Source organism: Callospermophilus lateralis, chromosome 7, assembly GCF_048772815.1.
Source record: "Callospermophilus lateralis isolate mCalLat2 chromosome 7, mCalLat2.hap1, whole genome shotgun sequence".
NCBI lineage: Eukaryota > Metazoa > Chordata > Mammalia > Rodentia > Sciuridae > Callospermophilus > Callospermophilus lateralis.
In genome coordinates, this window is record NC_135311.1 from 118,174,382 (window position 1) to 118,286,962 (window position 112,581).

The 112,581-nt window shown below is 38.5% G+C and overlaps 2 protein-coding genes across 8 annotated transcripts; one reads left to right on the plus strand and one right to left on the minus strand.

The window, feature by feature from the left end:
* Positions 1-2,647: 2,647 nt before the first annotated feature.
* On the minus strand, positions 2,648-42,514 carry LOC143403101 (protein argonaute-4). 3 transcript variants are annotated; one of them, XM_076860758.2, is made up of 18 exons: positions 42,445-42,514; positions 36,794-36,959; positions 33,340-33,460; positions 30,975-31,156; positions 30,518-30,654; positions 30,273-30,407; positions 29,022-29,109; positions 26,328-26,475; positions 25,749-25,868; positions 25,476-25,604; positions 25,090-25,223; positions 23,497-23,678; positions 22,278-22,437; positions 18,483-18,798; positions 18,219-18,353; positions 8,932-9,033; positions 8,472-8,671; positions 2,648-6,363 (listed from the first exon to the last, which is right to left on the minus strand). In XM_076860758.2, the coding sequence occupies exons 1-18, from the start codon at positions 42,461-42,463 to the stop codon at positions 6,255-6,257; spliced, it is 2,583 nt and encodes an 860-aa protein (XP_076716873.1). In that variant the 5' UTR covers positions 42,464-42,514; the 3' UTR covers positions 2,648-6,254. The 3 variants fall into 3 exon arrangements, with proteins under 3 accessions (XP_076716873.1, XP_076716872.1, XP_076716874.1); XM_076860757.2 differs by having other exon boundaries at positions 23,497-23,681; XM_076860759.2 differs by lacking the exon at positions 8,472-8,671 and having other exon boundaries at positions 23,497-23,681.
* Positions 42,515-75,898: 33,384 nt separating this feature from the next.
* On the plus strand, positions 75,899-111,784 carry Clspn (claspin). Of its 5 annotated transcripts, XM_076862967.2 has the most exons (26): positions 75,899-75,922; positions 80,576-80,681; positions 81,467-81,912; positions 84,295-84,456; positions 85,850-85,915; positions 86,241-86,313; positions 87,691-87,799; positions 87,978-88,555; positions 94,411-94,602; positions 97,519-97,739; positions 97,779-97,814; positions 99,261-99,439; positions 99,533-99,597; positions 100,567-100,766; positions 101,099-101,253; positions 102,033-102,259; positions 103,040-103,151; positions 105,337-105,412; positions 105,916-105,992; positions 108,872-109,036; positions 109,140-109,261; positions 109,784-109,911; positions 110,400-110,508; positions 110,859-110,941; positions 111,200-111,361; positions 111,674-111,784. In XM_076862967.2, the coding sequence occupies exons 1-26, from the start codon at positions 75,899-75,901 to the stop codon at positions 111,782-111,784; spliced, it is 3,984 nt and encodes a 1,327-aa protein (XP_076719082.1). The 5 variants fall into 5 exon arrangements, with proteins under 5 accessions (XP_076719082.1, XP_076719083.1, XP_076719085.1 ...); XM_076862968.2 differs by lacking the exon at positions 97,779-97,814; XM_076862970.2 differs by lacking the exon at positions 97,779-97,814 and having other exon boundaries at positions 97,519-97,692; positions 99,259-99,439.
* Positions 111,785-112,581: the final 797 nt, after the last annotated feature.

A 112,581-nucleotide genomic window follows, 5' to 3' on the forward strand; every position in this document is an offset into this window, starting at 1 on the left:
ATAACTTATGATACTTTATTATATGTACATTTTAGTTCAAAAAAGTTAGAAAATGCTATGATATACAGCCTCCTCCCACTTTTGTTTTTCTCAGTTTTTCTGCTTATGTGTTGGATCTTTCCCTCTAACTTCCTTCAAGTGCTCCTTCTATCATATTTTTCCTTTCCAGTATTTCCAATTTCTACTTCTTTATTTGCTCTTTCCCCACAGCATATATATATGCTGAAATCTCTCCCATTCTGAAAAATGAACTACTTCCAACTCCAGCTAACACTGAAATGCATTCTTTCCCGTTATATCCAATCACTAACTAGAGGGTCTGTACTATAGCTTCCTCAGATCTCTAAAGTCAAGGTCTGCCCCCTTCAGCAACAGACATTGCTTTCCCCAGGGTCACCTCTAATTTTCCTGCTGCAAATTCTAATGGATACTTTCAGATCTTTTCTTTTTTGGGGGGGTTGGTGGTGGTACTGGGCATTGAACCCAGGGCTTTACACATGGGAGCCCCGTGCTATATCTCCAAGCTATACCTCTAGCCTCATGATTCCTTATCTTTAAAAGGGGATACTACTGTTAGTCTCAAAGGACTGTTGCTGGGACTAAAGATATCAATAGAGGGGCTGGGGTTGTGGCTCAGCAGTAGAGTACTCGCCTAGCACATATGGGGGTTCCATCCTCAGCACCACATAAAAATTTTTAAAAAAAGGTATTGTATCCAACTACAGCTAAAAATATATTTATGTATGTGTGTGTGTGTGTATATATACATACATATATATATATATATATATATAAAGATGTCAACATAAAGTGACTGATATACATTTGGCACTCCAATACTGTTAATCTCAATGCTTCCTCCTCCACCCCATGTCATATTAGAATGAGCTTTTTTTTTTTAACCTTAAAATTCTACATTATTACAAAGATGAATCCTGATCCTTGTGATGGGCTAGCCCATAGGATTTCTAAAAGAGAGGATGGGCCCCCTAACTTTTTGGATACACAGCAACATGGGTCAGCCGCTTGTCATGTTTCATCATACTAGATGAGGATGTCTTTGATCTCCTCATTGGAAACCTCATCCACATATTTCTGGTAATAGACCACCAGAGCTTTGGAGATGAATTTACTGATAGTGTAAATCTGGGCCACATCACCACCACCCTTCACATGGACCAGATGTCCAGCCAGCAAACAGCTCCTTGCACAGAAGCAGAAAAGGCTCCAGGAACGGACTGCAGCACACGTGGCTCGAACATCTCCAGCAGACCTCAGTTAACTTTGCTGAGCCCAGTTATGAGCTATGCTTGCAGTGCTCCATGATCCTGACAGTCTTCTTGCATCAAAAGACTTGCACTGGGGCTGGAGATGTGGCTCAAGCGGTAGCGCGCTCGCCTGGTATGCGTGCGGCCCGGGTTCGATCCTCAGCACCACATACAAACAAAGATGTTGTGTCCGCCAAATATTAAAAAATAAATAAATAAAGTCAATTGTTTAAAAAAAGACTTGCACTGACAGCAGTGAGTGGTTTAACTACACAGCTGTGGTTTAGCACCACAGCTGGAAAAAGGCTAGCATGAACTCTTTTCAGCAGGGTGTGGTGGTGCACACCTATAATCCTAGATACTTGAGAAGCAGAAGGATGGCAAGTTCGACACCAGCCTGAGCAAATTAGTGAGACCCTATCTCAACATAAAAAATGAAAAAAGGACTGGGGACATAGCTCAACAGTAGAGCACCTTATGTTCGATACTACAAGAAAATAAAAAACAGATTTTTGCTCTTCTGTGTTCCCAGAACCTAAGTACAGTTTGGCATGTACCGAGTTCATGATAAATGTTTGATAAGTGATAAATATGAAGGAAATATTGTGCTGATAGAAAAACAAAAAAGAAAAACTCACCCTCTAGTAGAGTTAGTTATATGCAAGACTTTCTTCTCTGGTACTGTAAAGTTCCATGAGAGTAAGGGCCATATCTGAAAATTTCCACATTTCCTTACCATGACTTAGCAAAAGGGTTTTGCTGGTAAGGAATTCCAAAAAGAAATGAACTGGGCACAGTGGCACATGTTATTTGAGAGGCTGAGGCAGGAGGGCAGAGATTTCTAGGTCAGATTGGGTAACATAGTGAGACCCTATCTCAAAATAAATAAGTAAATTAATTAAATTAAAAAAAAAAAAAAAAAAAAGACATGAGACTGGAAAACCCCAGGTTGGTTGGATTTAGAAAACTTCCTGGAGAACTTAGTCTTTTAAATGTAAGTATGTGGACACGGCCCTGTCTTGGGACTTAAATTTTTCTTAAGGCCTCACTGAAATAGATCTTCCCATTGAGAGCTGAATCCAGAATTCTGATGAATCTTATAAAAATTTCCATTTGTGAAATGTTGCTGAGAAACTCTTCTAAAATTCTCATATAGCAATTCCTAAAATACGGTGACCCAGAAGTTCAAAACAAAGTTTTCCCATTTTTCTTCTTTGTCTAATTTCTCAAGCTGAGGAAATTGGTTTTAAAAAGCAACATATGTGTTGCCATACAGTGTACTCCATAGTTATTAGACAACTGACAAGAAAAACAACTTTTGGCACAAGAATGCCAATTTATTCTCCTTTTTTTTTTTTTTTTTTTGGACACATGAACACAAAATATCCCTGCAGGCCAAAAAAAAAAAAAATTGCAAATTTAAACAACCATTATCTTATCTCCACATGGGGATACAACCCCTCCCTTAATAGCTTAGAAAGTACCTCGTATTGCTAGAGACATACATCCAGTCCAAATTTAATAAAATACATTTTAAAACATTACAAGTCTAACAGTAGAGGAACAAAAATCACACCATTAGTCAAATGAACCAATGCAAACATTTTCAGCCACTAGACATAAAAGAGCATGAATATGTCAATAGCAAGGGATAAGAAAATGGTTAATTGGTAGATAACAAGCTCTTTCCTTTAATTTTACAAGGAAAAATTCTTGGAGTTGAAGCAGTATTGATACAATGCCCTCAGCCTCCACCTTCTTAAAATGAAAGCAGAGTAACCACCTGGCTATTGAGCAAGAAAACCTTACAGCACACCATAAAAGGTTGCTAGGACAGGGTGGAGAGGGTGAGCCTTGTTAAACCTTTGCCCATGGGAAGGGGTAGGTAGCTCAGCCAGATAGGTAAGCTCTGATATAGGCTGGGCACCAGATCCTAAAGTACAGACCATATAGAACATGTCTGCATGTAAATCATCACCTTTGGAAGCAGCAAATAGAATTTACAGTAAGAATGAATATGTTCTGCCTGCCCAGAATGCTGGCTGCATTACACCAGCTGGTTTGCTTTATAACAGCTAACAATTAACAACAACAAAACATAATTAGGTCAACATTTGGGTCTTCACCACTCTCTTAATGTCCTGCTCCTTATCCTCAAATTGTTACTCTTTAGCATTGCTACATTTAAATCTTTCACACCACATGACAGTGTCTAAACAGGCTGCATTTTTTAAAAAACAAACAGCCTAACACTACTTCTAGAGAATGCACACCTCCCATTGATTGACACATGCATAACGATTCAGTCAGTCCCAAGGGGGTTTACCTATTGGCTTGTCAAGCCAAATTAAATTAAAACTATGCATTCAGACTTGCCTGCAATGGAATTGCTGCAATTCTGATTGTGCAGTAATTATCTTTTAAAGATTCACCCCTCAGCAAGTTTTTTCCAATAATCCTACTTCTTTTTGTCCAAAATGACAGCATTGCACCCTTACTGGTACTGTTTTCCTATAAAAATAGGCCTCCCGGCTTTTCCTCCACCACCACACTGATTGGCCCCAGTGTACTAGGACTGACTAAGGTCTACAAATGGTATAGTTCAAGGTTGAGCATACAGCCCAACTGCAGGCAAGCGTATCAGGGCTTCTGGGCACTCGGCCTTGCTCCCTGCTCCGTAGATGCCAGGAGATGGTGAGCGTTCTGTGCGTTTTTTAAGAAGCAAGCCCGAGGCACTCAAGTGCAGATGTGGTGCCTGCTGGCCAGCCAGTCAGCCACCAAGAGTCCTTCTTCTTCTAAAAAGATTCCATTTTTTTCTTCCTCTTGAGTCCAGAGCGGCCATGCTGAAGAGTATTTTCTGTGCTCTCCCTGAACAAGTGTGAATAAAAGCAGCAGCCAGCCCCTCACCAACATGTCCTGATTTGTATTATCCAAGTGAGGTATTTGCAAAAAAGGAAAAATCTTAAAATTAACATCTGCCATCTCTTCTCTCCTGCCTATGTTGTGCTTCAGTCACAGAACTTGCTTTCTTCCCACTATCTGCAGAGATTAAGGACATCTGCACTCCTGGTAATGAGCTATAGGACTTGATAGACATTATAAAACTCTCACTCAGAGACCAGTCTCAGCAAACACTGGTGGCGCCGCTGAGCAACAGCACATGGAAATGTAAACTTCAATGTATTTACAAGCTTGTTTAAAAGACTGAAGAAAAACAGTGCTTTATATTGCTGGGATTTTGAGAAGGCCAGTTTAAGAGATTTGGACCAACTAATGAGTTCAAGCAAACATCCTTCACCATCTGATCCAGTGTTTCCCACCAGCAGTTTCCAGACAAGCGGCAAAATTGTTTTCACCACATTGTGTCTGTCTCTTCCCCCAGCATCTTCCTCAGCCAATGGAGTATGGCTCCTTGCGGGCCCTTAATCTCTCACCCCAGTGGTTCCAGGGTGGAGAATAAATCAATCAGTAAAATGTGGGCTGGGAAACACTGGCTGGAACTAACAAGACTCTATGTAACTGTTGTCCATTACAAAGTATTATCTACACTAAATACAGAATATATTTTCCCTTACATTTTAATTAATGCTTGCTTTAGATCAACTCCCTTTTTTGGGCAAGAAAGGAATCCTGTCTCCCTGGGAGTGGATTCCAGAATCTTCAGAAAAATCAAACTTTTCTACACAGTTTTAGAATAAAAGGAAGGAAAACCCAAGTACATTTCAGGTTGAAAAAGAAAGAAAAAGGAAAAAAAATGCACTGCAAGTAATTGTGTAAATAAACTTGATTCCCAGGAAAAAATGTTCAATGCTGGTACTTTTTTTTTGCAAGTGAAACATCACTGCAAACCCTATCCAATAAGGAAGCATCCTGGTTCTAGCTTACTTTAGAACAAAGTGACAGGACACCAATTGTGACTATAAAACAGGTAAAAAACAATTATTTCAAAAGGCATGGAAATATATGTCTTTTCTGACTGGTTTCAGAAATTGCCAGATTATGATATATAAGAAATAGCTGATAAAAATCATACCGAAATCTCATCTAGAAAACTACATCATTGGGGGAAGAAGAGGAGGGACCTTAAAAAAATGTTTATTGCCAAAGTTAACTTTCTATGAGAAAAGTTTAAAAATCATTTAGATCTAACAAATCACACCGCAGCAGCATAAAATGGGCACTTTTGAAAACTTGGAAAAACACTAAAAGCTAATTTTTTTTTTCAAATAGGGAGAAACATGTACTTTTTCCATGGCAGTATTATCTGTCACTGTGACATGCATTTCATCTGTTTATGTCACACATTCACTAAAGTCAACTGAATAAGAGAAGTGCCTGTTTGAATCTGCAGCCAAATATAGTGCAATTGCCTAGCAGTCTATACTTGCACCAGCACAAGTCTGCAGAGATCAATAAGATAAAGTAGTAAAACTAATAAAACTCTGTAAAACTTTCAAAAATTAATGCTTGTTAAAGGCATTTACAGTGGTAAAGTCAGAAATCTCCATTAAAAAGTCTATGGGCTCATCCAATTAGTTACACTGAACTGAAGTAGTTTGTTTGGTTTTTTTTTTTTCCCACTTATGCATACACCCCACTCAATAAACACAGAAAAAAAGGAATAATTTTCTCTTATAAGACTAGAGGGATGCGGTGAACACCACAGCTAGCAAAATATTCCATAGAAACCTTTCTTGTAAAGTCCTTTAGAAAGTTCAGGCTGATCAGCCTTTGCACATTGAGGTAAAAATTCTGTCCAGTGCATCAGAAAAGATAATCTATGAGTATATATTACTTTAAAAAAATGGCTCAATTTGTTGATGCATCAGACAGTGCTGCAAAGTATAGATTCAGTGCAACTATTCCGAGCTGCTGGTAGAAGAACAACTGAAGTCAACTTGGCTCTATCTAGAGGCGGTAGGCATTTGAAACATTTTGAGGCTGTATGGGGCACCAAACTGGTTGAGTTCTTTTTTTCTGAGACTCTCAGGCAAAATACATTGTGTGCTGGGTATCATGGTGAATCTGCACAGCCTTAGCCAAGGCCTGAGGATCCCGGCCGTTGCTTTGTCCTGACACATGACTGCCTTCCGCGCTGTAACGAGAATAAAGGAAAAAAAAAAAACACATATGACAGAACAGTGCTTCAAACTTCACCTATTTCAAACAGCACAAATGATACTGGATCCAAGAAGATCTTAGGCTCAAGCCTGGGGTTTCTTTAATAATTTATGTCTTTCTAAACATCAACTGAAAAAAATGTAATGCAACTTATTTAATGGGTGGTTACAATAATTAAATAAAATAATGTCTATAAGAGTCAAATCTTTAATGATACCTGTATAAGGACTTCTATGACCATTGTGTCTGGTTAATTCCTACTAGGCTTCATTTAGTTAAATATCATTTTCTACATAGTAATCTTTCCTGCCTCTTAAGTCCAGGTCAGGATCTTCTGGAATATGGTTTTATAGAATCCTGTACTTTTCTTTTAGGGTACTAAACACAATTGAAATAAAATTATTAGCTGAGTAATTATTTCTTTATCCATGGGAGTGTAATTCAAAGAAAGTAAGAACTTTGTCCATTTTACTCACCACTGTATCCGTAAGGCTTAGCACATAATATAGACTCAATAACTGTTGAATGAATGAATCTCTGTGCCTAGCACAGAGCTGGAACATAGTAGATACTGCAAATGTTACTGCACAGCTATCTTTTCTTGCTTTCCCCTCCTAGCTACACAACCTTGGACAAGTAGAGAGGCCTCTGAAATTTTTTTGGTGGGTGGGTAACCAACAACTTGTAAATATACTCCTTAAGAATATCATGTGATATAAAGAGTTCTCTTCTAACTTCTCTTCACATTATTATCCTTATCATTTAGGTTCAAAATCTTTCATCTTTTATTTTATCCTCTCCTCTGCCACTCATACTCAATACTGTTAAATCCTGTGTATTCTATCCAAGGAAGACCTTTTTACATTTAACAAGACAATCTTGCTCTAACATACTTTTCCAGCCTCAGGCTTGCTGTTTCCCCTTAATATGCTCCAGACAAACATGTCATTTGATTTCTCTCCTTTATGCCCATTGTTCTCACTGCCTGGAAGAATCCTTCTCTCTTCTTCATAGAGCCAAATCCAGCTATATACTCAGCTAGCTATAAATCTCCTATTGCACTTTTATCTATATTGATTCAGACTGTCTGCACTTCTATATTTGCCTGTATTGTCTCCCACACTGAAATATAAAATCCCCATAGACAGGAAGCCTGTCTTACTCATCTTGATATTTCTAGCACCTAGCAGAGTACCAGGCACACAGTCAATACCTAATAAATGTGTTGAATGAATGAATGTATATTACAGAATGAAAGGTACAAAGCCACAGCTGGGCATTTTCCATAATAGTGTATTTTCAACCCTTACAGAAATAGACTTGCAGTGGAATGTCTACTATTTAGCAGCTGAATTCAGACTTGGGGGAGAGCCCAGAAAGGGCTACACTTCACAGATGGTCATTTGGAAAAGAAAATTAATGCAAAGGGCTTGTTCAGCTATTTAATAGTAGCTCAGTAACAGGTTAAAATGTCTGATTCTCTTGGGATCCCTATTTGGGGGTGAGAAGGTCTGGCTCCACTCCTACAGACACCCATGTTCACTCTGGTGCATTCTTCCAGAGGGTACCAAAAACAAAGTGAATTAGTCAGAGCTGGGGTTGGGGCTCAGCAGTAGAGCACTTGCCTGGCATATGTGGTTTCGATTCTCAGCATACAAGTAAATAAAAGTCTATCAACAACTAAAAAAAAATTTTTTTTAAAGTGATCTAGTCAGGACACCCCCTTACATGAAGTAGAATCCACAGGCTTGTGATTGCTCTGATAGGAGCACTGTGTTGGGTACTGTTGGAGGTTACTCAGGACCTAATCAGAACTGAAATGTATTTGCTGTATGGGAAACCTACAGGCAGCTCCAAATCAGGCTCCTGTAGAGACACAATACAAGTATAAACAAGACTGAGCACTTCTTGGACCAGAAGTTACACTATGAGCTCTCACAGGCTTAGGCAATTTTATTTCTTCTGTGCAATTTAAGCCCTAAAAGGAAACTTAAATCTTTCAGAGTTTTCTGTAGTAGCTCATTTTTTTTTTTAACATGCTGGTAAAATAGAAAAATATTTTATTGTGCCTGAGAAACTTGCCTGTCATGATCTTTATCCACCAGATGATACCTTGCCCTAAATGCTACAAGCCGGGCATAATATGCAGGGGCTGGAATAGAGACTGAGCGTGTGCACCTCACATAGGTGTGACACAGCTGATAAGTCAGTAGCTGGAGCTCATCTGCAGTGAAGCAGTTGTCATCCCACAAGACCTGGTAATGTGAAGGGCGGCTGGTTCCCTGGAGAGAGAGTTTTAGGATTAATGTATTTCTAACATAGGTGGACTACTTGAGAGGAAAACTGACCTAATCCTCATACTCAGAAGTATTACTCCCTAGCACACCTACAAGCAGATACCCAGACCAAAAGATAACCATTTTAGAATATCAGTATTAAAAAGTTAAGCATAATATTTAATAACAAGTCTACTCAAGCTAGTTGCTAAATTTTGCAAACATCTTCCTATCAGGCCAATGATCTGAATCAGCTTTCAAATTACCTGAATTCCTGCATGACTACAAAGGTAAAAGTCAAACTCAGATGGATGTGTGATGGTACTATCCACTGTAGTGCCTGCTGGTACATTGCCACTTTTCCCCACCTAAATATAAAAAAAGTAATTAGTCAGAAAGCTTTGCCCAGGCCATTTTCTTCTTTGATGTGTTAATTGGTAACATGTGGGTAAATTGTTCTTAAGTGGAGTCTTGAAAAACAGTTTAATCCAAGATGTTGAATTCCACCTACATTTCTCTTAACCCAACCATTCATCCTGAAATATTTTCTGACACAAATACCTATCCAGGGTCTCTCTAGGGAAGTCTAGACAAAAAATTAGTTTACCTGTGGCTCCGTGCTTCATACTGTCATCTATTTATAAATGACATGCTGATATCTTCCCAGAGGAAGGAAAATGAGTATTTAAGGGCTAGAGATGTAGCTCTGTAGTAGAGCAGTTGCCCAGCACATGCAAGGTCATGAGTTCCATCTCCTGCACTGGGGGGAAAATTTTAACATTCAAGAGGGATAATGCTGGGCATGGTGGCACACACCTATTCTACTTGGGAAGCTGAGGAAGGAGAATTTCAAGTTAGAGGCCAGTCTCAGCAACCTGTCTTAAAAAGAAAAAAGAGGGCTGGGCACATCAATGTTTATAGCAACATAATTCACAATAGCTAAAACTGTGGAACCAACCTAGATGGCCTTCAGTAGATGAATGGATTAAAAAAATGTGGCATATATACACAATGGAATATTACTCAGCAATAAAAGAGAAAAAAAATCATGGCATTTTCAGGTAAATGGATGGAGCTGAAGATAATGCTAAGTGAAGTTAGCCAATCCCAAAAAAACAAATGCCAAATGTTTTCTGATACATGGAGTCTGACTCATAGTGGGGTAGGGAGGGGGAGCATGGGAGGAATAGACGAACTCTATATAGGGCAGAGGGGTGGGAAGGGAAGAGAGGGGACAGGGGATTAGCAATGATGGTGGAATGTAATGGACATCATTATCCAAAGTCCATGTATGAAGACATGAATTGGTGTGAACATACTTTATATACAAACAAAGATATGAAAAGTTGTGCTCTATATGTATAATAAGAATTGTAATGCATTTGACTGTCATGTATTTAAAAAATAAAATCAGGGCTGGATTGTGGCTCAGCGGTAGAGCGCCCGCCTAGCACGGGTGGGACTGGGGTTCCATCCTCAGCACCACATAAAAATAAAAGGTTGTGTTGTGTTCACCTACACCTAAAAAATAAATATTAAAAAATAAAATTAGTTTTAAAAAATAAATAAAATCAATTAAAAAAAAAAAAGAAAAGAAGGCTGGGGTTCTAGCTCAGTGGTGGAGCCCTTGCCTAGTAATTGTGAGGCACTGGGTTCGATTCTCAGCACCACATATGAACAAATAAAAATAAAGTTCTATTAACATCTAAAAAAGGAAATATAACTGAAGACGTAGCTAAACTGTAAAGCTCCCCTGGGTTCAATTTCCAATGCCAAAAAAAAAAAAAAAAAAAAGAAAATTATGGATAAGTTTCTTGAGGAAAAAAATCAGTTTCATACCTTACTTGGGAAAAAATAAAAACAAAAATCCACAATTTTTTAGTAAAAGTTAAGATGAAGGAATCTTTCAACTGACTGACCAGGTTCAACAAAACTAATACTTACATGGGATCACTAAAAGAAGTCACTCTTAAATAATTATCAGGAAGAGAGCACTGAAATGGGGATTAAGAAATCAGTTTCAGATCTAGGCTTAGCCTTGCAACTATACAACTTGAATAAAGCATATCTCTCTGCCTTAATATAATCAGCTAAGAAATTAGAGATGATCTTTTGTGTTTCTAAGATTCTAAGGTTTTTCTATGGCCAAACTTTTCTAGAAGTTTGATTTTAGTTTTTCTAAAATCAAACTTCTAGAAAAGCAGAGCAGGGACATTCAGACATGCATTTATAAGGAATGGAATTAAATCTTGCTATTTGGTTACACTCTTCAGCTGTATAGCAGAGTTCAACATGAGGAAGTGTATTTAACATAGAGGTATAAATCTGATGGGAGTTTCGTTGGCTCCATTTTTAACTGCTGTGACCTTGGGTTAAAGATCATACAACAATGCATGTAATAATTCTGAGTATAGAAAAACCTCCTTCTGGGCTGGGGTTGTGGCTCAGTGGCAGAGTGCTTGCCTCACATGTGTGAGGCACTGGGTTCGATCCTCAACACCACATAAAAATGAATAAACAAAATAAAGATATTGTGTCCATGTATAACTAAAAATATTTTTGAAGAAAAGAAAAATCTCCTTCCATCAAATTCATGTGTAAACTTGGGTACCAAAGGTAGTATAATTGAGTTGTGGTAGTTCCCCCTTATCCCAGGTTCTGCTTTCCACAATTTCAGTTATCTAAAGTCGACCAGGATCCAAAAATAGTACTAAAGTACAATGAGGGATTAAGATATTTTTAGAGAGAGAAAAAAAGAGACCACATTCACATAACTTTAATTACAGTATAGGCCTCTATTTTATTCAGTAGTAGTTGTTGTTAATCTCTTACTGTGCCTAATGTTTATTTATTTATTTATTTTGGCAGTACTGTGAATTGAAACCAGGGTCTTGCAAATGCTAGGCAAGTGCTCTACCTCTGAGCTATATCCCCAAGCCCTTTTTAATTTTTATTTTGAGTCAGGGTCTTGGTAAGTTGTCAAGGCTGGCCTTAAACATACAATTCTCCTGCCTCAGTCTCGTGAGGGTTAAACCAAAGTTTAAAAAGTTTTCCTTTTTAGCTATAGGGTTGTAGCTCAGGGACAAGGCACTTGGCTGGCACGTGTGAGATCCTGGGTTTAATCCCCAGCACAGAAAAAGATGGGGGGGCTTTTCTACTGTATAATTTTTCAGAAGCATTCTTAAAGTATAATATTTAAGAAGATGATAGACTATATGGCATTTCCCAAAATTACTTCACATAAAGTCTCTTCAAAGTTTTTTTTAAGTTCTATAGATAGAGATGATATCTTGGGGAAAAGGGAATTCAGGCACATTCAATTCAACAATTATTGCTTGAGCACCCATGTGCTAGGCTCTGCAGCAGATGTTGGGGATGAGAGCCAGAGGCAGAAAGAACTAATGAACTTGCCTTCCTTAAAGTAATATGCAATGCAAGCACTGTAATGCAGTGTGATAAGGGCATGTGTAAAGCAGAGGAAAATCTGGGGGAGAGTATAGTTGAGCCATGCCTTTTAGGATAAGTAGCAGTTGAAAAGAAAGGTGGAACAAAGACTCCAACCACTCCAGGTATCCCTAAAACAAGAAACAGATAAACTGTGGCTTGTCCATATAATGAAATACTACTCAGCAATAAAAAGAAACACATTACTCATATACACAGTAACTTAGATGAATCTCAAATGCATTATGTTACGTAAAAGAAGACAGTCTTGATCAAAGGCTATGTGGTTTTAGTTACATGACATTCTGGAAAAGGTGAAGTTATAGGATAAAATTCATATCAGTAGTTGCCAGGGATTAAGGATAATGGAAAGGATGACTTCAAAAGGGCATGTGATAATTTTTTTTTTTAAATATTTATTTTTTAGTTTTCGGCGGACACAACATCTTTGTTTGTATGTGGTGCTGAGGATTGAACCCGGGCCGCACGCTTGCCAGGCAAGCGCGCTACCACTTGAGCCACATCCCCAGCCCCATGTGATAATTTTTTGAGATTTATAAATCTTTACTGTGATGGTGGTGACAGAATGACAGACAAGTCTAAACTATACATTAAGCCAAAACTATTCTCTAAATGTGGTAAGTTTTACTGTGTGTATTTTATACCTTAATCAAAATAATTACAAGAATGGAATGGATATAGTCATCCCAAGGATAAGAATGCACACTATAGCTGGGCATGATGGCCCACACCTGTAATCCCAGCTGCTCTGGAGGCTGAGGAAGGATTAAATTTTTTTTTTTAGGGCTGGGGATGTGGCTCAAGCGGTAGCACACTCGCCTGGCATGCGTGCGGCCTGGGTTCGATCCTCAGCACCACATACAAACAAAGATGTTGTGCCCGCCGAAAACTAAAAAATAAATATTAAAAAAAAAATTCTCTCTCTCTCTCTCTTTAAAAAAAAATTTTTTTTAAATATTTATTTTTTAGGTGTAGATGGACACAACACAATGCCTTCATTTTTATTTGGTGCTGAAGATCAAACCTGGGTCCCACCCATGCTAGACAAGCGCTCTACCACTGAGCCACAATCCCAGCTTTTTTTGAAGGATTACAATTTTGAAGCCAGCCTGTGCTCCTTAGTGAGATCTTGTCTCAAAAGTAAAAATAAAAAGGGCCAGGTATGTAAATCAGTGGTAGAGGGCTTTCCTAGCATGTGTGAAGCCCTAGGTGCAGTCTACAATGCCACATACACAAAAAAAGAATGCGCAGTGAATATGGAAAATGGGAGGGATATGAAGTCATGGCAAAAGAGGAAATGAAAATGTTGTTCTGGCTCCCTTGGAAAAACAGCAAACAGCAGAGGAAAGTGTTTGTAAGCAATGGTGGAATGCTTGAAGAGTTCTGAGTAGTGGAGTGGCACAATAAGATCTGTGTTTTAAAAACCTAGCCCTAACAGTAGGGTGGAGAAGACACTTGTGAAGGAGAAATGGAGACAGGGAGATTGGTAGGAGCCTCCTACGAGACAGACAAGTTCTGCCTAGGGCAGCAGGGATACACAAGAAGAAAAACTGAGATGAGAGAACTTTGGGTAGAACACAGAGGGCTATTTGACCTACTAGACATGGGGACAACAAGGGAGGAGAACAATTTACACTCAGCTCTGAGCTTTCCAGCTTGGCCGATTTGATACACAGTGATGCCAAGTAGCAGAATAAAAGAAAAACTAGAGGAGAAAGAGGTTGTGGATGGAGATGAAACAGTAAGTGGAAGGTTTAGACGTGTTTTGCTTGAAATGCCTAGGGTAGGTTATATCACTGGTGCCAAATATTCTTGTGCCCCTCCCTGGGGAAAGATTAGACATCCGCACCCAATTATCTCAGGAGGGGCCATGTGACTTGCTTTGGCAGAGAAAATGTGTCCTGAAATGTGTTACTACTGGGCAGAAGCTTTAAGAGCCACACATGGCTTGTCACGTATCTTTTTTCCCCTCTGCCACAATGATTGGCAATGTTCCAGATACATGCGTCTCTGCCAGCCTGGGTTCTGAAGGGAGGACAGCAGGGTCACAGCTGTAGCACAACCAGTGAATGTGTAATGTAAGCAAGAAACAAATCTTGGTAAGCCTGCAAGATTGTTTTGTTGTTGTTGTTACTGCTGCACAGTCTAGGTTATCTTGGCTGATACAATGCCTATACAGCATCTAAGTAAATATGTCTGGTAAATAATTGGAAATACAGATCAGGAGTTGCATAGAGTGTTTGGGGGCAGGAAATACAGATTTAGGAATTGATAAGAAAATAAATGAGCCTAGGAAAGGGGATGAGACTAAAGAGAGAGTTGAAGTTGAGAAGAGAGAAGTATGAAATGCCAGGAAGCAGCAATGTTTCATGGACACAGGAGGAAGAAGAGTCAGAGGAAACCTAATTACAAGGTGGGGAGCAAACCTAGATAGTCAGACTGCTAAGGCCAAAGGAGGCAAACCTTGTGTGAAGTTCTAAGAAGAGGTCAATGAGGGAATCTGACCTCCTTAGAAATGAGCAAGGCATTGAGGGAAGAAAACCTCTTGAACTCTGGACTTCCTGAAATTGAAGTCAGTCTAGAGAATTGAAGTCTGATGACAGCAGGTAAGGACAGAAAGCCAAGTGATTGTTTTTGCAAAAAGTTAAGCCATGAAAGAAAGAAAGAAAAATAAGGTATCAGGTAGACTAAGGGAGAAGCAGAGTGAAGGGATGTTTAATGGAAGAATCGAGGAAGGCAGGGGCAAGTGTATAGGGTAAAAAAGAGGTCACAGGATGAGAATGACTGAAATTCTAAAAACAGAAGGGGTCACTAATGAAGTGAGTCTCTAGAGAATGCAGAAAGAATTAGGGTCAAAAGCAAAGATGGAACGGGTGTGGTGGCTGTAATCCCAGTGACTTGGGAGGCTGAGACAGGAGGATCACGAGTTCAAAGCCAGCCTCAGCAACACCGAGACACTGAGCAACTCAGTGAGTCTCTGTCTCTAATAAAATACAAAATAGGGCCAGGGATGTGACTTAGTGGTAAAGTGCCCCTGAATCCCTGGTACCAAAAAAAAAAAAAAAAAGGAAAGAAAGAAAGAAAAAGGAAAACCCAAAAGTAAAGATGGAGAATTAGCCTGGGATGTTAGAAGAAGACAAGAAAGCAGAAGATTTGGGACAGGGATGTGGCTTGCTGGTAGAACTCTTGCCTAGCATGCACTAGGTCCTGGGTTTGATCTGCAGCACCACAAAACAACAAAAACAAAACACAAAATTTAAGTAAATTAGAAGAGAGTCATCTGAGAACACTCACATATTCCAGATCTTATTTTCCGGGAAAATAGAAGGTAGGACTTAGTGAGGACAACATGGGTAGGTAGGGGACTTGAAAAAAATATAAAGGTTTGGAACATATGCTAGGGAGAATAGTATACATTTTAAAATTACAGAATCCAAGGCCTGGCTGAGATTTGCAATTTGTTATCATGTACTTATAATACGGTTCATGACTGAATAAATTATTTTCCCCCCAGTAACTCTTGTCAGCTAGAGAGTAGAAGCAAAGGAAATGTCAAGTGAACTAATTCAGATTTAGAGATGGCAAGAGGCAAGTTTAGAGAATTGGAGATGTTGGTAAGGATCAGTGATATGAAGTAAACCAAGAACTGCAACTATCAGTATTGCAAGGAGTGTAGTGACACCGGATGGTAAAAAACAGAAGTAGGAGATAGTTTAGGATTTTGGAAAGTCCTAAGGCTACAAGGACAGTAAGTTCATACAGGTGTGGAGAGGTGACCACAGCTGTTGAGGATGGGTGGCAGGATATTTTGTGCCCAGCATTCAGGTAAGTGTTCAGAAAATTTGTATTAACAAAGTTTTAGCAAAATCTAAGAAGTCCTGTTGAGTCAGAGTTTGGGAAATTTACAAGACAACATTTTTATTTTATTTATTTATTTTTAAGGTACTGGAGACTGAACTCAGGAGCCTTCTAACACTGAGCTCCATTCCTAGCCCCTTTATTTTTTATTTTTGGTGCTGGAGATTGAACCCAGGGGTGTTTTGTCACTGTGCCCCATCCCCAGCCCTTTTTTATTTTGAGACAGGGTCTCACTAAGTTGTTGAGAGTCTTCCTAAATTGCCGAGGCTGGCCTTGAATTTGGCCATTCCCCTGCCTCAGCCTCCTAAGTCACTGGGATTAAGGCCTGTGCCACTGCACCTGGCAAGACAATATTTTTAATTTAAACTGATTGGTAGGGCCACAGAGAAAAAAAAACAAAAAACTTTGCTCTCTATTACTTTTTAAAATTTTCTAATTGGAGGTGGGTACTGGGGATTGAACTCAGGAGCATTTGACCACTGAGCCACATCCCCAGCCCTATTTTGTATTTTATTTAGAGAAAGGGTCTCACTGAGTTGCTCAGTGTCTCACTTTTGCTGAGGCTGGCTTTGAACTCACCATCCTCCTGCCTCAGCCTCCTGAGCCACTGGGATTACAGGTGTGTGCCATCATACCCAGCCAACCTTAGTTCTTTAAAGATTCAGAAGTAAAAACAAGTGGGGTGTGGTGGTTCACACTTGTAATCCTAGCTACTTAGGAGGCTGAGGTAGGAGGATCACAAGAGCAACTTAGTTAAGACTCTGTCTCAAAATAAAATGAAAAGGGCTGGGGATGTAGCTCAGTGATAGAGCATTTGCCTAGCATGTAAGAATAAAAAAAAAAAAAAAGGAGGAGAAGGAGGAGGAGGAAGGGGAAGAGGGGAAATAAAGAAAGAAAAGAGACAAAAAGAAACACCTCATTCTTGGATTAGAGACAAGAAGCAAAGGGTGTACTAGAAAATAGTGGGAATGTGGCCAGCCAGATTTCATGATTAGGCAATGAAAAGGTCTGATCTCTTGGGGATGGATCAGGGAAGTTCTGGACAAAATGAAGTAATGTCATAAAATATCAAAGAAGCAAAATTGTGGGGGCACAGTGGTTCAGGACCTTAGTCACAGCTAGTCAAAAGGCTGAGGCAGGAGGATCACTTGATCTCATGAGTTCAAGACGAACCTGGGCAACATAACAAGACCCTTGTACCAATTTTTAAAAAAATATTTTTTAGTTGTAGATGGACACATTTATTTTATTTATTTATTTTTATGGTGCTGAGGATCGAACCCAGTACCTCACATGTGCAAGGTAGGCGCTCCACCCCTGAGGTACAACCCCCAGCTCTCTTGTACCAATTTTAAAACTCTATACTAAAATAAGGAATTCTCTACACTGAAATAAAATAGTTTTGGGAGAAAACTTTTTTAAAATATTTTTTAGTTGTTGATAGACGTTTATTGAATTTATTTACTTTTTATGTGGTGCTGAGTATTGAACCCAGTGCCTCATACATGCTAGGCAAGTGTTCTACCACTGACCTACAACCCAGTCCCAGGAAGAGAAATTCTTTACTTCCAACTGTGGTCCAGGCATTGGCAGTAAAAAGTAGCAAATGGCAATGAAGTTCAAACAGATAAACTCCCCCTTAAGGTTATCTTTGTCACCCTAATATACCTGGTGTGTTTCTGACTCCCCTTCCCCAATAAAGTTCTAGAAGACAGCATTTCTATCACACAAAAGAAAATTCATTCTTGAAACTTGTACCATTCAGAATTAGCCATGTAAGCTCAACTGCAATTACTATGTTTACTAAATTATTATTAGGTACTTGTGCTTTTGAGGGAAATAAATGTAAATATGCCTACTTTGAAAACACACTCAGGCTGGAAGTGATGGCACAGTTTTGTAATCTCAGCTACTCTGTGGGATAGGAGGCTGAGGTAGGAGAATCAGAAATTCAAGACCAGCTTGGACAATTTAGAGAGATCCCATCTCAGAATAAAAAATAAAAAGGGTTGGGGATGTGGTAGAACCACCCTGGGTTTAATACCTAGTAGTACAAAGGAGGGGAGGAGGGAGAAGGAGGCATTCAGGGGCAGTGAGTGGTAGAGCAGGATGCTTAGTATGCACAAGGCCCTAGTTTCAATCTCCAGAACCAGAACCAAAACCCAAAACCAAAACCAGATTCCCTTGCCACAGAGTCAGATAATGAAACTTTACACTACCATCTTCTTACCCTTTCTGTTTTATCTGCACAGAACAGTCTTGTGTGATGTCTCTTTTGCACCACAATATATGTTATTCCTGGCCGATAATCTTCCTCCAAACTGATACATGCCTTTCGAATCGCTATTAATTCTGGCCAAGCTACCTAGAAGACAGAAATGGAATCATGTCTCAGAGAGTATCTCTCAGAGCTGATTTACTGAGGAGCCCACGGGAGGAAGCCCCTTTAGATTCCTAGAAGCTCCAGATGGCAACAATGGGCTAATGAGAGTACCTGTTTCATTTGTCCCTCAGATACCCCTCCGCGGTAATAGATGATGCGAGTGGGTTTGAAGCGCGTGGATTTGTAGAACTGGATCAGAAGTTCTCGAACCATGTTAGTGAGGTCCTGGATGACCTCCTGACTGTAGAGGAGCTCTTGGGAGATCTCCTGCCGGGAAGTCTGCACCCGAACCGTGGCGCAATACCTGCTGGGGTGGCCATCCATACTGCCCACCACGGCCGCTATGGAGGGCTTCTTCCCATCTCCCGCTGGAGGGTGAGTGACATCTGCTCCCAGGAAGATGACAGGTTGCTGGAACACGGAGGGCCTGCTCAGAATCAAGGAAACAGCGCCACTCAGACATACGGGTAAAAATGTTTGGGTCTCGAAAAACTGTATCATTAGATGATGATCAAGAAAAACTATCATTAGATGATGATCACAGATACCATCTTAAGAGAGAATCTGTGCCTACGAGGAGAGAACATAAAGTACCCAGACCTCAATTCTCTTTAAAATGTGCAACTCAGGAACAGAATCAAGCCTATCTTTTTATTGGTTTTATTTTTCTCCATAATGTTTATCACTTATACTATATATTTTCACTTATTTATTTTTTCTTTTTGTCTGTACACGCCTGTGAATGTAAGCTCTATAAGGGTTTAGAATGATGTTTTGTTTCGTTTTGGTCACTGTTATTTCCTAGTGCCTAGAACACTGCTTTAGCTCATACTTGGCACTGAATAAATATTTATTGAAGGAATGAACTCATTTATTTGGCACTGATTTCTCTATCTAAGGAATCAAGGAGAAAAAAAAATGGCTTGCATGTTTCTCTGGTTAAAGCTAGCCAAAAGAAGGAGGAGAGGGGGAGAAAAAATATGATATGAAGTTTTAAAATTCTTAAATATAGGATTTGGGACTGTGAGTATTCATTCTTCATCTAGGAAGCATCCCAAATCTAACAATCTCATGTAACAGGTATTAAAGATGAGATTCCATGAAGACAGAGGCTGTGTGCTGTTTATTTCTCTATCATTAGGAAACACAGGCTCAGCATAGAACAATTAATAACAACAAACATATGTGCCATATATATGAACAACATAGTAACAGCTCGTGTATATTATATGAGAGCTACCCTGCTACTCTACTTGTATTAACTCATTTAGTCTTCACAACAATTCTATGAAAGAGGTAAAATTTTCTCTATTTTCTAGATTAAAAAAAAAAAAAGATGAGACATAAGAGAATAGAGAATGTGCCCAAGATCACAGACTTAGGAAGTGTAAAACCAGAATACAAACCCAAGAAATCAACACCAAAGTTTGCACTCTAAGCCACTGTATTATCTCAAAGGAATGAAGTAAAAATTAAGTGATCTTAGGTTCTTTCCCTATGATTTGTATGCCTCATCACCAATGTTTCAAAAAGGATTTATTTACCCAGATGTTTCACTCAAGAACAAAAATGAGAATTGTGATAAGATTGCATAAGTACAAGTCACTCAACATCACACCCTCTTTTCAAATACAGCAATGACTAATGCTACAGTCCTAAATTTAACTTTTCAAATCATTTTCACATATAGGATTTCACATTAAAAACAATATTTTAGATTTGATAAGGCAGATATTATTATCTTGAAAGATGCTGGTATATGTGAGGGTCTAGGTTTGATCCCTAGCAATACAAAAAAGAAAGAATGAAAAAAGTTCATATGGGCACCAATACTCAAATCTCCTTTAAAAAAATTATTTTAGTTGTCATAGGACCTTTATTTTTATTTATTTATATGCAGCAATGAGAATCAAACCCAGTGCCTCACACATGCTAGGCAAGTGCTCTACCACTGAGCTATAACCCCAGCCCTTTTTTTTTTTTTGTACCAGATATTGAATCCAGGGGCACTTAACCACTGAGCCACACCCTGAGCCCTTTTAATATTTTATTTAGAGACAGGGTCTCATTGAATTTCTAAGTCCTTGCTAAGTTGCTGAGGCTGGCTTTGAACTCATGATTCTCCTGCCTTAGCCTCCCAAGCCACTGGGATTCCACGTGTGCACAACCATGCCTGGCTAATCTCCTAACTTTTAGCCAGTACTTTGCTTATAATATCACTGTCTTGCTTTGGCATTTGGTTACTCTAGAATGGGTCCGACAAATTCAAATTTAAACAAAAAGCCACTGGGGTTAAACAGGCAAGGTTTCTTCTTTATTTAAAGGTACCAGGGATCAAACCCACAGCCTGTGCATGCTAGGCGAATGCTCTACCACTGAGTTATATATAGCCCCAGCCCTCAAGCTAGGTTACTTAACAGGACATAAAAAAGTTGACCAGGGGGCTGTGGTTCAGTGGTAGAGCACTTGCCTAGCATGTGCGAGGCCCTGGGTTCAATCCTCAAGCACCACATAAAAATAAACAAATAAAATAAAGATATTGTGTCTAACTACAACTAAAAAATAAATATTAAAAAGAAAGTTGAGCAGGGCTGGGGATGTACCTCAGTGGTAAAGTACTTGGCTACCATGCATATGGCCTTGAGTTCAATCCCCAGAACTGCAAAAAAAAAAAAAAAAAAAAAAAAAAAAAAAAAATTTTAAAATAAACTCAGCTTCATTAAAGTTTATGGAAGTTGGGAATGTAGCTCAATAGCAGAGCTCTTGACTAGTACAGGAGGCAGGCGTCAATGTATTAGGCCTCATTTTGCAATCCACCTGTCTCAGTCTTTAGAGTACCTGGGATTAAAGGTATGTGTCTGTCAGTGAAGCTGGTTTTAAGATAAAATTTTTTTAAAAGAATGAGAATATAGCTCAAAGGTAGAGCCCTTCCCTACTATGCCTGAGGCCCTGGATTCAATATTCAGTACTACCAAAAAAAAAAAAAAAAAAAAAAAAGTAACTATTTAGCAGAGTGAAAAGGCAAAACACAAAACACAGAATAGGAAAAGACATTATGTAATACATATATCCTAGAAAGGATTTATATTCCAGAAACCACAAAGATGTATTAGTGAAAAAGATTCACAAAAGAACTGATAATTCCCTGTGTTGGTATGAAGCAACTAGAACTCTCAGTGGGTATGTAAATCGGTATAGAAACCTGGAAAAGTACTTGATTGTATCAATTGATGCAAAACATAAGTATTCTCTATAACTGTATTCTTTATAACTCAGCAATCCCACACCTGGAATCCACACAAAAGAAATAATGCTCAAACCCATCAAAAAATGCAAAATTATACAATAAATGTATAAGAATATCTTCCATACAGATAAAATCTTGTGAGGTATTCATATAATGAAATAATGCACAGCAATGAGAAAGAATAAACTACTGTGAAATGCAACAACATAAATGAATCTCATAGATAATAACGTGGAGCAAAAGAAGATACACAATATAATACATACTATATGAGTCCGTTTATATCAAGGTCAAAATTAGGCAAAACTAATCTATGATGATAGAGGTCAAAATAGTGGTTACCTTTGTGGAGGGGACATCTATTTTGTTTTGTTTTGCTTTTTGTTGGTGATGCTGGGGATTGAACTCAGGGCCTCACGTGTTCTAGGCAAGTACTTTAACACTGAACTACATACCTCATCTATTTGGAGGGGCCAGAGGAAGCCTAACTCGGTGCTGGAAATGTTCTATATCATAACTGGGTTGTGGATGGTACATGGGTGTACACATATAAAACAAATAATAATCAAGATGCATATTTGAGATACCTATGCTTTACCATAAATTATGTAAGTTAGATGTTAAGCAAATGTAGAAAAAAACAGAAGTTAGAATCTTACCTTTGATGAGGTACAAGTACATTGTTAATTCCTCCAAGCTTTGCATTTATCTTCAGGCAAAGATTGGAAAGGGTTTGGGGTGAGGTCTTCACTACGTTTTTTACCTGGACACACTGTGTGGCCATACCTAGAAGGGTATCTCCAACACGTTTTACCTCCGCTACAAAAATAAGTTAATTATTTTAATTAATTTCCTTTACCAAGAGTAAAAGACCCCACACATTAACATTAATAGAGCAACTATTATATACTGCAAATAGTGCTAAGATGCTTAGCACTGGAGGAGATGGTCATTTCATCTGCTCATCATCCAAGGTAGGCCTCCCTTGGATTGGTTCTCCAGGCTCCTCTTCTCCTTCTTTCAGGCCTTGATGCCAGCCTGCTTCCCTTATTCTTTGGTGCTGTCTGCCACCACTTGCTCAGTCCCTTGAGGTTTCTTCTCCCACATAACTGGTCTGGCAAAGGAATCAATCTCCTCCCACTTGTTTCTCCCTCCCAGCCCTTTGAATTTTACTTTTCTGCTCCCCACTCCCAACACTAGGGATAAACAGAAAGTAACAAAAGAAGCAAACACAGACAGGGATGAAGACAGTTTTATAAAGTCTAAGGGCTGGTCAGTGGCTCCTACAACCTTTACTTCAATGATAACCAAAAGAACTTTGTATCACTGTTATAATAGATACAAACTAAGCAGATCCTCTTCTGGAAGTGGCAGGCTCCGCCCCCCTCCTCATCCCCACTCTGATATTTCTAAGTTCTCCCAGTTTTCTAGGCCGTGAGAGGATTGTACTGCATTTCTTGCCCACCTCTCCACCTGTCCTCCTGACCCCCATATGGTTGGTTATGGCCAAGGAGATGCAAACAGAAAAGAGAGTGGTGGACTAGCAACATTCCAAATAGTGACTGCTCTGCCAATTTGGGTCCCAGAGTGGGTATGACATGATGGCAAGGAGCAGAAGTCACCATCTACCTTCAATGGATACAAAGCAGAAGCAAGAAAGGATTTTTTTTTTTTTTCAGTGTTGGGGATTGAACCCAGGACCTTGTGAACGTTAGGCAAAGGATCTACCATTGAGTATACCCCTACCCACAATTTTCTTCTTTTGAACCATGGAGAGTTTGAGATTTTTTGTGACCTAGCTAGCCCTACCTAGCTTATCCTGACTGTCACACCTACTACTTGAAATCATCCCTCATTCAGCATTAAAGTGATCCATACCATATACTGGTGTCTTTCCCGGCAAGATAACCACTATCAGCTGTAGGCCCACGTATGTCATTTTCAGATGTTTAAACATGGGCTCCACGCTGTCTGCACCTTGTGCGTACTTGCAGAAACATGGCTGACCCTGGATGGGCATTCCTGCATCCTTGGAGATTTTACGCAGTTGGTCAGTGAAACTTCTGTTAGAAAAAAAACCAGTGGCATAGTGCTTTCATTTCAGTGCACATTCTTAACATGAATATCCTCTTAAAATACTTTCAATTCTGCAAATTATTAGCCAAAATTAGAAACAAAAAAATTTTTTAACTAGTTGTCAAAATAGACTGGCAGTTGTACTACTGCAATTATAATAGATAAGGATCGGTATTAATAAATCATCAGATTATCATTTTGATTTTTTTTTCCAGTGCCAGGGATTGAACCCAAGCATTGAACCCAGGAATTGAACCTTGCACATGCTAAACAAATGCTCTACTACTAAGCTAAACTGCCAGCTCCATCATTTTGAAATTTTCAATAATTATGGCTCAGCTGGGCCCCAAGAATAGAATAAAACTCCTGTTCAAAGATTTTTTAAAATATTGAAATTAGTCATTCTATTCAGAAGAAAAGAGGGTCAAAATTTCAGGTAACAAACATTTTGGTAAGGCATACAAGAAGAGTTGGGTAAGCTTGTACTCAACTGAGAACACAGAAACTTGCTATTACAAAACCAGTGTATTTAGGATTACCATCAAACTTGTAAAAGATCTGTTTCAATAATAGTATCAAAAGAGATCACTTAAAATTGAAATTCACTTTTAAGTTTTAAATTTCAAATTTAAGATGTTATTTCAATCTATGTATAAAGCTTTTACAATAATTTCTTTGTCAATATTTTGTAGGATTCCTTTCTTTCATCTCAGCTCACTTGACTTTTTCACCTTTTCCTTAATGTCCTTTATGTAGATAGATGCATCTGTAAGATGTGAGCCAATACTTCCAGCTAGTGACCTTGCCATCAAACAGGATCACTAGTAAAGTATTATTATCATCATCATCATCATTATTTGGGTTTCAGGGATTGAACTTAGGGGCACTCAACTACTGAGCCACATCCCCAGCCCTATTTTGTATTTTGTTAGAGACAGGGTCTCGCTGAATTGTTTAGCGCCTTGCCATTGCTAAGGCTGGCTTTGAATTTGCGATCCTCCTGCCTCTGCCTCCCGAGTCGCTGGGATTACAGGCGTGTGCCACCACACCCGGCTACACTAGTAAATAATAATGGCTAAAAATAAGTGAGTTTTTATCTTAGCTGAAAAGATAAAATTAGCAGGAAAGGAATCTGAACTAAGAATTCTCCAAGTAGCGTTGCTTTAGCATTGTCACTCACAAAGCTCTGTTCTAAATATATAGAAAATGAGTCGGGTTCTTAATGTAATTCCCACGTTTGCAATTTACTATAACACAAGGTCTTTTCCACAGAGCCAGACGGTATCACTACAGGAGTCAGGGATTTAGTGCCAGTGTACACAGCACATTCACATAAGGATGGTACTTTCATATCTGGAAGGGATACTACTAGGCTGAAAATACGAAGATACTCACTTTAGTAAATCTTCCCTACATTGTTTCTGAGGCGCAAAACAAGCAACTGCCCAAACTTTAATTTCAATGCCAGCATAAAACTGCTTTCCTCGCATGTCCCAGACACCCTGGTTGGGTGTGGCTACTGTTTTATTCTTTAAAACAAAACAAAACAAAAAAAAGAAACAAAAGAAAAGAGAAAGACATTACAATCTAAGGCCATTTTAATGTTGAGGAGGGAATAAACAAAATTCTATCTGGCATAAGCCAGAAGACAAAAAGCAATAATAAGCACAACTATGGGTAAATTCAATGTGGTGAAGTAGAAAAATTCTGGATTATAATCTTCTTTTGAACGGCGTGGCAGAAGCTTGCTGGGATTTTTTTTTTTTTTTAAAAAAGCTTACCCGTCCTCCATATTGCAGCATTGGTGCTGGAAGCACCCTGCCTGTGAGCTCTGTCATTTCATTGTGCACAACAATCCCAAATTCTTTCAGGTAAGGATCAGGTCCACCCACCATACTGTTACTCTTCACCTAAAAAAAAAAAAAAAAAAAAAAAAAAAACCCAGAAAGTTTACATATATAAAAACCAGAGTAACTGTGTGCCATCAGGAATCTTCTAGTTTTTTGTTTTTTCATCTTAGAGCTGGCTGATCTTGAAGACCAGGCCTTACTGACCAGTCTACTGATCTCTTCCTGTCTGTCAGGAGCAGATCTTGCTGTGGCTTTGATCATCGTGGAAGTCTGATTGTCTGTGAGTTTCTTTATACATCGCTGTCCTGCCACTATGTTACAGACCTGCCAAGAGGCAAAGAGAAATTAGTCTGTGCAATAATGGGTTTCTTCATTGTAAGCTTTTGCCAAATTATCATATATCCTCCATTTCTAGAAAAATAAAAACTGTGAGACAGTGAAGTTATCTACCCAAAATACTTCAGAAAGATTAAATCCTACCACCACTTTAGAGTGGTATCTTTTTTTTTTTTTTTTTTTTTTAAGAGAGAGTGGGAGGGAGAGAGAGAGAGAGAGAGAGAGAGAATTTTTCAATATTTATTTTCTAGTTTTCGGCAGACACAACATCTTTGTATGTGTATGTGGTGCTGAGGATCGAACCCGGGCCGCACGCATACCAGACGAGCGCGCTACCGCTAGAGCCACATCCCCAGCCCGAGTGGTATCTTTAATAATAACAACAACAACAACAACAACAACACAAGAGATTGGCAGATTGGCAAAAGAAAATACAGTTTGGTTTACCTCAAGTGGCAAGTATGTATGCTTTTGTTCTTGTCCCACTTGAAGACAGGGAAGATGGGGATATTTCAGCTGTAGACTATACTTTTGCTTAAAATATTGAGCTACTGTACATTCCATTGCTTGACCATTTTCTAGCTGCAAAGGAAAACTATAGGAGAGAATTTTAGAAATTCAATTTTTAGAAATTTAAGTTTTTTTTTTCCTAAATAAGTAAACAAATAGAGCCTACTAACATTTTCCTACCTTGATCAGTCTCTTAAAAAAACAAAGTTCAGAGCAGCAGGTGCGGTTTAGTGACAGACCGTGTGCTAAACTTGCACAAGGCCCTTGCACAAGGGTTTAATCCTTTGCATCACCAAACCCCCAGCCCAAAACAAACAAACAAGATCAATCTTGGAGTATTTTCAGTTAAGTCTCTTTAGTTTTTAGTCGTGAACCACAAGAAAATAATTAAATTGAAATGATCTGTTTGTTGAAACTATGATTACAAAAAAACTTAATTCAAAATTTGAAAGATTTTTTTTTTTAAGTTTTAGCTGGACACAATACCTTTATTCTATTTATTTATTTTTATGTAGTGCTGAAGATTGAACCCAGGGCCTCACAGGTGCTAAGTGAGCTCTCTACTACTGTGCCACAACCCCGCCCCCCCAGAAAGAATTTTTTTTTTTTTAAGAAATTAAAATAAGAAGCTATAGGATGGATATGGGGTGCACACCTGTAATCCCAGCAACTTGGGAGGTTGAGGCAGAATTGCAAGTTTGAGGCCAGTCTCAGCAACTAAGCAAGATTCTGTCTCAAAATAATTAAAAAATAAAAAAGGTTAGGGCTGTGGCTCAGTGGTTAAGCACCGCTGGGTTCAATCGCTGGTACAAAAAAAAAAAAAAATGAGAGAGAAAAGTAGCAACAGCAGCAGTAACAGGAGCAGCTATAGAAACTTAAGATAAAAATACTCAGTTGAAGTCAGTTAACACCTACAAATATAAGTACGATCTCCTGTGGGCTTCTTATACTTCAAATAAGGACTTAAGAATCATCCATATAGGAGTTTATTTCCTTCAGAGAATTTTGTATAAAATGACTGTAGTACAGTTATTTCGTTTACATTTTCAGATCCCTGAGCCAGGACAAATACACATAAATGTGAAGACAACATGACCAAATATATGAAGTTGAGATTGTACCAGAATATTTGGTATAAAAGGGGAGCATGATTAAGACTCTTTATTGGCTCTTTCAGTGGGTAAATTATCTCAAAAACTTAACACTATGATAAATTTAATCTTACTTTCTTAACTGCTACAGACCCACAAGATAATGATGCAGTGAGGATTATCTGTGTGACATTTAAATCTATGTGCTTTAAACCTTTGAGCAAAGATAATATAGGTCCACAAATCTAATTATTCTGATAGGATTTTGGAGAGTAATTAAATAATGAAAAAAAGGCACAGATCTTGAAACAAATGTTACAATTCTCAAAAATGACTTCATAAGGTTTTAGTAACTTTTTTTTCCCCTGACAGAATGATGTCAATGGAGCCAAGCATAGTGGCACACACCTGTAATCCCAGCAATTTGGGAGTCTGTGGCAGGAGGATCATAAGTGCATGATTAGCCTCAGCAATTTAGTAAGACCCTATCTCAAAATAAAAAATAAAAAGGGCTGGGTATGTAACTCAATGGTTAAGCACCCCTTGGTTTAATCCCTAGTACCAAAAAAAGAAGGAGGAGGAGGAAAAGGAGAAGGAAGAAGGAAGAAGGAGGATAAGGAGGAGGAGGAGGAGAGACAGCTACCTACAAAAGGAAAGAGAAAAATCTACACAAAAATACGCATGCCTGTAATCTCAGCAGTTCGGGAGGCTGAGACAGGAGGATCACGAGTTCAAAGCCAGCCTCAGCAAAAAGCGAGGCAATAAACAACTCAGTGAGACCCTGAGTCTAAATAAAACACAAAATATAGGATTGGGGATGTGGCTCAGTGGTCGAATGCCCCTGAGTTCCATCCCCGACACCCCCCTCCCAACAACAACAAAAAAATTACAAAGCAATATAAGTCTTCCCATGACAGGGTTATATGACTTCTAGGCTTCAACAGAACTTGCAGGCCCTATATTGAGAACTACAACAGTATGATAAATGATGCTGATAATATGGCTCTGCAACGTTAAAAAAAAGTTGACCTATGTTTAACATGCTAATTTTAAAAGGTGAATGGAATTGAAGGCAGGAAATATGTTTCATAAAAATCTGTCCAAGGCTGGTGTAACAGCACATAGCTGTAGTCTCAACTACTTAGGAGGCTGAGGCTGGAGAAGTGATTGAGCCCAAGTGTTCTAGACCAGCCTGGGCAAAAAAAGCAAGATCCAACTAAAAGAAAAGAAAAAGAAACAAATATCTCTATCAAAAATATTTCAAACATTTTTTAAAGCTTTGGTATTAAAATAAAGATTCTGGTAATCTTGAAAATTATACTACATGTGGCTCAGTGATAGAGTGCTTGCCTAGCATGTATGAGGCACTGGGTTGGATCCCTGGCTCCACATAAAAATAAACATATAAAATAAAGGTATTGTGTCCATCTACAAATAAAAAAATATATTTAAAAAAATTATACTACAGTTTTCACAAATAATTTTAGTAGCTTCCTATGTTACGAAAAATGTTATGTCATTTTAGATGTGATTAACATACGTTTGATGACTGGCTGGTCGTCTAGTTACATTACAAACTCGATATTTTCGTTTCATCTGTCCACAGTGAGTCACTTCAACTTTGAGACCTAAAGTTAAAAAAAAAAAAAAAAAAAAAAAAGCCAAAACGTGACAAAAACTGATTCAAGTGTTGTTTCGTTTTATTTTTTTGCCATACTAGGAATCAAACCCAGGAGCATATTTGTTTTGTTTTTTTTTTTACTACTGAGTCACATCTCCAGACATTTTCAATTTCTATTTTGAAACAAGGTCTTGCTAAATTGCAGTGGCTGGCTTGGAACTTGTTGAACATTGTTTTTTTTTTAAAAAATCATGACATTACCTGGCTGGGTGGCGCACACCTGTAATCCCACAGACTCAAGAGGCTGAGATAGGAGGATCACAGGTTTGAGGCCAGCCTTGGCAATTTAGCAAGACCCTCAGGAATTCACAAAATAAAAAGGCTGAGGCACCTCTGGTACCAAATAAATAAATAGAAATAAAAATCATTAACAGGCAAAACTCCTCAATTAAACATAATAAATTAGAACTCAGATAATCTAAGATGTTTAACATACTCTGTTAATCCATTCAGTAAATATTTAATAAGTATTAACTACGTTCTGAAATTTATTCTCAGCTCTGGAGACAACCCTCATGAAGTTTATACTATAGTGAGAGAATATAGCTAACTAAAAGTGAAGAAGAAAAGAAATTCCTAAAGGATAATAAATAAACTTGCATTATTTTATTAAAAGGTGAAGTTTTTTTTGGAGGGGGCAGGGATTGAACCCAGGAGCGCTTAACCACCGAACCAATCCCCAGCCCCTTTTTCTATGTTTTATGTTGAGACAGGGTCTCGATAAGTTGCTGAGGCTGCCTTTGAACTTGTAATCCTCCTGCCTCAGCCTCCTAAGCTACTTGGATTACAGATGTGTGCCACTGCATGTAGCTGGTAAAGTTTTTAAGTAGGTAAGGATAATTTTATTGAGAGACTGACACATGACAGATACTGTACCAGGAAACTTTGTAAACCTAATTTCATTTAATTCTCACAACTCTGCAGACATATTATTGCCTGTTCCTTGAGATGAAAAATTTAAATAAACTAAGACAGTGTGTAATAGTGATTAAGGAACTTGCCCAATTAACTAGGCTGGGATGGAAGCCCAACTTTTTCTGACTTCAAAGCCAAGGCCACTTGCATCATATATAGCTGCCTCACCAAGACTATATTAATGGAAACACCTACCTCTGATTTCTTTGGTAAACTTGACACGCTGGGAGTCTGTTAGAGGTTTGGTCTGTTCATTGATGTTCTGAATGTCTAAAACCTCACACATGAACTCAATAATAGGCTGAGCCCTGTAGAAAGCAGTTGCAGATACTAACAGAGAGGAAAGATGTTTAGCTTTACGGGGAAGGGAAGGGCCAAAAAACAAACAAGCAAACAAAAAACAGCCAAAAAGTTAATGAATAAAGAGAGTTCCATCCTACCATCAATGTTGAGCATCATGTTCCACATAGCAGGTCTTACAGACTGATGGAAACCAAACCAAACCTCTCTGCCCCCTCCCAGAGGGTGGTAGTAACCTTCAGGAGGTGAGAAGAAGGAACGACCCACCGGAGTGTACCTGGAGAAATAAGAGTGCATGTTTCATAACAAAAACTTGAAAGGGGCTGGGGTTGTGGCTCAGTGGTAGAGTGCTTGCCTAGCATGTGTGAGGCCCTGGATTCGATCCTCAGCACCACATAAAAATAAATAAATAAAATAAATGTCTATAACAACTAAAAAATTAAAAAAAAAAAACTTGAAAGATTTTTCATTTCACTCTGAACTTTGTGAGCTGAAATTAAGTTGAATTATGACTTATACAGAACCTTTCAGTGGTTAAATGTAACCCACCAAAAAGTCTGAACACCTACGGGAAAGAATCCAAACCAAGGTACTGACCTCATAGAGGGAAGATGTCTTGTGATAACATCAAGTGCTTGTACTGAGTCATCTGGGACTTCATTCAAGTGCCCAGCTAAAGCTTCTAAAAGCAACTGAAGGCTCACAACAGACACCCATTGAACAGACACTTTGAAGGTTTGGTCTTTACCCTCACCTGGGAGGGTCACTTCCATATCAACCTAGGAGAAAAAATACATATGTACAAACAAACATGTTTACAAAGTCTGTGGGAAAGATTTCAAGACTATTTAAAATGATTTATGCATAAGTGTCTTTATTTTAACATTTTTTGTAGTTCTAAAACATTGGAAACAATGTAAGTGTCCATCAATAATTTAATGTGGACTACTATACAATAGTTAAAAATAAGTAGATACTACAATATGGATGAAGTTTAAAAACATTACACTAAGTGAAATAAGCCAGACAGAGCCATGCGTCGCCACAATCCCAATAACTAAGGAGGCTGAGGCAGGAAGATTACAAGAGTGAGGCCAGCCTCAGCAATTTAGTAAGGCCCTAAGCAACTTAGTGAGACTCTGTTTCAAAATAAAAAATAAAATAAAATAAAAAGGACTGGGGATGTGGCTCAGTTGTGAAGTGTTCCTGGGTTCAAACCCTAGTACCACCACCACCAACAACAAAAGTCAGACACAAAAAGACAAATACTATATAATTCCACTTATATGAGATACCTAGAATACTCAAATTCATAGAGAAACAGTAAAATAGTGGTTACCAGGGACTGGGGGCAGTTAGATATGGGGAGTTACCATTTGATAAGTTTCTGTTCGAGATGATAAAAAAAAGTTCTAAAGATGGGTTGTGGTGATGACTGCGCAACAGGGTGAATGCACTAAATGATGGTGAATTGTACACTTAAAAATGACTAAGATGATAAATTTTATGTTATATATATTTTGCCATAATAAAATAATTGAATTTGAAAAAAATAATAAGGTAGATCTAAATGCATATAAATGAAAAGACTCCTCGGCATATTGCTAAATGAAAAACAAATCACAAAATATATGTGAAAAAAGCATATCTATAAATATGCACGAATAATTAATACATTTAAAATATTTTAAAAGATATATGCCAAATTATTACAGCAATATCCTTTAAAAAGGAAACTGGAATGGAGAGGTGCAAATAGGAGGAAGAGGCAAGAAGCCACAACATTTCTAGACTGTATAGATAAGCTATAATGAGCACATATTCATGTATTACTGCTTTAATTTAAAAAAATAAGTGTTTAAAAAAGTACTATGGTATTATGAATGTATTTTCACAAGTGAGAATTATAAAAACTCCATTGTTCATATCTAGATAGTATTTCTTTAAAGTACATTGTTAATATGAGAAATTTTAAATAAAATATATGTAAAGATGAGATGACAGGGCTGGGGTTGGGGCTCAGTGGCAAAGCGCTTGCCTCACACATGTGAGGCACTGGGTTCAATCCTCAGCATCACATAAAAATAAACAAACAAAATAAAGATATTAGGAAAAAAAGATGATGTGACAAAATCAACTCATAATAATTATTATTATTAATAATTAATTATTATTATTATTATTATTCTGTAGATTAAACCCAGAAGCATTCTACCACTAAATTATATCCCCTGCCAATTTTTACTTTATTTATTCATCTTTTAATATATATATTTTTAGTTGTTGATGGACCTTTACTTTTTTTTTTTTTTTTAGTTGTAGATGGACACAATATCTTTATTTTCATTTATTTATTTTTTTATGTGGTACTGAGGATTGAACCCAGCACCTCATGCATGCAAGGCAAGCGCTCTACCAAAGAGCTACAACCCAGCCCTGGACCTTGATTTATGTATTTGCAGTGCTGAGAATCCATCCCAGTGCCTCACACATGCTAGGCAAGCACTCTACCACTGAGCCACAACCCCAGCCCTTTACTTATTTATTTAAAATTTTTTTTAGTTATAGAGGGACACAATACACTTATTTTGTTTATTTTTATATGGTGTTGAGGATCAAACCCAGTGCCTCACACGTGCAAGGCAAGTGTTCTACCGCTGAGCCCCAACCCCAGCCCCTTACTTTATTTTTTGATACAGGATCTCATTAAATTGCTCAGGCTGGTCTTGAATTTGCAATCCTCCTGCCTCAGCCTCCTAAATAGCTGGGATTACAGGTATGCACCACTGCACCTGGCTTCAACCTAAATTCTAATGCTCATCTCATCTTCAATTATCAGTTAACAAGAGACAACTGAATATGGACGGAATATCACATGTATCATTACTATGAAAAAAAAAACATTTTTGCCATATGTAATTACTACTACTTGACCTAAGTGTTTCTTGCTGTTAACACTTACCCTATCCCGTCCAATTGGCAGTGGATGTGCTGTGTACATGTTTCTTTTGCCATCATAGCCAGGCTGCCGATCACCAAATATCTGCATCTTGAAGTGTCTCACCATTGTATCTACTACCTCCCTTAACAGTAATGGAGATAGTGGTAGTTAGCTTTGTGAAATGGTGAACAGTAAGGGAAGTATCACTGTACCTTCATCACCTAAATTCAGTTAATACTACTTGGAAAAAGTAAGAGTCAGTCTTTACTGATTCAAATAACTTTTAAAAAATTAGTTATCTAAAGAAGGGTAGCAACAAATGAACAAAGGTAATTGCAAGATGATAACACAAGGGGAGAAAAACGGGGAAAAAAGCACAACATTTCTGGCATCCTCTCCAACTCCTCTTTCCCAAATCCTCTCCTGAAACAAACAGCTTTTAAGAATAACCAAACTCAGGCCAGGTGCCCTGGCCCACACCAGAATTCTAGGGTCTCAGGAGGCTGAGGCAGGAGGATTACATATCAAAGACAGCCTGGGAAACTGTCAAGACCCCATCTCAAAAAATAAGGTGGTGCATGCCTGTAATCCCAGTGGCTCGGGAGGCTGGGAGGCAGGAGGATCAAGAGTTCAAAGCCAGGGCTGGGGATGTGGCTCAAGCGGTAGCGCGCTCGCCTGGCATGCATGCGGCCCGGTTCGATCCTCAGCACCACATACAAAGAAAGATGTTGTGTCCACCGAAAACTAAAAGAAAATAAATATTAAAATTCTCTCTCTCTCTCCCCCTCTCTCACTCTCTCTTAAAAAAAAAAAAAAAAAAAAGAGTTCAAAGCCAACCTCAGCAAAGGCAAGGTGCTTTTGCTCAGTGAGACCCTGTCTCTAAATAAAATTGAAAATAGGGGGCTGGGATCGTGGCTCAGCAGTAGAGCGCTCACCTAGCACGGGTGGGACCCGGGTTCAATCCTCAGCACCACATAAAAATAAACACATTATGTTGTGTCCATCTACACCTAAAAAATAAATATTAAAAAAAAAGAAAAGAAAATAGGGCTGGAGAGGTGGCTCAGTAGTCAAGCGTCCCTGAGTTCAATCCCTGATTATCCCCCATACCCCCCCCCAAAAAAAAATAGCTGGGGATATAGCACAAAGGTAGACTATTCCTGGGTTCAATCCCCAGTGCTTCAAAAAAGAAAAGAAAAATTTAGGATTTAGGCTGGGGTACAGCTCAGTGGTAGAGTATGGCCTACAAGAATGCATGAAGGCTGGAGTTGTGGCTCAGTGGAACATTTGTCTTGCATGTGTGAGGCACTGGGTTCAATCCTCAGCACCACATAAAAATAAGTAAATAAAGATGTTGTGTTCATCACTAAAAATAATATTTTAAAAAGGAGAATGCATGAAAAGGAGCTTTCTAGATTTCTAGAGTTTCTCTAATCTTACTTCCTAGCATATTTAATCACACACATATAATACATCTCAGTGGCTCCCCCCTTCCTTATTCCTATCTTCCTATCCTTTCTCTCTGCTTTATTTTTTTTTTAATCACACTTATCACACCTTATTTATCTATTTTTGCTCTTCCGCATCAGAAGATAAACTGAATAGAAACTCTTCAAGGGTATGATTTTTTTTTTTTTTTTTTTTACCAACTCGGTGTCTTTTGCTTTTCTCTACACCTTTTATGCCATGAATTCCTAGGGCATAAGTTACAGCAGCCTAGAACGGCTCTCACAAAGTGTGCATTTCTGGGCAGAGCAGGTGGCACTTCAGCAGAACCCAGGTCTCCTTCTCTTTGGCTTCCTTCCTTTTGTGATCATTTTCCTTTGCACGTTTCATGAGGCTATTTTCAGCTTACAGAGAAAGTGCTTAATGTGCTCAATATGCACATTTGTTCTCTTGGCAGGAAGTTTGCTCTTAACGCATTTGTTTACAACAATGCCAAGAGCATGCTGGCCAACACCAGAGACTCTTCCAGTTTTACCATGGAAACACTTTGGGGCATTCCTTTTTGAACAGGATCCATTCCCTTGATGTTTATAGCAACACCTTTTCTATAGATTCACATGTATATGACCAATGGAATGATACCATGTTTTCTAAAAGGCTTAGAGAACATACAGCAGGTACCTCTCTTCTTTCCCTCTGTGTTCATCACTTTATCAAATTACTGGAACATTGCAGCTCTGGTCAAAAGGCAAGAATAGAAACTTATGCCTTTGTGGTTGTTGTTCATCTGTTTTGCAGTGCTGGGGATCGGACCCAGGGCCTTGCACATGCTAGGCAAGTACTGTACCACTGAGCTTCACCCCAGCCTGTGCCTATTTTATTCATATTGTATTCCCACAGCACAGAAAAACATCTGGTACAGAGTAAGCACTCCTGACAATATTTGTTGAACGGACCAAAGTTAGCCATTGTCATCACTTCTATTACCATTGATCTCAGCTGTACCATAGTTGAATAATTATGGTCTTACATAACACTGAACTGTACCAGAAAGCCACATGATTAATCTATAATGAGAAAAAAAGTTAAGCAGCACAAAATATTTCAATTGACAGCAAAAGCATTCTTAGAAAAGTAAGACTCAACAAATCAAAGACTGCTTAAATATCACTACATGGAAATAGAGAAAAGTAAAGTGGATATACATTAATTTTTGCTACAGGGTATATATTAATATCTGGTAAATTCCTGATACCAACAATAAAACTTATATCACCTCATCAGACCCCCTCTTGATAATGCAAGAAATAGAGATCTCTGTAAGCTTACTTTTTTTCAGTGCTACAAGATAATTCAGTCTTTCACTTAATACTTCTCATGTCCAGTAGAGAAGTATTTTTTAAGTGTTTAAAAATAAAATTTGAATTTCCAGATACTTCTATTTTCCATAGACATGAATGTCTTCATTTATTTTTTATAAATTTCTGCTAGGTCAAGCAGAGTGGCACACACTCATAATCCCAAAGACATTTGCTGTGCTAAAATAGGAGTATTATAAATTTGAGGCCAGTCTAAGAAACTTAGCAAGAACCGTCTCAAAATAAAAAGATAAAATAAGCCACGTACAGTGCTGCATGCTTGTAATTCCAATGATTTGGGAAGCTGAGGCAGGAGAATTACAAGTTAAAGGCCAGCCTAGGCAACTTTGTGAGATCCCGTCTCAATAGAAATTAAAAAGGGCTCAGTGGTAGCATCTTTGGGTTCAATCCTCAGTACAGAAAAAAAAATGTCAATAAAATTTCTGCTACCCTTGGTTAAAGAAAGAGCTATCTTTTTTCATTCAATGATTGACTAATGAAATATGCAGCATTTTGTTAGAACCAAGGAGGATAACTACCTAAGAAACTTACCATCTTGGATTACAAACAAAGCATATCTGTTGAAAGAATTCAGATAGCAATATGATACATAATAAACAAATCATATGCACTTATATATATGAAGAACATATACTCTTTCTAATCCTTACCTGTTGACTCTACGAGGCCGTTTTTCTGGTTTAATATCCACATCATAGTGATACACATCTATTTTAGGGATCTGAACCTGAAAATGATTAGCTAACAGTCGAATTGGTTTTCCAACAGTTCCAAGGCCCGGACGACGAGGTGGCTGAAAGAGGCTAGTTGGAGGTCCTAAAGAGACAGAAAGATATTTGCTGTGCTATTTGGTTAAGAAGGAGAATATTCCTTTCATCATCATCATCATGATAGTTGTAATTATCAATATCTTACTATTCACTGAACATACTCTGATATAGAGTTTAGGGCGTTTGTTCACCTAAGGGCTTCCAGATTTCTAAATATTTTGCCATATTGCTATTATTTTGAATACAGGAGTCATCAAAATTAGATAGCTGGGTGTGGTGGCACATGCCTGTAATCCCAGAGTCTCCAGAGGCTGAGGTAGAAGGACTGCAAGTTTAAGGCCAGCCTCAGCAACTTAGTGAGACTCTACGCAACTTAGCATGACCCTGTCTCAAAATAAAAAAATAAAAAAAGAGTTGGTGAAGTGACTCAGTGCTTAGGCACCCCTGTGCAATCCCTGGTATGGGGAAAAAAAAAAGTCAACTTTTAAACCATTTTTGCTGTCTACTGGTATTTTCTTTTAAATATTTAAGTAACATGCTTATAATGTTTTTCTTGGTTTACATAGAAGATGATTATTTAGTATGCTATTATCACCCCATCTCCACAGAATTCCTCTCTCCTCTCTTTCTCCCCTCTCCTCTCTCTCAACTGAACATCTACAACTTTTCAGCAGGAAAGGATTTTGTGTTACAATCTGGGAAATATTTGTCTAGATAAACCCTTACTTCCTTTGATGAGAATATCAAATGAACATAGGCCTTAAAATTGAGCATCTTTTCTGCTCTGAATAGGTGTGAAGCAAAGTGGGCTATGGTAACAATGGAAAGATCCAAATTTTTCTGCAATGGCATTTCACTAAGAACAAAGAATTCAGTAAGGAGAGAAAGCTTTGGCAGGATAAGCTGTTCTGATGCAACATCTCTTAGGATAATTAGAGCAAATATTTTAATGAAATATGCAATGGTTAATCACCATATATTAATAAACCACTAAAAATTTTTCACCTATTATACCCATTGTTCATTTTTCTCCTAAATTCTACTTGTTCTTCAAAACTCAGTTCAGGTTCTGGATATGGTGGTTCATATCTGTAATCCCATCTACTTGGGAAGCTGAGGCAGGAGGATCGCAAGTTTAAGGCCAGCCTCAGCAATTTATCGAGGCCCTAATCAACCCAACAAGACCCTGTCTCAAAATAAAAAGGGCTGAGGATGTGACTCAATGCTAGAGTACCCCTGAGTTCACACCCCAGTACCAACAAAACAAAACAAACACTCCCAGTTCAGGGGCAACCTCCTCAGAAAGTGTTTCTTGATCACTCCAGACTAGAGGCTCCATCCTCTATATTCCCACGCCTCTCTGTACAGGGTAGCACTTAGCACAAGCACAAGAAATCACTTCTTAAATTACCCTGTCTCCTCCTCTAGTCTGTAAATTATTAGAAGAAACAGATCTGCAGTTCACAATCTCTTCAACATCTAATTCAACATTTAGCATGTTGTAAGAACTCAATAAATGTCAAACTGAACAATGTTAATAAACCCAGATAGAAACTAAACAGAAAACTCATCCCTAACATTCATGAATTATTTTTCAATAAAGCAAAAGCACATAATTTATATCAAAAGCATTTTTTATTTTATTAGTTGTTGTTGGATATTTATTTTTATGTGGTGCCGAGAATCGAACCCAGTACCTCACACATGCTAGGCAAGCACTCTACCACTGGGCCAAAACCCCAGCCCTCAAAAGCATTATTGATTAAAGTTGTTCCACTTTTTGGTGTAGAAGGGGATCTATTTGGGTGTGATAAGATAACTGCAAACAAGGCAAGAAGTAAACAATAAATAATGTCAGAAGCGACAGGCATACTGAATCAACCCAATTAAATCAGATAAGCCATCGCTGCATTTTCCAAGACACATTTAAGCAATCATTATAACAAATTAGAAGAAATCCAGCTTTACAGTAAAAATCTGGAAACAGAAACTTACATCAAGTACCTTGCCTATGACTTTGATTTTTAAATAATGACTAGAATCTAGGTCTCCTAACTCCCAATCAGTACATTTTCCCTCCAGTATTCTTCACAATCCTCTGGATACTTCACTGAAGTGCCTGATGTCTAAGGAACAGAGGCAGAGGGATTTAAAGAAAAGGAATTAAGAAGCAGAAGGCTCGGGGCTGGCATTATATCTCAATGGTAGAGCGCTTGCCCAGTGTGAGGCACTGGGTTTGATCTTCAGCACCACATAAAAATAAATAAATAAAATGAAGGTATTGTGTCTATCTAAAACTTGAAAAAAAAAAAAAAGTAGAGGGTCAGAGTGTAGCTTAGGTCAGTATTTGCCTAGGACACAGAAGGCCCTGGGTTCAATTTCTAGCACCAAAAAAAAAAAAAAAAAAAAAAAAAAATATATATATATATATATATATATATGTGTGTGTGTGTGTGTGTGTGTGTGTATATATACACACATACTAATTTTTCTCTTTAAAAAAAATTTTTAGTTGCAGTTGGACACAGTGGCTTTAATTAGTTTATATATTATTTATTAATTATTATTATTATTACTAATTAATTAATTTATTTATTTGTTTATGTGGTGCTGAGGATCAAATCCAGGGCCTTGCATGTGCTAGGTGAGCAAGCTACCTCTGAGCCACAATTCCAGCCCCTGTTTTTTTTTTAATAAGAAAATGTACAGAGTGATCATTTTTTAAATAAACTTGGAATAATTAATAAATTACTATTTAATAAACTTGGAAAATTTGGGGGGAGGAGGTACTGAGGATTGAACCCAGGGGCACTTAACCACTGAGCCACATCCCCAGCCCTTTCTATTTTTTGAGACAGGGTCTTGCTAAATTACTGATGCTGACTTTGAACTTGTGATCTTCCTGTCTCAGCCTCCCATGTCACTAGGATTACGGGTGTGCGCCACCTCACCCAGCTAAAATCTTTATTCCACATCTGATTTTTTTGAAATTGGTAAACTGTCTACTTACTTAGTGAAGCAGTGAAACACAGTGGCTAAAGGCTCTGGAACCAAACTACCTGGGTGTCAGTTCTGGTTTTACCACTTCCTAACCTCATGACCTGGGGCCAGTTTTTGGTTTTCTTGCACCTCAGTTTCCCATCTATAAGGTAGGAGTGTGTGATAATATCATCTGTTTCATAAGGCTAGAGTGATGATTCTATGAAATGATGTATATAAAAGGCTTACCATAGTGCCTTGCAACAGTAAGTGCTCAATAAATGTTAGCTATTATTATTGCACTTGCATAAAGATTATAGCTAGTGGGCTGGGGTTGTAGCTCAGTGGGACAGCGCTTGCCTCGAATGTGTGAGGCACTGGGTTTGATCCTCAGCATCACATAAAAATAATAAATAAAAATAAAGTCATTGTGTCCTTCTACAAGTAAAGAAAAATATTTAAAAAAAAAAAGATTATAGATAGTGCTCAAAGCTCCTGAATTTTATATTGGTGGCATTTCCAAAATTGGTAACAGATAATTACATTCCTCAAAAGGGAAACACGTGACTTAACCCAGAATAGATGAGGTCAACCTTAAATAAGAAGAATATTAAACAAGGAGTCAGATGTCCCAGACTCCGGTGGTCACTTGACCACTCAGCTTTGAGACATGGATGAAGTCATTTACATTCTCCAATCCTTACTCTTCTCATCTGTAAAATGGGGAAAATACCCATCTTTTCTACCTCCCAGAGGATCAAAACAGCTAATAGTTATGAAAGCACTTTCCAAAAGCACTGCAAAAATAAGTTATAATCAATAGAACCAAAATAAATGCGTAAGGCACTGGGTTTGATCTGTGTTTAGTGAGAATTTTCTACAACCTTAACAATCCTGGGTGAATGATAAGTCTTCAAACCTGCAAAAGCTGAAATCAAACCAAGTAGGGAAAGATGTCTCTTGAGCAATTTCTAAGGACACCAGGCTGATCCTTTTCATGAAACTCAGTTTGTGACACAGTTACATAGTCTCTTTCCATATCATCTCATAAATGCAACAGTTGTTTCAATTACAAATTATTCATAGGAGGAAAGGAAGAAACACTTGTTGAGCATTTCTAATGCATTAGTCTTTACAATAAAATTTCTCTCATACATTATCTCATTTCATTCTCACAACAATCTTATAGCACATAATTATTATTACCCTCATTTATAGATGAGGAAATGGAAGTTCAAAGGAATTAAGTAATTTGCCCAGGGTCATCAACTGTTAAATTACTAGACTGAATTTGAACAGAGGTCTATTACATTCTGAAGTCCTGATCATGCCTTTAGTTGAGGGCCATATGTGAAGTAACTTAGCATAACACTTATACTGAAGTTTATCAAATAATGTGAATGTGGCAAACTAATTTATTTTTTTATAGGCATATGAAATTAGATTATGAGAGACTTTAAAAAATTAAACTTTAAGCAGCAAATTAAGGTGTGGTTTAATCACTCAGCTATGCAAACAAGTTCTAAGTAAACAAACTTGCAAAGTTTCCAAACTCCAATGGTAAGCCTAATTTTCTATGCACTAAAAACCAAAATTAAACATTCTACAAATAAGTCGTTAGGCAGCTAAGGTTTGAATATTAAAATTAATTCCACCATGGCCCTAAACCTGCCCTACTTAGCCAACGCATTAGAAACCTGTTGGGGGTTTGAGGTGGGTGTATCAGACTCCAATCACAGTGCAGCTTGGAATGGTCCCTCTGGTGGGCTGAGTGAGGGAGATAACCAGAGGCCAACACTACCCACCTGGAACTACAGTTTCCAAAGCACTTTCTCCTTTATTTGCTCCTCATAACCTCTCATAACCCATTAGAAGAGAACTCGGGTTATTGATGTCTGTACTGGGGTGCGCTGGCTAGAAATTCCCCTGTCACTCAAGGCTAACCCACATCATTCTGAGACTGACAGAAGCCAAACTTCGCGTTGGACATTTTGTCCCTTAGCCTTCAGGCGTCATGAGAAGTGTTTTGGGGAAGTTCTCCTTCATCTGAGGGATCTGGGCCATCTCCCAATAGAAAGAAAAACAGGGGTGCGGCCCCAAATCAAGAACACCCTTAGTAGTAGATGGGGGGTCCTTCCTGGGCTGGGCCAGGCCTCCGCATGCGCCGGTCTCAGGTTGTCATTTATGAAGCCCAAACTAGCCCTGGAGCACAGATCCTCTCCTGAGATTGGGTCAGGTCTCCCCTGTCCCCGGGGGCACGGGTCACCTTCCTGGGCCTCCCTCCCCTAGACCTCAAGATTCAGCCCAAGTCTTGAGGCTGGGGCGCGGTCCCCGCCCTCCCCGCCCTCGCCCGCCCGCCCGCTCGCTCGCGGCCCGGGTCAGCTCTCTCCGCCTTGTGCAGAAGGGCAGGGGTCCCCTTCCCCGAGGCCTGGAGGCCCGAACCCGGGTACGCACGGGCCGGTGAGGGCGACAGGGCAGAGACAGTCCCGCCCGCCCACCTGTCCGCCAGTCCCGGGCCCCGGGTCCGGCCCCGGCCCGAGCGCGCTCCTCACCGGGTCCCAGCGCCTCCATGGCGGCGGCGGGGGCCGCCTCGCCCCGGTCCCCGGTGCCTCCCGCTCCGGGCCCCGCCGCCGCCGCCGCCGCGTAACGCTTGATCTCCGGAATATTGGCGCTGGGGGGGCGCCGCGGAGACGCGGGCGCTGGGCAGGGGGCGGCGGCGGCGCCCAGCCCGGGGACAGGGACCCGGCTCCCGCGGCTCTTCCGGCCTCAGCGACAACAAAAACAATCCCCGCCGCCGCCGCCGCTGCCAGCGGGAGCGGGAGCTAGAGCTGGAGCCAGCGCGCGCGCCTGCCGGGTGGGGAGGAGGCGCCGGGCGCGCGCGGCCGGGGGTCCCGGTTGGCCAAGGGGGCGTGCGCGGCCCCGGGCGCGGGGTCCACTGAACCCGGCCGGGGACAGGGGGCGGGTTGCGGTGGGGACGGACGCGCGCCCGGAGGGGCAGTGCCCAGAGGACGTGTCGGGCACGCGCCCGCCGGCCCGCTTTGCCCTGAGCGCTTGTGGCGGCCATGGGGCAAATGGCTTTCGGGGCTACTTGGGACCACCACCAGGGTGTCAGGATGCTCAGCGACCCTCAAAAGATCTGAATTCCATCCCTGCTGATCCACAGGGGCAGTTCTCCACTTCTGTTGGTGTCCTGAGATTCACATCGGGTACCTCTCCTCTCTCTTCTAATCCTGTCTGTATGTCTCTTCTTTCTCCTGTCTTCTCCTGGGTCAGAGAACACTGGGTCACTTCAGGCACAGCAGTCCTCCTTCATTCCTTCATTCCACACTACCCACCTGGTTACCTTTCCCCATGTAGGTCCCCATGACAAGCACCTCTGGTCAGTAAGTCATCAGTCACCTTAGCAGCCAAGAGGCACTGTAGTAGCCCTCTCCAAGGTCAACCCAAACAGACCAGCATCAGTAAAGCTTTCAGTAGGGACCTCAAGTTGGGGAAGATAGGACAACAAGTCAAGAAGCAGATTTCTAGCAGTAGAACAAGAGAGCCCTGGGCTGCCAATTAAAAAGGTATGGTATATGCTTAATGTTTTAGTTTTCTAGGACTGCCAGGGCAAAGCATCACAGAGTATGTGGCTTAAATAACAAAAATTTATTTTCTTGCAGTTCTGGGGGCTAGAAGTATAAGATTTAGGGTCTGCAGGGTTGGTTTCTTCTGAAGTTTCTCTCGTTTACTTGTAGATGACTGTCTTCTCCCTGTGTCTTCACATGGTCTCCCGCCTGTGCTGTCTATCCAAATGTCCTCTTATAAGGACACCAGTGGTGTTGAATTAGGGCCCACCCTAAGGACCTCATTTTAACCTAATACTTTTTCAAATATTCTATCTCTGATTGTAATAACCTTCTGAAGTACTGAGATTAGGACTTCAACATATAAGTTGCGGGGCACATTTTAACACATTCCATGTGTAGTGAGATAATCATTTGAGCATCATTCACGTGCAACCATAAAGCCCAATAATTTTTGTATGTAATTATTTAAAAATGTCAAGGTCACACCGTGGCCAGATCCTGTATTAGAGGCTTCAGCCATTAATCTTTAGAGCTGCCTGTAGGATAGCTATTATTAAGGAAGGTATTTGTACACACAAGGAAACAGAAGCTCAGGGAAGCACAGTAAGTCAGTCTCTGTATTATGTATTATGCTTTAGTTAAGCGGGAAACATTGGAGTTCTAAATCCTGCATTCAAGTCCTGGATGATTCTGTCCCTGACCAGCTATGGAATGTGGACTTTTAATCTAGTAGTTAGAGATTCTAGTCTACTGATACCATATTCTATATTCTTTCTACAGCATCATGGGGGCATCTCTGTTAAACCAAATGTTAACTGGAAACCATAGTTGGGGACAGAAAGTTGAAAGGGGTTGAAGTATTCACTAAATGAATAGGCTGATGTACAACTAAAGAGGAAAAGAACAACCAACTAGAGCTTAAGTTTTGAGTTAAACCTAGTAGTCACCTCCCTTCTTCACCCCACACTAGGTTCCTCACACAATTTTAACAATTCTGGTGGCTCAAATAACCTTGTTTGAATCTGACTTTCCCTGGCCTACTTTCTTTCTTTAAAAAAAAAAAATCTTTATTTATTTTTGTGTGGTGCTGAGGATCAAACCCAGTGCTTCACATGTGCAAGGCAAGTGCTCTTCCACTGAGCTACAGCCCCAGGCCCCAGGCCCACTTTTTTTCTTTTCTTTTCTTTCTTTCTTTCTTTCTTTTTTTTTTTTTTTTTTGGTGGTGTTGGGGATTGAACCCAGGGCCATGGGCATGTGAGCCCAGGGCCACTTTCTAATACATTTTCTCTTTATTCTCTTTATTCTGTTTGGTACTCTATCTTATCCCCCCACCCCCAGTACTATGGATAGAGCCCAGGGCCTTATACATGCTAGGCAAGTGCTCTACCAGTGAGCTACATCCCCAGCCCTCTCTTTGGTACTCTGAGCAGAGGCCATAGATTGTTCTCTGGATTAAAAACAGCATTACCACTAGCTTCAGAAATCAGAGCATGAAATGTGTAGTATTTACCCTGTAATTTCAGTTAGCACCACAATGTCACTCACCTAAGTCTCTCAGTCCTGTCATTCTTTTTCGGGGGGTGGGTGGTACCAGGGATTGAAATCAGGGGCTTTTGACCACTGAGCCTCATCCCCAGCCCTATTTTGTATTTTATTTCGAGGCAGGGTCTCACTGAGTTGCTGAGGCTGGTTTTGGACTCACAGTCCTCCTGCCACAGCCTCCCGGGATTACACAGGTGTGTGCTGCTGTGCCTAACAGTCCTGTCATTCTTGACCATTCTGATTATCTCCATTCTCATTCCCAAACTCACTCCTATTTGGGTACCTACTGCCCCTTTCCTGAGATTAGGAACCCTTCCCTTCTGAGCCTTCCTGGATCAAAGTTGTATAGTCAACAAACTCCCCTACTCCTTGGTCTGTTCAGCAAGCCCTCCCTCCACTTCCTGCTGTGGCTGAGAAGAAGCCAAGCCCCAGAATACCACTTCCTCTTCAGCTCTCTCTGACCATGGCTGTTCATTCTCCTAAACCTCACATGCCTCTAGGATATGGTAAGGGTAAATAGAAAATTAATATAGTCACCCACAGTATGCCAAAACTTGAATCATATTTTTATATTAAAACCACTTGCCACCTGACTAAACCAATCCAGGACCTCCCTTGGTGGTGTAATGAACTCAGCTTCTGGTCTTATGTCTCAGTTCAGGCCCAGCTCTGGCTGTACTGAAAATCCTTGAGGGCAGGGCCCATGCTTTATTCAGATATTTGGTTTGTTGCTTAACAATCTACCAGGCACTGAATGCCTTTGGGGGGACATTTATGGAATGAATGAATGTGTAAATGGTAGAAGCTAAAAATGGTTTAGTGGAAACATCTGGGTGAAGTGCCAATATCTCTAAAGAACATGCTTTGAATCAGATTATCCTGGGTTCAAGTCCCAGGTCTGCAGCTTGCCTGCCAAGTACCTAGGGCAGGTTTTCTTAACTGCTCAAGGGTGTCTTGAAGAGGAAGTTAAATCCTATATGTGCATACTCTTGTATGCCTGGCAAAGAGTAAGCAAGTACCCCATAGTTCTCTGTCCTTCTACCCTTCCCCCAGTTAAAACCCACAATGTACTGTCTCTGCTCCACTGCTGCTGTTTTACTGTCCCTTGAGAAACAATAAGCTAGAGATCTCTACTCAGAACAACTGAGGAGAGCAGAGCCATCAGGGACTAATCATGTTTACACATCCTGGTCTGAGCCACCTGAGAGGGATTTGACTCACTGATCTGGAGGTGAGAGCCAGACACAGAGAACATGCTTGGTCAAAGTTCATGAATGAAACTGAACTTCTCAAATGTGTCAGTGCTCTCCTGAGGCCAGGCTGTGCCAAGGGGAGCCTCACTAGTGAATGCCAGGCCAAAAGGTAGAACTTGGGCCACCAGCGCTGCTTGTGGCACTCCATTTCTGTCTGGGCTACTCTCTGTTGGTGCTTTGACTCCCCAGCCTTTCTTCACATCAGCTTTCTCAAAATCTAGTGCTTAGAAGTTGAGGAGGAACTTCTTTGCAGGATATGGACTTTCACTCTTTTTTTAAATTTTTGTACCAGGGATTGAACCTGGGGCTTTTAACCACTGAGCCACATCCTTAGTCCTTTTTTATATTTTATTTAGAGAAAGGGTCCTGCTAAGTTGCTTAGGGCCTCGCTAAGTTGCTGAGGCTCACCTTGAGCTCTCAGTCCTCCTGGCTCAGCCTCCCAAATTGCTGGGATTACAGGTGTACGCCACCTTATCCAGCAACTTTCATTCTTCTTTAGCTGAGGAACCCCTTATTCAAAGAAACAAGCAAAAAAAATTAAGTGGAACTTAAAGAGAAGCTATTCTGGCTGAGAGATACAGAGACCCATACTGAACACTAGATTAATTTACCAAGAGCCGCCCCCTGATATCTAAATGGAATTACTGCCCACCTGTTCCTATTTCACTGGCACCCTTGCTCATTTGCCATTTTTTTCCTTTTTTTTTTCTGTTACTAGGAATTTAACCCTGAGGTGCTTTACCACTGAGCCACAACCTCAACCCTTTTTAATTTTTTTTTTTTTTTTTTTTTTTTTTGAGACAGGGCCTTGCTAAGTCGCTGAGGCTGGGCTTAAATTTGCTATCCTCCTGCTTCTGCCTCCCAAGGTACTGGGATTACAGATATGTGCCACCACCATACCCAGCTCATTGCATTTTTATTGAGATATAATTATTTTACCATAAAATGCATCATTTTAAAGTTTTACAATTCAGTGACGTTTATTGTATTCACAAGGTGCAACTATCAAATTCTAGAGTATTTTCATCTCCCCCAAAAAGAAACCTAAACCCATTAGCAGTCCCCACCCACTCTCTCCTCCTAACAACCCCTGAGAAACACTAATTGACTTCCTGTCTCTCTGAATCTGTCTATTCCAGCCATTTCATACAATTAGAATCATATCATATGGGACCTTTTATATTTGTTCTCTTCCATTTAGCATAATGTTTTCAGGGCTCACCTATGTTGTAGAATATATCAGTACTTTATTGCTTTTTAAAAAATATTTTTAGTTGTAGATGGACACAATAAAATAAATAAGAAATATTTATTTATTTTTATGTGGTGCTGAGGATTGAACCCAATGCCTCACATGTGTTAGGTAAACACATTACCACTGAGCCACAACCCCAGCTCCTTCATTGATTTTTATAGCTAATATTTCATTGTATGGACATACCACATTTTGTTTATCCATTCATCAGTTGGTGAACACTTGAGTTGTTTCCACCCTTTGGATATAATACTGCTACGAATATCTGTGTACTAGTTTTTTTATGTAGATATAAATTTTCGTTTCTTTTGAGTATAAACTAGGTCAGAATTGCTGGGTTATATAGTAACTATTTTTAACTTTTTGAGAAACTGCCCACTGGTTTTTCTCAGTGTCTACACAATTTTACATTCCTTCCAGCAATACATGAGAGTTCTAATTCTCTACATTCTTTCCAACCTTGATATTTTTAGGTTTTTCAAAAATATTTTTTAGTTGTCAATGGATCTTTATTTTATTAAATTTATTAATTTATTTTTTTGAGTACCAGGATTAAACTCAGGGACACTTGATCACTGAGCCACATCCCCAGCCGTATTTTGTATTTTATTCAGAGACAGGGTCTCACTGAGTTGCTTAGCACCTTGCTTTTGCTGAGGCTGGCTTTGAACTTGTGATCCTCCTCCCTCAGCCTCCCAAGCTGGTGGGATTACAGGTGTGGGCCACCACGCCTGATGGACCTATATTTTATTTATTTATTTGTACACGGTGCTGAGGATCAAACCCAGGGCCTCAAACATGCTGGGCAAGGGCTCTACCATTGAGTCACAACCTCAGCCCCAGTATTTTTTTCTTTAGTACAGCCATTATTGTAGGTATGAAGTGATATCTCATTGTGGTTTGTGTTTGCACTTCCCTAGGAACTAATGATATTGTATTTATGTTTTTGTGCTTATTGGCTGTTTATCTATTCAAATTCCAGGGCACTTTAAAAATTGGTTTATATCTCTTTCTTTAATTTTTGGATTACAGGATTCCTTTATACATTCTAAATACAAGTCCCTTACCAGATGTGTGATTTGCAAAAGTTTTTCCATTCTATGGATGATGATGATGATGATGATGATGATGATGATTTTAATGGCTTCTTGAAGCACAACAAAAGCTTCTAATTTAGATGCAGTTCAGTGCTGGGAGCCATTAGCCAAGTAGGTATGACAATTTCCTTGCCAGCGTACCCCATGTTGCTTAGTGGAAGGACTCGTGGAAATAGGACATTTTGCAGTAACATTGCATGTAAGGTGACCTTGCTCAAGGACCAGGGCGGATCCGGGTTTAGGGCGGTTCCAGGTTTAAGATTATTCCTGCTGGGAATAGGGCGTATCCTGCTGCCCGAGTTCCCCTTGAGTCTCTCCTGGGATTCAGAGAGTTATGGGGAGGCAGAGGAGGTGGATTTGGGCAGAGAACGTGGATTTCCCCAGAACGTGTTTGGAGAGGGCCGGTGTGAGATCAGGAATAAAGAATTGCTGTTTGAATCTACAAAGCTGTGAGTGGCTCGTGATTTTGTGCCCAGCCAGACTGCAGCAGTTCAGTTTATTTTTTTCTATGGTTGTGTCTGCTTTTTTTGTTATCGTATCTAAGAACTGTGAAGTAACACACTTTTCTATTAATCACTATCTGATGACTTATGTGGAAGATGTGTATTTAATACCAACTACCCTCTTGCTCCTTCCATTTGCCCATTTTAGTTATATCACTGCTGTGGTTTGAATATGGTTTGTCCCCTTCAAAATGTTGAAATGTAATTGCCAGTATAACAGTATTGAGAGGGAGTGAGATGGTGGGGCTTTTAAGAGATTAATGCCTTTCTTGATGGAGTGGATTAATTCTTGAAGGAGTGGGTTAGTTATCTCCAGAGTCAGTTTTTGTAACGTGAGGCTATTCCTTTTTTTTTTTTCCTTTTTCTTTTCTCTTCCACATGTACCTACCTACTTGGTTTTCCACTTATCTTACATGAAATGAAGTAGCATGAGGCCCTCACAGAGGCTGGCACCAAAATGACTTCCCAGCCTCCAGAACTGAGTTAAATAAACCTCTGTTTTTTTATAAATCACCCAGTGTTGGGTGTTCTGTTATAGCAACAGAAAACAGACTAAGAAAATCATGTTTTTTAAAAATATTTTGGTTTTTAGTTGTACACAATACCTTTATTTTGTTTATTTATTTTTATTGTGCTGAGGATCGAACCCAGGACCTCGCACGTGCTAGGCGAGTACTCTACTGCTGAGCCACAACCCCAGCCCCCAATGCTTTGTTTTTTTAAATTTTTTGGTAGTTGTGTATGGACAACATGCCTTTATTTATTTGTTTATTTTTATATGGTGCTAAGGATCAGACTCACTGCCTCACACATGCTAAGCAAGCACTCTGCCACTGAGCTACAGCCCCAGCCCCTGCTTTTTGTTAAAAATTTTGTCTTATTTTCTTTTTTTACTACATTAGCTTAATTACCTACTACTATGACTTGAATGTGTCCTGTGCCCCCAAATACATATATTGGAAACTTGATTTACAAAACAACAGTTAAGAAGTGGGACATTTGAGAGACCATAGGCCATGATGGTTCTACACTCATGATTGGATTAATGCTAAAATTTTAATCTCTTGATTTCTCTCTCAACTTCCACCATGGGGTAAAGAAGTAAGAAGGCCCTCTCAAGATTTCAGCACCTTGACATTAGATTCCTTGTGTCTAAAACTGTGAGAAATAAACTTAAAAAAAATTACTCACTGGGCACACTGGCACATGCCTATAATCCCAAATTCAAAGCCAGCCTCAGCAAAAGGGAGGCACTAAGCAATCTATGAGACCCTTTCTCTAAATAAAATACAAAATAGGGTTAGGAATGTGGCTCAGTGATCGAGTGCCTCTGAGTTCAATCCCTAGTACCCGTCCCCCACCCAAAAAAAAATTACTCAATCTCTGGTCTTCTTTTATAGCAAAACAAAATGGACAAAGCCACCTATCCACTATGGTATATATATATAACAATATATATATATATATATATATATATATATATATATATATATATATATTGTTAAGGTCTGTAAACAAGTCAGATTGGCACCTGTTATTTTGCCAGAGAAATGTTAGAGTCTGTAAACAAGTCTGGATGGCGCCTGGCAAAATGCCAGAGGGAGTGGTTTGTGAAGTAACAAAAGCGAGCCATTAAGTGTGGACATTCCTTATTGGTTGACTGCTGTATCTATTTTATGCTAATTAGATAAGCTGTGTAAAATGTATAAATCGCTCAGATCCTACAATAAACGGCTTCCACTCCTGCTGTATCAACATACACAAGTTGTTCGTCACCCCCCGGATATTTTGCTGCAGCCAGACTGCGGCAATATATATATATATATATATATATATTTTTTTTTTTTGGTAGTACTGGGGATTGAACCCAAGGTGCTCTACCACAGAACTACATCCACAGCCTTTTCTTTCTTTCTTTCTTTCTTTTTTTTTTTTAATTTTGAGACAGAGTCTTTCTGAACTACCCAGGCTGGGCTTGAACTTGTAATCTTCCTGCCTCAGCCTCCTGAGCAGCTGGGATTATAGGCATGTGCCACTGTGCCTGACTTAAAATACCTTTAAAACAATAAATAAATTAAACATTTATTGATATGACATTCACACAACAGAAAATTAGCCACTTTAAACAAGTCAATGTCAGTCCATATACTCAATGTTTAAAATTCCTCTCAAGCTGGACACATTGGCACATGTCTATAATCTCAGTGACTTGGAAGGCTAAGGCAGGAGGATCACAAGTTCAAGTCCAGCCTCAGAATTTAGCAAGCCCCTAACCAACTTAGCAAGACCCTGTCTCAAAATAAAAATAATAAGGGCTGAGGATGTGGTTAAGCACTCCTGGGCTCAACCCAGTACTGAAAAATAAAATTAAAATTAAATAAAATTCCTCTTAAGACTATTTTCTTATGGTCAAACATATACAATAAATGATTAATTGAATTTCTAGGCAGCATGTTCCTTGGTGGTCTCTATATTCTTACCCCAATCTAGGCTGCTGTACTGTGATTATTCTGGACCTCTCCTTTGCCCTCTCCTATATTTATATAATAAACCTGTGTTTACTAAATTCTACCTTTCCTCTTTCTAGAATTATTTCTTTATATATGTGGAGCACATCTTTCATGAGCTTCCTGAAAAAGGGAGCAAGTTAGGGGACTTGATTTTGTCTAATTTCACATTCTGGAAATGCCTCATGAAGCCAAACTCTTGAGATTAAAGGATCTCTGAAGTGCAAGGTTTATTGACCATTGCAGATGCTAGTCAGAAGGACCAGGTTCTAGGACAAGTTCCCACCACTACCAGCAGCAGGGCTGGAGAGCAGTTGGAAATATGTCTGCTACCAAGAGCCGAGGGCATTTTTAATAATGAGAAATTGAGGAAAGAAGACATATATTGTTTACATTAACCTACATTGGCTATATATAAGAGGGGTGGGATTACACTAAGGCAGGGAAAGTCTAGGGATAAGAGTGAAGTTCATAAGGAGAATTTATTGTTGCTTCTGGATTAGTTGGGATTGTAAGCAGGATATGGTGCCACCTAGATGATTATGATGGAATTCAGGGTTTCGGGGTTTTTTGTTTGTTTTGTTTTGTTTTTTGGTGCAAGGGATCTAACCTAGAGGCACTTTACCACTAAGCTGCACCCCCAACCCTTCTTTTATTTTTTATTTCGAGACAGGGTCTCACCAAGTTGCTTAGGCCTTGCTAAATTGCTGAGGCTAGCCTTGAATTTGCAATCCTCCTGTCTCAGCCTCCCAAACTGCTGGGGTTACAGGCATGTGCTACTGCACCTGGCTAGACTGCAGTGGCATTCCATTCTTAAATGGAATATGAAATAGCCTTTTGTTTTCAGCATATAGCTTGTTAACCGATTAACCTCTCCTAACTTTCTTCCTTATATCTTCTGACCCTTGTAAATTAAATTTAAGATATCTCAGAATTTTTCTCTTATCAGTCTTTATTCCATTCTCATACTTGCCTGATAGTTGATTTGATATGGAATTCTGGGTTAGACAATTTCCTAAAGGATGTTGAAGGCATTGTTCCACTGTTTCCCAGTTTTGCTACTGAGAAAACTGATGCCATTCTGATTCTTGATCCTTTGTATGTGACCTATTTTCCTCTCTGGAACTTTTTATAGAATCCTCTTTTTATATCTGGTGTGCTGGAATTTCAATGTAATATCTCTGGCTGTGAATTTCTGTTTTTAAAGTCATCATGCACTTGGTGAACCCTATTATTCTAAAAATCTTGTTCTTAAATTCTGGAATTTTTAAATACTATTTATTGGATAATTTCTTTTCCCACTTTCTCTTTTTCCCATTCTAGACCTCCTTTTAATGATTATTAAACTTGCTAAACTGATCTTTGTTTTCTTATATTTTCTGTATGTTTTTGTTCTACTCTCTGGAAAGCTTCCCCAACTATATCTTCTAATGTTTCTTTTTTTTTTTTTCTTTGAATACCCTCGATATTGTATTATAGAGTTTAGAACAGTGTAAAATTTTTACACAACTATGAAACAAAATTAAAATATTCCTAAAATTCAAAATTAAATGAAACAAGTGAATGCAGTTAGTAGTATGATTACCAAAGAAGAAAAAAATTTTTTTCACTATTATTTTTTTTTTATTGGTTATTCAAAACATTACAAAGATTTCAGAATCACATCGGTTACACATCCACATTTTTACATAATACCATAATAGTAACTGTTGTATTCTGCTACTTTTCCTATCCTCTACTATCCCCCCTCCCCTCCCCTCCCATCTTCCCTCTCTACCCCATCTACTGTAATTCATTTCTCTCCTTATTTTTTTCCCATTCCCCTCACAAACTCTTATATGTAATTTTGTATAACAATGAGGGTCTCCTTCCATTTCCAAGCAATTTCCCTTTTCTCTCCCTTTCCCTCCCACTTCATGACTCTGCTTAATGTTAATCTTTTCCTCCTGTTCTTCCTCCCTGCTCTGTTCTTGGTTGCTCTCATTATATCAAAGATGACATTTGGCATTTGTTTTTTAGGGATTGGCTAGCTTCACTTAGCATAATCTGCTCTAGTGCCATCCATTTCCCTGCAAATTCCATGATTTTGTCATCTCTTAGTGCTGCGTAGTACTCCATTGTGTATAAATGCCACATTTTTTTTATCCATTCATCTATTGAGGGGCATCGGGGTTGGTTCCACAGTCTAGCTATTGTGAATTGTGCTGCTATGAACATCGATGTGGCAGTATCCCTGTAGTACGCTCTTTTGAGGTCTTCAGGGAATAGTCCGAGAAGGGCAATAGCTGGGTCAAAAGGTGGTTCCATTCCCAGCTTTCCCAGGAATCTCCATACTGCTTTCCATATTGGCCTCACCATTTTGCAGTCCCACCAGCAATGTATAAGAGTACCCTTTTCCCCACATCCTCGCCAGCACTTGTTATTGTTCGACTTCATAATGGCTGCCAATCTTACTGGAGTGAGATGGTATCTTAGGGTGGTTTTGATTTGCATTTCTCTGACTGCTAGAGATGGTGAGCATTTTTTCATGTACTTGTTGATTGATTGTATGTCCTCCTCTGAGAAGTGTCTGTTCAGGTCTTTGGCCCATTTGTTGATTGGGTTATTTGTTTTCTTATAGTTTAATTTTTTGAGTTCTTTGTATACTCTGGATATTAGGGCTCTATCTGAAGTGTGAGGAGTAAAAATTTGTTCCCATGATGTAGGCTCCCTATTTACCTCTCTTATTGTTTCTCTTGCTGAGAAAAAACTTTTTAGTTTAAGTAAGTCCCATTTGTTGATTCTTGTTTTTAACTCTTGTGCTATGGGTGTCCTATTAAGGAATTTGGAGCCCGACCCCACAATATGTAGATCGGAGCCAACCTTTTCATCTATCAGACGCATAGTCTCTGATTTGATATCAAGGTCCTTGATCCATTTTGAGTTAACTTTTGTGCATGGCGAGAGGAGGGGATTCAGTTTCATTTTATTGCATATGGATTTCCAGTTTTCCCAGCACCATTTGTTGAAGATGCTATCCTTCCTCCATTGCATGCTTTTAGCCCCTTTATCGAATATAAGATAGTTGTAATTTTGTGGATTGGTTTCTGTGTCCTCTATTCTATACCATTGGTCCACCCGCCTGTTTTGGTACCAGTACCATGCTGTTTTTGTTACTATTGCTTTGTAGTACAGTTTGAAATCTGGTATCGCTACACCTCCTGATTCACACTTCCTGCTTAGAATTGCTTTTGCTATTCTGGGTCTTTTATTTTTCCATATGAATTTCATGATTGCTTTATCTATTTCTACAAGAAATGCCGTTGGGATTTTGATTGGCATTGCATTGAACCTATAGAGAACTTTTGGTAATATTGCCATTTTGATGATGTTAGTTCTGCCTATCCATGAACAGGGTATATTTTTCCATCTTCTGAGATCTTCTTCTATTTCTCTCTTTAGGGTTCTGTAGTTTTCATTGTATAAATCTTTCACCTCTTTTGTTAGGTTGATTCCCAAGTATTTTATTTTTTTTGAGGATATTGTGAATGGGGTAGATGTCCTCATTTCCAGTTCAGAAGATTTGTCGCTGATATACAGGAATGCCTTTGATTTATGCGTGTTGATTTTATATCCAGCCACTTTGCTGAATTCATTTATTAGCTCTAGTAGTTTCTTTGTAGACCCTTTTGTGTCTTCTAGGTATAGGATCATATCATCCGCAAATAGTGATAATTTAAGTTCTTCTTTTCCTATTTTTATGCCTTTAATTTCTTTCGTCTGTCTAATTGCTCTGGCCAGTGTTTCGAGAACTATATTGAATAGAAGTGGTGAGAGAGGGCATCCCTGTCTTGTTCCAGATTTTAGAGGGAATGCCTTCAGTTTTTTTTCCATTTAGAATGATGCTAGCCTGAGGCTAATGTTTCTAATGAGGCTAATGTCTTCTAATGTTTCTATTAAATTTTTAGAATTTCAATCATTATATTATACAACTTCCGAGGGGTTTTTTTTTGTAGTTTTATGTACTTGTTTTATGGGGGGTAATGTCTTCTTTTTTAAAATACCTTTATTTTATTTTTATTGATTTTTATGTGGTGCTGAGGGATGGAACCCAGTGCCTCATAAATGTGAGGCAAGTGCGCCATTGCTGAGCCACAACCTCGGCCCCTAATATCTTCTTCTTCTTCTTTTTTTTTTTTTAAATATGTTTTTTAGTTGTAGATGGACACAATATCTTTATTTATATATTTTTATGTGGTGCTGGGGATTGAACATGAAATGTTTGTTTCTTAAAATTTTTTAAGTTGTTGTTGGAACTTTATTTTATTTATTTATTTATATGTGGTGCTGAGTGTCAAACCCAGTGTCTCACGCATGCTAGGCAAGCACTGTACCACTGAGCTACTTCCCCTAGCCTTCCACCATAGTTTTTAATGTTTTCCTGCTTCCTCTTCTGATTCTGTTTCCTCTATATTCCTCCTGGGGGTCATCTGTTTCTACTTTAGTTGCCTTTCTTACATGTTTGATGGTATTTCATTATCCATTTAAATTTTGGAGTAATGCAATTAACTGGGGCTGGGGAGATAAATAAGTACATAAATAAATAAATAATTTTTTAAGTAAGTTTTAATTATACAGTTTTATACAAATTTGTACAGAAGTCATGCTTATTTTCTGGTGGGCTTTACGTATGTGGTAATGTGTTTGAATCTTTTCACTGGAAGACCTAAACCTATCTGAGTTTGTAGACTTTTCTCTTTTAAAAAAAATCTTGTTTTACTTATTGATAGACCTTTATTTTATTTATTTATATGTGGTGCTGAGAATCGAACCCAGTGCCTCACACATGCCAGGCAAGTATGCTACCGCTGAGCCCCAGCCCCAGCCCTGTTGGCTTTTCTCTTAGTCAATTTCCCTGGGGGGGGGGGGGGAATTGATCCTCTAATCTCCAGGCAGAGATATGCATTTGACTGCTATTATTCTCAGAACTGAGTGAGGTGGCCAAGGGTATCACCATTGTGTGTGTGTGTGTATGTGGTGCTGGGGATTGAATACCAGGCCTGTGTGCATGCAAGGCAAGCACTCTACCAACTGAGCTATATCCTCAGCCCGAAGGTATCACCACTTGATATACAGACTTCCATTTAATCCTCTGAGCATGGCTTACTAGAGGATTGCAAGGAACAAGAAGGAGAACTGCAGATTGAAACTGATTGAACAAGGAGAATATGAAAGATGAAGTTGGAGAGAAGGTGGTGGTCATGCTGAAAATTAGGGCTTTGTGGACCATTTTGAGAAATAGGATTTTTACTCTGAATGATTCAGAAATTACAAAAGGGTTTGAGCAGAAGTAACATATCATAATATTACTTTAATTTTAAAAGAATCAAAATAGATTTTAGGAATGGGTGGAAGTGTCATGAGTTGAATTGTGTCCCTCAAAAAACAGATGTGTGGGGGCTGAGGTTGTGGCTCAGTAGTAGGGCACTTGCCTAGCATATGTGAAGCTCTGGGTTTGATTCTCAGCACTGCATATAAGTAAATGAATAAAATAAAGGTCCATCAACAACTAAAAAAAAAAAAAATATGCTGTGTGGTGGTGCACAATTGTAATCCCAGCAACTTGGGAGGCTGAAAGAGGAGGATCCCACCTTCACTGTTAGCCATGGCAACTTAGTGAGACCTTGTCACAAAACAAAAAAATAAAAAGGTCTAAGGATGTGGCTCAGGGGTAGAGTGTTCCTGGGTTCAATTTTTTGTACAACATCATTAGGATGGGCCCTAATCCAATATGAGATCTTTTTAAAAAGGGAAATTCAAAACAAACACAGACATGTTTGGAAGACAATGTGATGAAATACAGGGAGAAGACCATGTAAAGACAGAGGATTGAGTGGTAGATCTCCAAACCAAGGAACATCAAAGACTACTGACAAACCACCAGAAAGGAAGAGGCAAGGAAAGTTTCCTCTGTAGGCTTCAGAAGGAGTATGACCCTGCTAATACCTTGATTTCAGACTTCTGGCCTCCAGAACTGAGAGATAATACATTTCTATTGTTAAAAGCCATTAGTTTGTGACACTTTGTTATAACAACTCTAAGAAACCAATATAGGGAGCAAAGGTAGAAACAGGAAGACCAAGAAACAGGCTATTGTGATGACCCAGGAAGTATTAAAGATGGACTGACTAAAGATGGTAGCGGTGAATTCTGGCTATGTTTTGAACATAGAACTGACAGAATTTGCTGATGGAATAAATATGACATATGAGAAAAGAAAAGCCATTAAAGATAATTCCAAATTTTCAGTCTGTTAGTGCCCCAGGTACCTGCATCTGTATTCCTTAGGCCTTTCCCAGAAGTAAAATTCCTACCTTAGACTGGAAGTGCTGAGAAATTAACCCTGCCTTGAAGAAACTCTCAACCAGCAATTCTCTGGAGTTGATGTATAAATATTCACACTCCCTTCCTCCTGGGGTGGGATAATTCTGAGGCTTGAGTTTTATTCTGTTTCCTTTCAGGATTAAGATCCAGTCAATCAATTAATAGTCCATCCTTATTGGCTGCCTTCACTTCCCTACTCTCCTACTGGTGGCTCCTATATCTTTAAAATAAACTTCTTATACATTAGTCCTTACCTCAGGGTCTTTTTGGGGAAACTCAAACTAAAACATAGGTTTGAGCAACTGAAAAGACTTTTATCCATATTGTTTTATTAGTAAGTTGACATTTATTAAGATGAAGGAGACTTTGATTGTTGCAGGTTCTTAGAGCAGAAGGTCAGTAGTACATTTTGAACACATTAATTTTGAGGTGACTGTCACATGACCCGATGAAGAAGTTGAGTAGATACAGAGGTAACAGACTAGATTCAGGGGAAAGATTGGCCTAAAAATATGCTTTTGAGATGGGTGGGCTTTCAGGGAGAAAGATACCTTCACTGGATAGAGAACCAGATCTGTGAGCAGGAGGAGCCATGCTTGTCCCTTTGGTTACATGAACAAAAGCTCTAGTGTATGCTTGTACCTGATCAATTAGAACAAAAACACAGTCAATTTCAATGTCACCAGATTCAAGGTACCCAGGACTGATTTATGGCTAGACTGAATAACCAAGAAGAAATATTTCAAACCCCCCAAATTGAATGATTGACATGGGATTTGATTTTCACAAAAGCTTACCTGAGATCCTGCACTTTTCTTCCCAGGAAAATCATATATATAATCAGAAGCTCAACCCTGAGGGCGTCACTCATTTTCTCTGAGAGATGAGGGGTGTCCATGCCTTTAAGGTGTGTATACTTTTGCTTTGTTGTCCTTTAACAAATCTTTGCTCTTGCCTTGCTTTTGAAACATTCTGAAATTCCTTTCAGGGGTGTAAATCAAGAGCCCCCTGGATTGAGTTAAGGTTCCCCTGCCCCCTTGGAGGAAACTCCTCAGACCCTTGTCCAGTGAGTGCTATTCTGGGGGTTTGGGAGTATAGCTCAGTGGTAAAGTGATTACATAGCATGCACAAAGCCCTGGGTTTGATCCCACAAAAAAAGGAAAGAAGAAAAATAAATAAATAAATGTCAGAAGTTGCTGATCTGGTTTGAATGTATCTCCCTAAAATGTCTCAAATATGTATGTTGATAGTATTTGGAGGTAGGACTTTTGGGAGGTAATTAGGGTTAAAGGAGGTGATGAGAGTAGAGCCTTCATGGTGGAATTAGTGTATTTGTAAGAAGAGGAAGAGAGACCTAAACTTACTTGCTCTTGCTCTCTTGCCATGTGGGTCCCTGTGTGATGTTACAACCAGCAAGAAGGCCCTCACCAGATGCCTGCACCTTGACATTGAACTTCCCAGCATTCAGATCTAAATTTCTAAATTTCTTCTTTTCATAAATTACCCAGTGTGTATTATAGCAACATAAAACAGATTAATACAGGAGTCAATAGCATATAGATAATATTTAGAACCATGGAGCCAGGTGCTATCACTAAAGCAGTGAATGTAAATGGAGAAAAGAGGTTCTAATATTGAGTCCAAGGCACTGTACATTTAAAAGTCAAGGAAATGAAGATACCGAAAAGAATACCTAGTAAGATTGAAAGAAAGAAGAGAATGTAGAATCTGAGAAACAGAAGGAGGCAAGTATTGTATTAGTTTCTTTTTCTTTCTTTTAGTCTCCCTCATTTATTTGGAGACTAAAACATCTAGCTATCCTTTTTTGTTGTTGCTGTTCATTTGCATCAAAGATTCAGATATTAAAAGGTTGATTTGAATTCTATATCCATTTATGGGCTTTGTTAGTTGGTGGCTTTACATATTAGAAGCCCCAATTTCAGATAATTTCTATGAGGATGCTCAGTTTCTCCAAAGAAGATTTCTCCATTGTTAGGCCTGGGGAAGGAATAGCCTAGCCACGGCATACGAGATTGCAGGGGCTGGAATGGGAATGGACAGAGAAAGAAGTGTGTTCTCATCATTCAGTATGTAGATTTCCAGTGAATTTTCTTTTTTTGATTGCTCCAAAAATAAACCTCCCAGACTCCTGCAGGGAAGAGTAGTCCTCTGACAGGTGCTAGATTATAGAGAGGGATTAGGCTAGCAGATCCTTATAGACCCTTTCAACTAACTCTCTTGTCTTCAACCCACCCTTCTTTCTGGATCTTTCTACATGAGTTCCTGGGTCCTCTAGTATCAAGCTTAGCTAGAGCTTTGTGGCAGGAAACGGCTTGCTTCTCATTAGCACCACCTCTGCAGACACTTGGTGTACTGCTTTCTCAGCATTGCTAATTTTTGCACTTAGTTTTCTATCTTCTCATCCTCTGAGGTCTCTCTCCCACTCTTTTTATCCTCGTGGGTTTATTCTGGTTTTATTCTTTTGCTGTCATTTTTGTGAGGCTCCAAGAAGGAGAAGAGATAAACATATGTGTTCAAACCATCATTTTTCTTTCTAACAACCACATAGCAAATGTGTAATAATTTTATAGGTTCTGGGACCAGAATTTTGGGAGAGGTGTTAAGTTCTTCCCTGAAGAAGCCACATTTCTTGGAGTTTATGGTGACTCTGGAGTCCTCAGAGTACTCCTTATTTTCTTTTTCCCAGAGGCTAGAAGTGGATCAGAAGTATTTCTGCCTGGTCCATCCATCTATTTTTTGCAGCTATCTGACGGCAGATGTATTTTCTACTTCACAAGGAGCCAACTAAAACTGACTCTTCTCTGTCAAGCCTTATGTATTAATGAGATCCACATAGTAGGTTCTATGTACACTGCATGAAGTCCTTAAAATAGTGGTAATTGTGAAAAGGAATCTCCAAATTATATGGGATAAATGTTTGGAAACTTTGTGTGCAATGGGTAAGAATGAGTTAGACCACAAATTTAAATTTATATAATCATTCACATGTCCTAGTATTTCTGCCAAAGTTGATACTAATAATAATTTAAAACACTTTAATTCTGGTGCAGTGGTGTGTACCTGTAATCCCAGTGACTCAGGAGACTGAGACAGGAGGATCACAAGTCCAAGGCCAGTCTCAGCAACTTAGTGAGGCCCTTTTCTCAAATTGAACGATAAAAAAGTGGTTCAGTGGTAACGTGTCCTTGGGTTCAATCTTCAGTACCAGAAAAAAAAAATAAAAAAAAAAATAAAAAAACCCCAAAAACAGAAACAAAAGAAATTTTTTAATAATGCTTGTTATAAGCCAGTACTAATCCAAGTACTTCCATGTTAATTTATCACATAAATAATTATATATTAAGCATATAATCTCAACAACACTGTGAGGTAGGTACTACCTTTATCTCTAATTTACTTCTAAAGAAATCAAAACACAAGCTAGGCATGGTTTAATCCCAGTGACTTAGGAGGCTGAGACAGGAGGATTGCATGTTCAAGGCCAGTCTCGGAAATTTGGTGAGACCCATCTCAGAATAAAAAACACAAAGGGATGGGGATGTAACTCAGTGGTAAAGAAGGTTCAATCCCTAGTACCAACAAAGAGAGAGAGAGAGAGAGAGAGAGAGAGAGAGAGATATCAAAGCACAAGAGTTAAATTCAAGACTAGAGTATGTTTGTGTGTGTGTGTGTGTGTGTGTGTGTGTGTGTGTGTGTGTATTCCTGAGGATTTAACCAAGAACATCTACCACTGAGATACACCCTGAGCCCTTTTTTATTTTTATTTTGAGGCAGGGTCTTTCTAAATTGCTGAGCCTCAAACTTGCAACTTTCCTGCCTCAGTCTCCTAAATTGCTGGGCTTACACCCCTAGCTATTTAAGTATATTTTTCTAAAATAGATGAAAGATAAAAATGCACAGATCCAAGTAGCTTAGTAAATCCTAAGCAAGATAAACACATATAGAGAACTTGTTTCAGGCAGACCTGTGTTCTAAGAAATGCTAAAAGAAGTTCTGGAAACCGGGCTGGGGATGTGGCTCAAGCAGTAGCATGCTCGCCTGGCATGCGTGCGGCCCGGGTTCAATCCTCAGCACCACATACAAAGATGTTGTGTCCACCGAAAACTAAAAATAAATAAATAAATATTAAAAAAAAAGTTATGGAAATGATATCAGTTGAAAGTCCAGATCTATAGAAAGAAATGAAGAACACCAGAAATAATAAATATTTGGATAAATATAATGGGCCTTTCTGAAAATTATCTCTAAACACACACACTTTTATATTTATGAGTGTATAATGTATTGTATTAAACTCTGGGGAGCTTTACCAGCCCTTTTTTAAATTTTGAGATAGGATCTCCCTAAGTTGCTTGGGACTAAGTTGCTGAGGCTGATCTTGAACTTTTGATCCTCCTGCCTCAGCATCCTGAGTACCTACAGTTACAGGTGTGAGCCACCACACCCAGCTGTATTGTGGGATTTACAAATAAATATATAACAAGAATTCAAAGGGCAGGATGTGGGTAAATAGAATTATACTATTGTGGTATTTCTTATGTTATTCATAAAAGGGTACAATATTATTTGGAGGTAGACTGTGGTAAGTTTAAAATGCATAATATAAAAAGCATAGCTAGGCGCTGGGGTTGTGGCTCAGAGGTAGAGCACTTGCCTGGCATGGATGAGGCACTGGGTTTATTCCTCAGCACCCCATAAAAATAAAATAAAGATATTGTATCCACTTATAACTATAAAAAATTAAAAAATAAAAATCATAGCTAAATATCAATAAAGAATATATATATAATATTAAACTCACCCAGGGGGCTGGGGATGTAGCTCAGTGATAGGGTGCTTCCCAAGCATGGTAGAGGCTCTGGGTTTGATCCCTAGCACTAAAAAAAAAAAAAAAAAAAAAAAAAAAAACACCCAAAAGAAGTCAGGAAAAGAGAAAGAGAAGAGACAAAGAGAAAATAAATGCCAAGATGGTAGACTTATGCCTGAGCACATTAATAATTGCATTATGTGTAAATGGACTAAGTGCCAATTAAGGGACCATTAAACGAAATTTTCATACTGGGGTGGGGGGAACCCAAGCTAGTAGGCTTTCTAAATAAAGAAGCTTTAAGAAGGGTATTTGCACATGTTTGTCCTCTCTCACAATAGACTCAAAGATATAAGAAATGTTTAAAGGGTTGTTATAATCATACCTTAATTAATGTTGATAATGTGTAAGGTTTTGTTTTTGTTTTTTGCTTTTGTTACTGGGGATTGAACCCAGGGACACTTTATTACTGAGTTACATCCCCAGCCCATTTCATTTTTTATTTTATTTATTTGTTTATTCATTTATTTATTTATTGATACCAGGTATTGAACTTAAGGGCTTTCAACCACTGAACCACATCCCCAGCCCTATTTTGTATTTTATTTAGAGACAGGATCTCACTGAGTTGCTTAGCTCCTTGCTAAGTTGCTGAGGCTGGTTTTGAACTCATAATCCTCCTGCCTCAGCCTCCCAAGCCACTGGGATTACAGGCACACACCACCATGCCCAGCCCAATTTATTTTTTATTTTGAGACAGGGTCTCTCCAAGTTGCTTACGGCCTCACTACATTGCTGAAGCTGGCCTCAAACTTGTGATCCTTTTGCTTCAGACTCCCAATTTGCTGGGATTACAGGCATGGGTCACGTTATCTGGCTGTGTCAATTTCACTTGCTTTCATTAGAAGGGAAATTTATAATATTGCCATTAGGTATTACATTTGGTGATTTTTTCCAAGTATTACCATTAACATTTGGGCTTATGGATCAAATACATATTCTTACTCTGGGAACTCTTATATTTAACAGTCTTATAAATCTTGGCATTTCTAACAGACTTGATATTTGTCTTTTTAAAAATTTTTTTAAGTTGTAGATGGACACATATCTTTATTTATTTTTATTTGGTGTTAAGGATTGAACCCAGTGCCTCACATGTGCAAAGCAAGAGCTCTACCACTGAGCTACAGCCCCAGTCCTGATATTTGTCTTTTTACAGACAATAGGGACTGGGTTGTGGATCACTGGTAGAGTGCTTGCCTAGCATGTGTGAGGCACTGGGTTCAATCCTTAGCACCACATAAAAATAAAATAAATAAAGTAAGACAGTAGAGTCATGCATCTGTAAATACAATAAGGAAGCATCCTGTAGCAGTAGAAAAAGCATTGGACTTGGAGTTAAACTGGTTTAGAATCCTAGCTAAGCTGTTAATAAATTATGTGATCCTGAATAATAAATCCTCTTTCATTTTCTGGGTCTTAGTTTCCATCTACAAAAATAGGGAGAATAAAAGTACCTACTTTGTAGGTTTCTTGTGTTAAATAATGTGTATGATGGGCCTCATCTAGTGTCTGATATGTCAGTTGCTTCTCAAAAATCATAATTTAATTTGATGTTGTAGTATTTGGAAAGCTAATGGAAATGAAGAGAGGTAAAAGCATTAATAGACACAAAAAGAATGGTAAGACTGGAAGCTCCTTGAAGGCAGACAGCATTTATTTCTTTATCATTTCTGTACCTTTTTTTTTTTTTTTTTTCTTTATGGCACTGGGGATTTAACCCAGGGACAATCTACCACTGAGCTACATCCATAGGCCTTTTTAAATTTTTGTTTTGAGACAAGGTCTTGCTAAATTGCTGAGGCCAGCTTTGAAACTGCAATCCTTCTGCCTGCCTTTGAGTCACTGGGATTACATGTGAACACCACCAAGCCCAGCCTCAGCTCTGTACTTTGAATATAACTAACTGCTCTGGTTAGCAAAGGTTTATTGATTTGAAAAGATCTTGTCATGATAGAAAAACAAGAGAATTGTAGCAAATTATAGTCCAGAATTGCTTCTAATATTCAGTGATAGATAAAAAGTTAAACTCAAGCCAGGTGTGGTGGCATACACCTGAAATTCCAGTGGTTTGAGTGGCTGGGGCAGGAGGTTTGCAAGTTCATAACCAGCTTCAGCAACTTAGTGAGGCCTTAAGCAACTTAGTGAGTCCCTGTGTGAAAATAAAAAAATAAAAAGGGCTGGGAATAGGTTCCGTGGTTAAGCACCCCTGGATTTAAGCTCCAGTACCAAAAAAAAAAAAAAAAAAAAAGTTAAACCTTTTTTTTAATATATTTTTTTTAGTTGTAGTTGAACAAAGTACCTTTATTTTATTTATTTATTTATTTTCATGGGTGCTGAGGATTGAACCCAGGGCCTCGCGCGTGCTAGGCATGCGCTCTACCGCTGAGCCACAACCCCAGCCCCGAAGTTAAACCTTAATAAACCTTATAATGACTAATCTGTTTTCATTCCATCATTCCATGATGGTAGAAGGAATTAACATTTATTCAGTGTTTGCTACATGACAATCAGCAAGTTAGAGGCCTTAATGTATACCATCTTATTATTTTTTTTTTTTTTAGTGAGCAGAGGATTGATTATGAGAAAAGAAAAACAACTTTCCCACAGTTATGTGGCTGATAAGTGGCAGAGCCACCAAATGAACAAGGCTCTCTTTGATGGCAGTGCCTGGGCTTGTTCTGTTGCACCATCTGCTCCTCTGACTTTTGTCTTATTTGGGCAATAGCAATAATCTCCTCAGTGGTGTGCCTGTATTCAATATTTTCCTGCCTAACCCATTCTCCAGATTGCAGCAAGCTCAACTTTATAAAAACACTGCATTGTTCACCTAGATTCAGTGTTGGTTGGCTTTTCTTTGGTAATGCCAGACCAAATTGTTTGGTTTGGCATTTAATGACGGTGAAAACCAATTTGTTATGTGATCTGAGGCAAGTCTTCTGTTTCAAATTGACCCAAGCCAATTTGTTCAATTATTGATTATATTATGTTAATACATATTTATTCATTGTTGAGTGGAAGTCTTTTTTTGTTATTACAGAGGTGGAGGATAAATATCAATAATCTCTAATAATGAGAGGTGGGACATCTGTTCTTTACTCAACTTACAACTGAGCAATATATTATAATGAAATAAAGTTTCAGACTGAAATCTGCCACATGGTCAAATATTTATTAACATGCAGGCAAAACCAGTTATACAACTTGCAAGTTTAGTAAGGACTCAGCTCCTGGTCCTTCTGTGCACTTTGTCAAGAACCTTGCGTTAAAGTCTTCCTTTAGGTAAACAAGACAAGGCAACAGGATTTATCAAAAGCTGGTGACAAGGGGCTGTGGCTATAGCTCAGTTGGTAGAGTGCTTGCCTAGCACATGGGAGGTACTGAGTTTAATCCTCAGTACCACATAAAAATAAAATAAAGGTATTGTATCCATCTACTATAAAAAATATTTTAAAACAAAGCAGGTGACAGGATTCTCCACTGAATGAGAAGAGTTGAATAGGTCCCTAATCTATATCATTTCTCAGAAGACTCTAGTTGCTGGGCTTGCTACATTATTATATCTTGGATATATAAAGGCGGAAGTGCCTGTATAATACAGTACATCTAGTCAAATCACATATCTTGATACTATTCATTTCACTCATGAAAAATTACATCTAAAAACCATATTTAACAGCTTTCTAGTGCTGATTGGAGCAAAAGATAGTTGCAGTTCTTGTAGTAACTGCTATAGGAATTAGAATATTGCTTGGAAATTCTCATATATTAACTAACCACTTGTGGAGTGTTTTTTATTAGGGTATGTCAAATGTTATCTAATAGCTTCCAAAGTTTACACTAAAACCAGTTAACAAACATACCTATCAAACTTCCTAGTCTTACATTTAAAAATCTGTGTAATATTAATGCATTACAATATACACGTATTATATACAGATTATATACAAATATATCGCATACATTAAAGTATATTATAATATTTAAATAAATTGTAGATGATATAACATTTTCTCTAGGATTTGGCTTTATTTATGTGAAGAGATAGGACAAGTTGATCTCTCAGATCTTTCTTCCAGATTGAACTCATATGATTCTGTAAATGAATTTTAATGCAGTTGGAAGGATCTGGGTTAGGACCAATTTGCTGATAATTGATAGAGGGTCATAAAACACGAATACCTCTTTTTCAGAATGCTTCCACATTTTCTTCAAAGGATTTATTTTTCTAAAATAACAGTTCTCCTTAGCCCCCAACTACACCCACCATTCTCTAATCCCTTATCATTCTTTTTCTTGGAAGTATTTAAAACTTCCTGCCACATATTTATATTTATTTTCTTATTGTCTGCTTCCTATTACAAGAATATAATCTCCATCAAAGTAGAAACTTTGTACAAAACAATAGTCATTTATTTTCCCACAATTCTATAATTTGATTGGACTTGGTTGGTTCTTCTCCTGTTCTCAATAATCACACAGTTGCATTTTTCATGAGACTCAGTTGAGCTGGATAGTCCCAGATGGTCAAATCTGAAAATTAGCTATTGTGTGAGGTTTTCTGATTCTCTTCCACACGGTCCACCAATAGAATAACTTGCTTAAATCTAAGCAGAAGTATTTTATGATAATGAAAGTGACAAAGCCCCTTAAAGCTTAGCCTCATAAGACATATAATATTATTTCACTGCAGTCTGTTGACCAATGTGACAAAGATTTAAGAGATGGACAATTAAGTGAGAGGTATTGCAAAATCACATTGAAAAAGGGAGAGGACATAGAGGGCTTTGATTATTCTAATTATCTACCACAATGCTCAATGCTCAATAAGGTTTGTGGAGCGAATGAATAGCTATATTATAATTTCAGCTACTTGGGAGGCTGAGGCAGGAGGATTGCAAGTTCAAAGCCAAACTCAGTGACTTAGGGATACACCTGTTTCAAAACAAAAAATAAAAAGTGGGATAATAAAAAATTAAAACTCAGTGGTAAAGTGCCCCTGGGTTCAATCTCCAGTACCAAAAACAAAAAAACAAAACAACAAAGAACGGAACCAAGCAAACAAACTCCTATATTACATCAAGTCTGAAGTTCTATGCTTCATGTTCCAGGTCTGCCATGAACCTGCCTCCAGAGCACAGATCTCTTATCTTTCTTGTGGCATGCATCACTATCTGCTCCATAATTTGTTTATTTGTGTGTACATTTTATTCTCAAAAGTAATTTTCCCTCTTTGTATATCTCATGTATCTGGCAGATAGCTATCCAGTCTCCAAAGAGACACATTGTAGGTGCTTATGAAGTTAGATTTAGCTAGCTGTGGTGGTCCATACATCTAATCTCAGCTTCTTGGCTGTAGTTCACATCTCTAATTTCAGCTACTCAGGAGTCTGATGGTGGAGGAAGACAAATTGGAGGTCAGCCTGAGCAATTTAGCGAGATCTTTCATCAAAGTAAAAAAAAAAAAAAATTAAAGTGTTGGGGATAAGCCAGCCACTGTGACACACGCCTATAATCCCAGTGATTTGGGAAGCTGAAGCAGGAGGATCATAAGTTCGAGGTCAGCCTCAGCAATTTAGCCAGGCCCTAAACAACTTAGTGAAACCCTGTTTCAAAAAAAGATGGGGTGGAGGGCATGCAGCAGGTGATGGGGATAGAGACAGTGGTAGAGTGCCCCAATACTGGGGTAAAAAAGTTTGATTTAATTCAACAGTCTTTACATTTTATTCCCTCTCTTGTTTTTCATCATTACCATCTACTTCCTCCTAAAGTCACTAGGTGAGCCATTTCTTAAAATCTTGGGCTGGGGATGTGGCTCAGTAGTAGAGCACTTGCCTAGCATGCTTGAGGCACTGGGTTCATTCCCTGGCACCACATTAAAAAAATAAACAAATAAAATAAAGCTATCGTGTCCATCTACAACTAAAACAAATTATTAAAAACAATCTTACCATCACTTCTATTTCTAGTATGCCTTTGCTCATTCTATTTTTTTTGCCTAAAAACCCTCCCTCTTTCTCTATTTCAGAGTTTTTCACTGACATTTAACAACCGTGGCCTCATCCACTAAATGCCAATAGAGTCTGAGTCATTTTGACAATCATGAGAAGTCCCCTCATTGAATACCATAGATAAAACCATCGTTTGGACCAATGGTGGACACAGTTGTTCCTCCCTGCCCCCCCAGCCCCCGCCGTACTGAGGACTGAACCCAGAACATTTTACCACTGAGCTATATTCTCAAGCCTTTTTTAAATTTTTATTTTGAGATAGGGTCTCACTAAGTAGCTTAGGGACTCACTAATTTGCTGAGGCGAGCCTCAAACTTGCAATCCTCCTGCCTCAGCCTCCAACACAACGTTATTTTGTCTGTACATTATCACCCCAATTTTTTTTATTAGCTACACATGACATTACAATGATCTTGGCAATTCATACATTTGAATCATTGGGGTATAATTTCTCATTTTTCTGATTGTACAGGTATGCAGAATCACACTGGTCATAGAGTCACCTATATACATACAGCAATCATAATGTCTATTCTATTCTGCTGCCATATCACCCCCATTTTTAAGGAAATGTTCCTTCCCCTACTATGCTTGAAGGAGTTACTATATTCCTATAATTGCCCTTCCAGAGACATGTTTGAAGTGGGTCAGGCATTAGCCAATTCATAAGTCGGTGCTAAAATTTAATAGAAAGTAGAAATAGACAAGCCTTCCTTTGTCCTTCTGTGGTAGAATCCTTTTTCTCAAACACACACACCTGGATAAGTCTCCTTAGACTGTTTGAGGCATATGTGATTGAAGTACCATTAATTGACCAAGTGCTGGGGATGCTAATGTTTAAATAAATACTTCTTGTACCACCAAGTCATTAAGGTTCTGTAGGGCATTAGAGAAGGAGAGAGTCATGAAAACACTTGGATTTTTCCAAAAAATGATATAAAAACCCTGAAAAGAGTTGAATACAGTGGCCAGAGAAATTTCTCTTTAACATAGGTAGGTAGCCCTAGAAAGGAAAGGAAGGGGAAGTGAATAGAACTATGCGAATGCAATACAAAAGACTGCTGAGTTAGTTTCAAGTGCTGTGCGGATAACAGTTTGGACATTGAATGAATAAATAAGTCTGGGCCTGGGGAATACTCCTTTAGTCATCAGAAAAGGAAAGGGAAAGAGCTTCACTTTGGACAGTGGTGGGCAGGAGTGAGCTGGGAAAGGGAATTTTTTAATTCTATATGTGAACTCATGCCAAGTGAAAGTAAACCTGAATTTTTTTTTTTATTAGTGACCTGTATTCTTGATTTTGATGGATGGAATCACAATCCATTACTCACCAATCCAGAAACATGGACATCATTGGAGTCACATTGACTCTACTTGTCACTTGTCCTTCAAGGTTAAGCATCCAATGAGCTCTGCCAATTTTGCCTTTTTCATCCATGCCCTCCTCTCTGTTGTTACCACCATTGACCTAGTTTGGGTTCCCATAATCTCCCACTTAAGACAACTGGTATTCCTGCCTCTTGTCTAATCTCCTTGCAATCCATCCTTCATGTGCTGCTAGAGTAATCTTTCTCAAGCATATATCCTACCATATCACGTCCTTCTTAACAACCCCTACTCCTGTTCCCCAGCTGCCTGATTCATTCTGTGTAAAAATTAAACTCTGAGCTTAACATTCCAGATCTTTTGTTCCCTGTGTAACATCCAGCCTTCTTCTGGCCACTACTCCCATACCAATACACACCTTGTACTCTAGTCATATTGACCTACTTTCAGTTCCCCAAACACAACATGCTTTATCAAGCCCCTACACATACCTGGAATGCTTCCATCTCCCTGTGCCAGCCTGAAGAATTCCAATTTATCTTTGTAGTTTTTTCAGTTCATGAATCATTTCTCCCTGTCTTTTTCCAATCATAATCCCCTGTCCCTCCCTCAAGGCCCCATAGTTTCTTGTACACACTTGTACATTGTGCAGACTTGTTTGCTTGCTTGTCTTCAACCAGCAGTGGGAAGCTCTCTGAGAATAAGATGGATTTTGTTTTCTTTTCTCTTCATGTCTAGCATAGGCTTAAAATAGGTTCTTGAAGTTTTTTTGAATGAATGGATAAATATTTTATGTAAGTATTTTTGGTTGCCCAAAGTTGTGGTTAAGGAACTTCTGAACACAAAATAACTGATGATTTGTGTGCTGGTATATCTCAGGGAAAGGCCCTGGTATTTTTGTTCTTGTTTTTGTTTTTTGAGGCCAGATTATTTTTTAAAAATATATTTTTTAGTTGTTGATGGACCTTTATTTTATTTATGTGTATGTGGTGCTGAGAGTTGAACCCAGTGCCTCATATATGCTTGGCAAGCGCTCTTCCACTGAGCTATAGCCCCAGCTCAAGTTCACAGTATTTTAACCACTCATTCAACAATTATTGATTAAGCATGCACTATATTTCAGGCCCTATGACTTTTTTGTGAGGGTACCAGGGATTGAACTCAGGGGCACTCAACCACTGAGCCACATCCCCAGTCCTATTTTGTATTTTATTTAGAGACAGGGTCTCACTAAGTTGCTTAGCATCTCCCTTTTTGCTGAGGCTAGTTTTGAACTTTCGATCCTCCTGCTTCAGCCTTCTGAGCTGTTAACAGGCATGAGCCACTACACCTGGTTCCTGTACAATTTTTAAAGATCAGGAGGTACTACATTAAGCAAAGAAAAACATCCCTGTCTTCCAAGCAGGACACACTCCAAGAGCTTTAAAACTGTTTGGAATTAAAATATGAAGCTATTTTTGTATGATACTAAGGATTGAACCAAGCAGCATTCAACCACTGAGCCATATCCCCAGCCCTTTTATTATTATTAATTTTTAAGTTTTGAGAGAGGGTCTTGCTAAGTTGTCCGGGCTATGCTGGAACTTGTAATCTTTTGCCTCAGCCTCCTGAATGGCTGGAATTATAGGCATGTGCCACCATGCCCATCTTAAATTATGAAGCTATTTTTGAAGTCAGGTGTTGGGGGATGTGACTATTTCACCCTAGCAAAGGGAAATTTAAATAACTTTTTGAATAATCTTCAAAATGGTCCCCCATGCAATATGTACAAGCTGAAAAGGTTTAGAAGAATGGTTAATAGGTGGGATGACATGACCAAAACTTGCCACAAGGTGGCAGTGCTTCTCCGGGGAAAAAGATGTGGAGTCCCAGGACTTCAGAAAAGCAAGTAGTTCTCAAACTGCTGCAGAGGAAGAGTAGTGGAACAAATGTAACATGGTAGATTTTTCTCAATTAAAATTTAAAAAGTAAAACATATCTCCCTCCAAACTTCCTTAAGCTTTGGTATCTGCTATTATCTGACAAAGGGCAAATATAAATAGAACACTTGGGAATAGGCTGTGCATATTAAAATCCATGACTTATTTTTTCATGGACATGTAGTCTCAGAATCTGTTTTAAAATATTGATTTTGTGTGATATATAATATAACTTACTATTGAAAATGTTTTCTAATTTATAATGACACGACTGAGAGCATCAGCACTGCTAAACATTCCACGTAGAATGCTATACTTCCAGGTATACTGACAATTAGCACCCTGAGCCCTTCCCCTGATTTTTTTTTTTTTTTTTTTCTTCTTGAAGTACTAGAGATTAAACCCAGGTCTTTGAGCATGCTTGGCAAGTGTACTACTCTGCGGTACAACCCCAGTCCAAACCCATTTGAGAATCATGATCTGATCCAGTGTTTTCTAGTTACAAACAAGGAAAACAAGGCTCTAAGAAAATAAACGACCTACCTAAATTCATAAATCCATATGTGGAACAAGATCAGGCTAATCCTTATAAACACTGCAGATATTTCCCTTGTTGCCGTCTATCAACTTGGTAATCAGGGCTTGTTGTATTAACCATGAGGGGCAAGGGGTAAAGGAGCCAAGGGTGACTCCCAGGTTTCTGGGTTGGTAGATGCTGGATTATGATGTCGTTTACTAAAATTGAGAATACAGGCTGCCAATTCCAAAATGACTCATTTTAGCTTGACACAAGTTAATGTATAGATGAGAGTAAAAGCTTTCCTGGGGATGGGAGGAAGGTGGAATTGTCTGGTGGGTATAGAGTTTCATTTTATAAGATGAAGAGTTCTGAAGATTGGTTGTAATGTGAATGTACTTAACTCTATTGAATTGTCTCTACTTTAAAATTATTAGGGCTGGGGCTGGGGTTGTGGCTCAGTGGTAGAGTGCTTGCCTAGCATGTATGAGGCACTGGGTTTGATTCTCAGCACCGCATATAAATAAAGAAAGAAAATAAATGCCCATCAACAACTAAAAAATATATTAAAATTTGTTAAGGCTGGGGGTGTAGCTCAGAGATAGAGTATGTGCTAAGCTCAGGTAAGGACTTGGGTTCAGTTGCCATCACATCCACAAAAAAAGGTTAAAATGGTAAATTTTATGGTATATATATGTGTTACCACAATAAACAGATGAATAAAATTTTCCCGTTTTTAGTTCACTGTCCACTCATTTTTTTTTCAAATTGGAGCTTTCTCTCTCTCCCTTCAGTATTACTGTTGATGTTGTTGTTGTTGTTGTTATTATTATTATTATTATAAAATTGTGGTAATGGGTTGAATCCAGGGGAGCTCTACCACTGATCCATATTCCCTGCCTTTTTCATTTTTTGGCATATTACTAGTTTTAATAGACAAATCAAAATTTTAGATATTTATGGTATACAACATGATAGTTTGATATAGGCATACACTGTGGAATGACTAAATCAGTCTAATTAACATGTATTACCTCACATAATCATTTTTTAATGACTAAATCAGTCTAATTAACATGTATTACCTCACATAAACATTTTTTAATGTATGTGGTAAGAACTTTTAAAATCTACTCAGAATATTTTAATGTTTTATTTATTTTCATTTTCTTTTAAAAAATTTGTTCTAATTAGATATACATGACAGTAGAATGCATTTTGACATATTGTATACAAATGTTAGAAATACACATTCTTGGACCCCATTTTAGGCACACTGAACTAGAAATGATAGGGGTGGGACCCAGCAATCTGTGTTTTTACCAGCCTTTCAGACATCTGACACATGTTCAAATTTGAGAATGACTATTCTAGATAGTGAGAATACAGTGGTTAAAAAGTACAGAGTGCCTGTCTTCTTGGAGCAACAACAGAAAGATAGATAAAAATTTACTTTTTGGAAGAGGTGTTATCAGGGAAAACAGAACAGGAGAAGAAAGGAGATTGCACTGGCAAGTTCTTTCTGAGGGATGTGAGTTCTCAAGTCCCAAATAGTAGGATATACAAATGGGTTCCACCAATTACTAGCATTTAAAAATATGATTTTCTCATCTGCTAAAATGGAAAGCATCATATTACTTACCTTACTGGCTTGTTTCATAGATTAAATAAGATAATGATTATAAAATGTGGCAACTTGTGTCTGACATGCATCTAATAAATATTAATCCTCCACATGAGGGGTGCTATAGATGTATAATTGAGAATCATCCATATAGAAATTAGTAGAAAAATAGATGAAAATACAAATAGACTAAGAAATGAGGATTAGATTACTATTTCTTTTTCTTCCTTTTTGGTTCTAAGGATTGAACCCAGGGCCTGATGATGCATACTAGGCAAGTGCTCTGCCACTGAGCTACATTCCCAGCCCAAGATCTTGATGAGTGCAGAAGTGGTTTGAGAGGTGGTAAAGAGGTGAAGAAATGAAGGTGAGGATAGGAGCTTTTTAACTGAACCCAGCCAAAAGTGGAAACTTGGAAGAGGAGGACAGTGGATAGGGTGACCAACTGTCTTGCTATGCCTATGACTGAGGAGGTCCCCAGCGTTGTGGAACTTTCACTGGGAAAGTCCTGGACAAATTGAACCTAGTTGGTCATCCTACTATTGGATATGACAATGGAGGTGAAGTGGGATGACAGATACTCTGATCTTTCTTTCCTCCTGCGCTCTGGTCTTCACCTTACAGTATCTTGTAATGTGCCTTAGAGTGGCCTGACCCAAAAGAAGACAGAGGGCAAGAGAGCAAAAGTAAGAGTCCTGAGAAGTCAGCCTTGTTTGGACACAGAAAGGTCACAAGAAAAAACAGAATTGACTCAGAAAGGCAAAAAAGAAAATAACCCACATAGTGGGCAAAACTGAGATCCAGCTTCAACAAGGGGCGAGGCGCTAACTGGGAATGGGAAGTGGTTCAGTGGTCGAATGTCTCTGAATTCAATCCTCGGTACCAAAAAATAAATAAAATTAAAAAAAAAAAAATCTGGAGCCAGAGCTTTGATTTCCCTCTCACCCCAAGGCTTATTCAAAGGTGGGGAGTCCTCTAGGGGTGAGATGAGTGCTTTTCGCATCTTCGAATCAACTCTAAGTAAATTTATGAAGATTATCCAAGGATATTCTTTGGTATCTGAGAATCTTGCAAAACTTGTACAAGGGCGAGTGCCTTGTAGAAGCAGCCGCCAACATTTAGCTGCTCCAAGGATGGTGGGGGTGGAGCTCGGTCTTCCTGCGATCACAGAACACCACTAGGAGTTCGATTCCCAGTCTACTTCTTGCCTGGAGTGCTCACCCCTCAATTTGCTTGGTGCGACCTGTCGAGCTACGGCAAGGGTCAAATGTCAAAGACCACCACTCATAAGGTTCCTTGTTGCAGGGATAAAAGGGCTGGGCCGCCCGGACCGGCAGGAAACTCCTACCCTGGGTTCTACTAACAAGAACAGCCAGTACCCGCCAAACTACCCTAGTTTATAGTCTTAGGGCCGGCAGGAGGCGCTTCGTGATTGGTGGAACGAATGGGGGCGTGGCCTTGGACGAAAAGCCTCCTCCGGATTGGTGCAAATCATCGAAGGTGGGGCATCCACTGTGGCTGGGCGCGAAAGCTCGAACGTCGCAACCCGGCTGGAGACGGCGGGAGCTGCTGTCCCCAGGCTGAGGGAACTGGGAACCGAGTCATCCGGAACAGAACGCTGGAGAGGCCGGACTCATGGCGGGCGATGTGGGTTCTGAAGTGAGTTTACGCACAAGCCTCCCACCCGGCAGCGGAGGCAGCACGCCGAGGGTCGTGGTGGGTTCAGGCGGGAGCGGCGCTGAGCTGGGGCGCGGGGCCCGGCGGACTACAGCTCCCGGTGGACTCCGCGTCTTCTCGGCTCGGCCGGGTGGGCTCGCGGCCGCGCGTGGGGTCCGCAGCCGGCTTCCCGCGCTCGGTTGGCGGCGGTGCCCCTGGGGTCGATGGCGCGCCAGGGCCTCCGCCCACTCCTCCTCAGCTTGTCCCCGCAGCCCACCCTTCCCCTTGGCGCCTTTCCTGCCGCGCGGGCTCCTCTTACCGCGCCCCGAAAGAGAGAAGGCCGGCACCGCGGGATGCGGGGCGAGGTTCTGAGTAGACCGGAGAGCTTGCGGAAGTTCGGAACCGGGTCTGAACCGGAACTTGGAGGTAGTCGTGCGCGGGTCCCCAGCGTTTCCCGGCAGGTCTCCGGACGCGGAAGTAACACTCCGCGGTCTCCGCTGGCCGCCGACTGCTCCCAGGCGACTCTGGTCAAAGAAAGCATCTGTTTCCAGACCTGTGCGCTTTTCTGAGGTCGGGACTAGGGCCAGGCTCTCTCGCCTTAGGAGCAAAATTTGAAGGAGCTACGGAAAAATTCAGTGATCAAGTGAAGTTCATATTAATGCAGTATTTTAGAAAATCAGAAATTAATGCAAAAAGCCTATGATTTGATCTTGAACAAAAGGGCAAACTTTTTTTTTTTTCCTTTTGGTACTGGAGGTTGAACCTAGGATTGCTTTATCGCTGAGCCACATCCCAGACCTTTTAACTTTTTTTTTCTCCAAATATTTTGTTTTAGTTGTAGTAGGACACAACCTTTATTTTATTTTTATGTGGTGCTAGGTGAGTGCTCTACTGCTGAGCCACAACCCCAGCCCCATCTTTTTGAGACAGGGTCTCACCAAGTTGCTGAGGCTAGCCTTGAACTTGTGATCCTCCTGCCTCAGCCTCAGGCTCTGGGATTGCAGGCATGTGCCACCCCGCCTGGCAATATAGCAAACTTAAATAAAGACTCGACCTTACATGATTTTGTCTCACCTCATCCTAATCCAATAAAAACCTTGTTTCCAACAAAACTATTAGGAAAAGCAGGCAGCTGCAGGTGTAGCTGATCTGTTGTCCCAAGCTACTGGGGAGGCTGAGGCAGGAAGATCACATTTTGAGACCCTAATTTAAAATATAAAATAAAAAGGGCTGATGGTGTAGCTCCATGATAGAGCATCCCTGGGTTCAATCCCCAGAACTGGAATAACTAAATAAATAAAATAAATGATTTTTTTAAAAAAAGAATAAAGAAAGCAGTTAACTTCATGAGACATAGTTGGCTAGTTTAATTTTTTAATTATATATACATATATACATATTAAACATTTAAAAAATTTTTAAAAGTCTTGATTACTGAGTTTTTAAAGATCCCTCAGCTCACTCTTTTTTCTTGGCACTGCTCTTTGAAGTTATTTGTACTGCTGCAAGTTGCCTACAGTAGATTTCCTTATTAAGAGTATCACTGTAGGGCTGGGGTTGTGGCTCAGAGGTAGAGTGCTTGCCTACCATGCGTGAGACACTGGGTTCCATCCTCAGCACCACATAAAAATAAAATAAAGATATTGTGTCCGCCTATATTAAAAAAAAAAACAACTCAGTTTTCACATTTACAAACAGAACTAAATAGTGTTACTGCTTTGGGTTGTTGGGAGGATCATCAGTATATACAGGATAATCCTTGGTGTTTCCTCATTACGTGTTTTCTGTGTTTATTATTTTAATAATTAGGTCAAGCATTCAAATCAATTTGATAGTTTGAGAAACCACAGAGTAAGACCTTGTACTCAGTTACATTACAGATGTTAGTCTGTTATTCTCCTTTTTATTAGTAAGTTGATTCAGAGCCCTGAGAACACCAAGGAAGGTAGATGACCTGTCATCTAGGGTCACCTTGGTCACTTACTGATCAAGTCCCTTACATTCCTCTCTTCCTTTATATTTTTGACTTTTATTTAAATTGCTTTATTTAGGAATTTTCAATCTCTATAAACATAGAAAGCCATCATCTAATTTTGACATTTATCAAATAAAGTCTTGTTTCTACTCATTTTCCCCCCCTCAGGGAATTATTTGTAAGAAATCCCAGACCTCATACCGTTTCATCCACAAATAAATATTTCAATGTACATTTCTAAAAAATAAGAGCTTTCTAAAAAAGGATAGCCAAAATATTACCACACCAAAAAAACATCTAGTCAGTGTTTTGACTAATACATATATTTTCAGTTGTTGAGTTAGGATCCCAACGAAAGTCTACATATTGCAGTAGTTAAAATATATTTCTTAGCCAAATGCGGTGGTGCCTGTAACCCAGCATCTTGAGGCTGAGGCAGGAGGATCAATGAGTTCAAAGGCAGCCTCAGCAACTCAGTGAGGTCCTAAGCAACTCAGCGAGGACCTGTCTTTAAATAAAGTTAAAAAGGCTGGGGATGTGGCTCAGTGGTTAAGCCCCCCTGGGTTCAGTACCCCAGTACCCCAGTACCGCCCCCCCAAATATATACATTGTGTGTATATATATGTAGATATAGTATATTTCCTGTAAACTCATTAATCTATAGGTCCCACCTCTTTTTTCCTTTTTTTTTTTTAAAGTGCTGGGATCCAACTCAGGGCACCAGGCATGCTGGCAAATAATCTACCACTGAATAATACTCCCCAGCTTCTATTGTTAAAGAAACCACCTAGTTAGTCCTGTAGAATTTCCTACACCTAGATTGCATCTCTCTCTCTCTCTCTCTCTCTCTCTGTCTCTGTCTCTGTCTCTCTGTTTCTCTCTCTTTTTTTGGTACCGGGGCGCTTAACCACTGAGCTAAGTCCCCAGCCCTTTTGTTATTTTTAGTTGTTGATCAACCTTTATTAATTAATTAATTTATTTATTTGTTTTAAAGAGAGAGTGGGGGGGGTTTAATATTAATTTTTTTAGTTATCGGCGGATACAACATCTTTGTTTGTATGTGGTGCTGAGGATCCAACCCGGGCCGCAGGCATGCCAGGCCAGCGCGCTACCGCTTGAGCCACATCCCCAGCCCCCCTTTATTTATTTATATGCCATGCTTAGACTTGAACCCAGTGCCTCACACATGCTAGGTAAGTGCTCTACCACTGAACTACCGCCCTAGCCCCTGAGTCCTTTTTTTATATTTTATTTTGAGACAGGGTCTCACTAAGTTGCTGAGACTGGTTTTGAACTCAATCCTCCTGCTTCAGCCTCCCAAGCTGCTGGGATTACAGGTTTGCACCACTGTGCCCAGATTAGATTACATATCCGTAGTGTATTTGTTTCCTCTATTTTCTGTAAATGGACAGTAGTTCCAGAGACTGAATCAGATTCAGACCTGATTGTTCTGACAAGAATGCTTCGTAGATGGTGTTTACTTCTATTAGGCTTTTTTTTTTTTTTTTTAAATGTTTTTTAGTTATCGGCGGACACAACATCTTTGTTTGTATGTGGTGCTGAGGATCGAACCCGGGCCGCATGCATGCCAGGCAAGCGCGCTACCGCTTGAGCCACATCCCCAGCCCTTCTTTTAGGCTTTATATAAGGTCTGGTTGTTTCTGTTTTGGTAATGTTCGCAGTCATTAATGATCATTTTCTAGGTTTGTTATTTAATCAAGGGTTGCTAAAACTGTGACAGGCTGTCAATTCTTTATTGATTAACTAGGCATATTCTCAGAAGAAAAACTTCCTTTCTATCTATCTATCTATTTATTTATTTATTTAGTGGTACTGGGGTTGAACTTAGAGGCCCTCTACTACTGAGCCATGCCCCTAACCCTTTTTATTTAGGGTCTTACTAAGGTGCTAAGGCTTGCCTCAAATTGTGATCCACCATGCCCAGCTAAAACTTCCCTTATCAATCATTTGGATATATTGAGGAACAGTTCACATAGGAAAAAACATAATAAATGTTTGATTCTTTTCATTTATTTACTGTTACTCAGGGTTGGTTCTGTTAGTATCCTTCGGAGGTGCACAATGAATTACTTTCTGCCCAGTTTTTTAATTTAAAAAAAAAAAAATTGCGGGGGGGATACTGGGGGTTGAACTCAGGGGTACTCGCTACTGAGCCATAAACCCAGCCCTATTTTGTATTTTATTTAGAGACAGGATCCCACTGAGTCACTTAGTGCCTTGCTTTTGCTGAGGCTGGCTTTGAACTCTCAATCCTCTTGTCTCAGCCTCCCAAACTGCTGGGATTATAGGCATGCACCACGGCACCTGATTTATCCAGTAATTTTAAAGGTGTATAATGAATTTTGGTTTTTGTCTTAATCAAATGATTGTATTGGTTCTTTCCTTATTTCAATGTGACGATCCTGTGTTGATGTATTTATCAGTATGCTCTGTGTGTGTGTGTGTGTATGTGTGTGTGTGTGTGTGTGTGTTTTGAGATGGGGTCTCGCTGTGTTGCTTAGGCTGGTCTTGAACTCCTTGAATCCATGGGACCTTCCTTCCTGCCTCAGCCTCCTGAGTAGCTAGAACTATAGGCACACACCATTGTGCCCAGCTCTTGGTATGTACTTGGACCTTTCAGTCACCTCCTAATTAATGCAAAGCTTGTTTTCATTTTTTAGGTTCATCTAGAAATTAATGATCTAAAACTCATTTCACAAGAAGCAGACAGTCCTTCTGACAGTGGACAAGGCAGCTGTGAAACAACTAGGTCCTTGAGTGAAAAAGGTTTGTAATATTTAGTACTTTAATTTTAGGAATAGAGTGTGGGAGCCTGGGTTATAATGGATTATATTAACTTCGTTATTGTCTTGACTTATTGAATTATTAATTGTTAAGTTATTAATAAGTCAGTTATTAATAACTGTTATTACCATGTCTGTTGTTTATTATAAAAGTAAAATAATAAATAATAGTGCTTATGTCTTTTTGAAAATATTCCTTTCTGTTATATTGCTGAATTTGTAAAATATCCAGTAGCTATCACACTGCCTGGTTAAATACATTTATCCTTTAATAAAAGTATTTTTAACAAGTACCAGAAGGATTAGAACAATTTTACACATTGTAAATATATATAATTACATATTTCAGCCAGAGGCATTTCTCTTTAGAAAATGTTTTTCAAAATATATTTTTAGATATGCTTTGCTACAATATGTTCTTAATGATAGTTACATAATTTCACAAGGAGATATATCACTTGTATAATTGAATATATTTTTGAGTGTAGTGGGACTAAGAGGAAGGTCAATTACTTGTATACTTTTCTTTTTTCAGCACTTGGAATCGTACCCATGGACACTGTACCACTGAGCTACATCCCTAGACCCTTTTTTAAAGAAATTTTTTTTTTTTTAATATTTTATTTTGAGGTAGGGTCTTGTTAAATTGCTAAGGCTGACCTTGAACAAGATCCTCCTACCTGAGTCTTCCCTTGTTGCTGGTGTTATAGACATGTACCACCAACCCTAGCTGGTTGTATACCTTTAAAAATATTGTTTTTCTTTCAGATTCAGATGAAGAAATATTTGTGAGTAAGAAATTGAAAAGCAAGAAGGTGCTACAAGACAGTGATTCTGAAACAGAATACACAAATGTCTCTCCAGAAAAAACTACCTATGACAGTGCTGAGGAAAATAAAGAGAATTTATATGCTGGAAAAAGTGGAAAAATTAAAAGGGTTTACAAAACTGTGGCAGACAGTGATGAAAGTGATATGGAGGAGTCTTCGTATCAGGAAACTCTTGAAACTCAGGTGACATCTTGCTTAGAACTGAGTCTCCAATCTGGAAACTCTGTAGAATTTACCATCAGTAGAAAGATTTCCAAAAAGCCCATATGTGATAAAGAAGTAACAGAAGGAAAAACAAAAATAAAATCAAAGAGAAGACTTGAGAAAGAGGAGAAAAAGATGGAAAAAATTAGACGGCTAAAAAGGAAGGAAATAAAAAATAAGGTATATTATTTTAAAACTCTGATGTAGTCTTTTCAAGATTATTTTTAAGACATTTTTGTTTTTAATTGACACATAGTAATTGGACATAATTGTGGAATACCATGTGGTATTTTCATATCTGTTTACAGTATATAATGATCAGAGCAAGTGTTCTACCTCTGAGCTTTGACCCCAGTCCCCCCAGGCCCTTTTATTTTTTATTTGAGACAGTCTCACTAAATTGTGAAGTCTGGCTTTGAACTTATGATCCTACTGCCTCATCCTCCCAAGCTGCTGGGATTACAGGCATGTGCCACCATGGCCAGCATATCATCTTCAATATGTAGCATTTCTTTGTGTTAGGAACATTCAAAATCCTCTCCATAATTTATTTTGAAATATTCAATTAATAGTCACCCATAAATGTCCTATCTTCACTGATCTCCCACACCCTTCCCAGGTGCTGGGTAACACTATTCTAAGTTGGTGCAAATGACAGAATTTTATCTTTTTTATGGTTAAATAATGCTATTGTGGATATATGCCATGTATATTGTATGTATGTCGGGTACTGAGGATTGAACCCAGAGCCTCATCATATTAGGCAAGTACCCCATGACTGAAATATACCCACAACACTTTTTATTTCGTTTTGAAATAGGGTTTCACTAAGTTGCCCAGTCTGGTCTTGAATTTGTGATCCTCCTGCCTCAGCCTCCTGAGTAGCTGGTATTACAGGCATGTACCATTTCACCCAGCTATCATTTTCTTATCTATTCATTGAGATACTTTTTTCCTTTTGTTGTGGTGGGGATCAAACCCAAGGCTACCTCACACATTCTAGGCAAGTGCTCTATCACTAGCCTAAGATATACATTAGAGAGTCATTTGCTTTTTCTCACATAGAATAACGTTTTAGAAAAAGTGGCTTTCAGTTATTAGGGTAGTTTCTGCACTCAGCATATAGCTTTGATCAACTGCTTTGCATAGAGACTAATAGGATATGTGTTTTATTTATTCATTTATTCATATATTGGTACCAGGGATTGAACCCAGGGATACTTAACCACTGAGTTAAATCCCCTTCTCCCCCTTCTTTTTTAATATATTTTTTTAGTTGTCAGTGGACCTTTATTTTATTTTATTTATATGCAGTGATGAGAATTGAACCCAGTACCTCACACATGATAGGCAAGTTCTCTACCTCTGAGCTATGACCCCAGTTTTCCCAGGCCTTTTATTTTTTATTTGAGACAGAGTCTCACTAAATTCGAAGTTTGGCTTTGAAGTTGTGATTCTACTGCCTCACCCTCCTAAGATGCTGGGATTACAGGCATGTGCCACCATGGCCAGCAGGATACATGTTTTACTTACTGTTGTGGATATGTAGAGGACGTTTACAAATAAACGAATTTCTGATTTTCTTTGTGAGGACCTGAAGTAATTCATCCCTCATACCCCCAGTACTGGGAATTGTACCAGTGGGTGCTCCTATATTGAGCTATAGCCCCCAATCCTTTTATTTTGAGACAATCTCTTGCTAAATTGCCTGGACTGGCTTTGAAATGGGGATCTTTCTGCCTCAGCTCCCCGAGTTGCTGGGATTCTAGGTGTGCACTACTATACCCTACCCTGTTTTTTTTTTCTGTTGTACTGGGGAGTGAATCCAGGGCTGCTTAACCACTGAGGCACATCCCCATCCATTTTTTGTATTTAGAAACAGGGTCTCACTGAGTTGTAGTGCCTCGCCATAGCTGAGGCTAGCTTTGAATTTGGGATCCTCCGGTCTTAGCCTCCTGAGCCGTTGGGATTATAAGCATGCGCACCATGCCTGGCCCTTTTTGTTTTTTGTTTTGACAAGATCTCTAAATTATGGAGGCTGGCCTTCAGTTTGTGATCTTTTTGCCTCAGCATGCCTGGCTGAAACGAGGATTTTTTTAAAAATAGTTTTTAGTTGTAGATGGACACAATACCTTTATTTTTATTTATCTGTTTTTATGTGGTGCTGAGGATCGAACCCAGTGCCTCACACAAGCCAGGCAAGTGCTCTACCACTGAGCTACACCCTAGCCCAGGAGGATTTTTTTTAATGCATCCTCAACCAAAGTTTGTTTGCTAACTAGAAAAATCATCCTTATGTTTTGTAATAAGTCAATAAGTAATTAGTTGACATTTCAAAAAATATTTATTTATTAAGTTAATTTTGAGTAATTATATAAAAAACCCACAGCTTGGACTTCAAAGGATAACTGGGTTCAGATCCAGTAAGAAGGTTCTAGAAGCTGTGTATTTGTCTGTTGATGAAAGCTGGGCTTTTTCTCCTTGATCCAAATTACCATATATGTTGTGAAATGTTGGATTTTAAAATGATTGAATTATGTTTTTTCTTTATGCATTATCCAGGAAAATGATGTAGAACATTCATTTAATGACAGTGGCTGTCTTCTTGCCGATAAAGACCTTTTTGAAACGGGTTTGGAGGAGGAAAATAACTCTCCATTGGAAGATGAAGAGTCATTAGAATCAATAAGGGCAGCTGTGAAAAACAAAGTAAAAAATCACAAGGCAAGTAAAACATGGTTACAATAAGTTCTAACCAACTACTTCTAACATTTACTTTTTTTTTTTTTGAGAATTTTTTAATATATATTTTTTAGTTTTCAGTGGACACAACATCTTTATTTATTTTTGTGTGGTGCTGAGGATCAAACCCAGCATCCCGCGCATGCCAGGCGAGCGCGCTACCACTTGAGCCACATCCCCAGCCCTACTTTATTTTTTTGATTTCCAGTTGCAATTTACTTTCTTTCTTTTCTGGAGATTGAACCCAGGGGCACTTTACTACTTAGTCACATCCCCATCCCTTTTTATTTTTTATTTTGAGCAGTGTTAAATTGCTTAGGGCCTCACTAAGTTGCTGAGGCTGGCTTTGAACTTTCGATCCTCCTCCTCAGCCTCCTGAGTTGCTGGGATTATAGGTGTATACAACCATGCTCAGCTTTACTTTTTTTTTCAAATGAAGAAAATCACGTGTTGACAGGTTTCAGTTTTTTAGCTGTTAATTTTGGAAAATTGCAGTACAAATGATGTGCTAAATTGTTTGGTTATTACCCTTGTAGGAATGTTAAAGGAAGGCATGGGGATGTAGCTCAGTGGTAGATACTTGCCAAGTTTGCGTGGAGTCTTGGGTTCTTTGATCCCCAGTATCATATACACAAAGCATAACTGCTCTTCGTAGGATTTTATTAGCTCTCTATAAGTCATTGCCCCTCTTGAGAGAATTATGTAAGCAATGGTGTAAGAAATGAGGATCCAAATTCCATTTGAAATATCTAATTTGTGCTCTGTATAGTGTTATATGTATGTAATCCCAGCTACTCCAGAGGCTGAGGCAAGGAGGATTGCAAATTCAAGGCTAGCGTGGGCAATTTAGCAAGAGTCTGTCTTAAAATAAAAAATGAAAGGGGCTTGGAATATAGCTCAGTGGTACAGTGTCCCTGGGTTCAATCCCCAGTACTGGGGGAAGGAGACGTAATTTGTTTTCTAAGCATAATTGGATGCTATATGTTTAAAATTTTCTATTTGGTAGAGAATAAAAATAAAATTTTCTATTTGAGATTTATTATTAATGTAGCATAATGTAGTAAAAACATCCTCTGAGTTTAGTTTTTTTTTTTTTTTGCAAGGGGTACTAGAGATTGAACTCATGGACACTTAAACTCTGAACCACAATCCCAGCCCTTTTTATTTTTTTATTTTGAGATAGGACCTCTCTAGCTTGCTTAGGGCTCACTAATTTGCTAAGGCTGCCTTTGAACTTATGATTCTCCTGCCTCAGCCTCATGAGCTGCTGGGATTATAGGTGTGTGTCACCATGCCCAGCTTGGGCTCAGTTTTTATTCTCACATTTAAAAATGAAGTTTAAAATCTTTTAAATGAAGTTTAAAATCTTTTTCAGAAAAAGGAAGCATCTTTAGACTTGCAACAAGAAGAGAGTGAGTTATCAAAAGGCATCATGAAGAAGGTAAAGTAGAGCCCTGTGTAGAAATTACATTGATCTCTTTCCACAGGAGATTGTGGGTTTCTCAAAGATAAATATTTTATCTTGTCTGTCTTATTTTCCTGATATTCAGCATATTGCTATGTACATAGTAGGAACACAAATATGGATTGGATTGAATTAATATTCTGAGACTTGTAAATAAATGTGCTCCTTGAGTTTATATTGTATTATTAGTGCTTACTGTTCCTTTTCCTTTTTTTCTTGGAGAGAACAAATTCTAGAGGAATGAATAGCTGTCTTTCTGGACAACACCATTAATATAGTCTTACTTTTTGTTTTCTTTAAGGAAAGAAAGGCAGCCAAGTTAAGTAAGGAAGCATTAAAAAAACTGCATAGTGAGACTCAGCGCCTTATTCGAGGTAATGCAAACTAGTAGGGTGAAGTTTAAGGAAAAATTACAATTTTTTTGTAAGTTCAACTGGGTGTCAGGGTTGTTATTTTTTTTTTGTTTGTTTGTTTTCTTTTCCCCACTCCTAATATAATATGAACTCAGATAATTATATCAAGTTTAGAATTGATCTTCGTGAGTAGCCATCGTTCTAAAGCCTTTAGAACATTAATGTAAACTGAGAGAACTTCTAAAACTCTAAAACTATAATGGAGGTAAGGAAGAAACTTTTTAATATAAAAAGGTCACTTTGGGGGCTGAGGTTGTGGCTCGGTGGTAGAGCACTTGCTTAGCATGTGCGAGGCACTAGGTTTGATCCTCGGTACCACATAAAAGTAAATAAATTTTTTTAAAAAAGTATCTGTTAAAAAAAAAAGTCACTTTTTTATGCCTTTTTTCTGGTTGAACATCAATGCTCTTTAAAATCCTGTTCTTTCAAGTACAAATGCTTGTGTTTACAGAGTATTTACAGTTTCAGTCTTTTCCCTATATTTTGAGGCCCAACGGCTGTCTGGTTGCAATAGTGATCAAAGATAATGATACAACAAAAAGGAAAGCCCTGCTTGGACCTGTCCTCCACTTCCCTTGGAGTGCTTTAAAGACAGCCTGTCCTTCATTGTAATAAAAGGGTCTTGATTAACAAATGACTAGGTCACTGTTTTCTATGGGGACCAGTTAGAACTTGGCAGTTTTGGTTGCTGCCTATATATTCTATGTTCTGAAAATTTCTTTGAATAATGACTTGCAACAAAAGGCTGAGACAACACCAGGAAAAAAACTTTTTAATGGTTGTCTATGCATTGATTACGTCTGGATCCCTGTAGCAGGATTTTTTGTTTTGTTTTTTAATACAAGGACTTGCTTTGTTACTTAAGCTTCTGGGCTCAAGCAATACCCCAGATGTCCTCCTGAGGAGCTGGGACTATGCCCTGCACTCAGCTTAGAAGATTTTCAAATATATAAAATTTTAGGCCCCACAAAGATTCTGATTCAATAAGTTATAGGAGCTAAGAATCTGTATTTCTTAAAAACTTCCAGGATTGTTTTGATTATAGTTAAATTTAAAAGCCACTGGTCTTCAAGGAGCTCTTTTGTAGTCAGCTCCTGCCTATGCTAGAGGCAAGATTTTTTTTCTATTTCTGGTGATAGATTTGGTTCTAGTGTTTTGTTAACTGAATATGAAGTTACATTTCAGAATATACAGTGTATATATTTGCTTGTTCTGTTCCATTTTCTAGAATCTGCACTTAATCTTCCATATCATATGCCTGAGAATAAAACTATTCATGATTTCTTCAATTTCAGAATATACAGTGTATATATTTGCTTGTTCTGTTCCATTTTCTAGAATCTGCACTTAATCTTCCATATCATATGCCTGAGAATAAAACTATTCATGATTTCTTCAAACGTAAACCCAGACCCACCTGCCAGGGAAATGCCATGGCACTTCTGAAGTAAGAGCCCTCTTTTCTTGTTGACTATATTCTTCATGAACACTCAGTTTTATGGCAAATATCTGGTGTAAAAAGTTCGGATTCCCCACTCTCTTTAAGCTGATTTAACTTATTATATTCTAAGGGATGAGAATGTTTTAAGGTAATTTTAAATTCCAGCTCATTTTCCCTTCTCTAGGTCATCAAAGTATCAGCCAAGTCATCACAAAGAAATTATAGACACTACAAATATAACTGAAATGAATGGTGACCACCATAGCAAAGATTCTGAGCACACAACTGGTGCAGAATATGAAAGAGAAATTAATGCATTTACTGTGGTTTCAAAAGAACCTGAAATCACTACTCGGTCAGATGAAGCTTGCAGTAAAGATCTGATAAGAAGTGAAGAAGTAGCAGTTCTGGAGAAAAAGAAGCAGAGTGATGCTAGATCTTCACCTGGGGACAGCTCAGTGTCACAGGAGGAAAGCAGCTTCCTTAGGAACAAGGCCAGTGAGGATTATCAGATTGGAGGGCTAGTGGCATCTGAATCTCATGCCCTGGAGGGAGTAGATGACCTGAAACAGACTGAAGAAATAGAAGAGAAAGTGGAAGAACCCATGCAGCAAACTAAGTCGGCAGTTGTGCCACCTGAAAAAGTTCGAAAATTCACTCTGGATAGACTTAAACAGTTAGGAGTAGATGTTTCCATTAAACCACGGTTGGGTGCTGATGAAGATTCCTTTGTGATACTTGATGAACCTGGAACCAACAGAGGTAATGTTTTAAATTGTGGGGAGTTGCTTTGAAGTGACAGTTACCTTGGCAGCTTTCTATTTTTTGCCTCTGTGGAGGATAGGGAATGAAGGAAAAGCCAATAATTACACATGATCTTATTCTACAGAAGTAAAAGATAGGGAGATAATTCCACTTAGATAAATTCAGCAGAATATCAGAATGTTTTAAACCTTTAAAATGGAAGTCTGTGTTTTGGAATTTAAGAATTTTTTATAGCCTTTGAAATTTTTCTATGATCCTGTGTCCTTCAAATGTAAACCCAGGCTCACTGGCCAGGGAAATGCCCTGGCATTTCTGAATTAAGAACCTCTTTTCCTTATTCTTAAGTCATTCATAAAAACATTTTTCAGTTTTTTACAATGAAAGAGAAACATTTTGGTTCACTTAAATTGTCTGTAAAACTGAATTTTTTTTTCTACTCATTCAACAAATATCTACTACCTGCAAGATACTGTTGAGCAAAGCAATTTACCCCTGACACTTATCTTACTTATACATAGTCTAGCATCAGAGATAAGAAGTACTCAAAAAAACAGTAATACAAGGGAGAAAGTTGTGACATCTTTCATAATGAACCTGTAAGTTGTCCCTTGGTATTGGAAGGGAATTGATTTTTCCCATCCCCAACCAAGGATACCCAAATCTGCCAATGCTCGAGTCTTGTAAATAAAATTACATATTTGCATCTAACCTATGACATGGTTCCCAAGTACTTTAAATCATCTCTAGATTATTTGTGATAATATATAAATGCTCTGTAAATAGTTGTATTGTTTAGGGAATAAGAACAAGAAAAAGTTTATACATGGTTAGTACAGATGCAATTTTCAAGTTTTTTCGAGCAGAGCTTGGTTGAATATGCAGATCCAGAAAGAACCTCTGGATATATAGAGCTATCATCAATAATTGGAAAAAATTAAATAACACAAAGAAAAGGGAAAAGTATTCTTTTCTGAAATAAACATTTAGAATAAAATGCTATGGAAATTCAGAGGAGGGATGAGTTTCTTCCAAGGGTGGTTAAAGGAAGACTTGGGGAATAAGCAGATGTAACTACTTGTTTCCTGCCTTCCCTTTATACTATGAGTTGGAAATCTCCTGCCTTGTGCTCTTTTTTATCCCTAGTGTTTTCTTAGTGGACAAAACGTTGTAGGCATTTGTACTTGTTGAACAGATGAATGATCCCTTCCACACTGAATTTGGATATTGCCAGAAATTTAGTTGGGTGTTCCCTCCTCTGTGTTGAGGCAGCATGACATAGTGGTTATAGCTTTAGACTATAGTAAAACCAGGGTGTGAATATGGTTTATCCTAGGAATTGTTCAACCTTAGATATGCTTATTTAACCTTTCCAATCCATCTTTTAAAAAAAAAATTAAATAAGAGGTATATGCCTCATGGGCTATAGTAATTTTTATTGACATAATTCAGATGGATAGCATAAAGAACCACTCAAATAGTGGTTACTGCTTCAAATTATTTATACTAAGACCCTCCTTGATTAAACAGATTTTTGTTGATAGGTGCTGTGTCAGCCACTATGTCTGTTGTGTAAAATATGCTCAGTGAGTCTTTGTTGGTTGGATGGACTTGGTAGAGTTAGAGAGAAGGACATTCTTAGAAAGGAAAGAAAGAGTTCCTCATGGTGCATATTGGGAGGAGGTGAAAGTCAATTTGGTTGGAGCTGGAGATGTGGAGGGGTTATGTAACAGAATTAGCTTAACTTCATTAGAAGCTTGAATATGAGCTGCTTCCCAGAACATTAATAGAAAAACATGGGACTAAAAGTTATCAGTTCCAGAATAAGAAAAGTAGACCAATAATTTCTTGTTACTTTATGAGAAACGGCTAAATTTTGTTATGTGAGATTAAAAGTTACCTAAACTGTTTTGGACTGAAAGAAAAGATTTTTTTGGGTACCTACTCTATTCCATACCTTTTTTTGTATGTGAGGTACTGGGGATTGAACCCAAGGCCTTGTGTGCTAAGCTATATCCCCAGCTCTCCTGGAGATATTTTATTTTATTTTGAGACAGGGTCTCCTTAGGTTGTCAAGGCCAGCCTGAACCTTGTAATTCTCCTGTCTCTACCTCTTGAGTAGCTGAGATTGTAGATACACACTGCTATGTCTAACTACCATAATAAGAGGTTTTTGTTTTTGTTTTTGTACCAGGGATTGAACTCGGGGACACTTAACCACTGAGCCACATCCCCAGACTATTTTTTATTTTTTATTTTGAGACAGGGTCTCGCTAAGTTGCTGAGGCTTCCCTTGAACTTATGATCTTCTTGCCTCAGCCTCCAAGTTGTTGGAATTACAGGCATGTGCCACCATACCCAGGAACAGAAGACTTATTAGTTATGTTTCTTAATTTTTATAGCCTGAGGTATTATTTTGCAAGATGAAGAAGCAGGCTCAAAGAGGTTGAATAATTTTTCTAGCACTATACTTGGCTTGTTTAAGAACCTAGCACAATGCCTGCCACATATTGGACACTTATTTTTAACTCAAAATATGTTTTCCTTTAGAAATAATTGACATGGGGGCTGAGGATGTGGCTCAGCAGTAGTGCTCTTGCCTAGCATGCACGATGCCTTATGTGTGATCCCTAGCACCACAAAAAGAAAGAAAATTGAAATTGATGTGAGCTGGGCATAGTGGTGAACCCCTGTAGTCTCAGCGACTCAGGAGGCTGAGACAGGAAGATCACAAGTTCAAGACCAGCCTCAGAAATTTAGCAAGGCTATAAGCAACTTAGTGAGACCCTGTCTCAAAATGAAAAATAGAAAGGGCTGGGGTTGGGGTAAAGTAGTTAAGTGTCTGCCCCTGGGTGAAATCCGTGGTACCAAAAAAAAAAAGAAAAAAAGGAAAGAAAGAAAAAAGAAATTGACATGAAAACTGGTTTCTACTTGAGGCTTTTCCATGATATTCTGTATATGAAGTTAAAACCAACATTCATTTATTCATGCAATAAGTTGCAATAAGCTTTTTCTTATTTAGCACTATGTTGGGTACTGTGTGTGCAAGTAAGACATAGTTCCTACTTTCAAGGAAATTAAAGTGTAGTAGGAGTGATAGGTGGTACTAGATAAACAGACTATTAGAATCCTAAATGGTAAGTACTATGACAAAGGTATGCCTTTGTGAAGGTAAGCCTAGAAGAAGTGTAGCATACTTGGATTAGGTAGTCAGGGGAGCTTCTGAAAGGAGTGAAGTCCTGAAAACTGAGGAGATACTAAGGCAGAGAGGGATAGCTTTTTTGGTGGAGAGGACAGAATTGCAAAAGACAGATATAATAGAAAGCACTGAAAGTTTGGGCTGGTAAAAATGACAGTTTCAAGGGGATTGGTGACTAGAGCCTAGATCCTGCAGGACTTTTAGGCCATGCTAGGAGTGTGGATTTTTTAGCCTTTTCTTAGTGGGGGACCATTGAATAGTTTTTAGCATGGGAAAGGACCCAATCAGATATGCATTTGAGGAAATTCAATCAGGTAACTGGTGTGGAAGACACATTGGAAGGGGTTTAGAGCAGAAACATTAGAATCAACAATTTCTTTTTTTCTTTTTTTTTTTTTAAGAGAGAATTTTTTAATATTTATTTTTTAGTTTTCGGTGGACACAATATCCTTATTTTATTTTTATGTGGTACTGAGGATCGAACCCAGCGCCCCGCGAATACCAGGCAAGCACGTTACTGCTTGAGCCACATCCCCAGCCCTAGAATCAACAATTTCTTTCCTCATATGGAGTAAGGTTTCCATGGGAAAATGCAGTAGGTTCAAACTTTGTGGCATGTGAAACATTACTTATGTATCTTACAATAGCCTAGGGGGTAATTTCTGTTTCTAATTTCTCTACTTTCTGGACAGAACAATGGAAATAAGAATTCTAGACCAAGTTCCTGGTATAGTCTTGATCTGGAGCAGAGATATTTCACTTGAAGAAGAGATGAGAGGTTCTAGGAAAAAATTGATGGAGGGAGAGGGGTTTGAACCTGGCTTTTAGGATGAGGAAGGTGATTAAGTCTTATAATAAAGGGTAAAGGAAGCAGTTGCTGTAGTGGATTGAGAGATGAAAAGCCTTGAGGCTGTTCACTTTCTCTAGTTATAAATGAAAATAACTTCTGCCTCGTTATTTTAGGTCCTGAGTAATCTTCCTATTCACCCATTTCTTTTGTTCTATTGGCATCAGTAATGATCTGCCTATTTCTGCTCCCTTTCCACTGCCGCCACCTGTTGGTTCCAACTTTACTGATCACTTCAAAACAGGAGACAGACTTACTACTTCTCTCCCTTTTCTTTTGTTTGTAATGTAAACATACCATTCTTTGGAGTTAGGTTTTTGCTGCTAATAATGTTAGGGACTCAGGATAAAAATATTTTCTTTCAGCTCTCTCTTTTTTTTTTTAACTGTGATCATCTAGGGAAAGAAAAAAACATATCTAGATACCAATCACTAAACTACTAAAGTGATTTGAGTACATTTAAAAATTTTAACTAGCCATGCGCAATGGTCCGTGCCTGTAATTGCAGTTACTTAGTAGACTGAGGCTGAGGCAGGAAGATTTTAAATTCTTGAAGTTGTCAGCCTACTGAGACCCTGCCTTAAAGTAAAAAGGCCTGGAGATGAAGCTTACTGCAGAGTACTTGGCTAGCATGTGTGAGGTCCTGGATTCTGTTCCCAATATCACCTCCCACCAAAAATATTTAATAGTAATTAACCAAACTTTGAAGTCTTAAGTCATTACCATGAAAGAGAGAAACCCACATGAAAATTTCCAATGTCCCTCATCCCCAAAAGGCGCTTTTTTTTTTTCCTTTATGATCTCTATAACTGCCAGATCTTACCAGCTAGCTTTCTCAGTACAGACCCCAAATTCCAGTGATATAAAGTGTTCAGCAGAGTGGGTATAGGAATGGTGCTAGGTAGCAGCGGTTGGCTGAGGGAGAAAGGAGAAGAAAATTGTAAGAATAGCAACAAGGAAGAGAATAAAGGCTCTATTGTGCAAGAGCACTGAGCTTGCTGCACCCATTTATATATCAGTTGGGTGTGTGATATAGAGGCCACCAGTAAGTGGAATAGTTATAGCAGTCCATTACTTACTTTCTGATTGTGCCACTTGTGTGTACTAGTTTAACCAAGAAAACCCCTTTTTTTTCCTAGCCCACTACTGAGTTATATCACTGACTAGATTGTCATTTTCTCCCCCTGCCTTTTTTTTGACATTGCCCATATGTAGTCAGATTGCCAATAGTGAAATGTTCAAAGTAGGGAATTGAAGAAATAAGATGAAATTGGGCACAGTAGTACACACCTGTGATCCCATTGACTTGGGAGGCTGAGGCAGGAGGATTGCAAGTTCGAGGCCAACCTCAGCAATTTAGCAAGTGCCTGCCCCTGGGTTAAGACCTTTAGTAACTTAGTGAGACCTTGTCTTAAATTTAATAAATAAATAAATAAATGGGGGGCTATGGATATAGCTCAGTAATAGAGTACCTCTAGGTTCAATCCCCAGTATGGAAAAAAAGAGAGAAAAGAATAAAAGAAAGAAAAAAGATGGAAAGTTAAGAATTAGATATTTCTTTCTACCAGCTTAATACTTATAAGAATTGCTATATATTTAGAACTTGTGAGCAGTTTTAAATTTCTATCTTAAAAATCTCATTTTTGAAACATTGAGGAAGAATGTTAAGTTGTATGAATTTGATGAGGTGTTAGCAACAACAAAGGGGTTTCTCTTTGTGTGTATGATTTTTTTTCTTTAACACTGTAGAGCAAAAGACTTATAATTCTTAATAGGAATCTTGACAGACTTATTTGCATTTGGGTTTAGAACTGGAAGCCTTAAAGCAGCGTTTCTGGAAGCATGTTAATCCAACAACCAAGCCCAGGGCTGGCCAAACAGTGAAAGTGAACATCATAGTGAAAGACTTGAGCACTGATGGAAGGGAAGAGCTAAAGGCAGATGTGGTACCCGTGACTTTGGCAGCTGAGAAACTGGATGGAGCAAGCCACACAAAACCAGGTATTTTGAATTTTCATAGCTATTGAAGATCCTATAATGAAAGGTTATAGAATCTTTTTCCTTGGAGACTTTGGAGATTGGATAGCAATATCTCAGTAGGATTCATATACAGCACATCTAGAAGTGTGGGGTGGGAAAATGACTTTATTTCTTAAACTAGCATTTGTCAAAAGCTTATTGCTGAGCATGTTAGCACACACCTGTAATCCCAGCTACTCAGGAGAGTGAAGCAGAGGATTGCAAGTTTAAGGCCAGAATCAACAATTTAATGAGATCCTATCTCAAAATAAAAATAAAAAGGGCTGGAATGTACCTTAGTGGTAGAGTACCTTTGGTTCAATACCAATATTTAAAAAAGAAAAAAGAAAGAAGGAAAGAAATATTCACTATACAAAAATAAAAACATAGAGGGGGGCTAGGGCTGTAGCTCAGTGGTAGATTGCTTGCCTTGCATGTGTAAGGCACTGGGTATGATCCTCAGCACTACATATAAATAACTAGATAGATAGATAGATAGTAGATAGATAGATAATGTATTTTGTCCATGTGCAACTAAAAAATTAAAAAAGATTTGTAATTTATTTAAAAAATAAATACATAGGATAAACAAGAAAAGTAATCTTCTATCAAATTCAAATTCTATAACTATATTGTTTATCTGTCCATTAAACTCATTTCTTTTCATATATGTGTGTGTTGAAAACAAACAATTCCCAGCCCCACCAAGAAAAAAGAAAACAGGAACACCAATAGTAGGCTGGAGATGTAACTCAGTGGTAGAATGCTTGCCTAGCAGGTGCAAGGCTATAGGTTTGATTCCCAGCACTGGGAAAAAAGTAAATAAATAAAAAGGAAACAAACAAATGAACTAAAATAATAGTGTGATCATCCCATGCATTCTGCTTTATGATCTACTTTTTTGTTCTAACAATGTATTGGAAACAGGTCTATTGTTCCTACCTCCACCTTGAAAACACAAGTAATATATCACATGGAAATAATTTAATTTAAAACACTAGGAAAAGGGTATTAGATGAAAAATTATTCTCCCCAAAGGTGACTGTTAATAATTCATGTATTCTTATAAGAAAAATTTTATGAATAATCTACTTTGTGTGTTTGTATGTGTCATTGGATATTCATTCTCTACTGACACTGTTCTAGCTGCTTTACATACTTTATCTTGTTTAATCCTCACAACCTGTGAAGTAAATAATAATATCCTTGTTTTATACATAGGGAAACTGATATGCAGAGCACTCAAAACACTTGCTCAAGTTTACATTGTTACTAAGTGGTAGAACCTGTAACCTAATCTACTCCAGGCTCAAATTCCCATTGTATTTCTATTGTTCGGTGGGGAAGGGTACTGGGGATTGAATTCAGGGGCACTTGAACACTGAGCCACATCTCCAGCCCTATTTTGTATTTTATTTAGAGACAGGGTCTCACTGAGTTACTTAGTGCCTCACTATCGCTGAGGCTGGCTTTAAACTCTTGATCCTCCTGCCTCAGCCTCAGGAGCCGCTGGGATCACAGGCATGCGCCCTCGTGCCTGGCTCACATTATATTTCTTTTCATGCTTTTTTAACACAACTTAATATTCCATTGAATAGATACAAGATGGTTTGTTTGACCGTGGTCCTAGTGATATACATCATGATTGTTCCAGTTTTTGGTCATTGCATCCAATGTTGTCTCTTAGTACCATATATATATATATATATATATATACTCTCTCTCTCATACACACACACACACACACAATTACATAATGGCCAGAAACTTCCTCCTTTTCTCCATCTTCCTCAGAGTCATCTGAGGATGCAGAATTCCTTACAGTGGAATTACTGAGTCAGAATTTAATATGTGTCACTTAATTGTCCTTTAAAATGGTTGGCACTAATTTACACTTTAATCATAGTAAGAATTTGTTTTCCCTTGTTTTTTTTTAATATTTATTTTTTAGTTGTAGATGGGCACAATACATATATTTTATTTTTTAATTTTTATGTGGTGCTGAGGATCGGCCTCACATGTGCTAGGCAAGTACTCTACTGCTGAGCCACAACTCCTGCCCCTTCCCTTGTTTTTTTTTAAAATATTTTTTTAGTTGTAGATGGACACAGTACCTTTATTTTATTTATTTATTTTTATGTGGTGCTTCACATGTGTTAGGCAAGTGCTCTACCACTGAGCTACAACCCAAGCCCTCCCCTTGTTAATAATGGGTATTATAAATTTTTTTTAATTTTGTCAAATGTCAAAAATTATCTTATTTTTATTTGTTTTTAATTAGACATTAATTAAGCATTATTTTCACATTTTTATTAATGTTTATTTTTCTGTGGACTACCAGTCCATATCTTTTGTTGATTTTACTCTTGTTTCTTTTTCTGTAGGTAAGTTTATCAATGTTGACCATCATGGCTGCTGAGCCAGAGACTCTTAAAGCCCCATTCCCTCCTTTTACCCTCTTTTAAATGATTACTTTATAATCCCTGGGTGTAGAAACTTTCTTTGACACTTCAAATTATAATAATTTCTATGTGTTAGAATAACAAAAACCTAGGATACTAAGGTCTTTTCGTGTTATGTGTGACAGTACTAGGGATTGAACCCAGGGACTTTTTCACTGAGCTTAATCCCCAGCCCTTTATTTTTTTATGTTTTATTTTAAGTCAGAGTCTCACTCAGTTGTTGAGGCAGGCCTGGAACTTGAGATCCTCCTGCCTCAGCCTCCCAGGTCACCTGAATTATAGATGTGTGCCACCATGCCTGGTGGGTACTAAGGTCCTTGGTTTTCCTTTTGGGACATGACTAGAACACTTCTAGAGTTACCTAAAATGCCTACTTAATTTTTGTTTTATATAGTTGATCGTTATGTATAAAGCATTTCAACGTATTTCTGTTCAGGTGAAAAGTTGCAGGTGCTAAAAGCTAAACTGCAAGAGGCAATGAAACTCCGAAGATTTGAGGAGCGCCAAAAGCGCCAAGCATTGTTTAAATTAGATAACGAAGATGGGTTTGAGGAAGAGGAGGAGGAGGAGGAAGAAATGACGGATGAGTCTGAGGAAGATGGAGAAGAGGAGGAAGATGAAGAGAAAGAAGCTGAGGAATTGGAGGAAGAGAAAGAAGTGGAGGGACTGGAGGAAGAGGAAGAGAAAGAAGCAGAGGAACTGGAGGAGGAGAAGGAAGAAGGCAATCAGGAGGTTTCTGGCCCTTATGTAATTTAGTAATTTGATCATAATGAATAAGAGAAAGAAAATCTGATATAAAAAAAGTATAATAAGCATTTAAAATTGTATAAGGAATTTTAGCCATACGGAGATGGTAACTTATCTCATGTATACCTAAATCTTAGTACCTTTAGTTCTGTCAGAATCTCTGAGCACCAGTAATTCACAGAGCTGAATCCTTGGCTTCTACTGGGTATGATGGTGCATGCTGGTAATTCTAGCTGCTCAGGAGGCTGAGATAAGAGGAGTGAGAGTTCAAAGCCAGCCTCAGCAAAAGTGAGGCGCTAAGCAACTCAGTGAGACCCTGTCTCTAAATAAAATACAAAATAGGACTGGGGATGTGGATCAGAGGTTGAATGCCCTGAGTTCAATCCCTGGTACCCCCCAAAATAACTATAATAATGCTAATATTGAAAATGACTTTATATTAATATTAATTTTAACTTGTTTATTTGTTTTTCTCATCTAAACTCAAAAGCCATCTTAATCTTGGTTGAGATGGAATAAATTATCAGGCAAGCAGAGGCCTTCTAAGTTAATATCATTCTTTTGTGAAGAAAGTATTTATAGAAGGGCTTTCTTTTTTTTAAGAGAGAGAGAGAGAGAGAATTTTTTTTTTTTTTTTTTTTTTTTTTTAAATATTTATTTATTTTTTTAGTTCTCGGCGGACACAACATCTTTGTTTGTATGTGGTGCTGAGGATCGAACCCGGGCCGCACGCATGCCAGACAAGCGCGCTACCGCTTGAGCCACATCCCCAGCCCAAGAGAGAGAATTTTTTAATATTTATTTTTCAGTTTTTTGGTGGACACAACATCTTTTATTTTATGTGGTGCTGAGGATCAAACCCAGCGCCCTGTGCGTACCAGGCAATCTCGTTACCACTTGAGCCACATCCCCAGCCCCTAGAAGGACTTTTTGTCCTTGTTCTATAGTATTGTTTTCTTCCCAGGAAGAATAGGTGATTATATGATTGTTAGGTATGAAAAAGCTTTCTTGTTTTATACTGGGCACTGGAATTTCTTGAACTATTCATTAATATTTAACCCTGGGTCAAAGAAAAAGAAAGCAATGCTAAGCTGGGCAGCATATCACACACAGTCTGTGTTTGGTTTGAGGTCAGTAGACATCCTGCAATTGTAGTCTAATCATTTAACCTCTTATTGCCTCAGGAAAATGATAATCAAGACTTCTTTCATAATCTTATAACAATTTGGGGAGGGTAAAAAGGTAAAATAGATATAAAAGAGCTCTAAAAGTGTTAAGGGGAAATTATGTTGATGATAATGGTCAAGTTTAGCTTTACAGATTTAAGATGTGACTTGTAACCAAGCAGCTTCATTTCAAATTAACAGTGAAATTTGCTTTTAAAGTTTTTAACTTGTGTTATTCTGTTTTGGGGTGGCATGATTGGTAAAGAACACAGAATTCCTTCTTGGTAGTGAAGATCTAGAACTCAAAGATGAGAAAGAAATGGACAAAGATAATATTGATGGCGGTAGTGAAATTGGCAAGTCTGTCGATCTTCTTTCTGTTCCCAAGCCTCTCTCATCAGATTCTACCTTACTTCTATTTAAGGACAACTCTTCCAAGATGGGGTAAGTAATCCTAAGGAAATATAAAATTCCTTGAATTTTCCCCTTAGTAAGAAATAGGAACAGATACAAACAGTTTACCTTCTTATTTTATAGTTATTTTCCTACTGAAGAAAAGTCAGAAACAGATGAAAACTCAGGAAAACAGCCCAGTAAACTGGGTAAGTGATTCTTTTTTTTTTTTTTTTAATTGGTTGTTCAAAACATTACAAAGCTCATGATAAATCATCTTTCATACGTTTGACTCAATTGGATTATGAACTCCCATTTTTACCCCAAATACATATTGCAGAATCACATAGGTTACACACTCACCTTTTTACATAATGGCATATTAGTGATTGTTGTATTCTGCTACCTTTCCTATCCCCTACTATCCCCCCTCCCCTCCCCTCCCATTACACAGAACTTAACTTTGCTTTTGTCCTCGAACTTTGATACTTAATTACTACAGTCCCATAAAGGTTTCTTTTTTTTTTTTATCTTTGGTACCAAGGATTGAACTCAGGGGTATTCAACCACTGAGCCACATCCCCACCCCTATTTTTGTATTTTATTTAGAGACAGGATCTCATGGAGTTGCTTAGCAGCCTCACTTTTTGCTGAGGCTGGCTTTGAACTTGTAATCTTCTGTTTTATCCTCTGGGATTACAGGTGTTTGCCACCTTGCCCGGCCAAAGTTTCCCTTTTTTTAATCTAGAGACTTTCCAGTCTAACCTGTGGCAATGAGTTTATAAATTAGAATAATTTTCTTTGTCCCATTTTTGAAAAACTTACATAAATTTTCTTCATAGTGCACCATGGACATTTAATAGGCCCCTAGTGAATGCATGTTGATTGAGTGAAACACGAATTATTTCTATATGTAGGTCAAAGGAAGGTGTTTAATTAGAAAATGAGGAACGATTATAGGCATTAAGGCAGGGTTAGAAGAGAAATTTTAGGTGTCACTTAGCTCACAGTAATAAATATGACTATATAATGTATCATAGTATTGTAATTTAACTTAATGATTTGGAACCTGTGACTAGAGAGGTTTGCTTATGAATTTTATCTGTTTCGTCTTTTTCCTAAACAATCCACCCTTATTTCTGTATTCTTGCACTTAAAAGATATTTCTCTTTCTTTAGATGAAGATGATTCATGTTCATTGTTAACAAAAGAGAGCAGCCACAATAGCAGCTTTGAGCTGATTGGCTCTACAATTCCATCCTATCAGCCTTGCAACAGACAAACAGGCCGAGGGACCAGTTTTCTCCCTATAGCAGGAGGATTCAGATCTCCTTCCCCTGGGCTATTTCGAGCCAGTTTGGTCAGCTCAGCTTCTAAGGTAAGGTGGTAATAGTTTTTCTAATTCTCTCCTCCTTTTGCTTCCCACATTTCTAAATAAAGTATGTCCCAGCCAACCAACTCCCACCTTCTTGGTACTGAGCTTATGTGTGTTCAGCTTTAAAAATCCACCCCCTTTGTGTATTAAATACAACCTTCTTACTTTATTGGAGATATTTTTCTTTAGGCCTCTTTTTGCTATGCATTGTCCTTCTCAACTACAATTGCCTGAGAATATATGAAATATTGCAAATAGCAACTTCTGTTGTTGTCATGACACTGAATGACATTTCTGAAATATTTTGTTAATGTTTGTTTTTGTTTTGGTGCCAGAGTTCAGGGAAACTGTCTGAGCCTTCACTTCCCATAGAGGATTCCCAGGATCTGTATAACGCCTCCCCAGAACCTAAGACACTTTTCCTAGGAGAAGGAGACTTCCAGTTCTGTTTAGAAGATGACACTCAGAGCCAACTGTTGGATGCAGATGGGTAGGTAGTTTTGTGTTTCTGTGGGTGGGAATGGTGCTGGGTACTGCTTAATTTTGTTTAAAAATAAAGTGAGCTTCTGTCACTCCATCTGTGCTTTCTCTTATGAGAAGGAGAAGGTGTACAGACCATTAGTATTACATTCTACAAGTTTGAACAAAGTCTATCCAGAAAATAATGTAAATAACTCTTGCTGATATTCTGATCCTTTGATCTCTTCTTATTTGCAATACATAGATCTTTCATTAAAAGGGCATCAAATTTCTCTGTGTGCATACTGCTCTGTTAGGATTGTTGGGTAGGACTGAGAATTCATGAATTGGTGGCATGTTATTGGATATGATACCAGTTCTACTCTAGTATTATCTGAAAACGAAAATTATCCAATTATTCTTTACATTTTCCTTTTTTGGGGGAGATGAAGGTATGGAACCCAGGGTCACTTTACTACTGAACTACATTCCCAACCCTTTTTATTTTATTTTTTTATTTGAAACAGGGTCTCACTAAATTGCTTAGCTGCCTTGAACTTGTCTCAGCCTCCTGAATCACTGGGATTGCAGGCATGCATGGCACCTGACTGCACTTTACCTTTTGAATAGAACCTTATTCTTTCATGAAACTTCCCCTATCCTTTTTAGATTAGTATGAAGTTAGAATCTTTTGTTTTCTAGTTTGAAATTCAGCTTCTAACTGTGGTGTTGGATATGAATTCAGAGTTTTTCACCTATTACTTTGCATCTTCTTTAGAAAATTTCTTATACTATTCTTTGTGCTTATAGGTTCTTAAATGTTAGAAACCACAGAAATCAGTACCAACCTTTGAAGCCTCAGTTGCCATTGGCCAGTATGGATGAGAATGCCATGGATGCCAACATGGATGAATTGTTGGATTTGTGTACTGGGAAGTTTGCATCTCAGTCTGAAAAATGTCAAAGCAGTAAGAGTGACAAGAAAGAGAACATGGAGGAACTTCTAAATCTTTGCTCTGGAAAATTCACTTCTCAGGGTAAATGTCCAACAATAGACAACAGGCTTACTATAGCCACATTTTTTTTCTTTTTTGCTCCATTTTTTTGGTGATACTGGGAATTGAACCCATAAGTGCTCTACCATTGAGCTACACTGCCAGCTCTTTTTATTTTTTGAGACAGGGTCTCACAAAGTTACTGAGATTGGCCTTGAACTTTCAGTCCTTTTTCCTTGGCCTTCCAAGTAGCTGGGATTATAAGTGTGTACACCATGCCCAGCTACCAGAGTCAAATATATTAAGTCAGTATCACTGAAAAGAATCCATGAATCCTTAGAAAAAATTTCCTAGAAAATAAGACTATGATGGAATCTTGCATGTTGTTAGAATTCACTGTGTAGTTCCTGACATTTAGATCTTTACTTTCTTAGAATGGTAAAGTGTCAATTTAAGACTGCTTTAGTTTTGTCCATATCATGTCATTTATAATTAATTTGTGTACAAAATTTACAACAATGTCTGGGATATAGTAAATTCCATATAAATGTTAACTTATTTTCTCTCTATGCTCACATTCCCCCCAACACACACACCTTCTAGAATGTAAACTCTGTGAGAAAGTTGATCTATTTTGTTCATTACTGTTGCCCTGGTACTCGGCATATAGTAAGCATAAATATGGATTTGTTGAATGAATGGATGGTGAAGTTTTTGGCAAGTTTACCTTGGAACTGTATTGAGCTGGTATGTCTTTAGGTGGCTAGAAAAGAGGATAAAATTGTAATTTTTGGTAACAAAACTTTTTTCTTGTTGATGTAGATGCCTCCTCACTGACTCCGCTGGAATTGAGTAAGCAGGAAAAGGAGAACAGCATGGTTGATCCAATGGAAGAAGCGCTTGCTCTGTGCTCAGGTTCTTTCCCAACGGACAGGTGAGTCTCAGATTGGTGGAAATCTGAGAAGTCCTGGTCTTTTTGTAAAATCCTAGAATCAGGTTTTCTAGGTTCAGTAATAACTGATCGTCTTAGAGGCTTAATATCTTGTCAGAGAGTCTTACAGTGGATTTGAATTTAATATTTGCATAGTAATGAAATTGTAATACTTTGAAAATTAGCACTTAAAAAGGAAGAAAAAACATATGAAGATGCTTAACATCATTAGTAATTAGGGAAATGCAAATCAAAACAACAAGGAAGGGCTGGGGATGTGGCTCAGGGGTAGAGCACTTGCCTAGCATGTGAGAGGCACTGGATTTGATTCTCAGCACCACATATAAATAAATAAACAAATAAATAAGCAAACCACAAGGAAGTACTGACTTCATTGACTACGATAAAAAATAAATCAGTAAAAGAATATAAAGGACGTGGAACCCTTGTGTCTTTTGGAGAGAATGTATAATAGTGTGACTGCTATAGAAAGCAATATGATGATTCCCCCAAATTAAAAATAGAGCCAGGTACAGTGGCACACACCGTGGTTATACCAGCAACTTGGGAGGCTAAGTCAGGAGGATTGTAAATTCAAGGCCATCTCAGCAATTTTGTGAGACTTTGTCTCAAAAAAAAAAAAACAACAACAAAAAGGGTGGGAGTATAGTTCAGTGGTATAGCACTCCTTGTTTCAATCCCCAGAAAAAATAAAGTCATCATCATCATAAACAGAATTACTATCTGATCTAGTGATTCCCCATCTTAGTATAGACTCAAAAGAAGTGAGAACAAGGACTCATGAGATATTTATACACCCATGTTCAAAGCAGCATTGTTCACAATAGCCAAAATATGGAAGCAACCCCATGATCTATTGACATGAATGGATAAACAAAATGTGGTATATACAATGGCATATTTAACTTAAAAGGAAAAACATTTTGACACATGATACCACATGGATGGACATTTAGGATATTATGCTGAGAACAATAAGCTAGTTAGAAAAAGAGAAATGCTGTTATGAGTCTGCTTATGTAAGGCACTTAGAGTAGTCAAATTCATAGAGGCAGAAAGTTAAATTATGATTGCCAAGAGTTGGAAGGAGGAAGGAATGGAAAGTTGTTTGGGTATAGTTTCAGTTTTTATTTTTCAGTACTGGGGAATGAACCCAGAAGCACTGTAAAACTGAGCTACATCCTACCCTTTTTAATTTTTTTATGTTGAGACAGTGTCTCCCTGAGTTACTGAGGCTGGCCTCAAACTTGCAATACTCTTGCTTCAGCCTCCCTAGCCACTAGGATTATAGACCTGTACCACCACCTCCCATCCGAGTTTCAGTTTTAAAAGATGAAAAAAGTTTTGATTGTTTGAATAGCAATGTAAATGTACTTAACACTATCAAATTGTATAGTTAAAAATGGTTAGGAGGCTAAATTTTATGTTATATGTATTTTATCACAATTAAAACATTTTTTAAAAGGCAAAATATCTATCTCTGGTTTGTTGAAGAGATTATTTGTGTTGATGAAATATTTTAAATTCTTAATTTAGCTTGTTGCTTGTAGTTTGCTATCAAAATTTATTTATTGCTGGGCACAGTGGCTCTTACGCCTTTAATCCCAGTGACTTGGTAGGCTGAGGCAGAAGGATCACAAGTTTGAGGCCAGCCGCAGCAAGGCCCTGAGCTATCCAGGGAGGCCCTGTTTCAAAATAAAAAGGAATAGTGGATATAGCTCAGTGATAAAGCAGTGCTGGATTCAATCTCCAGTACCCACCTCCAAAAAAAAAAACTTGTTTATTGGGGCTGGGATTGTGGCTCAGAGGGAAAGTGTTCACCTTGCATTTGTGAGGCACTGGGTTTGATCCTCAACACCACATAAAAATAAAATAAAGATATTGTGTCCACCTAAAACTAAAAAATAAATATTGAAAAAAAACTAACAAAACTTATTTGTTAAAGCCATTTCCAGTGGCACACACCTATAATCCCAGTGACTCTGAAGACTGAAGCAGAAGGGTCACAAGTTCAAGGCCAACCTGGGCAATTTAAGGAGATCCTATATCAAAATAAATAAAAAAGGGCTGGGGATGTAGTTCAGTGAAAGAGCGCTCTTGGGTTCAATCCCCAGAACCAAAAAAAAAAAAATTCTAACATCTATTGGTTCATTGATCTGCATTATAGGGAGGAAGAAGATGAAGAGGAAGAATTTGGAGACTTTCAACTTGTCCCAAATGAAAATGAATTTGATAGTGATGAAGTGAGTATAACTGAACTCCATGTTTTGCTGCCCTTAGGAATTTTTTTCTTGTCTGAGTTCTTGAAAATCCTGAGTTTAGCATTTTATGAGAAACAACAGTATCCCATAATGATGCATGTGAGCATTTGTTTTTTATTTGTTTGTTTGTTTGTTTTTGGTGCTGGGGATTAAACCCAAGGCCTTATGTTTGCGAGACAAGTACTCTACCAACTGAAATATAACCCCCAGCCCGTGAGCAGAAGTTTCTAAATCCTATTTTTAATAATTTTTTTTGTGTAAGGTCCTGGGAATTGAACCCAGGGCTTTATGCATGCTAGAGAAGCACTCTGCCACTGAGCAGTACCCCAGCCCCTAGGTGTTTTGTTTTGCTTTGTTTTAAATAGGAAATATAACATCAAATTTATATATACCTAAGACATGAGAGTATTAAACTTCTATAAATCCTGTTTTTGTTAAGGACACATCTTATTCTGCTTAACTGGGTGTGATAACTGATTTTACAGGAGGAACACAGTGACTCTGGAAATGAAGATGATGAGGAAGAACTCCTGAAGCAATCTGAGAAGTTGAAAAGGCAAATGTAGGTACTATGTTCATTCTTTCAACTGCTAGAAAGTTCCCCTAATAATTGAGTTATATCATGCCATTTTTTTTTTCTGAATTTGCTGGTTGTAGTTCTGTTTTTGTGGTTAACTTAGTTTAAATAAAATCCTTCTTCCACATGACATCTCTTGAGTACTTAAATATGGTCATGTGGGGCTGGGGATGTGGCTCAAGTGGTAGCACGCTCACCTGGCATGCGTGCAGCCCGGGTTCGATCTTCAGCACCACATACAAACAAAGATATTGTGTCCGCCAAGAACTGAAAAATAAGTATTAAAAAATTCTCTCCCTCTTTAAAAAAAAAAAGATGGTCATGTTTTCCTTAAGTCATGACTATACTAAACCTCTCTAGTGTCTTCCAGAACTAGTAACATTTCTTGTGACAGTACTTTCGGTCTTATATCCTGGATATTCTCTATCTTCAAGTGTGGTCTGGCTATTTCCTTGAACTGGATGTATACTACTTATAATATGGCCAAAGATCTTAAGAGCTGAGCCATACTTTAAATCCTGAGGATCTAGTAGATAACTAAAGTTCTCTGGGACTTATTTTTTATGAATTGCTGTCTTTTTTTTTCTTCATTCTAGTCTTGGGCAAATGACCCATTTTATTTTTGGAACTTTGGAATGTTTGTTGTTCTGATCATGAAAGTAAAACATTTATTTTAAGTATATTTAAAAGAATATAGAATGGTCTGGGCACAGTGTTTGGGGAGGTTGAAACTATAGGATCAAATTTGAGGCCAGCCTCAGCTACTTGGTGAGCCTCTGTCTCAGAATTTAAAAGGCTCAGGATATAGTTCAGTGATTAGAGTCCCCCCACTGGGTTGGGTTCATTCCTCAGTACTAAGAAATGCACACACACACACACACAATCAGAAAGAATACAGAGGCCAGGTGCAGTGGCACATGCCTGTAATCCAGCAGCTCTAGAGGCTGAAACAGGAGGATCTCAAGTTCAAAGCCAGCCTCAGCAAAAGTGAGACTCTAAGAACTCAGTGAGACCCTGTCTCTAAATAAAATACAAAACAGGGTTGGGGATGTGACTTAGTGGTTGAGTGCCCCTGAGTCCAATCCCTGGTATGCCCCCCGCAAAAAAAAAAATGTTGCTCATGTCTACTTCCAAAATATATATGAAAGTGTCCATGGTAATAATTTATTCTTAATGTTTTTATGCATATATATATTTTTTTCTTTTTTTCTTTGGTACCAGGAATTGAACTCAGGGACACTCAACCACTGAGCCCATCCCCAACTCTATTTTGTATTTTATTTAGAGACAGGGTCTCACTGAATTGCTTAGCGCCTCGCCATTGCTGAGGCTGGCTTTAAACTCAAGATTCTCCTGAGCCTCTGGGGTAACAGGCATGTACCACTGCTCCTGGCATATATATTTTTATATAGTTGAGATTTATAAAATTTTTCATATTGCATCTTGCTTTTCCCTCACTCAGCATATCCATAAGTTTCCCTGTGATGTTAAAAAAAATTTCACAAACATAATTTTAATAGGAATTTGTTAAATAGTATGTGAATTGTTTTTTGAATTCTTGTACAGGATAGTGTATTGATCCTTTGTTAGATTTATACTGTTGCTTTTAGCCCTTCATTCCATTCCATTAAGATCTGTTTAAGGTTCTAATTTGTCACCTGTCAGATTAACTATTTCATACAGCTTTAGGCTAACTGTAGAGTTTTCTAGGGAAATGATTCTTAAGCCTTATTTTACTACAGAGCTTTTTGTTTAGATGTAAGTTTTATAAAGCTAAAAGTTGAATGCTCAAAGAAGGTGGATGGGAAGATTGGGAAACTTAGTGACTAGTAAGCCCCTAAGGAACTCCCCAGGAACCCTTAAATTTAGAGGAATTTAGCTTTAAAAAAAAAAATAGTCTAAAACTCTTTGATAAAAATCAGCCTTCAGAAGAAACCAAAGTTCTTCCTCTTGTCACCATATACAATAGAACTTGGGACCCAGAATGATAACCGACTTTTATGGTGAGCTGAAATTAGAAAAGGTAACTAGAGGTGATTTTGATTACCAGGATCTCTTCTCTTTAGTCTTGCCTCTAATTTGAGAGTGGGTCGAGGTTTGATAAGCTGTAAGAAGATCCCAGTATATGACCTTGCTATAACATACCATCTCCTAAAACCTGGTATACTTAAATGCATAACAAACTAGTTTAATTTTCCAACAGGTATTCCTAATATAGTTACCCATCCTAGGTTAAATTCAGGCTGTTGTATCTCCTAGCTCTGTTACCTTTGGTAAATTGTATAATCTCTGTGAATCTCCTTAGATAATTTCTATGGTAAACGTCTATAATTCTTTCCAGAACTAATAACATTACTAGTGTCATTGCTTCTAGTCTCCTCATGTCCTGATTATTCTCTTTATCAACTGTAAAATGAAGGAAATACTAGTACCCACTCCTAAAATTACTATAAAGCAATTATTGGCATATGGAATGTTCTAAGTGACCAACTTTTTTTTTTTTTTTTTTTTTTTTTTTGGTACTGGAGATTGAACCCAGGGGCACTTGACCACTGAGTTATATCCCTAGACCTTTTTAAATTTTTATTTTGAGACAGGTTTTTGCTAATTTGCTGAAACTGGCCTTGAACTTGTGATCTCCTACCTAAACTTCCAGAGTCACTGGGATTATAGGCATGTGCCACCACTCCTGGCTCATCTTTTTAACATTTTAGAAAACATTATTTTAGATATTATCAAAATACATTCTTAAGTTTATGCATATTGTTATTATAGGTGACTCTGTGTTCTGTTTTTCTTATTGTGTCCATGTTCTGTGTATGTAATCATTATTGTATCTTCTAATTTTGAAAATTATTTTCCAGGAGATTGAAGAAATACCTGGAGGATGAGGCAGAGGTGTCAGGAAGTGACGTGGGAAGTGAAGATGAGTATGATGGGGAAGATATTGATGAATATGAAGAGGATGTAATTGATGAAGTACTTCCTTCTGATGAGGAATTGCAAAGTCAAATCAAGAAAATACACATGTTAGTATCCGAATAATTCTAAGTAACAGGATGCTTCTTAAGGCAGGCCCTAAAATCAGCCAGAATCGTCCTGGTTTTGAACACCTTATTTCTCCTGTTGTAGGAAAACAATGTTGGATGATGATAAACGAAAACTACGTTTATACCAAGAGAGGTACCTTGCTGATGGGGATCTGCACAGTGATGGTCCTGGGCGAACGAGAAAATTCCGATGGAAAAATATAGGTATCTTTGTTGCTATCTTTGGAAACAAATGGTTTCAGCACTGAGAATATTTACTCAGTGCTAGAGCACTTGACTATCTTGTGTAGCATATACATACAAAAGAAACAAAAAATGGTTCTGATGTACATATTTGGTCCAGGTTAAGTCGGCAAATGACAACCAGTGGACTTAGCTATAACCATTGTTTTCTTTTTTTGGATGTGTGATTGAACCCAGGCGTGTTTTAAACACTGAGCCCTTTTTATTTTTTATTTTTGAGACAGGGTCTGACTAAGTAGCTAGAGCCTCATTAAGTTGTTGGGGCTGCCGTTGAACTTGTGATCCCCCTGTCTCAGCCTTCCAAGCCCCTGGAATCGCAGGCGTGCACCACCGTGCCTGACGTAACCATTGTTTTCTATGAGTGGGTGGGAAAGGTTTATGTCAATGTACAGTATTTGATAGGGATTTATTTTGTATCTGTCTGATTATCTTCTGCTGTGGGAAAGAATGCAGAATGCTAAAAGCCTTAACTTTTTGCTTTAGATGATGCTTCCCAGATGGACTTGTTCCACAGAGACTCTGATGATGATCAGATTGAAGAACAGCTTGATGAAACAGAAGCCAAATGGAGAAAGGAGCGTATTGAACGAGAGCAATGGCTTCGAGACCAGGTAGAAAGTCTGCAAAAAAAAATTCCCTATTCTGACCTTAGTTTATCAAAAGGAGAGGACCCAGTCACTTTTAACTTAACATAATTGTTTCAAAATCTTAGTCAACATTTAGTAGTCTCCTTTATATATTTTTTTCTTAATATTATTTTTTAGTTGGACATAGTACCTTTTTAAAATTTATTTATTTTTATGTGGTGCTGAGGATCAATCCTAGTGCCTCACATGTGCTAGGCAAATGTTCTACCACTGAGCCACAACCCTAGGCCATTTGCTAGCCCTTTGAATCTTTTTTTGCACTGAGAAGGATAAATGATGATGGGCAATTATCTTCAGGTTTATTTGTCCAAAACTTTTTTTTTTCCTAAAGCAGCGAAGATTGCAAAAACGAAAACAAATGATATCCCAGTAACCTAGCTTCACAACCCAGGCTATGCTATTTAGGGAAGCTATGGAGTTTTATGTTAATGCTGTATGGTTTTTATTTTCAGGCACAGCAGGGGAAAATTACAGCTGAAGAAGAAGAAGAAGAAATTGGGGAAGACAGTCAATTTATGATGCTAGCCAAGAAAGTTACAGCAAAAGCACTGCAGAAGAATGGTGAGTTCTTATATCTCTTTAGGGTCTAGCCCCTTGAATTGTTAGTGCTGAAGCCTTAGAAGTGACATGAACCTTCAGGAGCTATTGGAGGTTAGTTTTAAGCTTGTATCTAATACTGTCACAGAGGTTGGAAGAGACAGAATACTTGAATCTTAGATTATTGGGCAACAGAGATTGTGCTTGTGGGTTTATATAGCTACTTTTGCTTTATGATCTAAGGCTCAGAGTAATGAAAAAGTTCCTTTGTTTTAGCTCATTGGTTTAGTTATGAGGTTTCTTAGCATGTTTATATGTAAAAGTAATTCTGCCTAGCTTTGCTTAGAACAGTCCTCTCTGTCTTTTCTTTTCAGCTAAACGCCCTGTGGTTATTCAGGAATCAAAGCCTCCACTAAGTGATCCTTTTGAAGCCATCAAACCTGGAAGTGCTCACCAGGTTGGTTGAAACTTTGTCAGTCTAATAGTCATGGTGTACAGGTTTTAAAGGCCCAGGTCAAGCTAAGAGAATAGCCTCCCTAAGGTAGGGAGGTGGCCACAGGAAATGAGAATATCAAAGGTGCCTGCTATTTCTTTTTTACTTAAATAGAGTAGAAATATGTCCCTTTAATACCTGTAGGGGAGCAGAGAGGGTAAATAACTTTTTGTTCTTCCTTGGCATTTGGGATTTAATATCAGATAACTCTTCATTTCTTAGCTGAAGACAGGCTCGCTGCTAAACCAGCCCAAAGCTGTGCTTCAGAAACTGGCTGCTCTTTCTGATTGCAACCCTAGTGCTCCCCGAAATTCAAGAAACTTTGTCTTTCATACACTTTCTCCTGTCAAGGCTGAGGCAGCAATGGAATCATCTAAGCCTCAGGTAAGGAAGTTAAGAACTAATATGGTACCTTCCAAGGCAAAATTTATTTATTTTAATTAAAATACAAAAGTTCTGGTCTAATAACTTATGTTACAGTGTCATAATTCTGTGCTCCCCAGTGATGTACAGGGCAATTGCTACCCCCAATTGGTAATTAGCTTTTAAACTTGTTGGAAATTTTTTATATTGTTTTCTTTATTTTCTGTTGTGAATCATCCATGATTCGACTGGGTTGTTTAAGAGCTAACTGGAGGTAAGTAAGTACCTATTTGAGGGTTTTAAGCTGGCCCTGACTTCCTCTCTGTTCTCTAGGTGAAGAGAAGAGGTCCATCGTTAATCACATCCCCTTCTCCTAAGCGCCTCAGAACAGAAGATAGCACCCCAGGAATGAAGCGAAGCATCTTCAAATATTTAGAAAGCTAACACTATAAAGGGTGCCAACACCTATGCTGAGACTATTTTGAGAAGTTTCTGACACTGAAGGCTGGAATTGATGCTCATACTGATGAACTCTCCTTCCTTCATAATTATGATTATGAACAAAGATTCCAGTTTTTCTACTACATGGCTCTGGACATCTTTTCCTTTTCCTAATATTATTTCTTGGGTTGCCCACTAATCTTAATTCTTCAGTGTCCCCAACATCGACTTATGTAATATTTGATTGAAGTCTCACTTCCTTCATTAAACATTTAACATTATATTCTAGCAGCTTCTTGGGTTGACACCTCTTTGATAGAGGTGGTTGGAGGAGGAAGAAGGGGAGGAAGGAAGCATAATGCTGCAGAAAATTACAGAAAGTGGCACAAGTATAAGAATGATTCCTTCACACCTGCAGATCCCTACCATGGTGACCAGGACTCAGTGAAGGAGAGACTTCTTAAACTGAGACCTAGGAAACAACAAATGGACTGTTGTATTAGGCTTGCCCCTTCCATTTTCCTGCCAAGGCTGCTTCAAATTTCTAAATGACCTTTGTTGCCTTTATAATAAGGACTTAAACTGGTATAGATTCTAAAATACCTTACCCCTAATTTTCTTAGGTGTGGAATGAAGATAAAGAGTTGCACCCAGTGTCTCCCTATTAGTCTGTGGAGCACAGAGATTTCTCCTGGGACTAAATTCTCAATTTGAAACACTGTTTCTCAAGGACCCTCCTTCTTTTATCTGACAAGAAGAAATATAACCATTATTTATCGCATCGCCTGGGTTGAGCATAA

What these genes read in the sequence shown, in the direction of transcription:
- LOC143403101 (XM_076860757.2), bottom strand. An exon ending in GTTTACCAAAGAAATCAGAG is followed by an intron (nt 29,110 to 30,272) that starts GTAGGTGTTTCC and finishes TTTTAACTTTAG; the next exon opens with GTCTCAAAGTTGAAGTGACT. An exon ending in GTACTTGTACCTCATCAAAG is followed by an intron (nt 18,799 to 22,277) that starts GTAAGATTCTAA and finishes GATTCTGAGCAG; the next exon opens with GCCCTCCGTGTTCCAGCAAC.
- Clspn (XM_076862967.2), top strand. Translation starts at nt 75,899, where the DNA reads ATGGCGGGCGATGTGGGTTCTGAA. An exon ending in AATTGGAGGAAGAGAAAGAA is followed by an intron (nt 97,740 to 97,778) that starts GTGGAGGGACTG and finishes AAAGAAGCAGAG; the next exon opens with GAACTGGAGGAGGAGAAGGA. An exon ending in GACAACTCTTCCAAGATGGG is followed by an intron (nt 99,440 to 99,532) that starts GTAAGTAATCCT and finishes CTTATTTTATAG; the next exon opens with TTATTTTCCTACTGAAGAAA.